This window comes from Topomyia yanbarensis, chromosome 2 (assembly GCF_030247195.1).
Source record: "Topomyia yanbarensis strain Yona2022 chromosome 2, ASM3024719v1, whole genome shotgun sequence".
Lineage (NCBI taxonomy): Eukaryota > Metazoa > Arthropoda > Insecta > Diptera > Culicidae > Topomyia > Topomyia yanbarensis.
This window is the reverse complement of record NC_080671.1, coordinates 213,661,238-213,805,416: the sequence shown is the minus strand read 5'-3', so window position 1 is coordinate 213,805,416 and position 144,179 is coordinate 213,661,238. Positions and strand designations below refer to the sequence as shown.

The 144,179-nt window shown below is 37.0% G+C and overlaps 2 protein-coding genes, 1 long non-coding RNA gene and 1 pseudogene across 3 annotated transcripts; 3 read left to right on the top strand and 1 right to left on the bottom strand.

Annotated features, from left to right (window-relative positions):
• Nucleotides 1–36,584: 36,584 nt before the first annotated feature.
• Nucleotides 36,585–38,095, top strand: LOC131682873 (uncharacterized). The gene is made up of 4 exons (XR_009304221.1): nt 36,585–36,825; nt 36,888–37,358; nt 37,415–37,519; nt 37,580–38,095. It is a non-coding gene; the product is annotated as an uncharacterized LOC131682873 (long non-coding RNA).
• A 2,697-nt stretch (nt 38,096–40,792) lies between these two features.
• Nucleotides 40,793–85,389, top strand: LOC131680043 (3'(2'),5'-bisphosphate nucleotidase 1-like). The gene is made up of 2 exons (XM_058960773.1): nt 40,793–41,386; nt 84,537–85,389. Exons 1-2 carry the CDS (start codon nt 40,793–40,795, stop codon nt 85,224–85,226), a joined length of 1,284 nt encoding a protein of 427 aa, XP_058816756.1. The 3' UTR covers nt 85,227–85,389.
• Nucleotides 85,374–85,985, bottom strand: LOC131680042 (uncharacterized; annotated as a pseudogene).
• Nucleotides 85,986–91,884: 5,899 nt separating this feature from the next.
• On the top strand, nt 91,885–94,195 carry LOC131682869 (centromere/kinetochore protein zw10). The gene is made up of 3 exons (XM_058964640.1): nt 91,885–93,505; nt 93,567–93,832; nt 93,895–94,195. The coding sequence occupies exons 1-3, from the start codon at nt 91,924–91,926 to the stop codon at nt 94,114–94,116; spliced, it is 2,070 nt and encodes a 689-aa protein (XP_058820623.1). The 5' UTR covers nt 91,885–91,923; the 3' UTR covers nt 94,117–94,195.
• Nucleotides 94,196–144,179: the final 49,984 nt, after the last annotated feature.

The following is a 144,179-nucleotide window of genomic DNA, read 5'->3' as shown; positions in this document are numbered from 1 at the left end:
TAATGTTTAATGTTTAATGTTTAATGTTTAATGTTTAATGTTTAATGTTTAATGTTTAATGTTTAATGTTTAATGTTTAATGTTTAATGTTTAATGTTTAATGTTTAATGTTTAATGTTTAATGTTTAATGTTTAATGTTTAATGTTTAATGTTTAATGTTTAATGTTTAATGTTTAATGTTTAATGTTTAATGTTTAATGTTTAATGTTTAATGTTTAATGTTTAATGTTTAATGTTTAATGTTTAATGTTTAATGTTTAATGTTTAATGTTTAATGTTTAATGTTTAATGTTTAATGTTTAATGTTTAATGTTTAATGTTTAATGTTTAATGTTTAATGTTTAATGTTTAATGTTTAATGTTTAATGTTTAATGTTTAATGTTTAATGTTTAATGTTTAATGTTTAATGTTTAATGTTTAATGTTTAATGTTTAATGTTTAATGTTTAATGTTTAATGTTTAATGTTTAATGTTTAATGTTTAATGTTTAATGTTTAATGTTTAATGTTTAATGTTTAATGTTTAATGTTTAATGTTTAATGTTTAATGTTTAATGTTTAATGTTTAATGTTTAATGTTTAATGTTTAATGTTTAATGTTTAATGTTTAATGTTTAATGTTTAATGTTTAATGTTTAATGTTTAATGTTTAATGTTTAATGTTTAATGTTTAATGTTTAATGTTTAATGTTTAATGTTTAATGTTTAATGTTTAATGTTTAATGTTTAATGTTTAATGTTTAATGTTTAATGTTTAATGTTTAATGTTTAATGTTTAATGTTTAATGTTTAATGTTTAATGTTTAATGTTTAATGTTTAATGTTTAATGTTTAATGTTTAATGTTTAATGTTTAATGTTTAATGTTTAATGTTTAATGTTTAATGTTTAATGTTTAATGTTTAATGTTTAATGTTTAATGTTTAATGTTTAATGTTTAATGTTTAATGTTTAATGTTTAATGTTTAATGTTTAATGTTTAATGTTTAATGTTTAATGTTTAATGTTTAATGTTTAATGTTTAATGTTTAATGTTTAATGTTTAATGTTTAATGTTTAATGTTTAATGTTTAATGTTTAATGTTTAATGTTTAATGTTTAATGTTTAATGTTTAATGTTTAATGTTTAATGTTTAATGTTTAATGTTTAATGTTTAATGTTTAATGTTTAATGTTTAATGTTTAATGTTTAATGTTTAATGTTTAATGTTTAATGTTTAATGTTTAATGTTTAATGTTTAATGTTTAATGTTTAATGTTTAATGTTTAATGTTTAATGTTTAATGTTTAATGTTTAATGTTTAATGTTTAATGTTTAATGTTTAATGTTTAATGTTTAATGTTTAATGTTTAATGTTTAATGTTTAATGTTTAATGTTTAATGTTTAATGTTTAATGTTTAATGTTTAATGTTTAATGTTTAATGTTTAATGTTTAATGTTTAATGTTTAATGTTTAATGTTTAATGTTTAATGTTTAATGTTTAATGTTTAATGTTTAATGTTTAATGTTTAATGTTTAATGTTTAATGTTTAATGTTTAATGTTTAATGTTTAATGTTTAATGTTTAATGTTTAATGTTTAATGTTTAATGTTTAATGTTTAATGTTTAATGTTTAATGTTTAATGTTTAATGTTTAATGTTTAATGTTTAATGTTTAATGTTTAATGTTTAATGTTTAATGTTTAATGTTTAATGTTTAATGTTTAATGTTTAATGTTTAATGTTTAATGTTTAATGTTTAATGTTTAATGTTTAATGTTTAATGTTTAATGTTTAATGTTTAATGTTTAATGTTTAATGTTTAATGTTTAATGTTTAATGTTTAATGTTTAATGTTTAATGTTTAATGTTTAATGTTTAATGTTTAATGTTTAATGTTTAATGTTTAATGTTTAATGTTTAATGTTTAATGTTTAATGTTTAATGTTTAATGTTTAATGTTTAATGTTTAATGTTTAATGTTTAATGTTTAATGTTTAATGTTTAATGTTTAATGTTTAATGTTTAATGTTTAATGTTTAATGTTTAATGTTTAATGTTTAATGTTTAATGTTTAATGTTTAATGTTTAATGTTTAATGTTTAATGTTTAATGTTTAATGTTTAATGTTTAATGTTTAATGTTTAATGTTTAATGTTTAATGTTTAATGTTTAATGTTTAATGTTTAATGTTTAATGTTTAATGTTTAATGTTTAATGTTTAATGTTTAATGTTTAATGTTTAATGTTTAATGTTTAATGTTTAATGTTTAATGTTTAATGTTTAATGTTTAATGTTTAATGTTTAATGTTTAATGTTTAATGTTTAATGTTTAATGTTTAATGTTTAATGTTTAATGTTTAATGTTTAATGTTTAATGTTTAATGTTTAATGTTTAATGTTTAATGTTTAATGTTTAATGTTTAATGTTTAATGTTTAATGTTTAATGTTTAATGTTTAATGTTTAATGTTTAATGTTTAATGTTTAATGTTTAATGTTTAATGTTTAATGTTTAATGTTTAATGTTTAATGTTTAATGTTTAATGTTTAATGTTTAATGTTTAATGTTTAATGTTTAATGTTTAATGTTTAATGTTTAATGTTTAATGTTTAATGTTTAATGTTTAATGTTTAATGTTTAATGTTTAATGTTTAATGTTTAATGTTTAATGTTTAATGTTTAATGTTTAATGTTTAATGTTTAATGTTTAATGTTTAATGTTTAATGTTTAATGTTTAATGTTTAATGTTTAATGTTTAATGTTTAATGTTTAATGTTTAATGTTTAATGTTTAATGTTTAATGTTTAATGTTTAATGTTTAATGTTTAATGTTTAATGTTTAATGTTTAATGTTTAATGTTTAATGTTTAATGTTTAATGTTTAATGTTTAATGTTTAATGTTTAATGTTTAATGTTTAATGTTTAATGTTTAATGTTTAATGTTTAATGTTTAATGTTTAATGTTTAATGTTTAATGTTTAATGTTTAATGTTTAATGTTTAATGTTTAATGTTTAATGTTTAATGTTTAATGTTTAATGTTTAATGTTTAATGTTTAATGTTTAATGTTTAATGTTTAATGTTTAATGTTTAATGTTTAATGTTTAATGTTTAATGTTTAATGTTTAATGTTTAATGTTTAATGTTTAATGTTTAATGTTTAATGTTTAATGTTTAATGTTTAATGTTTAATGTTTAATGTTTAATGTTTAATGTTTAATGTTTAATGTTTAATGTTTAATGTTTAATGTTTAATGTTTAATGTTTAATGTTTAATGTTTAATGTTTAATGTTTAATGTTTAATGTTTAATGTTTAATGTTTAATGTTTAATGTTTAATGTTTAATGTTTAATGTTTAATGTTTAATGTTTAATGTTTAATGTTTAATGTTTAATGTTTAATGTTTAATGTTTAATGTTTAATGTTTAATGTTTAATGTTTAATGTTTAATGTTTAATGTTTAATGTTTAATGTTTAATGTTTAATGTTTAATGTTTAATGTTTAATGTTTAATGTTTAATGTTTAATGTTTAATGTTTAATGTTTAATGTTTAATGTTTAATGTTTAATGTTTAATGTTTAATGTTTAATTTGTTGTTTATTTGTTTATTTGTTGTACCGTCACCAACAGACCCCTTGGCCCCAATGGTGGTTACTTAAACTAATTACATTTCAGAATACGAATAATTTTAGTTTTTATCGAATTCCTTGTCAGGTTGAAGTCAAACGCCGTCGCCACACTGTTAAACACACGCTGGAGTCCGGTAACAGCGCCCTGGCGCCCATAGTTAGTTCTCCTGAATGGGACTCGCAGAAGAGAGTTATTGCGCAGAGCTCGAACGCGAGCTTGAAGATCGAGGCGTCCGAGGATTGTAGGGCAATCCACCCTGGCAGACAGTAAGTCCGAGACGAACAGGGCTCGAGAGCAGTCCCTCCGGATGCTTAGAGTATCGAGCTGTATTAACTGACAACGGTTTTCGTAGCTCGGCAGCTGAAATCTGTTTTGCCAAGGAAGATGTCGGAGTGCAAAGCGTATGAACCGGCGTTGGACGGCCTCGATTCTGTCGACACCGTTCTGGTAGTAAGGGTTCCAAACAGCAGAACAATATTCCAGTGTTGAGCGAACCAGCGCACAATAGAGAGATTTTAAACAGTATACGTCCTTAAAGTTTTTCGCTATTCGGAAGATGAACCCAAGCTGTCTTGAAGCCTTATCCACAATGGATGATGTATGTGGTTTGAACGTTAGTGCCGAATCCATGATGACTCCGAGATCCTTGACGTTAGAGTGTCTTGGAATACTCGAGTCGAAGAGATGGTAGTTAAACTGAATCGGATGGCGTTTCCGCGTGAACGTAACGATTGAGCATTTGCTCGGGTTTAAAACCATTCTGTTTAGATCACACCACGTACTAAAGCTGTCCAATTCCCTCTGAAGAAGCTCGGCATCGGTTTTATCCCGTATTTGTTGAAAAATTTTCATGTCGTCGGCAAAAGAAAGGCGGGGTCCTTGTAATTTGATGTTGACGTCATTAAAGTAGAGGAGGAATATCACTGGACCGAGATGGCTTCCTTGTGGGATGCCGGATGTAGCGAAGAATGGTGTAGATAGACAGTCCTTAATGCTGATTTGGAGCTGCCTTCCTTCGAGGTAGGAACGAAACCAGCGCAGAAGTTGTCCATGAATACCGAGTTTGTCCAGCTTCGCTATTGCGATATCATGATTGATTTTGTCGAAGGCCGCAGATAGATCCATGTAAATAGCATCGGTTTGCAATCCGTCAGCGAATCCATCCATTGCATATGTTGTGAACGAGAGCAGGTTAGTCGTTGTCGATCGTTTAGGCATAAATCCGTGTTGATCGTCTGCAATGTAGTGTTTGCAGTGAAAGAAAAGAGGGTCTAAGACAACCAGCTCGAATAGTTTTGATACTGCACTTAAACACGAGATTCCTCGATAATTGTCAATGTTCGATTTGTTTCCTTTTTTGTGAACTGGAAACATGTGCGCTGCTTTCCAGCAGGAAGGGAATGTTCCAGTATTGAGTGATAGCACAAAGACTCGCCGAAGTGGTTCAAGAAGCCCGCTGATGCACTTTTTGACAAAAATCGAAGGAACGCCATCTGGACCCGGGGAACTAGATGCTTTCAGCTTGGAATTTGCTGCAAGAATGGCAGCATTATCGACACAAATTCGGTTGATGGTTCGTCCTAGAGAAGGAGTTAGATTTGAAGCGGCAGCGACTTGTTGTGGGGAAAGGTTCTCGTCGGAAAAAACGCTTGAAAATTTGTCGGAAAACAATTGGCAAATTTCCTTAGTGTCGGTGCCTAAAACTCCATTTAATGACATACAAGATGGTAACCCGGATTCTTTTCGCTGCTCGTTCACATATTTCCAAAACGACTTGGGCTTGGATTTCAGTTGACGTTCGACGTTTCGCTGATATCTAAAAAAGGCACGTCTGCTTTGCTGTTTGTATTCGTGGTTGAGTTGAAAGTAGTGGTTTCGTAATGCAAGTGTCTTATGCTTCGAGAACTTTTTAAATGCGGCTCGTTTGGCAGTTTTTAATCGTCTAAGCACTGTTGATTGCCAGGGAGGGTGTTGATTTGTGCTGACTGTTCGTTTTGGCACATGACGGTCGATTAGGTAGTTAAGAATATTAGAAAACGTCATCGCTGCTTCGTTCGCGTCATCATTGTTAAGATTTTCGTCCCAATTTATATCCAACAGCGTGCTAACGATGCTGTCGTAGTCAGCGTTTTTAAAATCGTAGACGATAGAGCTTGAGACGTCTTCAAAACTCACTCCTAGGTTACCAGCGAGTACAAGATGTAGTGGGGGATGATGGCGCACATGCTGGACTAAAGGTGTCGGAGCGGCGCAGCAGTACGGAGCGTAGTCCCGGGCACTTACAAAGCAGAGGTCCAATGTACGTCCGTTCTCGTTGATGATATTATTAATTTGCCGAAGAGTTGCGCTACTGTAGTTGTCCAAGATACAACTGGCATTGTTGATAAGCACAGATTTTTCGATATCCAATCGTAGAAATCCGTTACTTGCTGGGCACCAGGTCAAGCCAGGTAAGTTAAAGTCGCCCAGTATAACAATATCATCAGATGGGGCAGCGATCGAGGTGATGAAAGAAACGGAGGAAAGATGTACATCGATCAGGCTGTAATCACGAATTCGGTCAGGTGGAAAATACACGACACACAGGAAGAGATTGCGATCGGCAAGTTTCACTGATATCCACACTTGCTCGGAGCTCTCCCACCGCTCATCGTTGATCACTCGGGCTTTTATACCATGGCGAACGGCGATGAGTACACCACCACCTGATGTCTTGCGGCTGTTGAGGGCATTGCGATCACAGCGGAAGACATCAAATGTTGAACCAAACACCTGGTGAGACAGAGTACGGTTGTTGAGCCACGTCTCGGTTAAGGCGATGACGTCATAACAGCAGCCCGTGGTCGCGAGCAAATAGCTGTCCGTTGATGAATTTAAGCCACCAACATTCTGGTAGTAAATCTCGATGTTATTGGATGACGGATCAGGTTCTGCAGAGGGCGAATCAACTGCATCGCGCTCCAGAATGCAGCGATCATCATCGGCGACAGAAATAGTTGACATCTCGTCACAAGATGCTTGCCATTTGTGGCGGGTTGGAAGACCCTTTCACCCATCCCACACACAGGACCGGGACGACTGATGATCGCTGGCTGCAATTGCTCGACTGTGGCGGGGGGCTCGAGGGCTTCCATAGTGCCAACTGCGGTGCGTCCCAGTATGCGTTGAACCCCGATGGAGCGATGCGGAGAGCAGGAACGGGACGGTAGTAGCTTACGGCGAGTGTTGGACGATGAACTAGAAGCGTGAATCGGTTTAACCGTTGTATCGTTACAATTTGTATAATACTTGCCGAGAAAGGCGACTTGGAAGACCCCTTCTCCACCCACACATACAGGACCGGGACGACTGCTGAACGCTGGCTGCAAGGGCTCGACTGTAGCGGGGGGATCGAGGGCTTCCATTGTACCAACTGCATTGCGTCCCATTGTTTAATGTTTAATGTTTAATGTTTAATGTTTAATGTTTAATGTTTAATGTTTAATGTTTAATGTTTAATGTTTAATGTTTAATGTTTAATGTTTAATGTTTAATGTTTAATGTTTAATGTTTAATGTTTAATGTTTAATGTTTAATGTTTAATGTTTAATGTTTAATGTTTAATGTTTAATGTTTAATGTTTAATGTTTAATGTTTAATGTTTAATGTTTAATGTTTAATGTTTAATGTTTAATGTTTAATGTTTAATGTTTAATGTTTAATGTTTAATGTTTAATGTTTAATGTTTAATGTTTAATGTTTAATGTTTAATGTTTAATGTTTAATGTTTAATGTTTAATGTTTAATGTTTAATGTTTAATGTTTAATGTTTAATGTTTAATGTTTAATGTTTAATGTTTAATGTTTAATGTTTAATGTTTAATGTTTAATGTTTAATGTTTAATGTTTAATGTTTAATGTTTAATGTTTAATGTTTAATGTTTAATGTTTAATGTTTAATGTTTAATGTTTAATGTTTAATGTTTAATGTTTAATGTTTAATGTTTAATGTTTAATGTTTAATGTTTAATGTTTAATGTTTAATGTTTAATGTTTAATGTTTAATGTTTAATGTTTAATGTTTAATGTTTAATGTTTAATGTTTAATGTTTAATGTTTAATGTTTAATGTTTAATGTTTAATGTTTAATGTTTAATGTTTAATGTTTAATGTTTAATGTTTAATGTTTAATGTTTAATGTTTAATGTTTAATGTTTAATGTTTAATGTTTAATGTTTAATGTTTAATGTTTAATGTTTAATGTTTAATGTTTAATGTTTAATGTTTAATGTTTAATGTTTAATGTTTAATGTTTAATGTTTAATGTTTAATGTTTAATGTTTAATGTTTAATGTTTAATGTTTAATGTTTAATGTTTAATGTTTAATGTTTAATGTTTAATGTTTAATGTTTAATGTTTAATGTTTAATGTTTAATGTTTAATGTTTAATGTTTAATGTTTAATGTTTAATGTTTAATGTTTAATGTTTAATGTTTAATGTTTAATGTTTAATGTTTAATGTTTAATGTTTAATGTTTAATGTTTAATGTTTAATGTTTAATGTTTAATGTTTAATGTTTAATGTTTAATGTTTAATGTTTAATGTTTAATGTTTAATGTTTAATGTTTAATGTTTAATGTTTAATGTTTAATGTTTAATGTTTAATGTTTAATGTTTAATGTTTAATGTTTAATGTTTAATGTTTAATGTTTAATGTTTAATGTTTAATGTTTAATGTTTAATGTTTAATGTTTAATGTTTAATGTTTAATGTTTAATGTTTAATGTTTAATGTTTAATGTTTAATGTTTAATGTTTAATGTTTAATGTTTAATGTTTAATGTTTAATGTTTAATGTTTAATGTTTAATGTTTAATGTTTAATGTTTAATGTTTAATGTTTAATGTTTAATGTTTAATGTTTAATGTTTAATGTTTAATGTTTAATGTTTAATGTTTAATGTTTAATGTTTAATGTTTAATGTTTAATGTTTAATGTTTAATGTTTAATGTTTAATGTTTAATGTTTAATGTTTAATGTTTAATGTTTAATGTTTAATGTTTAATGTTTAATGTTTAATGTTTAATGTTTAATGTTTAATGTTTAATGTTTAATGTTTAATGTTTAATGTTTAATGTTTAATGTTTAATGTTTAATGTTTAATGTTTAATGTTTAATGTTTAATGTTTAATGTTTAATGTTTAATGTTTAATGTTTAATGTTTAATGTTTAATGTTTAATGTTTAATGTTTAATGTTTAATGTTTAATGTTTAATGTTTAATGTTTAATGTTTAATGTTTAATGTTTAATGTTTAATGTTTAATGTTTAATGTTTAATGTTTAATGTTTAATGTTTAATGTTTAATGTTTAATGTTTAATGTTTAATGTTTAATGTTTAATGTTTAATGTTTAATGTTTAATGTTTAATGTTTAATGTTTAATGTTTAATGTTTAATGTTTAATGTTTAATGTTTAATGTTTAATGTTTAATGTTTAATGTTTAATGTTTAATGTTTAATGTTTAATGTTTAATGTTTAATGTTTAATGTTTAATGTTTAATGTTTAATGTTTAATGTTTAATGTTTAATGTTTAATGTTTAATGTTTAATGTTTAATGTTTAATGTTTAATGTTTAATGTTTAATGTTTAATGTTTAATGTTTAATGTTTAATGTTTAATGTTTAATGTTTAATGTTTAATGTTTAATGTTTAATGTTTAATGTTTAATGTTTAATGTTTAATGTTTAATGTTTAATGTTTAATGTTTAATGTTTAATGTTTAATGTTTAATGTTTAATGTTTAATGTTTAATGTTTAATGTTTAATGTTTAATGTTTAATGTTTAATGTTTAATGTTTAATGTTTAATGTTTAATGTTTAATGTTTAATGTTTAATGTTTAATGTTTAATGTTTAATGTTTAATGTTTAATGTTTAATGTTTAATGTTTAATGTTTAATGTTTAATGTTTAATGTTTAATGTTTAATGTTTAATGTTTAATGTTTAATGTTTAATGTTTAATGTTTAATGTTTAATGTTTAATGTTTAATGTTTAATGTTTAATGTTTAATGTTTAATGTTTAATGTTTAATGTTTAATGTTTAATGTTTAATGTTTAATGTTTAATGTTTAATGTTTAATGTTTAATGTTTAATGTTTAATGTTTAATGTTTAATGTTTAATGTTTAATGTTTAATGTTTAATGTTTAATGTTTAATGTTTAATGTTTAATGTTTAATGTTTAATGTTTAATGTTTAATGTTTAATGTTTAATGTTTAATGTTTAATGTTTAATGTTTAATGTTTAATGTTTAATGTTTAATGTTTAATGTTTAATGTTTAATGTTTAATGTTTAATGTTTAATGTTTAATGTTTAATGTTTAATGTTTAATGTTTAATGTTTAATGTTTAATGTTTAATGTTTAATGTTTAATGTTTAATGTTTAATGTTTAATGTTTAATGTTTAATGTTTAATGTTTAATGTTTAATGTTTAATGTTTAATGTTTAATGTTTAATGTTTAATGTTTAATGTTTAATGTTTAATGTTTAATGTTTAATGTTTAATGTTTAATGTTTAATGTTTAATGTTTAATGTTTAATGTTTAATGTTTAATGTTTAATGTTTAATGTTTAATGTTTAATGTTTAATGTTTAATGTTTAATGTTTAATGTTTAATGTTTAATGTTTAATGTTTAATGTTTAATGTTTAATGTTTAATGTTTAATGTTTAATGTTTAATGTTTAATGTTTAATGTTTAATGTTTAATGTTTAATGTTTAATGTTTAATGTTTAATGTTTAATGTTTAATGTTTAATGTTTAATGTTTAATGTTTAATGTTTAATGTTTAATGTTTAATGTTTAATGTTTAATGTTTAATGTTTAATGTTTAATGTTTAATGTTTAATGTTTAATGTTTAATGTTTAATGTTTAATGTTTAATGTTTAATGTTTAATGTTTAATGTTTAATGTTTAATGTTTAATGTTTAATGTTTAATGTTTAATGTTTAATGTTTAATGTTTAATGTTTAATGTTTAATGTTTAATGTTTAATGTTTAATGTTTAATGTTTAATGTTTAATGTTTAATGTTTAATGTTTAATGTTTAATGTTTAATGTTTAATGTTTAATGTTTAATGTTTAATGTTTAATGTTTAATGTTTAATGTTTAATGTTTAATGTTTAATGTTTAATGTTTAATGTTTAATGTTTAATGTTTAATGTTTAATGTTTAATGTTTAATGTTTAATGTTTAATGTTTAATGTTTAATGTTTAATGTTTAATGTTTAATGTTTAATGTTTAATGTTTAATGTTTAATGTTTAATGTTTAATGTTTAATGTTTAATGTTTAATGTTTAATGTTTAATGTTTAATGTTTAATGTTTAATGTTTAATGTTTAATGTTTAATGTTTAATGTTTAATGTTTAATGTTTAATGTTTAATGTTTAATGTTTAATGTTTAATGTTTAATGTTTAATGTTTAATGTTTAATGTTTAATGTTTAATGTTTAATGTTTAATGTTTAATGTTTAATGTTTAATGTTTAATGTTTAATGTTTAATGTTTAATGTTTAATGTTTAATGTTTAATGTTTAATGTTTAATGTTTAATGTTTAATGTTTAATGTTTAATGTTTAATGTTTAATGTTTAATGTTTAATGTTTAATGTTTAATGTTTAATGTTTAATGTTTAATGTTTAATGTTTAATGTTTAATGTTTAATGTTTAATGTTTAATGTTTAATGTTTAATGTTTAATGTTTAATGTTTAATGTTTAATGTTTAATGTTTAATGTTTAATGTTTAATGTTTAATGTTTAATGTTTAATGTTTAATGTTTAATGTTTAATGTTTAATGTTTAATGTTTAATGTTTAATGTTTAATGTTTAATGTTTAATGTTTAATGTTTAATGTTTAATGTTTAATGTTTAATGTTTAATGTTTAATGTTTAATGTTTAATGTTTAATGTTTAATGTTTAATGTTTAATGTTTAATGTTTAATGTTTAATGTTTAATGTTTAATGTTTAATGTTTAATGTTTAATGTTTAATGTTTAATGTTTAATGTTTAATGTTTAATGTTTAATGTTTAATGTTTAATGTTTAATGTTTAATGTTTAATGTTTAATGTTTAATGTTTAATGTTTAATGTTTAATGTTTAATGTTTAATGTTTAATGTTTAATGTTTAATGTTTAATGTTTAATGTTTAATGTTTAATGTTTAATGTTTAATGTTTAATGTTTAATGTTTAATGTTTAATGTTTAATGTTTAATGTTTAATGTTTAATGTTTAATGTTTAATGTTTAATGTTTAATGTTTAATGTTTAATGTTTAATGTTTAATGTTTAATGTTTAATGTTTAATGTTTAATGTTTAATGTTTAATGTTTAATGTTTAATGTTTAATGTTTAATGTTTAATGTTTAATGTTTAATGTTTAATGTTTAATGTTTAATGTTTAATGTTTAATGTTTAATGTTTAATGTTTAATGTTTAATGTTTAATGTTTAATGTTTAATGTTTAATGTTTAATGTTTAATGTTTAATGTTTAATGTTTAATGTTTAATGTTTAATGTTTAATGTTTAATGTTTAATGTTTAATGTTTAATGTTTAATGTTTAATGTTTAATGTTTAATGTTTAATGTTTAATGTTTAATGTTTAATGTTTAATGTTTAATGTTTAATGTTTAATGTTTAATGTTTAATGTTTAATGTTTAATGTTTAATGTTTAATGTTTAATGTTTAATGTTTAATGTTTAATGTTTAATGTTTAATGTTTAATGTTTAATGTTTAATGTTTAATGTTTAATGTTTAATGTTTAATGTTTAATGTTTAATGTTTAATGTTTAATGTTTAATGTTTAATGTTTAATGTTTAATGTTTAATGTTTAATGTTTAATGTTTAATGTTTAATGTTTAATGTTTAATGTTTAATGTTTAATGTTTAATGTTTAATGTTTAATGTTTAATGTTTAATGTTTAATGTTTAATGTTTAATGTTTAATGTTTAATGTTTAATGTTTAATGTTTAATGTTTAATGTTTAATGTTTAATGTTTAATGTTTAATGTTTAATGTTTAATGTTTAATGTTTAATGTTTAATGTTTAATGTTTAATGTTTAATGTTTAATGTTTAATGTTTAATGTTTAATGTTTAATGTTTAATGTTTAATGTTTAATGTTTAATGTTTAATGTTTAATGTTTAATGTTTAATGTTTAATGTTTAATGTTTAATGTTTAATGTTTAATGTTTAATGTTTAATGTTTAATGTTTAATGTTTAATGTTTAATGTTTAATGTTTAATGTTTAATGTTTAATGTTTAATGTTTAATGTTTAATGTTTAATGTTTAATGTTTAATGTTTAATGTTTAATGTTTAATGTTTAATGTTTAATGTTTAATGTTTAATGTTTAATGTTTAATGTTTAATGTTTAATGTTTAATGTTTAATGTTTAATGTTTAATGTTTAATGTTTAATGTTTAATGTTTAATGTTTAATGTTTAATGTTTAATGTTTAATGTTTAATGTTTAATGTTTAATGTTTAATGTTTAATGTTTAATGTTTAATGTTTAATGTTTAATGTTTAATGTTTAATGTTTAATGTTTAATGTTTAATGTTTAATGTTTAATGTTTAATGTTTAATGTTTAATGTTTAATGTTTAATGTTTAATGTTTAATGTTTAATGTTTAATGTTTAATGTTTAATGTTTAATGTTTAATGTTTAATGTTTAATGTTTAATGTTTAATGTTTAATGTTTAATGTTTAATGTTTAATGTTTAATGTTTAATGTTTAATGTTTAATGTTTAATGTTTAATGTTTAATGTTTAATGTTTAATGTTTAATGTTTAATGTTTAATGTTTAATGTTTAATGTTTAATGTTTAATGTTTAATGTTTAATGTTTAATGTTTAATGTTTAATGTTTAATGTTTAATGTTTAATGTTTAATGTTTAATGTTTAATGTTTAATGTTTAATGTTTAATGTTTAATGTTTAATGTTTAATGTTTAATGTTTAATGTTTAATGTTTAATGTTTAATGTTTAATGTTTAATGTTTAATGTTTAATGTTTAATGTTTAATGTTTAATGTTTAATGTTTAATGTTTAATGTTTAATGTTTAATGTTTAATGTTTAATGTTTAATGTTTAATGTTTAATGTTTAATGTTTAATGTTTAATGTTTAATGTTTAATGTTTAATGTTTAATGTTTAATGTTTAATGTTTAATGTTTAATGTTTAATGTTTAATGTTTAATGTTTAATGTTTAATGTTTAATGTTTAATGTTTAATGTTTAATGTTTAATGTTTAATGTTTAATGTTTAATGTTTAATGTTTAATGTTTAATGTTTAATGTTTAATGTTTAATGTTTAATGTTTAATGTTTAATGTTTAATGTTTAATGTTTAATGTTTAATGTTTAATGTTTAATGTTTAATGTTTAATGTTTAATGTTTAATGTTTAATGTTTAATGTTTAATGTTTAATGTTTAATGTTTAATGTTTAATGTTTAATGTTTAATGTTTAATGTTTAATGTTTAATGTTTAATGTTTAATGTTTAATGTTTAATGTTTAATGTTTAATGTTTAATGTTTAATGTTTAATGTTTAATGTTTAATGTTTAATGTTTAATGTTTAATGTTTAATGTTTAATGTTTAATGTTTAATGTTTAATGTTTAATGTTTAATGTTTAATGTTTAATGTTTAATGTTTAATGTTTAATGTTTAATGTTTAATGTTTAATGTTTAATGTTTAATGTTTAATGTTTAATGTTTAATGTTTAATGTTTAATGTTTAATGTTTAATGTTTAATGTTTAATGTTTAATGTTTAATGTTTAATGTTTAATGTTTAATGTTTAATGTTTAATGTTTAATGTTTAATGTTTAATGTTTAATGTTTAATGTTTAATGTTTAATGTTTAATGTTTAATGTTTAATGTTTAATGTTTAATGTTTAATGTTTAATGTTTAATGTTTAATGTTTAATGTTTAATGTTTAATGTTTAATGTTTAATGTTTAATGTTTAATGTTTAATGTTTAATGTTTAATGTTTAATGTTTAATGTTTAATGTTTAATGTTTAATGTTTAATGTTTAATGTTTAATGTTTAATGTTTAATGTTTAATGTTTAATGTTTAATGTTTAATGTTTAATGTTTAATGTTTAATGTTTAATGTTTAATGTTTAATGTTTAATGTTTAATGTTTAATGTTTAATGTTTAATGTTTAATGTTTAATGTTTAATGTTTAATGTTTAATGTTTAATGTTTAATGTTTAATGTTTAATGTTTAATGTTTAATGTTTAATGTTTAATGTTTAATGTTTAATGTTTAATGTTTAATGTTTAATGTTTAATGTTTAATGTTTAATGTTTAATGTTTAATGTTTAATGTTTAATGTTTAATGTTTAATGTTTAATGTTTAATGTTTAATGTTTAATGTTTGTTTTTTGGAATAAATTTAAAAAAATTCCCCCGGGATTCCCGAAGCCCGGAAATGAGAAAACGCGGGAATCGGGAAATCCAAAAATCCCGGGATACCGAGAAATAAATTCCCGGAATGGAAGCTCTAACCATCTAAGGACAAATTGGTGGGAATTGCTTTTATGTTCCTAATGGTGTTGGAGAATCTGATATTATTGATTTGTACTTAGGAGTTCTCGTAGTACGCTAGGAAAGATCCACATAGGTCACTTCTATTCACCTGACAGATAGTATTTAAAGCGAATTGTACTAATAAGTGGTGGTCGTCTATAGTGTTGACTTCTTGAATTGGGTTTACTGTATGTTGTTGTAATGCCGTTGAGCGAATTTGGAATGCATGTCGACGAAAGGGTGTTGTAGTATAGCATAGATTTTTCTAACCCGAAACCCGAAACCTAAGGTTAAAATTTCTACAATAACAATACGATTTTTTGTAAATTATGCCAATCCTCCATTAGGCCTGACGTACATTATGCCAATCATCCATTATGCCTAACGTACTTATGCCAAGCGTATGTGTGCATAATGTTCTTATGCCTAACGTATTTATGCCTAACGTCGCGTACCTATCATTTTGTACAAATAAATCATATAAGGTTTTGAGTCGGGGTACCTAGTCTCCGACAACGTGGAGATCGTGAAAATGGTGCCAATTTATTCCGATTTTCAATGTGCATGGTGCCGACTACTAGTACGAGTTAGCTCATGAATCTTTGCAAAAAAACACTTCCAACCTACAAATATTTAGGAACCGTACACCTTCAATAGATTTCTTGAGCGCCCCCCGCATTCTTTGCGAATACATCTGGTCGCTTTAAGTAACGTATCGCATGCCTAGCATACTTTCGGAATTTAGGATCAACTATCTCTACCTAAAGTTTATGTGGGTGAATGGAGAACAGTGAGTATAGTTATGTAAGGTATGCAAACTAGGCTGGATGGAACTATCCCAGTCAGTCTTGGATATCCTCCTATTCGGCAGTTTTCACGCCGCCGCATCCGCGTTACGGCTTGGTAAGGCCAAACTTGTGTCGAAGAGGATCAATTGAGGTTGTCTGACGTATTATTGACAGGGCAGGAAAATTTCGAAAAATGAATTGATTGCTGTTCGAAGCTTCACGAAGCACCTTCTCAAGCATACCACATGCAATCGATGAGTTTGACACAATCGCTGCGAACATTTAGGGGTAAAACTTATCTCTGCTCGGACGAAGCGAGCTTCGCATCTAGTTCGCTCTTTACAATGTTCGAAAAAGTTCACATTAACCTTAGAAGCACACATCGTCGAACACGAGGTAAGCTCTTGGCTCGTGGTTTTTGCGTTTTTGGAACATTTCCACAGAGTTTCGAAGCGATATTCGGTGAACACATATAAAGCGAATGCCTCGTTTATTTGAGAATCGCGAACATCGAAGTTTTATATCGCTTCAAGCATCAGCATCATGAGGCCACCGCGAACATGTTCGCTACGTGACTATCTGTCTTAAAATCATAAACTGTAAATCTTATTTTGAGTATAAATAAAATGGATTATTTTAAGATTATAATTTAGGATTTAGGGATTAGGTGCGTCGCATACCTTACCAATTTATGAGCCACGAGTTTGAATGAGCGTAGTGGTAGTGAAATTCAAATTCTTTTTTTCGGAATACAATTATGTTTACTAGCTACTTTGATTGCAAACTCGTCTTTTCTTCTTCAATCGGAGTATATTTTCCCTGCCAAGGAGTTTAGGTGAAGATGTATAAAGTATGTTTAAGGGGGTAAGGGTTTCGGCGTGAAAAAATGTTTTTTGGTGAAATGACTCTTTTGGATGAAATGATACATTATAATGTACAAAAGTTTTGATCAATTCGCTTCGCCCAAATTTCCAAAAAAATCGCAAATAGTGTTTTGTGCTAAAACCATTACCCCTCTCTTAATAATCTCCCTATCTAAAACAAATTCTTCCTAAAAAGAACAATTTTCGGATGGAATCTCACTGCTGACGTCCGAGTTCAGTTAGACGGCGAACTTCAGTTATTTGCATCCACTGAGAGGTAGTTAGGCGTACAGGTATACCTCGATTTAACATACTCACGATTTAACATACCCTCGATTTAACATATTTCGATTTAACGTAATTTTTGCCTCGATTTAATATACATGCAAAATATTTTAATTTTTTTTTTCATTATCAATGTTACTAAAACGAAATGTTAAGAATCAATATCAATTTTATTCTATGATCCGCTTCCAATGCTTAAGGAAACATAATTTATTTTCGTTTTTTCGCTAGATTATGTTTAAGATTCTGAGATGCAAAAACATTCTTATTTTGATACCGCATAACAAAATGAATACACGAATTTGTGGTTCAAGTTATTTCCTGATAATAGTTTTATGGGTTTTTATGTGTAAGCTAAAAATAGATAACTGGAAAGATATGGTTGATGGAATGTACAGGGCGGTGACCGAGATATTGGCAGACGGTGAGTCCCACTAATAGGCATTGGGGCTGTAGCGGTTATTACGAAACTGTTGGAAATTTGTAATGAAGTCATGGCAGTTCCTCGATGGTGGAGTGGTTAACGCACCCAACTAGAGCTTAAAAGGACGTAAGCTCGATTCCTGCTTAAGATAATATCTTTTCACAGGCTGTATTGAACAGGTGAATTTCTCAGTGCATGTGGACATTTTTCAAAAAAACTTCGCTATGGATCGAGTCCTCTTGCAAAAAAAAAATGCAATGGACGATAATGATGGAAGACAAAAGTCTTCCTTCAATGTAGGACTCCTGGTAAGCTCACGGTGTTTATTTATCAATACCGGTGCCGGTCATTACATAATGTAAACAGAGGAAGCACACAAAAGCAATGTTAGTCCGACACTGATTGTGATATTCTTTTTATATTACTGCGTATTCTGTATATCTGTATATATTACTCTCAACAACTGCAACGGGTAGAGAATGGTCGTTAGTAGAGATTGGGATTCGAATAACTGTACTGGCATTTGCGTACCATTCAAGATGATCGAAGACTCTGGATACATGGTCCCCAGGAGTATCATAATAAAGGTTCACGTTTAAATAGAAATCTAGAAGATGGATCCAATAAATGAAAAAGGAGATAGATCCAATAAAATGAAAAGAAGATTTCCGTCTTTGTCGCCTTTTACAACGTGGGAGCAGGAAACCAGTGCATCAATTCTTGGATTTAGCCATTACATGCTACGCGGCTACATTGGAGATCGATAATAGTGACTTCAACATTCTAGCGAATTCCACCTCCACGTACATAATTTTTTAAAATACTTTTTGTATTGTAATTAAAATGTATCTGTCGTGTACAAAATGATTTAATCGAACTTTTTCTTTAAAGAGAACTACAGCGCTACAATGGCTCGATTTGGTTGTTTTTTTAGCAAGTAGAACTCCAGTGCTTACAAAGCTTCGTGACTAGTCGTTTGCTCATGAACTCAAGTAGTGTTCTCTTTTTGAATTCTGCGATTATCTGACGGACAGGTTTGTCTACCAAGATAAAGAAAAGACAAAATAGAAACACAAATTTTCTTACTTACTAAAATTAGGCATTGTGCTCTTCATGCACACAATGGTTAATCACTTTGTTGAAGTTAGAAAGAATCTAGTGAAAAAAATTTAAATAATACGGTACTGCTAATAACACTCTTCTTATAAATTATCCTGAATTCTGAGAAAATTTTGTGACGAACTTTATGATATGAATATCTGTTAGAATTGGCGAATACTTGGCAAGGTTTAGATAAATATGTTGTTTATGTTCAGAAGAGCAATCTAATTGTTTAATTGTGAATGTGGCTTCTATGTCACTGTTATGTGGATACAATCAGTAATATCCTCGTAAATATTTCGTATGATGAACATAAAAAATAATTCTATTCGAAAACAAATATTTCTTTTGTGTTTCGATTTAACATAAAATTCGATTTAGCATACATGATTGAATCGAAAAATGTATGTTAAATCGAGGTATACCTGTAGTCCGTTGGCCTTTGTTTTCAACTTGTTGCGGTTTCTAACGTTCTTGCGCAACATTCCTAAATCGGCTAGTCATATTCACTCAATAATATGCGATGATTTGTGTGTTAAACGTTATTTTTAATTTTACCAAATGAATTTATTAACAAATACCTACATACTTGAATCCATTATTATTGTCATTAATTGAATTATAATTTCTTGGCATCTGTACCAAACCAAGAGGAAAGCTTTAAAATGATTTTTATAATATTGTTTTATAAGTTTATTGGTTGATTACCTAATCACAAGAGACAAAATATTTATTTTCAAACATTTTCGACAGAATCTGTTCACTTAATAAATGAAGTGTCAAACTTATTACATGTTCCACTTTTATGAAATTTATTTCCTGACTCCTGTACATGTGTTTTGTGATAAATAATGAGAAGGATATTCCAACTTGTTTGTATTTGTTAACTAATTACTGTTGGAGAAACGCAAAGAACTTACAAACAATGTTCTAGTGATTTTTTTTTGTTGGAAATCCAAAAACAATTCTGAAAAGGACAAAATTTGGTTTATCTTCTCCATGATGTAATCTTCCCTTATTTGACTTTTACTAATAAAAAATAAAAGAACGAAATCTTTAGGGCCTCCTGTATTTTTTTTTTTTGAATCAGTTATAGCCGAAATGCTTTATGTAAGGGAAATCTCGGAAAATGAGAAGCGAAATAAATAACTCCAAGTAGAATGAAAGTCGTTCTAAACTCGAACTTTTTCGAATACTGTCTTTCCATTATTATTCGCTTTTTGTCGCATTCCATATTTTGATATATTATTTTGAAGACCCATATTTAAGATCAATAAAATAGTAATTCTTCAAAAGGGCTAATGATACTTTTGTAAACAAACTTATTTCGCTCATTTTTCCGCTACAGAGTTGAATTTTATGAAAAATACACATGAATCAACATCTTTGCCCTTGGTAGAATCGATTTCAAATGTTTTCTGTGTTGAAATGATAACAAATTAAGAGAAATCAGCAAAACAAAAGTTTGTTCACAAATCTTATTAGCCCTATTCAAATGTTGATATGGAATAATAAAATCAATCAAGATCAATTTCGATTTTTTTTTTAATTTTGCGGTGGTGTAATCCCTTAAGTGGTTGATTTAACGGCTTCCTTCAAAATTTATCGAACCTACTCCCATTCGTTCATTCGTTAGAGTAGTTTATGTTAAAGAGAGTGTACTAAATTAATAGGAACACTTAAATTTAGGAAGTTATGACCCTCGCTCCACAATGCAGTTTGCGACAGAATTGCTCAACTGAAAATTATTAAATGAAATGAATGAAAACAAACATTAGACTATAGCATTTTGTACGCATGCACTTCAGAGGTCCAAGGGTTACAATTTCTGTTCTAGTTCTCGGATCGCCAACACATTTTTTTCGATTTTTTGGCCCAGTTCTCAAGGGAAATCCAGTTTTTAACTTTTTGCATACATATTGCATTGAATGAAGAACTTAGATAATGTATTCATAAAGTATTAGTAATAATTCGATTGTCCGTTCATTTTAAAAGGCTATTTTCTATAACTTTACAACTGATTTAATTTCACTTTCAAAATTTCTCGAAATATCATGTTCTCAACCGATATAATATTCGAAAACAGTTATAAAAATGTCTCATCACACAGGTAGATGGATTCAAAGCGTTTTTTTTAAATAAGTGCACGAAAAAACATGCGCCCTTCTAAAACATACTTCTGAATCAAAATGGTTTTACTGTTAGTCGAAAACAAGATTTACAAAACGACCAGAACTGCCAAATATGAATCGGGAATGGTCGAGTTTATTGATATTCCCTATTTATTTCTAGGATTCATCATACCCATCATGACGTTATTTATTTAACTGATAATCGATTTTTTCCTTTGAATGGATATCGATATCTTTATCCTCAAGAAACTGACATAACTGGATCCTCAAGAAACTGACATAGGAACATGACTAAGATAAGTGAGCCACTCAATACGTTGTGTACATTGTGTTTAACTTCATTTTCTAGCCCTAATTTATTTCATTTGAAAATTTATCCCCGCCCTGTCACGAAATCTTGATTTTATCCCTACTGGTAATATATCAGTAGGGTATCTTAAATAAACTTGTTACGTCACTTTTCAGTTAACCCCAGCATCCATAAGCTACACATTGTCACAATTATTTTTCACCTATTCCACCCTTAATACAAGGCCTCTGTCTAGAATATACTTTTTTTGCATAACTAGTAGGTAAGTATTTGAATAAAGAAAACTAATATCGTCCGGCGAACATGTTAGCGATGGCCCTCGCGATGCTAAATTGATATAATCCTTCGGTGTTCGCGATTCTGAAATACTTCGAGGTAATCTTTTTTCTGTGTTCGCGAACATCGCTTCGAAGCTCCGTGTAACTGTTTCAAAAATATCGATCACACGAACCAAGAGCTTAGCTCGTGTTCGTCGAAAACTACGCAAAAGCTTTTACATATCTTTCCGAACATCAATGAAATGAACAAGAATCTTCATTTGTCCTCGCCGAAGAGCATGCAAAAGTATCGCCCAAATGTCCGCAATTACGATGGTAAGCGATTGTGATGCGAAGCTTGTGAATACGAACCAGTAACGCAAAGCTTCGCGCTTTGAAAGTATTCGAACATAGGTTCGGTTCGAATATTTCCTGCCCTGATTATTGATGGTCACATCATTAGAGTTTCTGCGCTAGAATCGACAGACAACCTTAGTTGATTATAAGATTAGGGACTTATATTTAATGTGGTAAATAATGTCTTTTTCGCTTTAGATAGTTGATATTCGAGCCAGTAAAACACATTGAGCGTGTGACATACGAGATCCGACGGAAATTGAGGATCCGATAGAGATCCTTTCTATGAGACGGTCGACCGACGGCGTCGATATGCCGGAAGAGACGAGCAGCGGCAAGCGAGTTTAACGTGAGAGAATGAAACTACCATTGAAATGAAATCTGTGAGTAGAACTAACAAAATTCTTAATTTCAGGAAATGTACGAGATGGCGCTGGGCCTGTGGCCTTTGACTGGCATGGTCATTGATTCGGAAGTCTTCTTTGCTGGTTGGTAGATATGAGCTCCTACTAGCAAGTTGATCAATTAGCGTGGGTGGGGGACATGTGGATCCTACTAGTTGTCGACTCTTTTGATCGTGGGTATGGGGCTAGTTCAGGAAAGGAGTTCAGGACTGGCATCTAAGAGATAGTTAATTATTCAGGACTTGTTCTTATGATTATTAAACTCGACCAAGCACACCGGCTCTCAGAAATGATAAGCAACCCTTTCGGGTCGGTGTGGTCTATAGTCCAACAAGACATTCGGTTCGAGCAAACTTTATGGGGAATAGTGGATAAATATTTCTTATACCTTTATGGGCAGAGATTCTTTTTGCGAAATCCTAAAATACCTTCACTGGTATAGCTACTCAGGATAATAATAGAAAAATTGAGGGTTTTGCCTGGTCCATAATGTAATGAATACGTATATTGACTAGAACAATGATAATCGAATTGTGTTATAAGATAGAGATGAAACAGCACAGTTGTAGGAAAAGTATTCGCGAGTAAGGACTAATACTGCTAGTATGTTTACCGTTTCAATTAATAGTTGATTGATCCGCTTCGGATCAAGGAGACAAAAAGGAGATTAGAAAGAGACAGAAGCGGATTCAATGCGGAATTTGCCAATATGACGTTGACCCTAAGGCGATGGTAGGATGATTTTCCACAGGATGACAGACTAGATGACACGACGTTACAAGCTCTAAACTTGTGTCAAATAGTTTGTATGTATGTATAAATGTAAGCCTTTTTTCAATGGAGAATACAATCTACGTACTAACCCAGTACACGTGCTATTAGTAGATGCCAAGCTACCACACGGGGTGTACTGGAGTGTCGGGCTCTCATGGTGACGCCGCCATGACTAGGTAATACCGACTAAACTCCATTGGGCGCCACCATTGTTCCCCCCAGGGACTATCTCTCGGTATTACTTCTGGGGGGATGGGTGTACTTGATGTACTCACTCACTCTCGCTCACGCGTTCATACGTCCTGTATGAGGCTTACTTGGGTGCTCTCTCTCTGTCACACCTTGATTCACTCTCTAACACTCCACATGAGGCTTACTTTTGTGCTCACCTTTTTCGTACCTTGCGAGGCTGACTTGTGTGCTCACCTTTTTCATTCTTTGCTAAGCTTACTTTTGTGCTCACCTCTAACATAACATGTGAGGCTGACTTGGATGCTCACCCTATCACCTGATTCACTCTCAATCATACCACTCTATTACACCCCTGTGGCTCCCCCTGGCATCCCATGTAGGACATTTTTCTTAGGCCCCACTTCTGACCGTTTTCATACCTTGTGAGGCTGACTTTTGTGCCTACCTCTAACATACCATGTGAGGCTGACTTTTGTGCTCACCCTTAACATACCGTGTGAGGCTGACTTGAATACTCACCCTTCACTCCTTTGCTACGCCACGAGGCATCGATAGCTAAGTCCCAACATACTACGCTACGATCCTCCTATCTTGGCATGAGGCAGTCTACATATACGCCTATACACTCGCTCTTCTGCCTTGCTTCGGGGTGGCTGGGTTTACCCCTTACGCGGTTGCCAGTCGCTGCGCCAAACCTGACTCAGCATGAACAGACTATTCACTCACTTTTCAGCGCTCGGCCTTTTTCGCTCCAACTAACCAATCGCTAGTTAGCCGTGCCCGCCGTCTGTTGCTCGGTGCGCCAAATTCCCTGTAGCCTACAGGCGTGGTTGGTTGCAGTCTAGACTGCGTTCCACTTCTCCACCGATTGACACATCCGCTGAATAAAAGTATCAGGGGTTGTGTCCCAGCCGCAGACGTCAATCATTGCTCTTCTTTCGACGCCGAAACGAGGACATACGAACAGTATGTGTTCGGTAGTTTCGTCTACACCTGGGCAGTCAAGGCAGGCGGGGACCTCCGCGTGCCCGAACCTGTGGAGGTACTGTCGGAAGCAGCCATGGCGTTACAGGAATTGTGTCAGATGGAAGTGAACTTCCCCATGGGGTCTGCCCACCCAGCTCGATATGTTAGGTATCAGCCGGTGAGTCCACCTACCTTTCGAGGAGTTATCCCACTCACGCTACCATCTGGCGACCGAGGTCACCCTGGTGCGCTCGCGGGCTCCTCTATTTCCACGTAGCTCGAAGAACTCCTCATCTTCCCGGATGGCCAGCCTGACTGGCATCATGCTTGCTATCACGCAGGATGCATCGTGTGATACCGTGCGGTAGGCAGATATCAATCTGAGGCACATCAGGCGGTAGGTGCTCTCCAGGTTCTATAGGTAACTGGTTACCCTCAGTGCTCTTGACCATAACGGGCCGGAGGATAGATACAGCAACGCCTGCCAGTAGCCTACGTCTACTGGCGCACACCTTTGAGCTGTTGGACATCGTCCTCGATAGTGCCGCAACAGCAGTCGACGCTCTCTTGCATGTATAGTCGACGTGGCTGCCGAAGGTCAGCTTGTCATATATAATGACTCTGAGAGACTTCAGACTCCGCTGTGAGGTGATCGCGACTTCTCCCACATGGATAACTGCATGTTGTGCCGACTTGCGGTTGTTGACGATAACTACCTCCGTCTTACGCTGAGCGAGCTCCAGGCCACTCGCGCTCATCCATTCCTCCACCGTGTTGATCGCGTGTTCTGCAGTTAGTTCTACCTCAGGGATTGACTCCCCATAGGCCTCCAAGGTTACGTCGGTTACGTTAAAGCCGACGATCTTGACCCCAGGAGGGAACTTCAGGTTGTTGCAGGTGGCCAGGGGCTTGTGGCTCGAGACGTGAAGAGTGTTTCGATAATCGTCGCCAACCGGTCCGAAGACCGTTCTGGAGGTGAAGAGCCCCCTTTGGTCTTGGCCATCACGATTTTGTAGGCGTCACCCCACCGATTCGCATTGGCACTCTCACACAGGTTGTCGAAACACGCTCTCTTGCTGTTTTAATGGCCTTGTTAAGGGCCAGTTACGTAGCTCGAAACACACAGGTTTCTCTCTTGCATTCTCGGTGCGGGCTCTTTGCATCCTACGTCTAGCTCTGAGGCAGGCTGATCGTAGAGCTGCAATCTCGGCACTCCACCAGTATACCGGACATCTACCGTTTCTTGGCAGGGTTTTCCTCGGCATAGTGGCGTCGCACGCGCGTGATAGAACGGCTACCAGCGCATCCCCGCTTAGACTGTCGGTGTTGGCCTCCAGTCCCAGGGCCGCGGTGAAAGCTTCGCTGTCGAAGTGATTGGACTTCAACAAGCGTACCTGACAGGGATCTCTCGCCCTCGGATGCTGCACACCATAGTTGATCCTCATTCGTAACCGAACGTTGTACCGAGAAACAAGTGCTTTTTGTTCTCTCCGGTGTGGTTTAGTTTTTTCGGTAGTACGAAGGTGCTTGCTGTGGTAGAGGCTACAGTAAAGCATTACTAATAAACAGCCCCGCGAGTGATAATTATTACCTGCGATATCGGTAAAGGTAGTGCAGTGAAGTGCGTTACTAAACAGTTTTCTTGTCTGAAAGATGGCTTTGTTTAGACGAGCTATATCAGCTGTCTACTGTGTGGAGGTCCCGCGGGTGACGCATAAAACAAACGAAGGATCAATTCACCTACCAGCTCGCCACTAACCAACTTGTGAAGTGTTTCGTTTTTTACTTTTCTTATCGATTTTTTTTATTATTGTTTTTGATTTTTTATTTTGATTTAAATTAAATAGTGCGGTCGAGCGTGTTGCTCCCGCAACCAAATGGAACAAGCAGAAGGATCACCTTCCGAAGACGAATATTATGGGAGAGAAGAACGTGTATCTGATACTGAGACAGATGATGTTATGGTCGTCCCAATGTCTCACAGCCCCCCCCCCCCCTGAGTCAAGGTTTACCAGGATGGATCCGCTGGTCCTTGGGTGGTATACTTTTGGCCCAAAAATAAACCGTTAAGAGCATAACTGTTGCACGGGAGCTGACAAAACGTTACTCGGCCGTAACCGAGATTAAAAAGGTTCAGTCAGATAAACTGCGCGTAGTCGTTACTGACTTGAAACAGGCCAATGATATCGTTAGCAATAGCCTCTTTACGCTGGAGTATCGCGTCTACATCCCTTCTCGTGATGTGGAGATCGACGGTGTGGTAAGTGATGCGAGTCTAACTGTCGATGATCTGATGAATGATGGGGCTGGCCGCTTTAAGGACCCTAACCTTCAATCAGTTAAGATTTTGGAGTGCAAGCAATTGCACTCAAAGTCCATCGAAGATGAGAATTACTATCCATCAGACTCGTTTCGCGTAACCTGCATTTCCGAGCTACGTTGAAGTGGGAGGAGCTGGTCTATCTGTACGTCTGTTTGTACCGCGGGTCATGAATTGTTCCAATTGCAAGCAACTAGGTCACACGGCCACCTACTGTAGCAACAAGCAACGGTGCGGTAAATGTGGGGAACGCCATGCGGATGATACTTGCAGTAGGCCCGCTGAGAAGTGTGTTTACTGTGGGGAGAATCCGCATGCACTTTTAACATGCCCAACGTACAAACTTCGCGCGGATAAACTGAAGCGATCCGCCAAAGATCGCTCCAGACGCTCTTACGCAGAAATGCTTAAAAGAGCTGTTCCACTTATCTCCGAAAACCCATTCGCTCTCTTGCCAACTGACGATAACGCCTCTAACGACCCTTGCGAGGGGCATTCTTTGGCTCCGCTTGGAAACTCTAGGAAAAGTCCTAATCAAAACTCACCTGAACTTCCTCGTAAGGATCCTAGGTTGTCCCAAACAAGGGTACAAAATATAAATAATTCATCAACTGGAAGTGCTGGTACAAATCCGAAGATAATACCTCCTGGTTTTGGGAAATTGAGATACAACCAGGAGTTCCCAGCACTCCCCGGGGCACCAAAAATCCCAAGTGCTCCAATTTTACAGTCAGAAACTCAACCTAAAACGGGATTCCTTAAATTTTCTGACATTGTGGACTGGATATTCACAGCTTTCAACATTACCGATCCTCTGAAAAGCTTGCTGGTTGCTATTCTACTAACAGTAAGAACATTTTTAAAACAGTTGACTGAACAATGGCCCCTCCTTGCAGCGATCGTATCCTTTGATGGCTAACTTATTAGACGGAATCAGGGATCTGATCACTGTTTTACAGTGGAACTGCAGAAGTATTATCCCTAAAATTGATTCATTAAAACACTTGCTAAATTACAATCATTGTGATGCATTTTCCCTATGTGAAACATGGCTAACTTCTAATATAAACCTCAACTTCCACGATTTTAACATTATCCGCTTGGATCGAGAAGACTCATATGGAGGGGTACTTTTAGGGATCAAAAAGTGCTACTCCTTCAATCGAATCAACCTCCCTTCGACGCCAGGCATTGAAGTTGTCGCTTGTCAAACAACAATCAAAGGCAAAGATCTTTGCATTGCTTCTATTTACATTTCTCCTAGGGCCATGATGGGATATCGAAGATTCTCCAACGTGATTGAACACCTTCCCTCGCCCCGCCTGCTTCTTGGAGACTTTAACTCTCACGGTACGGGGTGGGGCTGTCTATACGACGATAATCGATCTTCGACAATTCAAGACCTTTGTGACAACTTCAATATGACAATTCTGAACACAGGGGAAATGACACGGATTCCTAGACCACCTGCGCAAGCAAGTGCACTGAACATGCTCGACATCACTACGGTTAGATTGCAAGTGGAAGGTAATATCTGATCCCCACGGTAGTGACCACTTACCAATTGTAATTGCAATCACCACTGGTTCAAGACCATCGGCACCAATCAATGTTCCCTATGACCTCACACGAAACATTGATTGGAAAAGCTACGCTGCTGAGATATCCAAAACTATCGATTCAACACAGGTACTTCCCCTGGAGGAAGAATATAAGTTTTTGTCCAACTCGATTCTCGATACCGCGATTCAAACTCAGACGAAACGAGTACCCGACGTGAACACTCAAAAACGTTCTCCCAACCCGTGGTGGGACAAAGAGTGCTCAGACGTGTACGCGGGGAAAGCTTCCGCGTATAAAACCTTCCGGAACGACGGGTTTGTTGCTAGTTATCGAGTGTACGCGATATTAGAAAAGCGAATGAAAAATTTAATGAAAGCTAAGAAACGCAGTTACTGGCGCCGGTTTGTCGACGGGTTAACAAGAGAAACATCGATGAGCACTCTTTGGGGCACGGCCCGACGTATGCGAAACCGAAACAGTACTAACGAGAGCGTGGAATATTCAAACCGTTGGATATTCGATTTCACCAAGAAGGTTTGTCCGGATTCCGCCCCGGCACAGAAAATCTACCGCGCCGCGTCGCCTTACAATACCGCGAACGTAACACCGTTTACGATGGTGGAGTTTTCACTTGCTCTCCTATCATGTAACAATAAAGCCCCGGGGCCAGATAGAATCAAATTCAACTTGTTGAAGAATCTACCAGACTCTGCAAAAGACGCTTGTTGAATTTATTTAATAGGTTTCTTGAGGATAACATTGTCCCACATGACTGGAGACAGGTGAGAGTCATCGCCATCCAAAAACCAGGAAAACCAGCCTCCGACCACAATTCGTATCGTCCGATTGCAATGCTGTCCTGTATCCGGAAGTTATTCGAAAAAATGATCTTGTTTCGCCTCGATAATTGGGTCGAAACAAATGGCTTACTGTCAGATGCACAATTTGGCTTCCGTAAAGGCAAAGGGACGAACGATTGCCTTGCGTTGCTCTCAACAGAAATTCAAATGGCATATGCTAACAAAGAGCAGATGGCATCAGTATTCTTGGATATTAAGGTGACTTTCGATTCAGTTTCTATCAACATGCTTTATGAGAAGTTGCACCAGCATGGTCTTTCGCCAATTTTAAATAACTTTTTGCTAAACCTGTTGTCTGAAAAACAAATGCATTTCTCGCATGGCGATTTATCGACATCACGATTTAGCTACATGGGCCTTCCCCAGGGCTAATGCCTAAGCCCTCTCCTCTACAATTTTTACGTGAATGACATTGACAAATGTCTTGTCAATTCCTGCACGCTTAGACAGCTTGCAGATGACGGTGTGGTCTCTATTACAGGTCCTAAAGCCGTCGACTTGCAAGGACCACTGCAAGATACCTTGGACAATTTGTCTGCTTGGGCTCTCCAGCTGGGTATCGAGTTCTCCACGGAGAAAACTGAGCTAGTCGTATTTTCTAGAAAGCGTGAACCAGCGCAACTACAGCTTCAATTAATGGATCAAACTATTGCTCAGGCTTCAACATTCAAATATCTCGGGGTATGGTTCGACTCTAAAGGTACCTGGGGATGTCACATTAGGTATCTGAAACAGAAGTGCCAACAAAGGATCAACTTTTTCCGTACAATGCTTTCGCTCCGCTGCGAACATACACTTCATCAAACTGGAGCGAATCCAGTATCGTTGCTTGCGTATTGCCTTGGGTTGCATGCACTCAACCCATACGATGAGTCTCAAAGTGCTGGCGGGCGTTCTTCCGCTGAAAAATCGATTCTGGGACCTCTCATATCGATTGCTCATTCGATGCGATATTCTGAACCCATTGGTGATTGCAAATTGGGAAAGGCTTGTCGAGCTTAATTCTCAGACCCGATTCATGTCCTTGTACTTTGATTACATGGCACAGAACATCAATTCATCTACGTATAACGTCAACCGTACTCATCTCTTAGATACTTCTGATCCAACTGTATTTTTCGATACATCCATGAAGGAAGAGATTTGTGGAATTCCGGATCATATTCGCCCACAAGTGGTCCCAAATATTTTCTATAACAAATACCATCAAATCGACTGCGCCAAAATGTTCTACACTGACGGATCAATTCTCGACGGGTCCACAGGCTTCGGTATCTTCAACGAAAATCTTGCTGCCTCATTCAAACTCAATGGTCCTGCTTCAATTTACGTCGCAGAATTAGCTGCCATTCAGTATACTCTCGGGATCATTGACACCCTGCCCTCAGACCATTACTTCATCGTTTCGGATAGTCTCAGCTTCATTGAAGCCATCCGTGCGGCGAAGCCTGGAAAGCACTCACCGTATTTCCTGGGGAAAATACGGGAATATCTGAGTGCTTTATCTGAAAAATCTTACCAGATTATCTTGGTTTGGGTCCCGTCACATTGTTCTATTGCGGGCAATGAGAAGGCGGACTCTTTAGCCAAGGTGGGCGCATTAGAAGGCGACACTTACGAAAGACCAATTTGCTTCAATGATTTTTTCAGTATCTCTCGTCAGAGGACGCTCGATAGTTGGCAAATCTCATAGAGCAATGGGCATCTGGGACGATGGCTACATTCCATTATCCCGAAGGTATTAACGAATGCTTGGTTTAAGAGGTTGGATGTGAACCGGGACTTTATTCGTACGATGTCAAGGATCATGCCCAATCATTTGACGCGCATCTCCGTCGTGTAGGGCTTGCTGAAAGTAATCATTGTGTTTGTGAGAACGGCTATCACGACATCGAGAATGTTGTTTGGCTGTGCGCAGAGTACTGTGTTGCCAGGTCCCAACTAATAGATTCCCTTCGGGCCCGAGGTAGATCACCCTATGTGCCAGTCCGGGACGTCCTAGCAAGCCGTGACCACCCCTATATTTTTCTTATCTATATCTTTTTGAAAACTATTGATGTCCAAGTTTAATACATTTTCCCCTCTCTCATTCACAGTAGAATCTCACCAACCTATCCCTGTATCTACAATATGGCATTGCTTCACGAGTCTTCGGTGCATACCCTTCTTGATAACCGTCTATCCAGAACATCATGACATACCTCACATGCAGATGATATAGAGTGCCAATAATTATCCGAAATATCGACCCTCCCCTCGCCCCCGCGATTACAGGCTGGAAACTACAACACTACAACAAAGTGTGCATATCCGCCACAATGATCAATCAGCAAACGACGATGTCAATTACACAATACGTATCCCACTTCCTACCTTTTTTCCTTTACTTACATAAGAGGGGGGCAAGCCGTCCCTAAATACGGCTTTCCCTTCCCCCACTAACATGTGACATGTAATTTAAAAAAAATGAATTATCGGCCTCGTTAAGCTACAGCATTTGGGCCTAAATAAACGTATTTAAGATAAAAAAAAGTTGATCCTATAGCGGATTGCTAAATGATCGCTATGGGTGTAGCCCTCGTCTACCCTCCATTCCATGCCTAGAACCAGACTCGGGCTGGCAAATGTTACGTCAATCCAAGCCTCCACCCGTTTCTACCGAATGTGCTAGCGGAGTCATTATTGGCTAACACTGCGTCGAGTTTCGCAAGCGTCTTCAGTAGCGCTTGGCCCCTGCTATTTGTACAGCGGCTGGCCCACTCTACTGCCCAAGCGTTAAAGTCTCCCGCTATAACTACCGGTTTCCGGCCCACTAGCTTGTCGATCATCTGGTTGAACTGTTCTATGGGCCACCTTGGTAGAGCGTAGCAGCTACAATAGAACACACCATTGATTTTGGCAATCGCAACACCCTCGGCGGAGAAATGTATTACCTCTTGAACCGTCCCGTTGTACAGATTGCCACCATACCGGACCCGTCCGACACCCTGAAGATGGACGTCCGTTCTCTGTGAGGTAAATATATAAACATATAGTCACAGAGAACAGACGTCCATCTTCAGCATTCAACTTGTGTAAAATCTCTAACGGTTTTGAAGGTAGTTGGGATATCCAAACCAGGTACGCTACTGTCGTCGTTTTTTGTGGCTGAGTTCGACAGAATTGACAGCGGTTACTCCTCTACCCAGTCAAACTAGTCCGGAACCGGTTCGGACTTCCAGCATGAATTCCAGCTCAAATGCATCAACCGATAGAGTCGAAATCGGTTGTTTCCTTTGAGCATACTGGGGTGGCATTCCGCATCTCGATTCCCAGTGAGCAAATTTTCTTGCAGAGACCGCTCTGCTAGATTTCTGTAAGTCTTGGTTTGGCAGCCCTGTCAGATTTCTGCGGATTTGCGGGTCTAGATCACTAATGATCAATTGAAGTAGCTTTTACCACACTGGCCACCTATGACGACTCATGAGACCCCCGGGGAACTCGCTAAGTTCCAAAGCTAATATCACACTTATTCCCCAGCAAATTATTGACCGATTTTTACAAACTTGATTCCAAGTGAAAGATACAGTAATCCCAATAACTGATATTGAATTTCATGCGGTTCTGACTTTTGGTTCCGGAGTTACAGGGTGGTTAGTAAGGTCACATTGGAATTTCTCATATAAACCGTTAAAATCGTAATACCTCATAGGCTAAAACCTACTGAAATGGTCACCAAATTACTTCGATTCGGAGGTCTAGATCATTATTCAATCAAAAAAAATTAAATATTTTGTCCGCTATCGAAAAATTCCATGCTCACTTCTAATGAACGATTTCCACATGCCGAGGGAAAAGCATTTTACCTTATGCCATTCAAGGGTATCAAAGAGCTCGTTGAGCCCAACTACACCATACTTTTCAGATTCCTAGGGACCTATGCTAAATATCTAAACATCTCTCATTTCTACTGCGCCGACAAATTCCCTGGTCACTTCTTATGAATGATTTCTACATGCAAAGGGAAAAGCATTTTACCTTATGCCACCCAAGGGTACTAAAGAACTCTTTGGGCCCGACTACACCATACTTTTTAGATCCCTAGGGACCTATGCTAAATATTTAAACACTTGTGGTTTCATTTCTACTGCGCCGAGAAATTCTCTGGTCACTTCTTATGAACGATTTGTACATGCAAAGAGAAAATCATTTTACCTTATGCCATCCAAGGGTATCAAAGAGCTCTTTGGGCCCGACTACACTATATTTTGCAGGTTCCTAAGGGCCTATGCTAAATATCTAAGCACTGGTGATTTCATTTCTACTGCGCCGACAAATTCCATAGTCACTTCTTATGAATGATTTCTACATGCAAAGGGAAAAGCATTTTACCTTATGCCACCCAAGAGTATTAAAGAGCTCTTTGATCCCGACTACACCATACTTTTTAGATTCCTAGAGACGTATGCTAAATATTTAAACACTTGTGGTTTCATTTCTACTGCGCCGACAAATTCCCTGGTCACTTCTTATGAACGATTTCTACATGCAAAGGGAAAAGCATTTTACCTTATGCCATCCAAGGGTATCAAAGAGCTCTTTGGGCCCAACTACACCATACTTTTCAGATCCCTTGGGACCTATGCTAAATATCTAAACACTTGGTAGTTCGTTTCTACTGCGCCGACAAATTCTCTGGTCACTTCTTATGAACGATTTGTACACGCGAAGGGAAAAGCATTTTACCTTATGCCACCCAAGGGTATCAAAGAGCTCCTTGGGCCCGACTACACTATACTTTTCAGATCCCTAGTGACCTATGCTAAATATCTAAACACTTGGTAGCTCATTTCTACTACGCCGACAAATTTCCTGGTCACTTCTTATGAACGATTTCTACATGCAAAGGGAAAAGCATTTTACCTTATGCCACCCAAGGGTATCAAAGAGCTCTTTGGGCCCGACTACACTATACTTTTCATATCCCTAGGGACTTATACTTATGATGTTCAAAGAAAGGGGTTTATTTTCTTACCCGTTGACGGTAGTGGAAAACCAGGCGGACTATAGATCCGTAAAGCAGGACCAGCGCATGCCAAAGGCGTTGATTATGGTTCGGGTAGTAAAAATTAGCACTAATTATAATACGTGTGGCACAGTTAGAAGTCTGAACGAGAATGCCAGCTTCTCCTTCGAGACGTTTATTGAAAAGGTCCGACTAGTTGGCCGGCGTATTAGTGTTAGTGTTACCTCTTATCGATAACCTTTCGTCAGGGTTAAGGATGGTGTACATTGTACACTGAACTAAATATTAAACTATTCGAAAGAATAGTTATAGAAGCTATCGTATACATTACAGCTTTGAATATACAGAATTATTCGGAACGAAACAAAATAATTATTTAAAAATTTAAATTCACTTCAAATTATAATCGATAGCTCAAAAAAATAAACCTTACCAAAATATAAAAGTTTTATCTTTTTCGGCCTTTGCCAATCGTACTCTTTTCGAACGTCTTACACCGACATTTGGTGGCTCTTCTGATAAATGCTTCCGTTTATTCCCTCTGGAAAGTAGCTCATCTTCCGGATATCCTTCAAATGGTTTTTCGATGTCGCTGCTGCAGGAATTCCCGCCTGGTATCCGGAGTGGCACCATCACGTTTGGTTGTACAGACTTATCCGCGCTGTGCTGACGCAGTTGCGTCCGATGTGCCATAATTGTTGCACTTCCAACTTCAACCTGGAATGTATTTTGAAAAAACTTTTTTAAAAAGGTTGCCTTTAACAATCTAAACTGATTTTGGGAGTTATGGTTTTTATACCAAACCTCATCTCCCGCCGTCAGTCTGTCCAAAGGATCGTTTTCAATTTTGCTTTGAACCCTTGTATTTTTTGCATTATTAGCAGAATTTGCCGGTGTTAGTATATTATGCTTATAATGTCTTTTCGGATGTAGTAGGTCAAACAAGGTCTTCGGAAGATATGAGAAAATCTTCTCTGATGAGATTGCACCATCTTTTGTCAAGCAATTATTTCTATAGTTAATTAAAAACAAACTTATCAGGTTCATATTTGCAAAAGCAAGTTCCATTAAGAACTTTTTCAACACTTCTTTCACGGTTCTAACTAATCTTTCCGCCTGCCCATTACTAGGGGGGTGATAAGGCGGATTTTTTAAAACTTTTATTCCTTGTCCTTGTAGAAAATCAACAAAAGAATATGAATTAAATGGAGGACCTCCGTCCGAAACTAAAACATCTGGTAGCCCAAAACGAGCAAAAAACGCTACCAATTTTTTTAAAACCTTTGTGCAATCAGTGCCATTTTTCATCCATTCCACCTTCACCAATTTTGAAAAACTATCTACAATCAATAAAAAGGTGTGATGAGAAAAATGAAAAAATTAAAGGGTTGTGTACAGGACACGACCACGGTGACATTAAAAATATATCTTTTTTCAATTTGCTATATTCCCTCCCCATCAAAACATAATTTATTAAAGGTCTTTTAACGGTAACCTACTAATTTATCAAGTATCTCACTAGGTGATTGGCATTATTTGACTGATCCATCTAGTAAAAATAGGCTGGTCTGTCCAGAAAATATATTCAAAAGAAAAGTTCCATATTGAGAGCTGTGATGAGGAAGCCCACGCCCGCCAACGGAAATATACAGATACTCCATGAAATATGAAATTTCATTTTCCATTCAAATTTTCAATAATGTACTAATGAACTTAAGTAAACAATCTTAAGTTTAAGTATTTCTTTATCGATTAGTGGTGGAAAAAATGAAATTATTTGATAAATTACATTGTTATGCAACGTTCGCACTACCAGTTAAAACGGGTTTTTATGCTATCTTGGTGACATTTTTCTTTTTGCTAATTATTATAACGTGTTATAACTCTGTAGTGTAAACATTGTATTATTAAACCAATTCTGCAGCGTTTTATGTTATATAGGTGTTTTATGTGGTAATAGGACTGACATAATTATATCTTCAGTACAGCGGTTTGTTTCATAATTTAAAACAGATTTATTTTAAAATTTAAATTAGTATACCCAACCGTTCTATTTGTTGTATACTTTGAAACGCAATTAGAAATGTGTTTTAAATACATAGGGTAGGACAGATATTCTGACTGGATAAACTGGGAAGACAATTTTAAGTCCAGTAACGCTTAAGACATGGCTTGATTTTTGAATCGAAAAAGAACACCCGCTTAAACTGCTGCTGGGACGGTAAGTTCTGTTTTAAAATTTTCCGTTGTGTGCAGTACGAAACAAAAGCGTTTGAAATTAGAAAATAAAAAGTTCTGCTGGGAATGTGATTGTTTCCGATGCAATTACACTCAGATTTTTCACGCAGTGGATACAGGCCGTGTAAATGAAAACCGCGTAAATTTAAAAAAAAACGCGTTAATGAAAACCGCGTAAATTTCTAAATCCGAGTAAAAAAACCTGAGTGTACTCTCCTATATAAAATACTACGCTGCTGAACAGTGCAATAACTACAGAAGCACGTTGTCAGATGCCTTACTGATTAAAAACATATAACCGGTATATGAAACATGAAAACCAATAGGCTCTTTACCCTACGCAGCTACAAAGCGCCGTAAACATGGATTAACAAGTTACAACGCATACGCATGCATAAAAATAAATATATTTTTTTCAAACGCAACACTCTTAAGCAGCACGCACCGTATTGAATAAAATCCAAACCCCACCCACCCACTTTGCAAATCAATATTAGAGTTTTCGATTGAAGAAACTGGTGGAGTTTTCTGCACTGAAATTGCACTTTTCTTGCAGAAGTGTTGTCAAAACACCGACACCATGTTCCATTGATTGGAACTGCAATAAAAAAGTGCAATTCCAGTGCAATTTCGGGGCAGAGATTTGGCACCGAAAAATTTGTCGGTGGAGCCAGTGCACTCACCAACACAGACCAACACCAATCACGCAAACGTCAAAGCAACGTTCAAAATGGATGCCAAAACAAATCGGTTATCGCAGGTAAGCGAATATAACTTGGTTTTATTTATCTGAAGTAACAATATTATTTGTTGTAATTACAGAAAACGACAGGGATAGTACCCTTCTGCCGGAATCGCATTTGGTACTCAATGGTTTGCCAGCTTTCGACTTCAATTCTGTCGACTAGAGGTATGCGTTTTATTGATTAGTAGCTCCCATTTTCCCGGGCGCGATCTCGATGGGTCCCGCCGAGGTGGCAGAAAACAGTAACGAACTGATCCATACGTAGGAGTAAAATGTTCCAAAGGTGGCCTAGAATTCTACTGGGCTGGAATTTCCCCAAAAAAGCGGTTCCGAAGCGGCGATCATCTCCAGAGCCGCCACCACTTCCACGTAAAGAAGCAGTTCAGTGTGAACCAAAAAAGGGAACCGTCGAACAACAGTCGAAACCGTTGCCCGTTATCACTATCAACGAAAAGGATTACCAGGTTCTGTAAAAGCTCGGTTCCGGTGGATCCAGTTCAGTGTTTTCGGCCAAACAAATGGGGAATGGCGTTGAATGTGCGTTGAAGGTAGGTGTTCGGGAAAGAATAATTTCAAGAAAATATCTCAAACCCATTGTTTTCAGTTGGTGGATTTCGAAGGCGATTCCAGCATAGTAGAAGGCTACTTAAACAAAACGAAACTTGGCGAAATTGCAAGGGAATGAAAACGTAGTAGCGCTGTATGACTAGTGAGTATTTATAGAAAAAAAACAATTCCATGTAATCTAATCGAAACGATGAACTTTTAGTTGTCATGTCGCGGAGTCTAACCAACTTTACCTGGTCATGGAAAAGGGTGATAATGATCTGCACAAAATCCTGCAAAGCTACCGCAAGGATATCCCGCTGTACACGCTTATGCAAATTTGGTACCAGATAGTACAGTGTGTGCACTACATTCACGAGCAAGGTGTCATCCATCTGGATCTCAAACCGGCCAACTTTCTTTTGGTAAACTGATTGACTTTGGCATCGCCAGCAATATTTCCTTCGACTCCACCAGTATTATGAAGTTTTCCCAAGCGGGCACATTCAACTACATCAGCCCGGAAACTTTGATTGACACTTCCGCGGAGAACGGTTCAGCCAACTCCCAGCCCAAGATCCGCAAGTCAAAATGCTGCAGCGATGTCTCAAGTACGATCGAAAGACGAGAGCTCCGACGGCGGATTTGCTTGACTACCCGTTTGACATGGTGATTGGGAAATAAAGATGCTGTAGCAACTTTACATATGTGCATATTTCTCTGTCTTAAAGAACAGAACAAGGTTTATTTGGAACGAAATATATTATGTATTAACGAATTTGATTGGTTGTTTTCCACACCTCTTCCATCAGATCTATGAGTGTGACCTCTTCCAAGTTCTCCTTCAGCTTGCTTCTGGTATTCGCGCTACATGTTCGTATACTTCGTATAGTTCGTGGAGGCAGAAAACAGTAACGAACTGATCCATACATAGGAGTAAAATGTTCCGAAGGTGGTCTGGAATTCTAATGGGTCGATGTTCTAGTTCCTCTGCATAACCGACTAGAATGCCTCGAGTCGCAAGGAACCAATTTGCCGGGAGTGACACCACTGGTTGATGAGTAACATTCCTAGAACGCATCTAGTAAAGAGTGGAATACTGTTGGTTTGGAACCTTCGTAATGTATTCATGGTTTGGTTCAGAAGCAGAACAGGACAAGTTACTGATTATATCTAATGTGTGTGGAGTTTAAGCAGTGATCGTGAATAGAGTGTTTCGATTTCGTTCGACAGGGTGAAAAGGCAAAAATTATATTCTGATGTACGAAGAGTAAGTGGAAGGCTGGTTGGGTAACATGTTATGCTATGGGATTATTATTTGATTATACAGTAAAGACACGCGTCATAACCTTTTTTGTTTATTTAGCTTAAACTTCCCTTAAGGGGGTCTAACAGCGCAAAATTTAAAAAAAAAATATTTTTTTGCATCTTTCGGATCTCTAAGATAAGAAAAATATGCTCAAGAAAGAATTTGCTCGAATTCAATTTGGTTCGTCTGCTAGAGACCATCAAACTACCAACTATCAATTTTCATATGAGCGACCGAAATTAAAAAGTCGCAAGGATATATCATGCTTTGCAAAACCCGTTTGAAACATATTAGATAACAAAAATCGGAAATAAACTTCAAGCATAAAAATCGGACAGAAATTCTTCAGCATAACAATTGCTTAAAAAGTTCTCACCCGTAAAACTTGGCAAGGGATGTCCCAGTCCGATTTTTATGCTTGAAGTTTATATCCGGTTTTTATATTCTAATATATTTGAAACGGGTTTTACGAAGCATGTTCTGTCCTTGCGACTTTTATTTTTGGTCGCTCATATGATGCTGATAAAATCGGGGGTAGCTAAAATCGGGGGCTGATAAAATCGGGTCTTCACTGTATGAAGAATACATCCAATTTTGTATTAATTGAAAAGTGAACAGGACAAATAAGGTAATTTGAAATTAGTCATCTGGCCCTTAATTTACTGGAAATAGGTTACATTCTTTCCGATAAGGTTATTGAGGCAATCAATGTAGAACTTCTTATTGGACGGTTGTTACAATTTATGATGTCCAATTTCTCATAAAGGAAATGCTTCAAGAAATTTATTGGCAGCCTTAAAGAAGCATATAATGAAGATTCCAATCGACTCAAACCGACAATATTAGGAAATGTGTACTAATAAATAAAGATATTTTTCTATTTACTAGTTTTGGATTTGGTCGGATAAGATTCCAAACGTATAGTTTATTTATGATTTCGTTAATTCGACACGTCTTGGGAAGTAAGCTTCAGAGAGCAGTTTTTTCATGTAAAGTGGATTAATATCAACAACTATTATTCTATTCGGTGTTTTGTTCATCTTGGTGCAATGCGTTACTAAGCACTGTGCTATTCATAGATTGCATGCATACTAACCATTATCATGTGCATGTAGGCAGTCTAAGTCATCTTGCTTGTAACATAAATGATCCGGAATGAACAGTATCTCTTTTGAATTTTCATGAACTAATAGCATGAGAATCGTTATTGCCAACTAAAACCATCTTCACCGGTACATAGGATTGGATAATAACTGTTAATGTGATACCTACTTATGGGAAGGCAACCGACTCAGCAACGTCTCCATAAGTATTACGGACTTATGTTGCTGGACAGGTCTAGGATTTGGGTTGGTTAGTCTTCAAGTACGCGAATATGCAGAGCAAAACGATATTTAGTTACATTTTTCTTATGTTTAAATCTGGATAGCCGGCCATTGAGTATGATTTACTTGTCTCTTGAAATACAGGAATTTAAACTCCAAACCGCTGGCCAAGGGAGTATTGGTCAAACTTTGAGCAGTAGGACTACTTTCAACACTCTCAAATTAAGCCAAAACATAACATATATCGAGTTATAGCATCTATGACAATTATATTTGCAGAATTCACCTAGCTCTAAGCTCTCAAGCAATTTAGTTAAAAAATTAGACAGTCTAAAAGATGCCGCAATTAACATCGCATTATGTACATTTGCAAATCATTGTTTTGTTATATAGGTGTGGTTGCTGTTGTATTTTTCCTGGAGAAACGTTGTGGTTGATTCGTCAGAGAAGGTCGAAAAGTCCTGCATTCCTAAGGACAATAGCACTTCCTCTCGGGTGTCGTTGTTAGCGAGGATCTCTCTGATGTAATGCGGTAGATTCTAGAGCTGCCGGAGGTCGCCGTACTCCGGACAGTTCAATAAAATATGTTCCACCGTGGCTTGGGTTCCACATGAAACACATGTTGGTGGATGACACCCGATACGGTGTGGGCATGGGAAACTTTTGTACGCCCAACTCTGAGCCGCGACAGTACTGTTGCTCTCCAGTGTCCGGTATTACTGTGCCAATGACACAAGAAAGTTTCAGCTATCCTTGATTTCAACTTGCCATAAATGTTTGCGGCTGGGACAAGTGTGGGGAGATGTCAGCGGCCGTGTCTCCCTATGGCCGTCATGCGGTCAGCCCTTTCGTTGCCGTCGATGCTGCAATTACCGGGGACCAGGCAGATGGTTCTGAGTGGGTCAAACTCGGCCTCGACAGCCTGGATGAAGGGGTGGCGGGATATTCGCGACTCAATGGCGGAGATGACTACCAGAGAAGCCAACAGCAAGGCGCGGGAGTATCTTCCGGTTTCTGGACCATAGCAAGCGCGATAGCTGATTCATCGGCCGAGCATGGCGTCGGTAGGCGAAGGAGAGCCCTTCCTCTATTACGCTTACTCGTACTCCTACCTCATCTTGGAGCCGTCGGTGAAAACCCGCACTTGATTGTTATACCATCAGTCGGTTGTATTTGGCTCGGACTTCACAACCAGCAGCGGTCCACCGTTCTGCAGACAGATTTGTATCCAGGTTGGGTCCGCGGACGTGCCAGTTCCGGCCACGAACTCGGTGTAAACGGACGTTCGGTGGCAGATCCATGTCTGTGCATTCCCGATGGATCTCGTTGGCTGTCTGTAGAAGGAAGCAGTCCTTACCGCTCCAACCAGAAGGATCGGCCTCTCTGTTGCAAAGTGGTTTGTGTTGCAGCGGTGTGTAATCACGCTTTTAGCGGGTGCCATGTTAAAGCTAACTGATAACGCCCATTGGCACACCACGCTTACGGCGGCTTGAAGTTTACGATGGGTTCGCCGGGTTTCGTTGGTAGAGTTTTCACTGTACCCGTACCTTTGTCATGCAACAATAACGCCCAGGCCAGACAGAATCAAATTCAACTTGCTGAAAATTTACCTGACTCAGCGGAGGTCATCGTTATTTTAAAACCAGGAAAGCCAGCCTCTGATCACAAATTGTATCGGCCGATTGAAATGCTGTTCTGTATCCGGCAGTTGTTCGAGGAAGAGATCTTATTCTGTCACGACGATTGGGTCAAAGCTAATGGCTTGCTGTCAGATACACAACATAGCTTCTGCTTCAAATAGCAAATGAATGAATGATTGCCTTCCTGAGCAAACAACAATCCCATAATGCCCCCATGATCATGGTCCAAATTCACCCCCACTGCATGGTGTTTTGATAGTGTTTGTAATGGGTTCAACCCATGAAAACACCATCACTATGGGCTGGAATATCCCATTGAAAAACAATATTCTGGTATATTTATGGGGTTTTTAGACCATTTCATGGTGTTTTGATGGTTGTAAAATTTGGCGTGGACTATGTCCAATGTTGTTTTATGGGGATGTATGGTATTTGAACCAATGCAAATTTGCTCGGGTTGCGCTGCTTTCAACAGAAATTCAAATGACATATACTGTCAAAGAGCAAATTGGTTTCAGTCTTTTTAGATATTGAGGGGAATTTTTCCTCAGTTTCTATAGGCATCTTTTTAGAGAAGCTACGTTAATATGGATTGTTCCCAATTATAAACAAATTTTGATAAATGTCTAATAATTATATATATACTTTTCTCATAACGATTTGAAAACGCATGCACAAGTACAGTGCTGCTCAGTGTCCTATTCCTGTGCACTAGCTCATAATGTGTCAGAGCTAAATTCATTGAGCTAGTGCTTGGGCTGGTTTCCGATGAGCTAGAGTTATCAAGTAGCACGAGCACCGATGAGTGAGAGCTCTCGCTAGCACGGTGATAGCTAGTACGCTGCACGGAGCTATAGCTCAGCTATAGCAAAGTAGAATAAAAAACAACGCGTTAGTGTGAGTAATGATGCCTGCATCGTTGTTTCAACAACCTGTCGTACATTTAACAACGAATATTTCTTGCTTTGTCCTATACCTTCATTCCATAGCTTACACTACTGCACCGTTCGAGCTCATCGTGCTAACTCGTTGTGCTAGCTCTTCGAATCCTGCAGCTCGAGCACGAAGGCTACCTAGCACGAGCGGTGTAAGTGCTTATTGCTTTTGGTTAATACGGCTTTCCCTTACTAAATTAACAGGTGAAATCTAGGGTGAAATGCACTTTACGGTTGTGTGTCCAAAAAACACCTTTAAGAGGCCGACAAGGGTACCCGGGTACCCAAAAATTGAAATGCTTATGGCTTTTTAACCGATTTGGACACATTGGGATGTGTTGGATTAGGCAACTCGTCCACTTTGATTCTGTAAAATTGAAGCGGATGAATGTATCTAGTCTCGATAATCCGGAGTAATGTTCTAGTTCTGTCCGTTCCGCGGTCAAATCCCCAACCATGAGAGGCAGTTCCATGCTGATGCAATTCCAAGATTTTTGATATCCATATTGCCAGTATTCCGTTGAAATTCACAAATAGCATCCCAGCACTGGATAACATGCCTCCGGAAATCCGGATTCGCGGGAAACGAATGAATTCATCTGATTCGTGTTTACCAAGTCTTAAAGGAGATGAGTTTCTGAATCCAAAAGATCCAAAAATGTACAAATCAGTTAAAAAAATACAAAGTTATGAGTATTTCAATTTTGCGGGTACCCAGGTACTCTTGTCGGCCTGTTACGTGAAACCTGGGAGCCTTTCTCCAGACTCCCGCTTGCCGCATAGTCAACTTCATTCCCACAAAAGCTATGCTTGGTGCAAACCTGCCACCAAATATCCTTTTCCACCTTGAGTAGCAATGGAATTTCATGGATTGAAATCTGAAAAGGTATCTAGGTACTCTGTCGGACACATAACGGTTAAAAAAAATTATCGGGCTTTATATTTTTTCTGTTATTTGAAATTACTCTAAAACTTTTCATTAATTTTTGTTGAATAGTCCATTTTGAACTATTTCCAAATAAAATTGACTCATTACTCGTAAAAAAGCCGCGATTCAAGACAATGACCAATACTCCATATGGTACTGACAATTACTAATACCACAAACGGCAATCCGTAATAAATTGGGCGGTTTCGTTACAATTAATGTGAAGAATATCCGGATCATTCAACATAAGAAACATTCAAACGAGTTAATTCTACCATATTATGAATTTTTGAATAACATTTTTGAGAACAATCGGCAGCGGAATATAATTCAGATGTGTTGAAATTCTACACCCTTTGCATTAACCAATCCGGAAGAAATCAACTTTCCGTGAATGTCACTTCTGCTCGAGGAATTCAGCCTCGAAAAAAACCAGTTTTTACTTCGATACATGCAGATTATCCTGTATGGTTTTTCCGCTCCACCGACCGAGACAGATTTCATTGTTGCAGAAAATATATTATAATAAATCATTGTGACCATACATCATTTCCGCCCACATTCATCCACTTGTATCGATATTTTCCCAATGCCGAGCAATTTTATATTAATTAGCAAACAATTAATGATGTGGACGAAATTCACCACGACAGTAACTGGATTTCGAATGATGCAGTAAATATAAACTCGTCAGCTATCTTTTAACTCCGAAAACAGACTTTTATGACACCGTTTGCTTCTGAGGTGCTAAATTACAAAAGTAGACGATAAGCCGCACTCTTTCGAAGAATGTTCATTCTCGTTTCATAAACAATATATAAGTTGATAATAACTTCTTTTTTTAACATAACATTTTATTTGGTAAACAAACAACAGCTGTTAAATGACAGCTCGGATAACTACCCGTTCGACATAAGAACAAAAACTGATTCAAACGGGTACGCGTCACCTCTATTTATAAATTAACCGTATATGGTTTAGTCACTTAGGTGCGAGTGTGTGCAAATGCCAACGTTACCGAAAATCGATAGCGCTTATTGCATCGCCCGGAGACGATGTTGCTCGTATGGGATAAGAGCAACAACTGATTTAAACGGACATGCGTTTATAACTTTTCGTGTTTCATTGAGCAACTAAGCTGCCCTCTCATGACGGCTGTGTCTGAGAAATCTGCCTCACGAATGGTAATTTTCCCGTTTTTCGTGAACTTTTTAATTTTACCAATTTCCAAAAGTCTACTTTTATTGGGGAGATATTAAATTATTACCAATATTTAAGTTAGGTGTTTCTGAATCGGTTGGTGTATGAATGATTAAAATCCATCTAGTAATATCGATGTTATAAGCGTGCAAACCTTACATAGTTTCGTTACATGGGAGATAGTTTAGATTTTAGAATGACACCTAGCCCCAGATAGTGGAGTAAGTCATTTTTAATGTCAAAAAATCTATATGAATTCTACTAAAAGGTTTAGTAATCGGAGTCCATTCAGACGCAATTTTGGGTTTATGTACTATGGCCATACTGTTACTAATATCGCAACCTGACACATATTTTTCAATATCAAAATTTATCCCAAACCAGTAAACTAAACGTCTAGCCAATTGTTTCATTCTAACTATGCCGGCATGGTTGGCATGTAAGAGTTTAAGAGCTTCACCATGCATTTGCTGTGGTACCACCACTCTGTCCTGGTACAATAAGCAATTGTCAACCAATTCCAAATCATTCTGATTAGAAAAAAAACCGGTTTTAATCCACCTAGAGGTGCAATTGTGCCTTTCTCATTTCTCCAAACTATGATTTAATAGCTGATTCGTACAATATAACATTATGGAAATGTCTTTCATTCTTATTACACCTTTTTGCATTCATCGCGGTATCGGTTTGAATCGGAGTTTTCTATGTGATCGCACTCCACAACCCGTAACTCCGGAGCTGGAAGTCGGATGGAGATGGAATTTAATATCAGTTTCCGGGGACGCAACACCTTTAATTTGAGACTAAGTTGAGCAAATCGGTCTAGCCATTTTCGAGAAACCAATATAACCGTTATTCTGAATTTGGATGCTTCCGGATCCGTCGATGGTGGCCAGTGTGGCCAAAGAGACTTTGAATGACTGTTGGTGACCTAGATCTACAAATATTTTAGCAACATGAATGTGTTTACATTTTGGAAAAAAAACACCTTTTTACATTCATCGCAGAATTCGTTAGAATCGGGATTTGCTGCGTGATCGTACGTATCACCCTGTAATTCAGGAACCAGAATTCGGATCCACACAAAATTCAACAGCAGCTGATGGACCTTTCATTTAAAATCAAGTTTGTCAAAATCGGTTCAGAAAATTCCGAGAAACCGATGTGGACAAATCAACAAATTTTGTTTTGTAACCATACTCTTAAACTCGTAATCCGGAACAAGATGTCGGTTGAAAATGAAATTCAATAGCAACCTATGGGAATATTATACCTTTCATTTGAATCTTTGTTTGTAAAAATCGGTTCAGCCATCTCCGAGAAACCGATGTGGACATTTTGTTAACAAATCCGCACATACACATACATACATACATACATACATACATACATGCATGCATACATACATACATACATACATACATACATACATACATACATACATACATACATACATACATACATACATACATACACACATACATACACACAGATATTTTGCGATCTCGGCGAACTGAGTCGAATGTTATATGAGACTCGGCCCTCCGGACCTCGGTTAGAAAATCGGTTTTTGGAGCTATGCAACCTTTCTAAATGAGAAAGGCAAAAGAATAATATTTATATAGCTTAATCAGCATGAGTTCAATGTTATCTTCATGTGATTATAGTTTGAAATGTTGGTGAAATGGGTTTGAAAGTGTAGGGAATGGGGGGTTAGAAAAGTGGGAGTGGAGGATGCGTCAGAAATCCTTCATCTTATTTCGGTATACGGGGTGGATGAAGGAAATGCGGGCGTGAGGGTGGTCCAAGGGAAGGAGAGTGATGAAGGAAGGAGCTGTAAGGGCAAGGCGGGGAGGGGAAGGGGCGGCGACGCAATATTCAACTGCATATTTTGCCTTCTATTTGAGACTTGGTTAGAGAAAATCGGTTCAGTCATCACCGAAGAACCGATGTGACTTTAATTGTGGAATATGCCCGGAATTCCGGACTTCCGGAATCGTCGATAGTGGACAATATATTCAATGAATGTTTGATTGGCAATCAGTGATCTAGATCTGCGATTAGAAGTAATTTGGTGACCATTTCAATAGTTTTTAGCCTCTGAGGTATTACGATTGTACCGATTTATATGGGAAATTCCAGTGTATCCTTACTAATACCCCTGTAACTCCGGAAGCAAGAGTCAGAACCAAATGAAATTCAGCAGCAGTCAACGGTATTACTGTATCTTTCATTTGAAATCAAGTTTGTAAAAATCGGTAGAGAATTCGTTGGGGAATGGGTGTGATATTAGCTTAGGAACATGGCGGGTTCCCCGGGGGCGTCATGAACCGTCATAGGTGGCCAATGTGGTCAAAGCTGTTTTAATTGATCATTAGTGATTCAGACCCGCAAACTAGAGTAATGTTACATCAATTTTAATATGTTTTACATCATTTTAACATCATGGTGGTACCAGTTTATATGGGAATTTGCTGTGTGACCGCACTCTTCAACCCGTAACTCCGGAACCGGAAGTCGGATCAGCTAAAAATTCAATAGCAGCTTATGGGAGCGTTATACCTTTCAACTGAAACTAAGTTTGCGAAAATCGGTTCAGCCATCTCTGAGAAAATTGTGTGAGTTTAAATGACACACACACACACATACACACACACATACACACACACATACATACACACACAGACATTTGCCGATCTCGACGAACTGAATCGAATGGTATATGACACTCGGCCCTCCGGGCCTCGGTTAAAAAGTCGATTTTTACAGTGATTGCATAGCCTTTCTTTATATGAGAAAGGCAAAACATTAACAAAGCGTCTATTTTTTGGCCATCCATTTACAGTGGTGGAAAATATAATAGGTGTGAATGAATTATTTCGGAAAAAACAATATTTCTATAATAATTTTTTTGTTTCAATGTAACTCATATTTATTAGCAATACATGTCTTAATATTTAGCGGGAAACTGAAATATTTTTAAAAGTAATACATAGATATAAATGTAAATTTAAATTTCACAGGTGGAAAAAATAATAGGTGCAAATAAAAAATTCACTGGAAAAGATGATTAAATTGTATCAAATGGGAGAATTAATACCTAATCAAGTCTCGCAACTCAGTATTTAGTCGGAAATCCATTACTTTTCAGCACAGCTTCGCAACGCCTTTCCATAGAATCGACAAGCTTCCGACACGTTTCTACCGGAATTGCATACCAAGCTTCTTGAATCGCTCGCCACAATTCATCTTTGTTTTTATGTTTTTTTATTCGCTATCTTGTTCTTGACCTCGTGCCAAAGGTTTTCAATTGGGTTGAGGTCCGGCGATTGTGCTGGCCAATCCAAAACATTAATTTTTTTGTCTATGAACCACTGCTTCACCTTTTTGCCTTTCTCAATAGAAAGGTATTGCAATTGCTCTGAAAACCGACTTTTTAACGGAGGCCCGGAGGGCCGAGTGACATATACCATTCGATTCAGTTCGTCGAGTTCGGCAAATGTCTGCGTGTGTGTATGTATGTGTGTGTGTATGTATGTGTGTGTATGTGCGCCAGTGTGTGTGTATACGCGAACACAATCTCACTCACTTTTCTCAGAGATGGATGAACCGATTTTTACAAACTTAGTCCCAAATGAAAGGTGCAACGTTCCCATAGGCTGCTATTGAATTTCTAATGGATCCGACTTCCGGTTCCGGAATTACAGGGTGATGAGTACGATCACGCAGAAAATGTCGATTTTAAGAAATTCTGCAATTAATGTATAATGGTGAAAATTTTTCCAAAATGTGACCACAACTGCTTTGATTTGTAGTACTAGGTCATTAACAGCCATTCAAAGTCTCTTTGGTCACATTGGCCACCATCATCGGTTCCGGAAGCCCCGGCGGAGGTATCCAAATTCAGACTAACAGTCACATCGGTTTCTCGGAGGTGGCTAGACCGAATCAACCAAACTTAGTCTCAAATGAAAGATGTTGCTTCCCCGTAAATGGCTATTAAATTTTATCCCCAACCGACTTCCGGTTCCGGAGTTACGGGTTGTGGCGTGCGATCACATAGCAAATTGTGATTCAAACCGATACTCCGATGGAAGCAAAAAAGGTAAAAATTTCGCTAAAATGTCTCTCAAATAAATTAACTTTGCAGTTCTAGATCACCGACGGCCAAACAAACTTTCGTTGACTACATTGACCACCATAGACGGTTCCGGAAGTGCCCGGGAAAAGCGGCCATCTTTCAAAATTTACGAACTCACATCAGTTTCCCTGAAATGGTTGGGCCGATTTTCACAAACTTAGTTCCAAATGATAGCTATATTATCCCCACAGATGTCTATAAAATTTCGTACGAATCGCTTATATGGGTCCGGAAATATAGACTAAATCGTCCGGTCACATATGAAATTCCCATATAAGCCGGAACTCAAATTTTTTTTCCAAAGGGGGGACCCCATGAAATTTCAGAAATCGAATTCGTATTTTTGATGCCAAACATCTTTAAAATGCACGTAACGTCGAGATTTTATGTTATCTCGAAAAAAAATTTTTTTATAAAAATCGACTTTTTGGGACTTTGCCGATTTCGCACCTTTTTGCCTTTCTCAATAGAAAGGTATTGCAATTGCTCTGAAAACCGACTTTTTAACGGAGGCCCGGAGGGCCGAGTGACATATACCATTCGATTCAGTTCGTCGAGTTCGGCAAATGTCTGTGTGTGTATGTATGTGTGTGTGTATGTGCGTCTGTGTGTGTGTACGCGAACACAATCTCACTCACTTTTCTCAGAGATGGATGAACCGATTTTTACAAACTTAGTCCCAAATGAAAGGTGCAACGTTCCCATAGGCTGCTATTGAATTTCTAATGGATCCGACTTCCGGTTCCGGAATTACAGGGTGATGAGTACGATCACGCAGAAAATGTCGATTTTAAGAAATTCTGCAATGAATGTATAATGGTGAAAATTTTTCCAAAATGTGACCACAACTGCTTCGATTTGTAGTACTAGGTCATTAACAGCCATTCAAAGTCTCTTTGGTCACATTGGCCACCATCATCGGTTCCGGAAGCCCCGGCGGAAGTATCCAAATTCAGACTAACAGTCACATCGGTTTCTCGGAGGTGGCTAGACCAAATCAACCAAACTTAGTCTCAAATGAAAGATGTTGCTTCCCCGTAAATGGCTATTAAATTTTTTCCCCAACCGACTTCCGGTTCCGGAGTTACGGGTTGTGGCGTACGATCACATAGCAAATTGTGATTCAAACCGATACTCCGATGGAAGCAAAAAAGGTAAAAATTTCGCTAAAATGTCTCTCAAATAAATTAACTTTGCAGTTCTAAATCACCGACGGCCAAACAAACTTTCGTTGACTACATTGACCACCATAGACGGTTCCAGAAGTGCCCGGGAAAAGCGGCCATCTTTCAAAATTTACGAACTCACATCAGTTTCCCTGAAATGGTTGGGCCGATTTTCACAAACTTAGTCCCAAATGATAGCTATATTATCCCCACAGATGTCTATAAAATTTCGTACGGATCGCTTATATGGGTCCGGAAATATAGACTAAATCGTCCGGTCACATATGAAATTCCCATATAAGCCGGAACTCAAATTTTTTTTCCAAAGGGGGGACCCCATGAAATTTCAGAAATCGAATTCGTATTTTTGATGCCAAACATCTTTAAAATGCACGTAACGTCGAGATTTTATGTTATCTCGAAAAAAATTTTTTTTATAAAAATCGACTTTTTGGGACTTTGCCGATTTCGCACCTTTTTGCCTTTCTCAATAGAAAGGTATTGCAATTGCTCTGAAAACCGACTTTTTAACGGAGGCCCGGAGGGCCGAGTGACATATACCATTCGATTCAGTTCGTCGAGTTCGGCAAATGTCTGTGTGTGTATGTATATGTGTGTGTATGTATGTGTGTGTATGTATGTGTGTGTGTATGTGCGTCTGTGTGTGTGTACGCGAACACAATCTCACTCACTTTTCTCAGAGATGGATGAACCGATTTTTACAAACTTAGTCCCAAATGAAAGGTGCAACGTTCCAATAGGCTGCTATTGAATTTCTAATGGATCCGACTTCCGGTTCCGGAATTACAGGGTGATGAGTACGATCATGCAGAAAATGTCGATTTTAAGAAATTCTGCAATTAATGTATAATGGTGAAAATTTTTCCAAAATGTGACCACAACTGCTTCGATTTGTAGTACTAGGTAATTAACAGCCATTCAAAGTCTCTTTGGTCACATTGGCCACCATCATCGGTTCCGGAAGCCCTGGCGGAAGTATCCAAATTCAGACTAACAGTCACATCGGTTTCTCGGAGGTGGCTACACCGAATCAACCAAACTTTATCTCAAATGAAAGATGTTGCTTCCCCGCAAATGACTATTAAATTTTATCCCCAACCGACTTCCGGTTCCGGAGTTACTGGTTGTGGCGTGCGATCACATAGCAAATTGTGATTCAAACCGATACTCCGATGGAAGCAAAAAAGGTAAAAATTTCGCTAAAATGTCTCTCAAATAAATTAACTTTGCAGTTCTAGGTCACCGACGGCCAAACAAACTTTCGTTGACTACATTGACCACCATAGACGGTTCTGGAAGTGCCCGGGAAAAGCGGCCATCTTTCAAAATTTACGAACTCACATCAGTTTCCCTGAAATGGTTGGGCCGATTTTCACAAACTTAGTCCCAAATGATAGCTATATTATCCCCACAGATGTCTATAAAATTTCGTACGGATCGCTTATATGGGTCCGGAAATATAGACTAAATCGTCCGGTCACATATGAAATTCCCATATAAGCCGGAACTCAAATTTTTTTTCCAAAGGGGGGACCCCATGAAATTTCAGAAATCGAATTCGTATTTTTGATGCCAAACATCTTTAAAATGCACGTAACGTCGAGATTTTATGTTATCTCGAAAAAATTTTTTTTTATAAAAATCGACTTTTTGGGACTTTGCCGATTTCGCACCTTTTTGCCTTTCTCAATAGAAAGGTATTGCAATTGCTCTGAAAACCGACTTTTTAACGGAGGCCCGGAGGGCCGAGTGACATATACCATTCGATTCAGTTCGTCGAGTTCGGCAAATGTCTGTGTGTGTGTATATATATGTGTGTGTATGTGCGTCTGTGTGTGTACGCGAACACAATCTCACTCACTTTTCTCAGAGATGGATGAACCGATTTTTACAAACTTAGTCCCAAATGAAAGGTGCAACGTTCCCATAGGCTGCTATTTATTTTTTAAGGGATCCGACTTCCGGTTCCGGAATTACAGGGTGATGAGTACGATCACGCAGAAAATGTCGATTTTAAGAAATTCTGCAATTAATGTATAATGGTGAAAATTTTTCCAAAATGTGACCACAACTGCTTCGATTTGTAGTACTAGGTCATTAACAGCCATTCAAAGTCTCTTTGGTCACATTGGCCACCATCATTGGTTCCGGAAGCCCCGGCGGAAGTATCCAAATTCAGACCAACAGTCACATCGGTTTCTCGGAGGTGGCTAGACCGAATCAACCAAACTTAGTCTCAAATGAAAGATGTTGCTTCACCGTAAATGGCTATTAAATTTTATCCCCAACCGACTTCCGGTTCCGGAGTTACGGGTTGTGGCGTGCGATCACATAGCAAATTGTGATTCAAACCGATACTCCGATGGAAGCAAAAAAGGTAAAAATTTCGCTAAAATGTCTCTCAAATAAATTAACTTTGCAGTTCTAGGTCACCGACGGCCAAACAAACTTTCGTTGACTACATTGACCACCATAGACGGTTCCGGAAGTGCCCGGGAAAAGCGGCCATCTTTCAAAATTTACGAACTCACATCAGTTTCCCTGAAATGGTTGGGCCGATTTTCACAAACTTAGTCCCAAATGATAGCTATATTATCCCCACAGATGTCCATAAAATTTCGTACGGATCGCTTATATGGGTCCGGAAATATAGACTAAATCGTCCAGTCACATATGAAATTCCCATATAAGCCGGAACTCAAATTTTTTTCCAAAGGGGGGACCCCATGAAATTCCAGAAATCGAATTCGTATTTTTAATGCCAAACATCTTTAAAATGCATGAAACGTCGAGATTTTATGTTACCTCGTAAAAATTTTTTTTTATAAAAATCGACTTTTTGGGACTGCCGATTTCGCACCTTTTTGCCTTTCTCAATAGAAAGATATTGCAATTGCTCTGAAAACCGACTTTTTAACGGAGGCCCGGAGGGCCGAGTGACATATACCATTCGATTCAGTTCGTCGAGTTTGGCAAATGTCTGTGTGTGTATGTATGTGTGTGTATGTATGTGTGTGTATGTGCGTCTGTGTGTGTGTGCGCGAACACAATCTCACTCACTTTTCTCAGAGATGGATGAACCGATTTTTACAAACTTAGTCCCAAATGAAAGGTGCAACGTTCCCATAGGCTGCTATTGAATTTCTAATGGATCCGACTTCCGGTTCCGGAATTACAGGGTGATGAGTACGATCACGCAGAAAATGTCGATTTTAAGAAATTCTGCAATTAATGTATAATGGTGAAAATTTTTCCAAAATGTGACCACAACTGCTTCGATTTGTAGTACTAGGTCATTAACAGCCATTCAAAGTCTCTTTGGTCACATTGGCCACCATCATCGGTTCCGGAAGCCCCGGCGGAAGTATCCAAATTCAGACTAACAGTCACATCGGTTTCTCGGAGGTGGCTAGACCGAATCAACCAAACTTAGTCTCAAATGAAAGATGTTGCTTCCCCGTAAATGGCTATTAAATTTTATCCCCAACCGACTTCCGGTTCCGGAGTTACGGGTTGTGGCGTTCGATCACATAGCAAATTGTGATTCAAACCGATACTCCGATGGAAGCAAAAAAGGTAAAAATTTCGCTAAAATGTCTCTCAAATAAATTAACTTTGCAGTTCTAGGTCACCGACGGCCAAACAAACTTTCGTTGACTACATTGACCACCATAGACGGTTCCGGAAGTGCCCGGGAAAAGCGGCCATCTTTCAAAATTTACGAACTCACATCAGTTTCCCTGAAATAGTTGGGCCGATTTTCACAAACTTAGTCCCAAATGATAGCTATATTATCCCCACAGATGTCTATAAAATTTCGTACGGATCGCTTATATGGGTCCGGAAATATAGACTAAATCGTCCGGTCACATATGAAATTCCCATATAAGCCGGAACTCAAATTTTTTTCCAGAGGGGGGACCCCATGAAATTTCAGAAATCGAATTCGTATTTTTGATGCCAAACATCTTTAAAATGCATGAAACGTCGAGATTTTATGTAATCTCGAAAAATTTTTTTTTATAAAAATCGACTTTTTGGGACTTAGCCGATTTCGCACCTTTTGCCTTTCTCATATAAAGAAAGGCTATGCAATCACTGTAAAAATCGACTTTTTAACGGAGGCCCGGAGGGCAGAGTGTCATACACCATTCGATTCAGTTCGTCGAGATCGGCAAATGTCTGTGTGTGTATGTATGTGTGTGTGTGTGTGTATGTGTGTGCATGTGTGTGTGTCATTTAAACTCACACAATTTTCTCAGAGATGGCTGAACCGATTTTCACAAACTTAGTTTCATCTGAAAGGTATAACGCTCCCATAAGCTGCTATTGAATTTTTAGTTGATCCGATTTCCGGTTCCGGAGTTACGGGTTGAAGAGTGCGGTCACACAGCAAATTCCCATATAAACTGGTACCACCATGATGTTAAAATGATGTAAAACATTAAAATTGACGAAACATTACTCTAGTTTGCGGGTCTAGATCACTAATGATCAATCAAAGCAGCTTTGACCACATTGGCCACCTATGACGGTTCATGACGCCCCCGGGGAACCCGCCAAGTTCCTAAGCTAATATCACCCATTTCCCACCGAATTCTCTACCGATTTTTACAAACTTGATTTCAAATGAAAGATACAGTAATACCATTGACTGCTGCTGAATTTAATTCGGTTCTGACTCTTGCTTCCGGAGTTACAGGGGTGTTAGTAAGGATACACTGGAATTTCCCATATAAATCGGTACAATCGTAATACCTCAGAGGCTAAAAACTATCGAAATGGTCACCAAATTACTTCTAATCGCAGATCTACATCACTGATTGCCAATCAAACATTCTTTGAATATATTGTCCACTATCGACGATTCCGGAATTCCGGGCATATTCCACAATTAAAGTCACATCGGTTCTCCGGTGATGACTAAACCGATTTTCTCAAACAAAGTCTCAAATGGAAGGCAAAATATGCAGTTGAGTATTGCGTCGCCACCCCTCCCCCCCCCCCGCCTTGCCCTTACATCTCCCTCCTCCATCACTCCCCTCCCCTTAGACCACCCTCACGCCCGCATTTCCTTCATCCACCCCGTATACCGAAATAAGATGAAGCATTTCTGACGCATCCTCCACTCCCACTATACTAACCCCCCATTCCCTCCACTTTCAAACCCATTCCACCAACATTTCAAAATATAATCACATGAAGATAACATTGAACTCATGCTGATTAAGCTAATTAAATATTATTCTTTTGCCTTTCTGATATATAGAAAGGTTATGTAATTACTCCAAAAACCGACTTTCTAACCGAGGCCCGGAGGGCCGAGTCTCATAAAACATTCGACTCAGTTCGCCGAGATCGCAAAATATCTGTGTGTATGTATGTGTGTGTATGTGCGGATTTGTTAACAAAATGTCCACATCGGTTTCTCGGAGATGGCTGAACCGATTTTTACAAACTAAGATTCAAATGAAAGGTATAATATTCTCATAGGTTGCTATTGAATTTCATTTTCAACCGACATCTTGTTCCGGATTACGAGTTGAAGAGTATGGTTACAAAACAAAATTTGTTGATTTGTTCACATCGGAATTTTCTGAACTGATTTTGACAAATTTTGACAAATTTTTGATTTTGACAAATTTTGACGATTTTGATTTTAAATGAAAGGTCCATCAGCAGCTGTTGAATTTTGTGTGGATCCGAGTTCTGGTTCCTGAATTACAGGGTGATACGTACGATCACGCAGCAAATCCCGCTTCTAGCGAATTCTGCGATGAATGTAAAAAGGTGAATTTTTTTTCCAAAATGTCAACACAACTGTTGAATTTGTAGATCTAGGTCACCAATAATCATTCAAAGTCTCTTTGGTCACTATCGACGGATACGGAAGCATCCAAATTCAAAATAACGGTTATATTGGTTTCTCGAAAATGGCTAGACCAATTTGATCAACTTAGTCTCAAATGAAAGGTGTTGCGTCCCCGGAAACCGATATTAAATTCCATCTCCATCCGACTTCCAGCTCCGGAGTTACGGGTTGTGGAGTGCGATTACACAGAAAACTCCGATTCAAACCGATACCGCGATGAATGCAAAAATGTGCTCTTATATATACTTACCAAGTGTAATAAGAATGAAAGACATTTCCATAATGTTATATTGTACGAACCAGATATTAAATCATAGTTTGGAGAACTGAGAAAGGCACAATTGCACCTCTAGGTGGATTAAAACAGGTTTTTCAGTTCAATATTACCGTGGCTGGTTTTTGTTTTTCAAAATTTTAGAACTCGAATAATGATTTATTTTCCTGTATATAGTTGTCATGTAATGTATAATAATAAAATGTAATATATGCATTTAAAAGTTTTTAATGAATATAAACAACGCACACATTCTCGTGATTCATGATTGAGAAAGGCACAATTACACCGCTAGGTGGATTAAAATAGGTTTTTCAGTTCAATATTACCGTGGTTGTTTTTTGTTTTTCAAAATTTTAGAACTCGAATAATGATTTATTTTCCTGTATATAGTTGTCATGTGATGTATAATAATAAAATGTAATATATGCATTTAAAAGTTTTTAATGAATATAAACAACGCACACATTCTCGTGATTCATGATTGAGAAAGGCACAATTACACCGCTAGGTGGATTAAAATAGGTTTTTGTTGTGTGTTTTCGATAGTTATCTTGTTGAAATGTCCACTTCAATGGCATATCTTCCTCTGCATAGGGTAACATTACTTCCTCCAAGATACCAATGTACTCTATTTGGGTCATTATTGACTATCCAGAAAAGTGGTCCAACGCCATACCACGAAAAACATCCCCATACCATAATTCACCCTCCGCCGTGCTTGACAGTCTTAACTATGTATTGTGGAGAGAATTCGCAGTTTCTGGGACGCCTAACGTAATGTTTGCTATCTGCTCCGCACAAATTTACCTTGGATTCATCACTCCACAAAACGTTTTTAAAAAACTACAAGGGGCAGCCCTATGGGTTTGCACGAACTGTAGACGTAGGACTATACTACTTAATGTAAAATATTTATTTTCTTAGTACTTAGTGTGTGGGAAAAAAACACCCGGACCGGTGAAGAAAAATCAAATTTTAGACAATATAATCACATCTCATGTATAGAACAAGCTTTCTAGTTGCTCTCAAACAGATCCTAAAAGTTCAAACACCCATGGATAACCCCAAGTTTGTAGATGTGCTTCGATGCCACAGCATTGTAAAATGGTTAATATTACGTCATGAATTCAATTCTTCCGTGACAATTGTTTTTGCCTGCAAAATGCCCTGTGCTCATGATTTGTTGGGATATTAGCATTGATCGGAAAATACTTTCCAGCGCTGCGCATTGCATACATACAGGACATTTTGCAGGTCACCAGAAGCTGTTCATTTTACCACCGCCACATGTTCATTTTACCCACTCGCTATAAACATGTCTCATTTTTGGACATGTTTATGACGAAGTATTTTACCAGATATGTACAAAACATGTCTAACAAGTAACATTAGGTGATTGTAATATTTCATTCACTTATTACTTAGAAAATAATGACTTTGCTTAACGTGTTCATTTTACCACCACATTACATTCGCCCCAAACATTGAACCCAAGCGCACAATGCAAAATGAGTCAACGCTGATGATGATGGGTAGAGCGAAAGAGACAACTAGTACCACCACGACACTATTAGCGCATTTCACCAAAATTCCACGCGGCCTTTCCCGATTGAAAGGAACGGTCGCGCTTAGCCCATCTGTCATAATATCGTGATTTTGCATAGCGAAGAGCTGAATGATAACACATTTTGTTCCAAAAAACAGCCCTGCGTTATGCAACACTTTGTGCAGGTTGATTATACCAGTTGCAAGTGGGGCCAAATTCACCAAGTTCCGTAAAATTCCTTTTAAATTACATTTAAATTACATTGATGAAATTGCTTAGATGAGCTAAACTAATTTATCAAATCCTGTTTTAAAAGCTGTCCTTGCGTTTAAACCAAAATGGGAAGCTTATTACTACCACTACATTACATAATTTCAAGCGCAAATAGCAAATACATGTGCTAGTTAAACCAAAAATTTACTGGCAACATTACAGCGGCATTTAGGAAGCAGTTGGAGCGGTCGCCTGTTGGACGACACAGGGTAGCGTTCCTCCACAGCCAGTGTAACGGACTTCTAGCTCAGCTACACTGGCTGTAAAAAACACAGCGCAGTGATCTGCTTCGCCAGCCGTTCAACAGGGAACTGAGCGTGTCTGGCCAAGTCCGTTCTTTAAATAGTCGATGATGACGTCATTCATAGAAGCGTTGCGCGCTAGGTACACCAATCCGTCGTACAGGGCTTGGGAAGCCCTATCTTCTGTGTGTTAATACGCGATATTTTGACAAGGTTGTATATTATTTAATTTTTTAATGCTATGATATCAAAAATCTTTGGGTTTATCTATTGGAATCTATTCTTAGAAGTATTTCGGGGCGATTTGTGCAAAAAAATTGAAAATTTATCGTGAGATGGCTGATTATATGCGTTTAAAATTGGACCACTTTTCGTTACATACCATTTTTGTAGAATTTACAGAGTGCACCCCCATATCGAAAACAAAGACGTAGTCCTACGTCAAAAACCGGCCCCAGCTGTTTAAGATTCTCCAGATGTTTTTTAGCAAAAAGGAGTCTTTTCTTGCGATTCTTCTCTGACACAAATGGAGTTTTTCTGACATCACGAGCACGGAGTTTAGTATCAATGAAACGATTTCGGATTGTTCTAGTTGTCACATTCAGTTGCAGTTCTTTTTTAATTGCTGTGGACGTCACAAAAGGATCCTTTTTCACTATTTTCAAAATTTGACGGTCATCCCTAGCGTTAGTTTTCCGTTTTCTTCCTCGAGATTCTAGAGCTTTCCGGTATTTTAAGGCATTTGTAACCATATTCTGTGAGCATCCGATGGTTTCTGAGATTTCTTCAAAAGTTTTACCTTCATTACGAAGTTTTTTTGAAGTAGAATACTTCTAACGTTTCAATATAGGGGTCCCGTTTCAAAATTTTCTGCCAGAATCTTACCCGATTTTTTAAACGTGAATATCTGCCTTTGTACTGAATGAAAAAATAATATTATTACGCTATCTGATTGGAAATATGTACAACAATTTTGTATCCAATTCGGTAGTATGTACAATTACTAAAGATAGCGGAAATACTAGATTTTATGAAAGTAGTAATTATCTGATCCATGATTGGTTGGTATAATTCGCTCAAAAAGCAAGCGTTGCTGGGACAGCCTCTTTTTCATCGAAAGAACTGTGACGGGTATAAAAAGAGAACACAAGAAAAATTCGTTAGTTTGTGTTCTGACGTTGTAAGCGTAGCAGCTGCTGCGTTTCATGTCAGCACATTCTTCTATGGTAGGTAATAGATACCATGATTTCCGCCAGGCGCTGATGATTCTAATCATGAAATGACGTGACAATTTTTGTATTTCAATATCACACTATTGACAAGCAAAAATGAACAGATCTCGAAAACGTGAAAACTCCCATACATCAGTCAATCTATCCCCGGCAGAGCCGTCCATAGGGAGCAGGTTGGTAATTCAAACGAACACGAAAGTTATAAATAAACGTGCCGCGTGCCTGTTTGAATCAGTTGTTGCTCTTTTGCCAGACAAGTAACATCGTGCCTATAGTGTTTCGTACGACAGATTTGAGCACCCAGCACACTACTCTTCTATGAATGACGTCATCATCGACTATTTAAAGAATATCATTCCTCGAGCGACTTCATTCTCCCCTCAAACATCGGGCCGTAAAGAACAGCAGTAGCAATCATGCATGTTGACAATGCGCTGCGATGAGTGCTGCATTTGATCACTGCTACCGCTGGGGGTGATCCGTGTAACTAGCGCGCGGCTGGAAGAGTTGGCAAACCTCAGTTGAAGCTGACTAATTGTTTCATTCTGCATGTTATTATTGTTAAATTAAAAGCCCTTTTAAGGGCTATAACAATAAAGAACAAATTGGAATTTTTCCAATCATTGATAGCGATAATCCAATTGCGCAGTTTAAATTCGTTATTTGTTGCTTGCGCGTATATTAACAATCTGAAATTTGCAACAATCTGTTATTTGTTTAAATTTATCCTTCCGAAACAATACAAAAATGTGCAGCTACTTAAAGTACATTTCCAGGTTGATCCTGCGATTTATTAAAAATAGTCTTTCGGAAACATAATCCAAAATTCCGCAATGTTTCAGAAAATTGGAGGATGTGGCAACACTGCCAGCTAGCGAAAGCCGTACCAAAAAGAATCCGCTAATATTTTTTCGTTATTCTGCATGAAGGCAGTCCTTCCATCATCAGTGCGAAAGTGATAAAAGCCGATGTCACGTTTCAAGTTATCAATATTTCATATTAGATGCTGAAGAGAAAGGTTGTTTCTTTTCATTTCGAAATATTTATCTGATGTAGGTAAGTAACGTGCGGCTGGAAGAGATGGCAAACCTTTTTTTGCAGCTGACTAATTGTTCCATTCTGCATGTTATTTTTGTTAAACCAAAAGCCCTTAGTTTAGTATTTTTCATTACATAGCACGTGTGTTTGTGTATCCCACAAATAGTCCTTTTCAGGATTCCACCAATGGTCCTTTTCAGGACCCCACATACAAAACAGTTAATTTGAATGATTCCCTTAAAATCGTTCTATTTAGGACCCCAAATATAAAACATTTCAGAGTTAATGTTAATTAAACCACCGAATATATAAAGATACATATGTTATACTTTCTTCGTTTACGAATAATTTGATTTATTACCAGTTATTTTTCTATCGTGCTTGCAAACATTTGATTTGATAGCAGGTAGGGTGAAGTGCCTATTTTCACCATACTAAGGAGGGCGCCTCACTGATTCATTAATTACTCGGCCTACAAACAATGGAATGCGTACAAATTGGCATCAACAGCTTTGCTTCGTTGTTAAGTACCAAGATAATAACATACATGCGCTGAAAACAGTGAAATTCTCGTGTTTGAGCGAGACGAAAACACGAAGAGAGTGCCTCTATTGTTGCGCTACCATTTGACTCAATGCGTTAAACAAAGATGGCAGATACTGCTCTAACCAACGGCTTCAAATGGGTAGCGTGATAATAGAAACATAGCGATAATGGGCTCATCACCCTATTTAAAGATAGATGTAAGGTTTTGTTTGTGAGCATGATTTCGATGGAATTAACGGGTTTTAATTTGGCCACGGATAATATTGCTTGCTCATAAAACTGGCTGCATGTCATCGTGGTTTTTTTTCAGAGCTGAAGAAATGGATTGGCGACGGGGTGGTTTGGTGCGAGAACCACGCTCTCTTGTTATTTAAATTATATGTGGCGTTAGGCGCTTGTACAGATAAATTCACCCCGACGCGCGTTCCAGTGTGCACCGTGGTGAATTTATCTGTGTGTTTGTTTCCTCCGGCAAGCCGTAATGCGTACTGGTTGTTTCGTTGTGTAAAGGAGATGGTGTTGGCTTATTGGATACTGATAATATGATTTTCTGTTCATGATTTGATACGAGTTACTTCGGAAAGTTTATTTACGAGTTTATAGAGCATTTTTGCACTACCAGGGGAAATTTAAAATACTTGGTCCTCGGAGCAAAGTGAGAAACAGTTTTACGCAGCGTTGCCAACTTTATTTTCAAAAAAACTGGAACCTCTCTTTAAAAAAGACTGGAAAAAACTGGATGCCCGAATAACCAAATTTATCCTTGCAAAAGGGAATGTAGTTTAGGGATGCGAAGTATTTTAAAATAAAATGGATCTATTTTTAATAAAACAGGATTCTCAAATATGAAGACAAACATTCAATATGAAAACGTTCAGCTATTAGACAAAATAAGAAAACAATTCTCATATAGCAGCGAATTTCTAGTTTAAGATAGTATAAAAGCGATCGCTACTATTTAAATATAACTTTTAGATCATTTCACATTACAAGTTTTAAGAAATTTGAAATGTTAAACGAAAAAATTGGTACCTTCAAACTAACGCACTATGCCATGTGTAATTACTACTAAAAAAACAATCTTCATTTTAATTAACAATATCTGCTAATCTTGCACTCCATAGCATATCAATTTCTAATGTGTATTGAAATACGACAGGGTGCAGCAAAATATGGTTACTGAAAAACAATTTCCCTTGTTCCCTAGAGAGGTTGTACTCTTCACAATTTCATTTATTTTATTTTATTATTTATTACTAGTTTATATAGTAAACTACTACTGTAAATTACAGCTGAGCCTACAGAACAGTATATGGACATAAAAGATATAACCAACCTATTTCAGCAAAAACCATGCAGTGTCATAGGTGGAAGAATTTGGTCATAGGGAATAACACTCACTCGTCGTCACATTCTTTCAAATTAGCGGGTTATTTATTGACCACTTGGAACTAACCCGGTTTGTCTTTTCGGGATAGATTTTCTTCAACATGAACCAAACATCGTAGTTTAATGCAGTTTTTTTATGTTGTTATACGTTAAATTCAAATTGTTATCCTGAGGAAGCGCATTTCTTAGAATTCGCTAATAAAAGATACAATTTTACGAAATTCTCCAGTTTTCCATTATTTAGATTATTCAATAACAAGCCATAAGACCGCAATTGTGTGAATGTTTTTAACGAATTTTTTTGCACTCTAATATATCAAAATTTTCAAAAAGCTGGATCTTACCCTTCTTTTCCAAAAATTGCGTAAAACGGCTACATTTCGATTAATTTCCGCAATCATCACTAATAAGTGTCGTTTTGCAGATCTATGAGTAGAAACAGTTGTGCAAACGCCAGAGGATGAACTGGAAGGGCGATATTCTCTTTCGAATTTTTTTTTCAACCGTGTTCCTCGTATTTCGCGACAACATTATATACAATATGTAAAAAGAATATCTGCTCGACTGAGTATAATCGTTTGACAGTCTTTCCTTTGTTGAATTGCTTCTGAGTCACATTTGTGTATTTGTAACGTTACAAGAAACTAAATATTGAACAACCCTATGGCGTATTTTATCTGCCCTAATTCACAGTAAATTTTATTTTCAAGATTTTATAAGGTCAAAAAACAAAGTCAGTGCACCAAACTTACATGAAAAAAACTTAGTTGGTGAACGAAATAAAAAAATTGAGTCACCCTAAGAAACAGTTAATTTTATTTCATATATTTTCCTATGTCAATCAGGAGCGGAACCAGAAAAAAAATTCGGAGGGGGTCGACTTTAAAATGTTCATTGTACAATATGTAATACCCTCATTTAATTAAAATCAGTTTTGGTAATCGAATCTGGTTTGCAAAGATTTTGAACTTAGAATCAATTTAAAAAAGAAACTTTTTAAAAATTATCAAGATGTTAAAAATTTTCGGGGGGGAGGTCCGGACCCCCAAGACCCTGGATCCGCCACTGATGTCAATAATATATTAAACTTACCAAAACTACTTGAAACCACCTTTTTCGATCCATTAGAAAGTGGTGATTGTGGTCTACAATCTCTTCTATACCGCGCCACACTGTGGTATGCGGTGTGTCCTGTTCTCATTTCATATTAATTTGATTTCTTAATAAAACACATGAAGGTGAAACTAGAAATACATCTGGTTTGGCATTTCAAATCTTTATTTTGAGTTATTCACAGGTTCAGAGGTAATATACATCGCTTTGTTTGAGCTTCAACAAATTCCTCAGTCGCGTTAGGGGACAACACTTTATATGCGACCGTTTGTGTTCATTTTGGTGTTGTCCCCTAACGCAGTGTTCGCAGCGGTTGCGAAAAAAATTTCCTAAAAACTCGAAAATCTAAGTATACAGTATTGTTCTGTGACTATCGATGATCAAATTTCTAGAACAAATAGATGCTCTAAAGTTCGAGACAGAGCAGGTTTTTTGATAAATACAACTGTAGGTTGGAAAATCAATTTTTTGCGCTGTTGTCCCCTAACGCGACATTTTCACCTCTCAAAAAGAAAGGACAACCTAGAGAACAACGAACTCATAACATTATCGTTGTGTTAGTACTTTTAAAGTATTCAATTAAGTTTTTTGAGCGTACATCGTAGGATTTTTCAAACGACGAGCTGTTAACAGTTGCAAGATGCGTGCAAACGTTGTCCCCTAACGCTGGAATGTGTCATTAGAAATTGATATGCTATGGAGTGCAAGATTAGCAGATATTGTTAATTAAAATGAAGATTGTTTTTTTAGTCTGTTAATTACACATGGCATAGTGCGTTAGTTTGAAGGTACCAATTTTTTCGTTTAACATTTCAAATTTCTTAAAACTTGTAATGTGAAATGATCTAAAAGTTATATTTAAATAGTAACGATCGCTTTTATACTATCTTAAACTAGAAATTCGCTGCTATATGAGAATTGTTTTCTTATTTTGTCTAATAGCTGAACGTTTTCATATTGAATGTTTGTCTTCATATTTGAGCATCCTGTTTTATTAAAAATAGATCCATTTTATTTTAAAATACTTTGCATCCCTAAACTACATTCCCTTTTGCAAGGATAAATTTGGTTATTCGGGCATCCAGTTTTTTCCAGTCTTTTTTAAAGAGAGGTTCAGGTTTTTTTGAAAATAAAGTTGGTAACGCTGATTGTAATGCAAATAGTGAGGAAATAATTTTGGCGCACACCTCTGGGAAAAAACTGGATAAAACTGGACAATATTTAAAAAAACTGGACGATTTACACATTTGTCTGTTTGACTGGATCGAGTAAAAAAAACTGGAAGAATCCAGTTTAAACTGGAAGGTTGACATCGCTGGTTTTACGTATCATCATGTTTTAAACTCAACTAAATAATGGTCCGGAAAACAGATTAATTGTATCCACATTAAGCCCGGCTTATTTTGTGTGCGGCTAAATGACGCAATGTGCTTTTTACTTATTTTGTTTGCGAATATCGTTACTACACAAATGAAAAGCTCCATTATTGTGAAAACTCCACTCTAAGATACCTGCTTGGTTAAGGTTCGAGCATATTATTATTTATGAAAACATGGGGTAAAACGCGCCTCCTAAGGAAATATGATCATAGTTTAGCTATAGAACATTAATTGTGAGAATTTAATAAATATAATTCAACCAACATTTCCCCCTGTAATCGCAATCATAACGCTTTGAAAAATGTTCAAAATTTTAATGATTCACAACAACAACGGGACAGAAAGCTCGTTGGACTAGCACGTAATTTTGTTTTCTGTTGAGATTTCACAAAAGTGTAGCTTTAAATCGTCTTAGGTTATGCAATTATTAGGTTTTCAAAACAATTGTTCTGTTTTAGATTAGAAAGATGGGTAGGTAATGTCAACGACATTACCGAAATGAAGTAGCATACGTTTTAAGTTGTTAATACGAATGCTGCAATTTTTACTAATTTCTGAAAGGTTTTATTAAAATAAGTTATTTCGGTATTTCTAATGGAAATAGCGAAAGAACGGTACAAGTATATACGATTCTCTGCTGTTGCCAAATGAATTGATTCACTCTCATTTAATGCTCTTTGCAGGGTTACCATATGAGGATAAATATGTTGGAATATTTTAGGTTTCGATGTACTTGTACCGATATTTTTTCGGTATTTCCATTAGAAATAACGAAATGGCTGGTTTTAATATAACCTATCAGAATACAGTCAAAATTGTAGCATTCGCATTAACATCCTAAAGTGTATTTTACTTCACTCCGGTTATGTCTCCGACATTACCCACCCATCTTTTTGCCTTTCTCATATAAAGAAAGGCTATGCAATCACTGTAAAAATCGACTTTTCAACTGAGGCCCGGAGGGCCGAGTGTCACACACCATTCGATTCAGTTCGTCGAGATCGGCAAATGTCTGTGTGTGTATGTGTGTGTGTCATTTAAACTCACACAATTTTCTCAGAGATGGCTGAACCGATTTTCGCAAACTTAGTTTCATCTGAAAGGTATAACGCTCCCATAAGCTGCTATTGAATTTTTAGTTGATCCGACTTCCGGTTCCGGAGTTACGGGTTGAAGAGTGCGGTCACACAGCAAATTCCCATATAAACTGGTACCACCATGATGTTCAAATGATGTAAAACATATTAAAATTGATGTTACATTACTCTAGTTTGCGGGTCTGGATCACTAATGATCAGTCAAAGCAGCTTTGACCACATTGGCCACCTATGACGGATCATGACGCCACCGGGGAACCCGCCAAGTTCCTAAGCTAATATCACACCCATTCCGCAACAAATTCTCTACCGATTTTTATAAACTTAATTTCAAATGAAAGATACAGTAAATCCATTGACTTCTGCTGAATTTCATTCGGTTCTGACTCTTGCTTCCGGAGTTACAGGGGTGTTAGTGAGGATAAACTGGAATTTTCCATTTAAATCGGTACAATCGTAATACCTCAGAGGCTAAAAACTATTGAAATGGTCACCAAATTACTTCTAATCGCAGATCTAGAACACTGATTGCCAATCAAACATTCTTTGAATATATTGTCCACTATCGACGATTCCGGAAGTCCGGCATTCCGGGCATATTCCATAAGTAAAGTCACATCGGTTCTTCGGTGATGACTGAACCGATTTTCTCAAACCAAGTCTCAAATGGAAGGCAAAATATGCAGTTGAGCATTGCGTAGCCGCCCCTCCTTCCCCCCTGCCTTGCCCTTACACCTCCCTCCTTCATCACTCACCTCCCCTTGGACCACCCTCACGCCCGCATTTCCTTCGTCCACCCCGTATACCGAAATAAGATGAAGGATTTCTGATGCATCCTCCACTCCTCCTCTACTAACCCCCCATTCCCTCCACTTTCAAATCCATTCCACCAACATTTCAAAATATAATCACATGAAGATAACATTGAACTCATGCTGATTAAGCTAATTAAATATTATTCTTTTGCCTTTCTCATATAGAAAGGTTATGCAATTGCTCCAAAAACCGACTTTCTAACCGAGGTCCGGAGGGCCGAGTCTTATATAACATTCGACTCAGTTCGCCGAGATCGCAAAATATCTGTGTGTATGTATGTATGTATGTATGTATGTGTGTATGTGCGGATTTGTTAACAAAATGTCCACATCGGTTTCTCGGAGATAGCTGAAAGGAATAATATTCCCATAGGTTGCTAGTGAATTTCATTTTCAACCGACATCTTGTTCCGCATTACGAGTTGAAGAGTATGGTTACAAAACAAAATTTGTTGATTTGTCCACATCGGTCCAAACTTGATTTTAAATGAAAGGTCCATCAGCTGCTGTTAAATTTTGTGTGGATCCGAGCTCTGTTTCCTGAATTAGACAATTATAGTAGAAACCAAAGCCAATGCTTCCAGATGTAAAATAGGATATTTTCTCTGCGCTGCATTCAATGAAAATGACGTGAAACGTATTGGTTTTTCAATTCCGTCCACTAGATGAGCAATTACTCCGCCCAGGCCAATGCCTGACGCATCAGAAACAACAATTATTGGTTTGTTTGGGTCATAAAATTCTAAAAACTTTGCACCCATGAGAGAGTTTTTACTCTCCACAAAAGCTTTTTCGCAATTCGCGTCCCATATAAACTTTGTATCATTCTTGAGCAGATTATATAAATGATATAATTTTGATGATAAATGTGGTATAAATTTATTATAATAGTTAATCAAACCTAAAAAGGATTTCAATTCGGTTACATTTGTTGGAGCCTTAGCATCTCTAATAGTTGAAATTTTGTCCTCACATGGTAATAGTCCATTCTCACTAATCATATGTCCCAAATATGGTAACTCAGATACAAAAAATTTGCACTTTTCCCAATTTACTTTAATGTTGGCTGCTGACAATTTTGCCAATACCAAATTCAGTTTCCTTAAACAGTCATTCAGATCTTTACCTGCAATAAGAACAGCGTCCAAATAACAAAAAATATTTTCAATCTCCTTCAGAACCTGATCCATTACTTGTTGAAAAATGGAGGCGCTTGATGATGCACCCTGTGGTAGCCTGTTATAAGTGTATAGCCCTTTCAAGGTATTTATAACCATGAATTTCCTAGACCTTTCCGACAAGGACAATTGTGTGTAAGCACCTTCTAGATCAAGAGCACAAAAAACCTTGCACCCTGCCAAACCGGCAAATAAATCTTGTGGTACAGGTAACGGGTAAGTATTTGGTAGAGAGATTTGTTTATGGACACTTTAAAATCAATCACCAACCTCATAATAACCTTCTCAGCTTCTAATTTATTCAAATATTCCAATACCTTATCTTTCAGACGGTAGGGAACATCGTAGGCTTTTTCGAAAATTGGATATTCATTTCTCTGGACTAAATCTGCTTCGAAACCCACGATAGGTGACGAAAAATCCTTAATGAACACGTTCTTAAATTTTTGCTTTAAATCCCTAATAATTTCTAAATTATTTGTAAGATTAATGTTATTAATAAGTTCGTTATTTGTAAAAATTTGTCTCCAGTTGCTGTAGAATGCATCCAACCACTCTCGCCCGAATAAGAGAATGAAATTATTGTCACAATCCAAAACCAGTAATTTTAATTTAGCTTCCATACCATTGGCTTTCACCACTACACTGGCTTCCCCTACGATTTTTATATTTTCCCCATTAACAACATACAATTTCCTATAACATTTTGAAAGTGGTTTTGTAAAATTTGAAAAATATTGAGACTTGCACATTATGGTCACCGATGACCCACAATCTATCTCCATTTGGAGCATGATATTTTCAATGCAGACATTTATCAAACGGGTTATTAATATTATTAATAGAAGAGATTTGCATGCACTGAATATCACCTGTGTCACGATCGTCGTCACTGCCCGAATCCTCCATCTGCATCCGACTGAATATATCACCTAATCCTCGAATTGGTCCATGTTGCTGCTCATCGTCCACGAATTTCACGAAACCTCGCTGCATGTTCCTTAATTTAAAGCATTTACGTTTAATGTGCCCTTTGACACCGCAAAAATCGCATATAACATTAGAATAGTCCGGACGTTGACGCACTTGTTTCCTACGCCAATCATCCGAACCACGGTTCTCCGAAAAATAAGAAAATTTATTTTTGTTAACGTAACCCAATCTATCTTTGATACTGTGGATCCGAGCTCTGGTTCCTGAATTACAGGGTGATACGTACGATCACGCAGCAAAACCCGATTCTAACGAATTCTGCGATGAATGTAAAAAGGTGATTTTTTTTCCAAAATGTAAACACAACTGTTGAATTTGTAGATCTAGGTCACCAACAGTCATTCAAAGTCTCTTTGGCCACACTGGCCACCATCGACGGATCCGGAAGCATCCAAATTCAGAATAACGGTTATATTGGTTTCTCGAAAATGGCTAGACCGATTTGATCAACTTAGTCTCAAATGAAAGGTGTTGCGTCCCCGGAAACCGATATTAAATGTCATCTCCATCCGACTTCCGGCTCCGGAGTTACTTACTTATACTAACCAAGTGTAATAAGAATGAAAGACATTTCCATAATGTTATATTGTACGAACCAGCTATTAAATCATAATTTGGAGAAATGAGAAAGGCACAATTGCACCTCTAGGTGGATTATAACAATAGAAAGGTATTGCAATTGCTCTGAAACCCGACTTTTTAACGGAGGCCCGGAGGGCCGAGTGACATATAGGGTGATGAGCCTATTTGCGCCATGTTTCTATTATCACCCTACCCATTTGAAGCCGTTGGTTAGAGCAGTGTCTGCCATCTTTGTTCAACGCATTGAGTCAAATGGTAGCGCAACAATAGGGGCACTCGATTCGAGTTTTCATTGTGCTCAAACACGAGAATTTTACTGCTTTCAACGCATTTGTGTTATTATATTGGTTCTTAACAACGAAGCAAAGCGGTTGATGTCAATTTTTACGCATTCTATTGATTGTAAGGCAAGAAATTATCGAATTAGTGAGGCACCTGGCTTAGTATGGTGAAAATAGGCTCATCACCCTACCATTCGATTCAGTTCGTCGAGTTCGGCAAATGTCTGTGTGTGTATGTATGTGTGTGTGTATGTATGTGTGTGTATGTGCGTCTGTGTGTGTACGCGAACACAATCTCACTCACTTTTCTCAGAGATGGATGAACCGATTTTTACCGATTTCCCAAATGAAAGGTGCAACGTTCCAATAGGCTGCTATTGAATTTCTAATGGATCCGACTTCCGGTTCCGGAATTACAGGGTGATGAGTACGATCACGCAGAAAATGTCGATTTTTAGAAATTCTGCAATGAATGTATAATGGTGAAAATTTTTCCAAAATGTGACCACAACTGCTTCGATTTGTAGTACTAGGTCATTAACAGCCATTCAAAGTCTCTTTGGTCACATTGGCCACCATCATCGGTTCCGGAAGCCCCGGCGGAAGTATCCAAATTCAGACTAACAGTCACATCGGTTTCTCGGAGGTGGCTAGACCGAATCAACCAAACTTAGTCTCAAATGAAAGATGTTGCTTCCCCGTAAATGGCTATTAAATTTTATCCCCAACCGACTTCCGGTTCCGGAGTTACTGGTTGTGGCGTGCGATCACATAGCAAATTGTGATTCAAACCGATACTCCGATGGAAGCAAAAAAGGTAAAAATTTCGCTAAAATGTCTCTCAAATAAATTAACTTTGCAGTTCTAGGTCACCGACGGCCAAACAAACTTTCGTTGACTACATTGACCACCATAGACGGTTCCGGAAGTGCCCGGGAAAAGCGGCCATCTTTCAAAATTTACGAACTCACATCAGTTTCCCTGAAATGGTTGGGCCGATTTTCACAAACTTAGTCCCAAATGATAGCTATATTATCCCCACAGATGTCTATAAAATTTCGTACGGATCGCTTATATGGGTCCGGAAATATAGACTAAATCGTCCGGTCACATATGAAATTCCCATATAAGCCGGAACTCAAATTTTTTTTTCCAAAGGGGGGACCCCATGAAATTTCAGAAATCGAATTCGTATTTTTGATGCCAAACATCTTTAAAATGCATGTAACGTCGAGATTTTATGTTATCTCGAAAAAATTTTTTTTTATAAAAATCGACTTTTTGGGACTTTGCCGATTTCGCACCTTTTTGCCTTTCTCAATAGAAAGGTATTGCAATTGCTCTGAAAACCGACTTTTTAACGGAGGCCCGGAGGGCCGAGTGACATATACCATTCGATTCAGTTCGTCGAGTTCGGCAAATGTCTGTGTGCGTGTGTATGTATGTGTGTGTGTATGTATGTGTGTGTATGTGCGTCTGTGTGTGTGTACGCGAACACAATCTCACTCACTTTTCTCAGAGATGGATGAACCGATTTTTACAAACTTAGTCCCAAATGAAAGGTGCAACGTTCCCATAGGCTGCTATTGAATTTCTAATGGATCCGACTTCCGGTTCCGGAATTACAGGGTGATGAGTACGATTACGCAGAAAATGTCGATTTTAAGAAATTCTGCAATTAATGTATAATGGTGAAATTTTTTCCAAAATGTGACCACAACTGCTTTGATTTGTAGTACTAGGTCATTAACAGCCATTCAAAGTCTCTTTGGTCACATTGGCCACCATCATCGGTTCCGGAAGCCCCGGCGGAAGTATCCAAATTCAGACTAACAGTCACATCGGTTTCTCGGAGGTGGCTAGACCGAATCAACCAAACTTAGTCTCAAATGAAAGATGTTGCGTCCCCGTAAATGGCTATTAAATTTTATTCCCAACCGACTTCCGGTTCCGGAGTTACGGGTTGTGGCGTGCGATCACATAGCAAATTGTGATTCAAACCGATACTCCGATGCACAGTGGTCCAGATCGCTAATTTAGGAGGAATTTTTACTTTCTGACAAACCTGTATAATTTAGCCGTATCATGTCTTAGGATGAATTTGTGTACTTTAGAAGATGCTTCTTTTTATTGGAATAGTTATTAGGGTGGTTCTAATTTATCTAAAATACGATAATAAACTTTTTACTGATGAAAGATAGAGCTCCACAGTCTTCCACAAAGTTGTAAAGTAACTTATTTTGAATAAATTTGTTGAATATATTAAAGCTCTATCTCTTTTAGTTTTTGTTATACAAGAAATTTTAAAAAAAAGATTAGGGTTTTCCTGAAAAAACGTTTTTTTAGTATAACTTTCGTATCTTTTACTTTTTGTTAACACAACCTTTGAACAGCTTCTTGAAAACTTCAAGCCGAGTATTTTTCTCCAAGACACCGAAGGTCTAACTTTTTTCTTTAAAAAGTTATGGACACTTTTCGTTAAAAAAATAGCCTATTTCAAGGCTCAATATCGCTGATGCGGGCACCTAAAATTGAATTCTGTTTCCACCACATGAAAGACCATACTTATTAGTATATTTGAGCAAAAATTGGCGAATACGATATTTTTTTAAAATTTGCAATTTAGATTTAAAGTTTGTAGTTTTGCAGGTTCAACGCATTAAAGCATTTACACACATATCGTTGTATTATGAAAAAAGCCACTTTCAAATATCATTCTCTCATCGCAGCAAGCTTTGCATAAGTGAAACGACTGTCAAAAAAGGTTTCTGATTTTATTCGTTTTAAATAAAACTAGTAAATATGGATATTAGTCGAAGAGAGTTGGCGAATTTGCTTATTTCTGGTAAAAAGACAGATGAACTGCTTAAGTTCATTACAAGTAGTAATCCAAATGTAAAATTGAGACTTGTTAGTGCTCGGAAGAAAATAAAAATCTTCATGTTGGAATTTAGAAGGTTGTGGATTCGGAGTAAGCGCACGCAAATTCGGTTTGAGCTGTTGCTAGAACGTATGTATGTGCTATTAACAATCATCAACAGCAAATTGGGAATTAACGCGGATGCTTACCGGAGTTACGCCGAAGATACACGATTGCTTTATGTACGCCTGTATGGTTGGTACGCTCTCTCACCAACCGTGCATAAACTCCTGGTCCATGGAGGAAGCATTATTCAACATAACATGCTGCCAGTAGGTATGTGCAGTGAAGAAGTTCAAGAAACCAGGAATAAAAGTATTCGCAGATTCCGAGAATTCCACGCTCGCAAATTCGATCGACTCGTCAATCTTGATGACGTTTTCAAGAGACTTCTTGTTTCATCAGATCCTATAATTTCTCTTAAATGGCCTGCGTTAAGCCAAACCGAGCTAAGCGCCATAATTTTTTTCGTGTATTTTTCGTACCAAAATTAATTTTTCGATAACTTATCATTTACATAGAAAGTTAAAGAACACTGGCTTGCTTTCGTTTGCTATTTGGGTTCCCAAAACATAACAGATATTAGAGTTCCTGGTGCTACATTGGATGCTGGAGCGATTTTAGATAAAGTACCTCAAAATGGCGCTTGGTCCTCTTTGGCTTAACACAGGCCAAATGTAAACGTCGAATTCAACGAGCACCGCTGGATATACCTGAAAATGCAATGCATCTACTTTTGAATTAATTGGCATTGAATAAATTCTCCTTATATAAATCATAAATTGTTGTCATAGCCAAATTATTTTTAATGAACACATTCTGTCTTGTTGATATGTAAGCAAAACAGAAAAGGAAATACAAAGGCTTTAGGCAATTTCTTTTATGTCGCTATGCGATAAAATTTAAAACTTTGGTTAGTAAATTTAAAATTACATGCTTAAAAAAAATAATATTTTCCAATTTTTGCTCAAATATGCTTAAAAGTATGTTCTTTTCTAAGGTTCAATCCGAACTTACTTTTATTTGCCCCAATCAGAGATAATGACATTTGAAAAAGGGCTATTTATGAGCGAAAAGTTTCCATAACTTTTGAAAGTATAAAGTTAGACTTTCAGAGTTATGAAAAAACGTGGATTGAAGTTTTCTAAAAGCTGTTCAAAGGTTGTTTTAACAAAATATAAAATTTCTTTCGAACATTAACAAGTCTCAATTTTACATTTGGATTACTACTTGTAATGAACTTAAGCAGTTCATCTGTCTTTTTACCAGCAATAAGCAAATTCGCCAACTCTTTTCGACTAATATCCATATTTACTAGTTTTATTTAAAACGAATAAAATCAGAAACCTTTTTTGACAGTCGTTTCACTTATGCAAAGCTTGCTGCGATGAGAGAATGATATTTGAAAGTGGCTTTTTTCATAATACAACGATATGTGTGTAAATGCTTTAATGCGTTGAACCTGCAAAACTACAAACTTTAAATCTAAATTGCAAATTTTAAAAAAATATCGTATTCGCCAATTTTTGCTCAAATATACTAATAAGTATGGTCTTTCATGTGGTGGAAACAGAATTCAATTTTAGGTGCCCGCATCAGCGATATTGAGCCTTGAAATAGGCTATTTTTTTTAACGAAAAGTGTCCATAACTTTTTAAAGAAAAAAGTTAGACCTTCGGTGTCTTGGAGAAAAATACTCGGCTGCAAAGGGAAAAGCATTGTACCTTATGCAACCGAACTGCACCCCAGGGGCGTGTGCTGTGCTCTTACGAGCCGACTGCGTTATGTTCTTTAGATTTGCAGAGATCTATTCTAGACATCTCAATAGATGTATTTCATTTCTACTGTTCTGTTTACATATCTATAGTTTTATATATTTTGCAGGCCGCTGACAATAAAGTTGTAATTTTGTGATATTTAAACTAGATTCTCGTTGGATTTAAAGAAAAATTGCCATTGCTTTGTTAGTTTTATCAAAATTAATTCATCTTTGAATTAAAAAAACGGTGGTAAAATTTTGGTGGTTTAATTCACAAGCTTACATATCTGAAATACAGGTGCCGCTGTTTTAGTTTGGCTATTTACCACTAGGTTTCGCTACTAGTACCTCTAAAATATTTTGGCCGATGAATTTTTTGGTGGTTCACCCAAGTCCAAGCACTGACAGATACAGCGATGTCAACCTTCCAGTTTAAACTGGATTCTTCCAGTTTTTTTTACTTGATCCAGTCAAACAGACAAATGTGTAAATCGTCCAGTTTTTTTAAAATATTGTCCAGTTTTTTTCCCAGAGGTGTGCGCCAAAATTATTTCCTCACTATTTGCATTACAATCAGCGTTACCAACTTTATTTTCAAAAAAACCTGAACCTCTCTTTAAAAAAGACTGGAAAAAACTGGATGCCCGAATAACCAAATTTATCCTTGCAAAAGGGAATGTAGTTTAGGGATGCAAAGTATTTTAAAATAAAATGGATCTATTTTTAATAAAACAGGATGCTCAAATATGAAGACAAACATTCAATATGAAAACGTTCAGCTATTAGACAAAATAAGAAAACAATTCTCATATAGCAGCGAATTTCTAGTTTAAGATAGTATAAAAGCGATCGCTACTATTTAAATATAACTTTTAGATCATTTCACATTACAAGTTTTAAGAAATTTGAAATGTTAAACGAAAAAATTGGTACCTTCAAACTAACGCACTATGCCATGTGTAATTAACAGACTAAAAAAACAATCTTCATTTTAATTAACAATATCTGCTAATCTTGCACTCCATAGCATATCAATTTCTAATGACACATTCCAGCGTTAGGGGACAACGTTTGCACGCATCTTGCAACTGTTAACAGCTCGTCGTTTGAAAAATCCTACGATGTACGCTCAAAAAACTTAATTGAATACTTTAAAAGTACTAACACAACGATAATGTTATGAGTTCGTTGTTCTCTAGGTTGTCCTTTCTTTTTGAGAGGTGAAAATGTCGCGTTAGGGGACAACAGCGCAAAAAATTGATTTTCCAACCTACAGTTGTATTTATCAAAAAACCTGCTCTGTCTCGAACTTTAGAGCATCTATTTGTTCTAGAAATTTGATCATCGATAGTCACAGAACAATACTGTATACTTAGATTTTCGAGTTTTTAGGAAATTTTTTTCGCAACCGCTGCGAACACTGCGTTAGGGGACAACACCAAAATGAACACAAACGGTCGCATATGAAGTGTTGTCCCCTAACGCGACTGAGGAATTTGTTGAAGCTCAAACAAAGCGATGTATATTACCTCTGAACCTGTGAATAACTCAAAATAAAGATTTGAAATGCCAAACCAGATGTATTTCTAGTTTCACCTTCATGTGTTTTATTAAGAAATCAAATTAATATGAAATGAGAACAGGACACACCGCATACCACAGTGTGGCGCGGTATAGAAGAGATTGTAGACCACAATCACCACTTTCTGATGGATCGAAAAAGGTGGTTTCAAGTAGTTTTGGTAAGTTTAATATATTATTGACATCAGTGGCGGATCCAGGGTCTTGGGGGTCCGGACCTCCCCCCCCCCCCCCGAATTACATATTACATATTGTACAATGAAAATTTTAAAGTCGAAATATTGGACCCCCTCCGAATTTTTTTTCTGGTTCCGCTCCTGATTGACATAGGAAAATATATGAAATAAAATTAACTGTTTCTTAGGGTGACTCAATTTTTTTATTTCGTTCACCAACTAAGTTTTTTTCATGTAAGTTTGGTGCACTGACTTTGTTTTTTGACCTTATAAAATCTTGAAAATAAAATTTACTGTGAATTAGTGCAGATAAAATACGCCATAGGGTTGTTCAATATTTAGTTTCTTGTAACGTTACAAATACACAAATGTGACTCAGAAGCAATTCAACAAAGGAAAGACTGTCAAACGATTATACTCAGTCGAGCAGATATTCTTTTTACATATTGTATATAATGTTGTCGCGAAATACGAGGAACACGGTTGAAAAAAAAAATTCGAAAGAGAATATCGCCCTTCCAGTTCATCCTCTGGCGTTTGCACAACTGTTTCTACTCATAGATCTGCAAAACGACACTTATTAGTGATGATTGCGGAAATTAATCGAAATGTAGCCGTTTTACGCAATTTTTGGAAAAGAAGGGTAAGATCCAGCTTTTTGAAAATTTTGATATATTAGAGTGCAAAAAAATTCGTTAAAAACATTCACACAATTGCGGTCTTATGGCTTGTTATTGAATAATCTAAATAATGGAAAACTGGAGAATTTCGTAAAATTGTATCTTTTATTAGCGAATTCTAAGAAATGCGCTTCCTCAGGATAACAATTTGAATTTAACGTATAACAACATAAAAAAACTGCATTAAACTACGATGTTTGGTTCATGTTGAAGAAAATCTATCCCGAAAAGACAAACCGGGTTAGTTCCAAGTGGTCAATAAATAACCCGCTAATTTGAAAGAATGTGACGACGAGTGAGTGTTATTCCCTATGACCAAATTCTTCCACCTATGACACTGCATGGCTTTTGCTGAAATAGGTTGGTTATATCTTTTATGTCCATATACTGTTCTGTAGGCTCTCAAAGTAACTCTGCAGAAGGATTTATCGTATTGCAACGGAAAGCGTCAGGGGACAACACTTCAGTGCACCCCTCTGAATGAACGATTCCAAAGCTTGTTATATACAAATAGCATATTTTTAGAAAGGTATTGATGAGTACTAATAGCTTCTAAAAAGATTTCATAGATAGCGTGCTTTGTTTTCATGAAAAATTGAAAAAACTTGATATTTGCGTTAGGGGACAACGCAAAAATGGTCAATTTTTGCCCCCCTTGTATCCGATGATCAATTCACTCAATAAATCTGCATCCGAAGATGAAATCTTTGTACAATATGTGAACAATAAAATGGAATTTAAGATTATTCCAAATAAATTTTCTTACAAACCTGTCGGTGTGGTACGGAAAAATCAATTCAATTATTAAAAACGAGTCATAAATGTATTACTGGTTTTCATTGACGACCGTCACAAAATTCTTTTAAAAAATTTCTACATATCTATGTTTTGGGAGCCTTAAACCTACACCAACATATTTCAGAACAACTTTTACTTATATTAGCACATTTATTTTCATGAGGTAAGCGATACAAGTGCGTGGAATGTGTCTAATGTGTATTGAAATACGACAGGGTGCAGCAAAATATGGTTACTGAAAAACAATTTCCCTTGTTCCCTAGAGAGGTTGTACTCTTCACAATTTCATTTATTTTATTTTATTATTTATTACTAGTTTATATAGTAAACTACTACTGTAATTTACAGTAGTAGTTTACTATATAAACTAGTAGTTTTATTTTATTATTTATTACTAGTTTATATAGTAAACTACTACTGTAATTTACAGTAGTAGTTTACTATATAAACTAGTAATAAATAATAAAATAAAATAAATGAAATTGTGAAGAGTACAACCTCTCTAGGGAACAAGGGAAATTGTTTTTCAGTAACCATATTTTGCTGCACCCTGTCGTATTTCAATACACATTAGAAATTGATATGCTATGGAGTGCAAGATTAGCAGATATTGTTAATTAAAATGAAGATTGTTTTTTTAGTCTGTTAATTACACATGGCATAGTGCGTTAGTTTGAAGGTACCAATTTTTTCGTTTAACATTTCAAATTTCTTAAAACTTGTAATGTGAAATGATCTAAAAGTTATATTTAAATAGTAGCGATCGCTTTTATACTATCTTAAACTAGAAATTCGCTGCTATATGAGAATTGTTTTCTTATTTTGTCTAATAGCTGAACGTTTTCATATTGAATGTTTGTCTTCATATTTGAGAATCCTGTTTTATTAAAAATAGATCCATTTTATTTTAAAATACTTCGCATCCCTAACCTACATTCCCTTTTGCAAGGATAAATTTGGTTATTCGGGCATCCAGTTTTTTCCAGTCATTTTTAAAGAGAGGTTCCAGTTTTTTTGAAAATAAAGTTGGCAACGCTGGACAGATAAATGGTAAACAAACGATAGGCTGTCTAACCTAATGTGGTTTTTGTTTGAGGCGAAACTGAGTCAGTTCCTAACCCCAACTGCTGTCAAAACGTATGAACTGACAGCGGTTGGGGTTAGAACCTGACTCAGTTCCAGGTTCAAGCGAAATCGCCATAAGGGTGCTTACAGAGTGGCCGCGAGAAGCTGAGCAGGGGCTGGCACTGACATTAAAATGCGAGAAACCTGCTAGCAGCATATCAAATGGAACCTGTCAGAGTAAAAGCAGGCAGTCGGCGCCGATCCGCTCAGCTTTCACTCTGACATCATCCCTTTGGTTTGCAGCAAGCAGGTTTCTCGCATTCTAATGTCAGTGCCACCTCCTGCTCAGCTTCTCGCGGCCACTCTGTAAGCACCCTTATTAGGGTGCTTACAGAGTGGCGGCGAGAAGCTGAGCTGGCGCTGGAACTGACATTAGAATGTGAGAAACCTGCTTGCTGCAAATCAAATGGGTGATGTCAGAGTGAAAGCCGAGCGGATCTGCGCCGACTGCCCGCTTTCACTCTGACATCATCCCTTTTTTTGCAGCAGGCAGGTTTCTCGCATTCTAGTCAGTAACAGCACCAGCTCAGCTTCTCGCCGCCACTCTGTAAGCACCTTAAGACAAGACCAAGAGGCTGAATGTTTTGACGTTTCTTTGAAAAATGAGTGAAGCCAACATGGAGTTCTAGGCGTTCTAGGCAAACCATTTTACACATACCACATTAGTAGTTTGTTTTCCTTCAGCTGTCATATGTAAAACTGTCAGCCAATTTAATCATTTGAAATAGCTCGCATAAAGTATTTATAATGGTGCTGAAATGCTCTTTGTCGCTGTAAAAGTCATTCCGAAGACGTACAATGCCGGTTGGTCAGGTTCCATCATGGAAATAATCCGACTGAAAAGTTATTTTCGATTTGTTTTTCTCCACCTATGACAGGTGGAGGAAAACAAATCGTCGAACACACAAATACAGTTACAAATTCCATATCAACATTAGAATAGGGCTAATAAGATTTGTAAACAAACTTTTGTTTTGCTGATTTCTCTTAATTTGTTATATTTTCAACACAGAAGACATTTGAAATTGATTCTACCAAGGGTAAAGATGTTGATTCATGTATATCTTTCATGAAATTCAACTCGACAGCGGAATAATGAGCGAAATAAGTTTGTTTACAAAAATCTCATTAGCCCTTTTGAAGAATTGTTATTGACTAATCTATGTGGAGTGGTGTTAGTGCGAGATTGAGGTTAAATCGGGTAGTTTTTTTGCCAAATGAGGTTAAATCAGATGGCGAATTGAAAACATAGCGTTATATGTATGTTGTCTATACACATTGCAACTGTGTTGGTGTCCTAGACGTCAAATAAGTCAATTGAATTGTCAAGTACTCTATAAGCTGGCTTTCTGGCTCGGCTAGTTGTCAAAAATGACAGCGAACGCGCTTTAAGCAACGTTCAAAGAGAATAGTGAAAGAGACGAAGAGTGAAAATCAGTCAAAACGGCAACACTCCCCTTACGATGATTTCAACACTAGAATTTGGCAACCGTTTCCAAAGGCAGCACTTTAAATGACTTCTATTATATTGTCGCGCTTATAATAAAATCTCACATTGCGGGCGTCTGAAAGGCGCATCAAATATAGCCGCAGTTACTCCGCAAGCAGATTTCAGTGAAGCTTTATTTTTCTGCCAGCTGTGTGCTTTTCGAAAGCTTCGAGGAAAAAGCTGCCTATAAATTTATATAGGCGGCTGTCACGCGCCTATCTCAATTGAGCTTTCATATAATCGCATATCGAGCGATTATCCTGCTATGCACAATATTTTGAAAACAAACCTTTTGTCGATCGTTGGATTTGTTTATCAAACGATGCGCATTTCGAAACAAAGAGATGAAATAATTCTAAAATTTTTTTTTACTCATACATAGACTCTAGAATGCACCTTACAATCACGATTGCACTAAATTCTGACGAAAATTCAAATTTTTTTTTCATAGATTTACAATACTTATCTCCTCCAACTCAGGCATGAGTAATGTTTATTTACATTGCACGATTGGTCTGCTCAATAAGGTATTTTTGGCTTCACACTATTCGTCTCTTTTCCTATTCTCTTTGGCAACGTTCACATTGCTACGAGCCAATGTTGTTAAATCGACCTGAAACTTTTTGAATGCAAACAAATTTCCTTTTGATGTGCTTAACTGATACTCAGGTTATAAAAGCGTTCGGATTTTGTGGGCTTTAGACCTAAGACAAGACGTGACAATAGGGGGGGGGGGCGTTTTAGTTCCAGTTTTACATCAGAATGGTCCAGCTCCTGATTGGTTGATTCTGACTTTTTGCACCGTACGCAATGTTACTGCAGGGATAACGAAATGATGTTTGGCAGTGTTGCTATATTTATAGGTAAAGATTGTCATTACTTTTGACAAATAAGATTATTATCGTTAAAAAAGTAAAAATGACTAAATTGAACTGAAATTGTGCGGCAGAGCGAAACAAATGATTATCATGCATTTACCGTATACGTGGTTAATTAACTTTAACAAAAATACGATAGAAACCACACCAGAATCTAAAATTATTCAGAAACCGGCTTCATCAAACCTTACTAAACACCCATGACATGGAAAATCGGTTCCCTTCATCAATATAGTGGATTCAAGATAAAAAATATTGTCGGCATATAATAAATTAACAAGACTCCATTTTCATTAATAAAAATAGCACCACTGTTCAGAAGATTTCGGCAGGGTGAAAATGTGCAAAAAGAAGAAGGTCGAAGGAAAAATAAGAAGCCGATTGTCACGTCTTGTCCTGTCTTGTCTTAGGGTGCTTACAGAGTGGCGGCGAGAAGCTGAGCTGGCGCTTATGCTGACATTAGAATGCGAGATGCGAGAAACCTGCTTGCTGCAAACCAAAGGGATGATGTCAGAGTGAAAGCTGAGCGGATCGGCGCCGACTGCCTGCTTTTACTCTGACAGGTTCCATTTGATGTGCTGCAAGCATCTCGCATTTTAATGTCAGTGCCAGCCCCTGCTCAGCTTCTCGCGGCCACTCTGTAAGCACTCTTAGATCTAGAGGGATTCAGCGTCGTTAGGGCATGTTTAGGAACATTTTGTTCAGAGAAGCCAGATTTGCAGACAAGTCTGCAAATTGGCAGACTTTTAATTTAAGCTGCAGATTTTTTCGATGGCGCAGATATTTGCAGATTTTTTAGTTTCGTTGCAGATATTTGCAGATTTTTTAGTTTGGTTGCAGATATTTACAGATTTTTGAATATAAAGGCTTTTGGTTACACTAGCTTTCCTGACATTTTTTGTTCTTCCCAGACTTTTAAAATTATTATTGCAGACATTTGAAAAAAGTACCTGGCATCAGAGTTATAAATGTTCAAATTCATTGAATGAAAATTGATCATATTCAGCCGCATTCATTTTCAATATTCAGTGACGCAGCTGAAAACGTCAAACGAACAAACCGCCCATTCATCCATACAGATTTTCATTCGTCTCCGATTATTACACGAAACGACCGTGCAGCAACGAATTAAACGCATCAAATAAGCCCCTGGCACAATCTAAGTGATGATGATTGTTGTTTCATGTGTTTTACCGGCATTTGAAAACATTTTCCTAGATAATTACTGAAATGAATATATTGTACGATATTCAACTGAATGAATAAGGATGGATATGTGCATGAATATTTTTCTATTCACCGCGAGTCGCGTCAGGTTCATTTTCAGACATCAAAAAAGAGCTTCGATTATTTTTAACTCTGCCTGGCATCTCTGATTTTATTTTATATAGGAGTTTCAAAGTAGAACTGGAACTGAAACATTCACATCCCCAGTTGAGTTCTTGTCGGCCGGTGTCACGAACACCAATGCAGTTTGCTGGTTGAAAACAATCTCATTTACTCTTGCCGTCTTTGTTTATTATTTTCCACCAGATAGTGATGTAGTGTTTGTGTCATATGACGTGTACGTACATAAGCCGTAGAAAAGTCTGTAGAGCGTTTTGTTTTATTATTTCGAACAGTTTTGTTACAAAATTTAAAACTGTTATACGAAGCCGTTCTATTCGTTGCTCATTTTAAAACACGTTTAGAACTGTTTTAAATTCATGAAAAGTTTTCAGCACAGACACTTAGAACCGATAGACTGGGGAAAAATAAATTTTAATGCAGTAACGCTAAAGACATGGCGAGACATGAATTTTGAACTGAATAGAACACCCGCTAAAACTGCTGCTGGAAACAGAGAGTTCCAGATTTAAAATTTTCAGTTTTATATAATAGAACTGTCAGAGCATATTCAGGAGTGTTTCAGTTTCAGATTCATAATTTTGACAGTTCTATAATATAAAACTGAAAATTTTAAAACTAGAACTTACTCTCTCCAGCAGTAGTTTTATCGGATTTTCTATTCAGTTTAAAATTCATGTCTCGCCATGCCTTCAGCGTTACTGTATTCAAATTTATTTTTCCCCAGTCTATCGGGTCTTAGTGTCTGTGCTGAAAACTTTGCAAGTATACTCTGTTCCAAACCAAAGAGAATAGAGAAAGAGACGAATAGTGTGAAGCCAAAAATACCTTATTGAGCAGACCAATCGTGCAATGTAAATAAACATTACTCATGCCTGAGTTAGAGGAGATAAGTATTGTACATCTATCAAAAAAGAAATTTGAGTTTTCGTTAGAATTTAGTTCAATCGTGATTGTAAGGTACATTCTAGAGTATATGTACGAGTAAAAACAAGCTTTAGAATTATTTCATCTCTTTGTTTCGGAATGCACATCTTTTGATAAACAAAACCAACGATCGACGTACGGTTTGTTTTCAAAATATAATAGGAGTCATTTAAAGTGCTGCCTGAGGAAGCGGTTGCCAAAATTCTAGTGTTAAAATCTCGACTAACATATGATTAGGGCCTTAAAGCCAAATTCATCTTTTTCGTTTTATTGCATTAATAGCATCCTTATTCTTCATTCTTTAAGCTATTGTGAGTCTATAATCGAAAAAATTCATCAAAATTATGTTATTATAATTTACAGTAAACGGCGCACAATCCATATTAAGCGAGTGGTTTTCACGCCCTTTGTTTCAGTTTACGGCTTAGCTGCATTAAGTGCTTGAATTGGCATTCCGGACCTTTAATTTTTGTTCTTATATAATCTTGTGAGTTATTTTAGGAGGATTTTATTATTGTGTAGACTTTATTGATGTCGATTTCCAACAAAAGAATTATCCTATCAAATGTAAAATATGTGAAATCCTAGGTGAAATCTGTGCTAGTTCTTTTTTTCCTATTTTTGTAAATAATTGTTATTGTCTGATTCTTCAAACAATAATGGACTTCTTGCATCACTATTATCTTTATAAATAACCTGTGCAACATTTCTAACAAAAAAACAGTAAAACCAAGTAAAACTTTGTTATATATATTGAATGGCTTAAACGTGCTTACGTTATATTTCAAAGTCAGTCAAGGGCTCAAATTAACGGCTGTAAAACCAAAACAAAGCAAACATGTGAAGTAAACGGCGCAAAGCAAAGGACTTGAAAGCCAAATAAAAAAATTTGTTTTGATTTGGCTTTCAAGTCCTTTGCTTTAAAGGTAGGTTGTGGTTAAATTTAGACTCGTTTCATGTCCTTATTTCATAAAAATTTTAGGTTCCGCACGATTGGATTATTCCAGACGTCAACACAGAATTTCTGGAACGTAACTCTTGCCCGGAAGCATTGAAGCAGGTGAAGGAAACTGATCTGGTTATTTGGGTGGATCCACTGGACGGAACGGGCGAGTATACGGAGGGTTTTCTGGAAGGAGTTATGGTGCTCATTGGCATAGCGGTCAATGATCGAGCCGTGGGAGGTGTAATTCATCAGCCCTATTTTAAGGCCGATACGGGTGAGCTGGGTCGGACAATTTGGGGAGTACAAGGAATTGGTACCGGTAGATTTACACCTAAACGCCCTCCAACCGATCGGTTCATAGTGACCACAACTAGATCCCATTCCACTGCAGTAGTTCAAGCTGCTTTAGATGCTTTATCGCCGGACGGTATTCTTAAAGTGGGTGGAGCTGGGTATAAAGTGTTACAGCTCCTGGAAGGAAATGCTCATGCACATGTTTTCGCGAGTGCTGGTTGCAAAAAGTGGGATACCTGCGCTCCGGAGGCAGTACTCGAGGCTCAAGGTGGAACGTTGACAGACATTCTGGGAAGGCATTATCGCTACGGGAAGGATGTACGATTTCCGAATGCTTGTGGCGTACTAGGATCTGCCAGTGGCATTGCTCACAAAGACATACTAGCCAAGTTGCCGGACAGTGTGAAACAAGCGATGAACAAAACAGAATAGATGACTTGTTCTAATAAAGGTTCTAGTACAATTAACCGTTCTAAAACACCTACATTTATTGACACCATTAAAAAGATACCAGTTCCGGAATCCCATAACAAATTGGCAATTATTTACAGTTTAGATTTAGGTTTCTGAAGCAGCGCCCTAAGGTCTCCTTAGAATTTTACCACTCAAATTTTTCGGAATTTCTGCTATGAATCGAACACCTCCATCTCTTAGCCGGTGAGGTTCTATCCGCAACGTATTTTTTAATTCTTCTTCACTGACTGAAACATCATCCTGTTTAACGACAAAAGCGAGCGGAAGCTTACCAGCTTCTTCGTCTGGCAGACCAATCACAGCTGCATCTTTCACCTTCGGATTAGTCAACAAAATTGCTTCTATTTCGGCGGGTGGTACCTGGAAAGCTTTGTACTTAATCAGTTCCTTCAAACGATCTACAACATAGAACTCCAGATCCTCGTCATAGTATCCAATATCGCTGGTGTGCAGCCAGCCGTCCTTGGCAATCGTTTCTTGAGTTGCTTTATCGTTCCCGATATAGTCCTTCATGATTTAAAGCAAAGCTCTCCGTGCTGGTTCGGTCCCAAGGCTTTTCCGGTCTCCGTTTATTGTTTATTATTAATCGTACGATAGCCTGTCAGTTTAGTACTATAAATCAGGTCAAGGAATTATTTTAAATAGAAGTTATACATAGGAAGATTAATAGGAAGATCAATTACCTTGGCTAGAATATCGTTGGCTTAACCATATCATCTCTTCGGTCCACTCATCACGAAATTCTTCCCGAATCTTTCGAATATCCGGGAAAAGCTTCAAACGCTTGGTTTATTTTGCCGGCACAGTGTTCTGCACAAGCAAAGTACAAAATGATATGGGACCTGGTTTGTACGTGTTACCACCACAGAACAGTGAATCAGGCAGTAAAACCGCATTTGACCATACGAAAGCAATGGAGCACCAGGGATAAAGCATGACCATTTCGATCGTTGAATCCTTCAAAGATTCAGATCATCGTCCAGAATATCATTCAAATCCGGGGTACATTAAGGAAAATGATACTGATAGTGACTCAGAAACCAAAGAGAACGTAACGGTTGAAGGATTGACTGAGCAAGCACTTTCGGAGTATTTCGAACCATTTATCAGACTTCGATGCTCCCATTAACTTCGATATGGATATGGAATTTTTTTTATTATTTTTGTGCCGTTAGCTTGCGGCTCAAAAGCCAAAACAAAACAAACAAAGTGAAGTGAACGGCGCAAGGCAAGGACTTGAAAGCCAAATCAAAACAAATACATTGATGTTAACGGCGTGGAGCAAACGGCTGATAATCCACCAGGGATGCCGGCAGTGCGCAAAAAGGACGTAAATTGCATTTTGTTTAAAAAAAGTGGTGATATGTAATGTTTTGCTTCTATTTCGTATTTTGACGTGAAAGATTAACGTTTTATCTACCAAAGAGCGACATTTTTTCATTAGGATCAATAGACCACTTTAATTAATGAATAAAAAAAGATATGCTAAACTTCAGTCTCATTTTTCTCGGTTTGACATCATTGGCTTTACGGCCCTAATCATATGTTAGTCGAGAAATCATCATAAAGGGAGTGTTGCCGTTTTGACTGATTTTCACTCTTCGTCTCTTTCCCTATTCTCTTTGTTCCAAACGTGTTTGAAAATCAGCAACAAATAGACCGGCGTCGTATACCAGTTTTAAATTTTAAAACAAAACTGTTCGAAATTATAAAACAAAACGCTTTGCTGGGGATGTGAATGTTCCAGTTCCAGTTCTACTTTGAAACTCCTATACAAAATAAAACGCTCCTGAACATGCCCTCATAATTATAAATCTAAAACTGAAACACTCCTGAACATGCTCTTAGGGCATGTTCACACGAAGCAAACTAAAGCGGCCCTTACACGTTCAATATTTTCGTCAATACCAGTATTGACGATATTGTTACAATATTTCAGTCCCGTTTGAAATCCACATCGTCAATAATTTTTTTTCCATTACACGTACAATACTTTTGTCAATACACTCAAGTATTGACAAAAATATTGAACGTGTAGGCCCGCTTAAGGGAAGAGAAGAAAATCGCGTAGCCAATTTGATACAGTCCTAACCTCAATATTGAACCAGCTTCTGATTGGTTGTTTTGCCAGTCAAGAGCGTTCATAATATTTTCAAACGGGATGAAAAACAGTGCTGCTGAATTTATTTTCGCTACTTTTCATACACATGAACATTTCATGCAAATTGAATAAAAACCCTGAATGACGATATAACTACATGTAATGTTAAGAGAGACACGAATAAACATAAAATTCAATTTTCAAAAGCAGCTAGTATTGTGAATTCTTGACAGAAGGTCGATATTTCAGGTACAATTAGTTTCAGCAATTGTGAAAAAACATGCAAATGGAATCTGGCAACGATGGATGCTTGTTGTCTTTGGAATAACGCACGGCAACGAAAAACTACCTAAAATTGAGTTCCTTTGACTCAATCTCGTGGTATCGTGGGGGAACTTAAAATTACCCAAGTAACCACTAAGCACTAAAGCAAGCATTATATTCACCTTATAACAGCTTTTCGATGCTCATAGGTTCTATACAAGCTTTGCAAATGTCTATAAGCTTTATACAAGCTTTGCTAATGCTTGTAAGCACTGCGAATTTTAAGCATTAAAACAGGTCGTATATGGGTATATGAGGCTCTATTGTAAAGCTTATAAACCTTATAGCTATAAGCCAGATACGGTAGTCACCGATGCCATTTTAATGCCTGTTATAGTCGACATTTCCAGTACTCTAAATAATAAATTCCAAATCAAAACAAATATGATATGAGACACATTGTAAGCATAGAAAACCTTATCAGCTTCCGAGGTTTGGGCATGTCGTCGTAAACAAATTAAAGGGCACAAAACCTTCGAGCCATAAAATGATATGGAACATTGCGATGATTTGTTTCAATTTAGTATACATCTGATGATAGTTTAAATAATATGATCAAAACCTTGCACCCAATTATAAGTATAATCACAACAAAAATCTCTCAATTTAAGAACGCCAAATATCAGTAAGATTAGCCAACTCCCAAATGGATCAAACGTCAAGCGCGCTGGAGCAAAGTAACTTCCAAATCTTCTAAAGGCAGAAGTTCGAGCCTGGAACGTACGCTATACTGCAAAAAAATCAAACGGCGCATGCGACAGAAAGACCTTGAAAGAAAGAACGACAAAAAAAGTTTATTCTCTGTTTTTGTTTCGTTTTTTTCCAACCACCGTTTTTTTCCAACCAACCCACCACAAATTGTTTTGACATATCTCCATAGGCGCGGTGGAAAAGTAGGAGTAGGTAGTATATCAGCCGAATGTTTCGCCAAAAGTGGCCTTTAAACAGCACTAAAGTACGATATTGAACCTATAAGCTCTGCTATCATTGATCTATAAGCGACTATAGAACCGAATTGATGCCATTTTCATGGCTTAGTGGTTACTTGGGTAGGTAAACTGTGTTGAAGGTAGTTTCCATTTAACCACGGCAAAAATTACAACTCATCGATAGGTTTTTTATACTCAAATTTAAGTTGAATTTACCTAATTTTGAGTTCACCCCAAACAACTCAAAAGTACCTTCCTCTACGGAAGACTTCGACTGAGTCGAATCTCTCTTTTTGTTTTTGACAACACTAATGAGTGCGAAAGCGACGCACAACTCAAAAGTAAGTTAAAAGAACTTATTCTGCAGGTTGTTTTATTTAACCGTGCGACAGGGCCTGGTAGATAAAATTAAGAAGAACAAGAAGCCTGTTGTCGTCTCTTCTCTTAGGAAGCAAAGAGAATAGTGAAAGAGACGCAGAGTGAAAATCAGTCAAAACTAGTTATCCTCTAGGAAGAGATATGCGAAGACGCCATCTTGAGCCAGCTTACTGTCAACATTTTGAGCCAGTCGATCATTATTTGACTGCATTGGTACAATATTTTTGGATAGTAATGTTTTTTTATTTTTGTTGATAAACATTAGACAACAAATTATAAATAGGCGCTATTGTAAGTTGAACTTTCCTGACAAGAATAATGCTGTTCAATTAGGGTAACCAACCTATATCCAAAGGTAGGATTCCCGGCGGAATCGTCGGTAATACCTTCTATCTGATTTTTTCCAGATGGTTGCGTTGCTGGCAGTGTTGCTTTTGATTGATCTGAAGAGATGATTTTTTGTCCGAAAGCTACCGCATGGTATATTTTATGCATCTAATCTATCTTCTTGCTTACGTTGTTCGATAGGGTCAAGAATGGTTTTCTGCGGGAAATAGATCCATCATCAAAAGTTTGCTTTTTTGTTTTTCTTAAGCTCCTATAACTGCGTAACGTGCGAATACACAGGAACGGAGTTTTTCTTTGCAGTATTCTCTTCTTATTATATACATATTTACTGATTTTTGTTTGAATAATACTTGCGCTACATAGCCGCAAAGAATCCAGCAACGGGAACGCCGGAACTCGAAAAATTCAACCCATTTATCGCGTAATGCAGCATCCTTCGGGTACCGAAAAAAAACTTATTTCAGCTATTAGAGCGTAATTACAAGGCCGATTCGCACAAAATTTTCCAATGCACTTCATTTCTTATTTTTAAAATAAACGTTATGATAATAAAGTAACGCAAAACTTGGTTCGCAATAAGTGATGCTAGTTTTTTATCGCGATATTTACCGTTGCTAGTTTGCCTTTTTTTCCTCCGCATATCTCTCCCTAGAGGATAACTAGTCAAAACGGCAACACTCCCTTTACGATGATTTCAACACTACACTGCAAATAATCTACACATATTTTCAAAGAGATTTCACACATAAGTTTCAAGTTTCAAGCCACACTGAGAATTCAAGAACTTTCCCTTTGCCCTTTAATAGAATTACACTTATAATTTAAGTGTGCCGCGCAATGATATGATTGACTGTCATCAAATTTAAATTTTAAGTGTCAGGGTATTAAATCATAAATGTTTTGCCCATGGAATCCATGGTTTTGACAAATGCGGCAGCATTAAGTGTTATCACAATTAAATGTTAAAAGTCAGCGTATTGAATCAGAAATGTTTTGCTCATCACTATAAATAAGGTACACTTTCTTTCGAAGAGATTCGACACATAAGTTTTAAGTTTAAAATCACGCTGAAGACTCAATAACTTTCCTTTTGGTCTTTAACAAAATAGTACACTTAAAATATAAGTGTGCCACCCGATGGCTTGTTCGACTGTCATCACATTTAAATTTTAAGTGTCGGCATATTAAATCATAAATGTTGTGCCCATGAAAACCATGTTTTTGACAACTTTGGAAACATTTAGTGTGAAGTCCATTATAATTTCACTGTTCCACAATCAGTCTCAAAACAAGCGGAAATACCTAATTGTAAGTTTTATAAACATATTTGGAAGATTTTGGATGGTAAGTAAATGCTGAAAATGTTTGCTTGCATTATTTATATATAAGCTTGTATTTGCAGGAAACGAAATCGATGGTCCATGACTTTACAGAAGATGATTTTTTAACTTGGAGGAAGCGATGGTTAGGTGTTAATAATATTTGTTAATTGTAATATATGTAAAATTTGTATAACATTAACATACACTGAAAAAAATCCAAACGTTAATTCTATTTGCTTCAAACCGCTTAAAATTCATATGAAGAAGAAATGCTATTGTTATCACGCGCGCACATACCTTCTATGTGTGAACTGTATAAACTATGTATGCACACATATAAGTTATATGTGAAAATTGTTATAGAATGGGGTTTTATGTGCCTAATAGTTATGAAATGTGAATGTAAGATTAATATTTCTTGTAAATACACACATTAGGTTTATGTGCCAGCAAATAGTGTCTATATGCCTCCGTTAATTGCAAAAATCTATGTGTAAAATCAATAGGCATAACGTTTACTTTTTTTGAGTGTACGCATTCTTTCTTTTTTTACAGAATGTATTCAGTTAAATTCAAATAAAAAAATATTTAATGAACCAAAAAAAATCTTTAAATCATTTAGATACCTATGTTCTTCCATTTAAAAATCAACATATTTTTGCATGACTTTTATAGGAAATAAGATAATATTCAAGTTGATGCAAACTTAAATTCTATATGAATTATATTTAACAACCGTTTGTCAGACACTTAACTTGAATGAACCATGCATATGAAACATAAGTGTCTGACACATGAGATCTAAGTGTCAAGACAGATGCGGCAAAATTAAGTGTTGAAAACTTGAATTCAATGTGCGGATTATTTGCAGTGTAGAATTTGGCAACCGTTTCCAAAGGCAGCACTTTAAATGACTCCTATTATATTTTGAAAACAAACCTTTTGTCGATCGTTGGATTTGTTTATCAAACGATGCGCATTTCGAAACAAAGAGATGAAATAATTCTAAAACTTGTTTTTACTCATACATAGACTCTAGAATGCACCTTACAATCACGATTGCACTAAATACTGACGAAAATTCAATTTTTTTTTTGATAGATTTACAATACTTATCTCCTCCAACTCAGGCATGAGTAATGTTTATTTACATTGCACGATTGGTCTGCTCAATAAGGTATTTTTGGCTTCACACTATTCGTCTCTTTTCCTATTCTCTTTGCAAAAATCCAACTTTCAAAGCAATAAACAATATGGATGTGGAAATCGTGAATGGAGAGATTGATGCTAAAAAGGAAATAATAAACATTATTTCAAAAATTAAGGATTATCAGGAAAAAGTACAGGAAATATTATCTAACTTTTACGATGATTTTCTGCCAAATTGCTACGATAATGCGAAGATCATGAATAACGGAAAGATGCTTGAGGAAGAGATCAACAAGGTTGTAGCCTTAGTGAATCAGGACACCGCATGGAATCTTCACATGACACAAGAAAGTATGCAACAGCATCGTGAAGAACTTAGCGAATGTATCGCAGCATACAAAACATCTTTTAAACTCCAGACAATTCATGGTCTATTTGAAATGATTCCACGAGCTGCAGATGATCACCAGAAGTTATTACATATTATCGGAAAAATCAAGTCGCTCCTCAACGACGCGACTGATTTAGTGTTGCCGAAATTAGAATGCTATCAAACGATAAGACTGCGATATCATGAAGAGTACCAAATCGTACTGTTTAATTTGAACAAAAAATTTGAAACACTGATACAGCTTAATGAGAAGCCATTTCAAAACACAAAATCGATCACAATTAGGATAAAAAAGGATGGAGATCAATTGCATCAAGTAGTAGTAGCGTTAGTCCACACAAATTACAACGTCAACAAAATGTGTAAATTTTTATTGGACAACGTTTTTGAACCAATTATTTCTAGACCGGTGTCACTATCGTGTAATGAGAATGATGGTGATTTTGTGACATTGCAACTTTCGTACCAGCTGAAATCGAGCGAAGAGCTGCGACCAAATTACAAAACAATTTTTCAACTGTTGATGGAAACCTTTTATTGTCTTGGGCATATGAACATAGTGATATCTGAACGTCAATGCATATTCTCTATCATCGCCAAATACACGAAAGGAAAAATTTGTCGCTTATTAATTGACAATTGCTTGCAAAATGATATTCCCGATACTATCGATGAAATGAAAGATTCTACTATTGTAGATGCCGTCAAGGAATTTAATAAATTTCTCAATGATATGCTATTCTTGGACGGTGAAAATGATAATGTTTTAGACGAATACGCAAGCAAAATTGGACTACTTTTCCAGAAAAAGTTTTGCGCTCACATTGTGAACAGCGCTTTGGACATTATGAAGAAAGATCTACATGATATGGTTCTTGTTGAAGAGCGAGAATCGCATTTTTCGAGTGGGTCGGACATGTTTGCAAGTTGTATGATATCAAAAAGTACGATCGAACTAAAAAAACTGTTAGATAAAATCTTATCTGAAACATTGACTTGCGAGAAAGAGCTTTCAGATCGTCTGACGAAGTGCATCGCAATAATTCTAGAGCGATATACTATCGAAATTAACCAAAACCACCAAAAACTTCTTCAAAAGATTCCCCAACAGACAGCTCTTTTTCATAATAACTGTATGTACCTATCATTCTGGCTGCAAAAAAATTCTAGTAAATTAGACAGCAACTACTCATTCATGCTGATTAGTAACGCACTACGTGACCAGGGTAGTAAAATATTTCACAACCAACTGAAGAATCAACGAGCCATACTGCTACAGTCTCTAGAAGGATTTGGTTGGTCTAAATGTTACATAAATTAATTATTCAGTAATAAAAAACTCCCTCTGTATTCCAGATTTATCCGAAGGAACTGTTGAACTTGGACCAGAACCACAAAAAGCCGTTCGGCAGTGTATACGGCAACTTGATTTGCTAAAAAGCGTTTGGCAGACCGTTTTGCCAGAATATCTTTACAACGCAAGTATCGGTGGGCTGATGACTACATTTTGTGCCGAGCTTATCAAACGTATCTTGAACTTAGAAGATATTACCGCTTCTCTAGGAAGTGGTCTTGTGGGAGTAATCACCATAGTAAAAGAAAAAGCTCCTTTACTTTTCAGGGTAATACACACACTACTCAAACCAGCAACTATTCTATAGAACTACATAAATTCTTATTACAGGACCCCACGGATATTACGTTCACGACAAAAAATTGGACAAAACTAATGCAGCTTCACAAGATTCTGGATGCATCACTTGTGGAGATCACTGAACTCTGGGCTGAAGGGAAAGGACCTCTTACGTTGAACTACAAAGCCGATGAAATAAAGCAATTGATTCGAGCATTGTTTCAAAACACGAAGCATAGACAGACTTGTCTAGCAACGATAATTCATTTGTGAAGAGTTCTAGCCATTACCAATTGTGCATACCCGTATATATCCAAAAACTGAATATATCATTATTAGGTTAACCAAAAAATCTGTAGAAAGTTATTCGAAAAATCGTCATTGATAGGTACCGAAACAATGGAATTTCTGTTAAGAAATTTTCCCAGTTTTTAAATGCGAATATCTTCCGTTCTGCTGATTCTACTACTATTTTTTTTTCAATTTGTTTATTTGATAAGGCACGTATGCGTTAGCTTAAAGGTGCCATTTTTTCATTGTTTTACATTTTGAATTTCTTAAAACTAGGGGGTTACACATTTCAATATTATTTTGTTTTATATAATGAAACTAAAAAAAAAAAAGAAAAACTTTACAGCTAACTTATACATATAAAAGAGGGTATAATATAATATTCGTAAGATTTGGGGGACGGGTCATTTTGTGTGTTCTTTGTATAGTAATTCACTTTATGATTTTTAGAAGGGAGATTGTAGGAGAAACTAATTATTAACTAAGCGGAACATTTTACAAGCTTATTAACTAGAAATAACTAGAGAGAGTGGTTCAAGATTAGGGGAAATAATTAGGGCTATTTTAAAGTAGTGGTACTGTTGTGCATTTCTTAACGAGATTAAATATTGATCCACTAAAACTAGAAGATAGGGGGGCACATAAGTTTTGGGAAGATATTCAAGGGGAGAAGGGGGTGAAGTCATACATCTGTGTATCAGAGACATGGGAGGGAGGGTGAACAAGGCTGAACGGGGGGGGGGGATATAAATGATGGGCATTCAGAACAGCAGACACGCGAAACGTGACCAAAATAGAGGAAAAGGAAACCACTCGGGAAGTAATATCTTTCGCGTCGCTAAGAAAACAGAAAAAACACGTTCGATCAGTATCGAGTTCACTTTATTATTAGCAGCAGTAAGATAACAGTGTTGGCAGTATACTTTATTTAATCTCTACACACTTTTACTCTACGAGGGGTGTTCACAGTACTCATTCTATTCCTACACTCCTCCTGGATGAGTACTGAGACTCCTTACGGTTTCAAACCAATACAGTTCACAAACTTACGCATCATATTCGGTCCAACGGGCTTCGTAAACGCATCGGCTATCATTTCGTTGGTTGGACAGTACACTAGCTTCACAATGTTCTGCTCACACAACTCTCGCACAAAATGTCGTTTAGTATCAATATGTTTCACTCTCCCAGTAGCCCTTTCCGCCTTGGCGAAGCTAAGGCACCCTTGATTGTCCTCGAAAAGTGTCATCGGGTTGTCTTCCGGACATCCAAGTTCGTTCAGTAGCCGCCTCAACCATACAGCTTCTTGACAAGCTAAGGTTAATGCGTTATATTCCGCCTCTAGCGATGATAGAGCAACCGAGCCTTGAGCTTTACTCACCCAGCTGACGGGTCCGTCACCATAGAAAAACACGAAACCTGTAGTTGAGCGTCTGGTCTGCCGATCCCCGGCCCAATCCGAATCCGTATATCCAACTAGCTTCCATTTCTCTTTCGATCCATATCGTAGCTTCCAGTCCTTTGTGGTGTTTAAGTATTGTAAAACACGCTTCCCAGCTGACCAATCCATATTATTTGGCTGGCTAACTTTTCTGCCTAGAAGGCCGACACTGAGAGATATGTCGGGTCTTGCATTTACGGCTAGATATAAGAGCCCTCCTACCAAGCTTCGGTACAAGGATGGATCATCAAAATCCTTGCTGGTCGGATTTTCTAAAGTGTATCCGGTATCCATTGGGGTTCTCACGGGCCGCGAATTTTCCATCTTGAATTTCCGGATCAAGCTATCGATGTACGGGGTCAATCTAAGCGTAAAACATCCGTCTTCTTTCTCTATTTCGTATCCCAGGAAATGCCGAACATTACCTAGTGCCGTCATACCAAACTTTTGACGCAGCGCCACAAATACTTTGTCGATCTCATCTTCACTAGTGCTTCCGATTAACAAATCATCCACATACACTAACAAATATACTTCACATTCACCACGACGTGTATATAGGCACGCATCTGTGTCGCACGGTTCGAACTTCAACTCAATAAGTGCGGCATGCAGTACCTTATGCCAGCATCTTGCAGATTGACGTAATCCATAGATGCTCTTCCGTAGCCTGCACACGATACCTTCCTTGCCATTTTGTACGAAGCCTGGAGGTTGGTTCATGTACAGCTCCTCCTCAATGGTGCCGTTGAGATAAGCAGTCTTCACGTCGTACTGCTTCAGCTTCAATCGTTTCTGTGCGGCGACTGCCAATAATACGCGTAATGTCGTCTGCCGCGTCACTGGGGCGAACACTTCTGTAAAATCCACTCCGGGTGATTGAGTGTATCCTTGTGCCACTATGCGAGCTTTGTGCTTGACTACACAACCGGTATCATCACGTTTCAATTTGAAAACCCATTTCGCGCCTATCACTTTCTTCCCGGCTGGTAATCGCACAAGCTCCCATGTTTTATTCACAGCATGTGCCTTCATTTCTTCGATCATCGCGCACTTCCACTCAGGCATCACCGATGCCTCTCTATAATCACATGGTTCTTCATCAAGTGTAGCTTGTCCCACCGAAAATCATCGTATCTCTTTGGTAGTACTCCGCGAGTAATGCGGTCTTTTCTTAACAACACTTCAATATCTCCAGTTTCATCATTGGGTACATCTTCAAATCCGTAAAAGTCACTTCCGATAGATTCGTTTGCATCACCGTACACTGAATGTTCTTCATCTACATTTTGATCGCTGTTACATTGAATCGTCACTTCTTCGCATGGCTCCTCCATCGGAGTGGTACGCTCCTCGAAATTGTTGCCCTGCTGCTCAGAACCATTTCCGAGCTCCATAAACTTAGCGTCACGGCTTATGACTACTCGGTTTGTAGCGCGATCGAGAAACCGATAGCCCTTGTGCTGACTGGAATAACCGATGAACACTAATTTGTTTGCCTTTGCATCAAATTTCTTCCGTTTAGCATCAGGCACGTGGACGTAAGCTTCGCAACCGAATATCCTTAAATTTGCCAAATTCGGGGCAGTACCCGTCCGTCAAAAGGGGTTTTATCGACGGACCTTGATGTAAGTCGATTCTGTACATAGTTCGCTGTAAGAATCGCTTCACCCCAATAGCACTTTGGAAGCCCCGAGTCCAACAACATGCAGTTAGCCATCTCCTGCAGCGACCTGTTCTTTTGCTCTGCTATCCCGTTTTGTTGCGGGGAGTAGGGAGTGGAAAACTGTGACTGAATACCTTCATCTCTATAGAACTGCTGCAGATTTCCACCTACGAACTCGCCACCCCCATCCGACCTAATTACTTTTGGCTTTCTTCCGAAAACATTTTCGGTCCACCGAATGTATTCCCTTATCTTTTGCTCTGCCTCGTTTTTTGTTTTGAGTAGAAATACTGCGCAAAAGCGAGAATAATCATCTATTAGGGTAATGAAATATTTATTACCGCTTGGAGTCGGGTTTTCCATTGGACCACATAAATCGGAGTGTATGATATCCATTACTTGCTTCGATTTCCGCTCCACTAGCGGGGGAAAAGGCTTACGGGCTAATTTACCTTTATAACAGCATTCACACACGATGCGCTCCCCGCTATCCTTCACTTCCAGTCCGCTCACTAACTTCTTCGATTGCATTTCGTTGACTACGTTTATATCCCGATGGCCGAAGCGACGGTGCCATGTATGTTGACATCGTCCCGTGTGATTTCCGCTAGCTGCTACCATACACTTCTCTGCCAGCTTGAGCTTATATTGGCACCCGATCAGCTCACCGACAGCAACAACACTGTTGTTAGTATTTTTGATCTCACAATTATTCTTATTGAAGATCACTGTGAAACCTTTCGCTGCTAGCTTCCGTACAGAAATTAAACCTCCTTCCAACGCGGGAACATACAGAACGTTTTCCAACGTAATAGCCATACGTTGGCCACTGCCATTTACACCGATGACAATTCCACTTCCGCATCCAGAGGACTTCGTTTTCGACCCATTTGCCAAGGTCACTTCAACCACAACACCATCTCTAAACTCCGCAAAAAACTTCCGGTCATTTGTCATGTGACAAGTGCATCCGCTATCGATCATCCAAGCACCCGGAATAGAGCCACCTGCCATGAAACACAATGCACCACAGACCGTATCATCGGCTGCAACTGGCTTAGGTTTTTCCACTTGCACTTGCTTTGCTTGATGTTCCGGGGCAGACTTTTTGTTGGAATCGATTGAATTTTCACTATTCTTCGTCGCGAGAAACTTGCGACAGTTTCGCTTAAAATGTCCCGGACGCTGACAAAAGAAACACTTTCTCTGTTCATCCTTTCCTTTCACTTCTACCCTGTGAACTTTTTCTTCTTTGTTGACACTTCCACCGGCACCATCACGCTTTAGACACTCGTCACGCAATCTCGTACCACCAAGTCCATTGTCAGATCATCTTGGGGACGATTCTCCAGTGAAGTGACAAAACTGCTGAAGGAAGAAGGTAAACTCCGCAGCATCATGATAACTCTCAGCTGCTCACTTAATTCGACATCCGCATTATCGAGCCGCTCGAACAAACTTTCAATTTCTTCGAGGTGTTTCTCCACACTGCCCCCTTCACTCAAATTAATTGCACACAACTGCTGCAACAGCATCGCTTGAGTACCGATAGTAGCCTTCTCGTGATAGTTTTTCAGATTTTGCCACATCTCACTTGCGGAAACCGCCCTTTTTACGAAACGAAGCTGGCTGTCATCTAGAAACAAAGCAATTGTCGCACGAGCTTTGGTGTCACTTTTCTTCCATTGTGGATACTCAGCACTTCCTTCTTCGGGCTTTACACTTGCTATAGCGTCCCATAACTCTTCGCGTTCCAACAACGACTTCATCCGAAACCGCCATGACACATAGTTTCCGCTATTGAGTTTCGGGAACAACACTTTCAGTGAGTCAGCCATCTTGTTTTCTCCGGAACGAAAAATGTTCACTATACCATCAGAAGAGCACATCTTCTGGAAAACGGTCCTTTCCCGACAAATCACAATCTTATTCCTCCTTCGGTATCTGGGCCCATAACCTGATGGGCATTCAGAACAGCAGACACGCGAAACGTGACCAAAATAGAGGAAAAGGAAACCACTCGGGAAGTAATATCTTTCGCGTCGCTAAGAAAACAGAAAAAACACGTTCGATCAGTATCGAGTTCACTTTATTATTAGCAGCAGTAAGATAACAGTGTTGGCAGTATACTTTGTTTAATCTCTACACACTTTTACTCTACGAGGGGTGTTCACAGTACTCATTCTACTCCTACAATAAACTTTCAGTTTCCGGCATCAGGAATTAACGGCCAGGATTACGGATTCGAACGGATTGATCAACTAAAACTAGAAGATAGGGGGGCACATAAGTTTTGGGAAGATATTCAAGGGGAGAAGGGGGTGAAGTCATACATCTGTGTATCAGAGACATGGGAGAGAGGGTGGACAAGGCTGAACGGGGGGGGGGGGGGGGGGGTAAATAAACTTTCAGTTTCCGGCATCAGGAATCAACGGCCAGGATTACAGATTCGAACGGATGCATCAAGTATTGGGACGCCGGGCGGTTTTCCTCGAGCCGGCAGGGGTTCCTCCAGACGATTTCGTAGTACGGCTCAGATACGGATCGGAAACACACCGCGTTGCGCGTGTGATGTTGTACTGTAGATCTCGTGTTGTTGGTTCATTCGACAGATGTTTTGTATCGTCTTGGAGTCGTATCAAACCATCGTTGGGATACGGTAGGCGGAAGAGGGCACTTCTGTGAATGATAAGAGAAAAGATAGGGGCATTTAAATTTGGATATTGATGGTTTTGAGGAACGTGTATATAAGGGACATGTAGAGAATATCGCGGCTTGCTAGTACATCTCGGACCGGGACATTGGGTGATCTTCCTCGGGCCCGAAGGGAATCGAATAGTTGAGACCTGGCAGAACAGTACTCGGCGCATGCCCAGACAACATGTTCGATTTCGTGATAACCGTTGCCACAAGCGCAGATACCGCTATCCACGAGCCCAATACACCGGAGATGTGCGTCCAGCGTGTAGTGATTGGACATGAGCCGAGACATCACGCGAATGAAATCCCGACCCACATCCATCCCCCTGAACCAAGGTTTCGTCGATACCTTAGGGATTATCGAATGTAGCCACCTTCCCAGTTCACCATTGCTCCATGAAGTTTGCCAACTTTCGAGGGTTCTCTAATGAGTAATACTGAAAAATTCGCTGAAGCTAATTGGTCTTTCATATATGTCACTTTGTAAAGCGCCCGCCTTAGCTAAAGAGTCCGCTTCTTCATTACCTGGAAAGGAGCAATGCGAGGGAACCCAAACTAAGGTAATCTTGTTCGATCTTACAGACAAAGCACGCAGGCGCTCCCAGATTTTCCCCAGAAAATATGGCATGTGCTTTCTAGGTTTCATTGAACGGAGAGCCTCGATTGAGCTGAGGCTATCCGAGACAATAAAGTAATGATCGGTGGGCAAAGTATCAATGATCCCAAGAGTATACTGAATAGCAGCAAGTTCTGCGACGTAAACTGTAGCAGGATCATTGAGTTTGAATGAGGCGGTGAGGTTTTGATTGAATATACCGAAGCCAGTGGAGCCGTCGAGGCTTGATCCATCGGTGTAAAACATCTTGTTGCAGTCGACTTCTCGAAATTTACTATGAAAGATGCTTGGGATCACTTGCGGACGTATGTGATCCGGGATTCCACGAATCTCGTCTTTCATGGATGTGTCGAAGAATACAGTTGAATCAGAAGCATGAAAGAGATTGACACGGTTGGGATAGTATGAAGAAGGATTGATATTTTGTGCCATGTAATCGAAGTACAAGGACATAAATCGGGTTTGAGAATTGAGCTCGACAAGCCTTTCGAAATTTGCAATTACTAACGGGTTCAAGATATCGCATCGGATGAGCAATCGATATGAGAGGTCCCAAAATCGATTTTTCAGCGGAAGGACACCCGCCAGCACTTCTAAACTCATCGTATGTGTCGAGTGCATGCAACCCAAAGCAATACGCAAACAACAATATTGGATTCGCTCTAGTTTGATGAAATGTATGTTCGCAGCGGAGCGGAAACAGAAACTCCCGTACTCCATCACCGACAATATTGTTGTTTGGTACAGCCTGATCAGGTCTCCTGGGTGGGCACCCCACCATGTTCCGGTTATTGTACGGAGAAAGTTGATCCTTTGCTGGCACTTCTGTTTCAGATACCTAATGTGACAACCCCAGGTTCCTTTAGAGTCGAACCAGACCCCGAGATATTTGAAAGTTGAAACCTGAGCAATAGTTTGACCCATTAATTGAAGCTGTAGTTGCGCTGGTTCACGCTTCCTTGAAAATACGACTAGCTCAGTTTTCTCCGTGGAGAACTCGATACCTAGCTGGAGGGCCCAAGCAGACAAATTGTCCAAGGTATCTTGCAATGGTCCTTGCAGATCGACGGCTTTGGGACCTGTAATAGAGACCACACCGTCATCTGCAAGCTGCCTTAGCGTGCAGGAATTGACAAGACATTCGTCAATGCCATTCACGTAAAAGTTATAGAGAAGGGGGCTTAGACATGAGCCCTGGGGAAGACCCATGTAGCTAATTCGTGATGTCGATAAATCACCATGCGAAAAATGCATATGTTTTTCAGACAGCAAGTTTAGCAAAAAGTTGTTTAGAGTCGGTGAAAGACCATGCTGGTGCAGCTTCTCAGAAAGAATTTTGATAGAAACTGAATCAAAAGCCCCCTTTATATCTAGGAAAACTGATGCCATCTGCTCTTTGCTAGCATAAGCCATTTGAATTTCTGTTGAGAGCAACGCAAGACAATCGTTCGTCCCTTTGCCTTTGCGGAAACCAAATTGTGTATCTGACAGTAAGCCATTTGCTTCAACCCAATTATCGAGGCGAAACAAGATCATTTTCTCGAACAACTTTCGGATACAGGACAGCATCGCAATCGGTCGATACGAGTTGTGGTCGGAGGCTAGTTTTCCTGGTTTTTGAATGGCGATGACCTTCACTTGCCTCCAGTCATGAAGGACAATATTACCCTCAAGAAACTTATTAAATAAATTCAACAAGCGTCTCTTGGCAGAGTCTGGCAGATTCTTTAACAAGTTAAATTTGATTCTGTCTGGCCCTGGGGCTTTATTGTTACATGATAAGAGAGAAAGTGAGAACTCCACCATCTAAAACGGTGTATCGTTCGCGTTATTGTGAGGGGACGCGGCGCGGTAGATCTTCTGTGCCGGGGCGGAATCCGGACAAACCTTCTTGGCAAAATCGAATATCCAACGGTTTGAATATTCCACGCTCTCATTAGTGCTGTTTCGGTTTCGTAAGCGCCGGCCCGTACTCCAAAGAGTGCTCATCGATGTTTCTCTCGTTAGTCCGTCGACGAACCGGCGCCAGTAGCTACGTTTTTTGGCTTTTATCAAACTCTTCATGCGCGTTTCCGCCATCGCGTACTGTCGGTAGCTAGCTGGCAGCCCGTCGTTCCGGAAGGTCTTATACGCAGCGGCCTTCTCCGCGTACACGTCTGAGCACTCTTTGTCCCACCATGGATTAGGAGGACGCCCGCGTGAGTTCGCGTCTGGTACGCGTTTAGTCTGAGCTTGAATCGCGGTATCGAGAATCAAGCCAGCCAGGAACCCGTACTCTTCCTCCGGAGGAAGCTCTTGAGTGCACTCGATTTTGTCGGATATCGCGGACGCGTAGCTCTTCCAATCAATATTTCGTGTGAGGTCATACGAAACATTGATTGTATTCGGTGGCCCTGAACCGTTAGCAATATTAATTACGATTGGCAGATGGTCGCTGCCGTGGGGATCAGAGATTACCTTCCACATGCAATCTAACCGCAGCGATGTCGAGCAGAGGGACAGATCTTAGGCGCTCGGTCGCGCTGGAGGGGCAGGAATCCGTGTCATTTCACCCGTATTCAAAATAGTCATATTGAAGTTGTCGCAAAGCTCATGGAGTAGGGTAGATCGATTATCGTCATGAAAGCAACCCCATGCCGTGCCGTGGGAGTTGAAGTCACCTAAAACTAGCCTCGGTGCGGGGAGGAGTTCCGCAATATCGCAAAGCCGTCGGTGGCTAACTGAGGCTCTAGGGGGGATGTAGGTGGAAGCAATGCAAAGGTCTTTGCCTTTAATTCTGGTTTGGCAAGCGACAACTTCAATGCCTGGTGTCGAGGGGAGGTCGATCCGATTGAAAGAATAGCACTTTTTGATCCCCAAAAGTACTCCTCCGTAAGAGTCTTCTCGATCCAAGCGAATAATATTAAAATCGTGGAAGTGTAGGGTTATTTCCGAAGTGAGCCATGTCTCGCATAGGGCAAATGCATCGCATTTCAAATTATTTAGTAAGATTTTAAACGAATCTATTTTCGGGATAATGCTTCTGCAATTCCACTGTAGAACAGTGATTAAATCCTTGACCTCGTTCGATGAATTAGCCATCGAAGGATACAATCGCTGAAAGAAGGGGCCATTTCGCAGTGAACTTCATCAAAAATGTTTTTACTGCGGGGAGAAAGCTTATCAAGATACTTTTAAGGGGGTCAGAAATGTTTAACGCTGTAAGAATACGGTCCACAATGTCAAAGAAATTTATTAAGCCAGCACTGTTTTCTTTCTCTGGCTGAGATATGGGAACACTTGGGGTTTTTGATGTTCCTGGAAGTGCTGGGAACTCCTTTTCTGAGCTCAGGTTACTGAGACCGGGAGAGACTTGCTTCGGTTTTGCACCAGTACTTCCTTGAGTAGTTATTTTAGGGGGACCATGAAAAGACACCTTCTGGCCTTTACGACGAAGCTTGGAAGAGGAAATGTTCTTACTTTTTCTACTACTTCTAGGCACAGCAGAAGATGTTCCCTCCTGGGGTTCATCACAGTCGCCTTCGTCAGTAGACAAGTTGGTAAAGATGTTCGTAGAGACAGGTGGCGTAGCTATCTTAAGCATTTCTGCAAAAGATCGCTTAGAGCGTCCCTGAAGGGAACGCTTAAGATTTTCCTCGCGCTGTTTGTACGCGGGACATGAAGGGAGATCATGTGGGTTTCCCCCACAGTAGAGACACTTTTCGACATCTCTACCACAGGAATCATCCGCATGATTCCCACCGCATTTCCCACAGCGGGCTTTATTGCCACAATGGGAGGCTGTGTGTCCCAATTGTTTGCAATTAGCACAGACGAACCTTGTCAAAGAGGAGGTAATTGGGCAGGGCAGAGCCGGCGAAGGTCACCCGATAAGAGTCTGAGTTGACGTATATTTTCTTGCCGTCAGCTGCGACTGATGCTGAATGCAAACGTTTGCATTCCAGTATCTTCACTGGCTTAAGCATGGGGTCTTTGAAACAGCCAGTCCCATATTTTAGCAGGTCCTCGCAATTCAGACTCGAATCGGAAACGACCCCACTGACTTCAACCCTGCTAGCTGGAATACACACCCTGTACTCCTTCGTAAAGGGCTCGTAGCCAGCAATATCGTTTGCCTGAGCTGAACTGTTAACCACCACCCGAAGCTTATCAGGGCGAATTTTCGATATTTCTGTCACGGCCGAATACCGATCCGTCAGAACTCGAGAAATCTGCAACAGATTCAAACACTTTTTTTCTTTGGTCCGAAAGAAGATCACAAATGGCCCGGTGGCCGAGCTCGGATATACCTTGGGCCGGGGAGCCGATTTTATTTCGACGTCCATCTCACCTTGAGATGAACCGCCGTCAGGGGAAGTCATTTTTGCACGGGGCTATTGCCCAGTGCACGTTATTAAGACAACCAAGAAGGGGAAACGAAAACTAATACTTAGCTTGTGTAGGTAACGGTATCCAGACGGTTTACTAGAAGAACACTGCTTCACTTCACTGACCGGCTAACGGTACTTTTATTTATTTATTTCAAGTCGTCAATCAGATGTAGACCGGTTTCTTACAATAATTATTAAACTAACTTAACACTAGTTGAAATTTTGGTTTACTTTAAACTGCTGCTTAAGTTTTGTTTTCGACATAGTGAAGTCAATGCTTTCGCAATGTTTGTTGTAAATATTCATCATTTGGTTTAAAGGGCCAAACTTGGCATAATTAGTGCGATGGCGAATTGTACAAAAGATGCTGCGGTTACGTAGTTGTCGAGAAGGAGCATAAAAATTTAGTTTCGATAAAAGTTCGATTGAATCAATACGATGTGATACAATGTCGTTTACAAATGATACCATAGAAAATTCACGACGATCTTTCAAGGTTTGAATGTCAATTAGCATGCACCGTGCTTCATAAGATGGCAAATGTAGTCCAGTCCAACCTAGTTTACGAAGAGCGAACATCAAAAACTGCTTTTGTACTGATTCTATCCGGTTTGCATGCGTTGCTGAAAAAGGCGACCAAACTATGCTACAATATTCTAGTGTTGAACGCACATAGGCTACATATAATGTTTTTATTGTGTAGGGATCTTGGAAATTATAGCTGAAGCGTTTAATAAAACCTAGTGTGCTGTTTGCTTTGTTAATTATTGTGTTATAATGATCTATGAATGTTATTTTGGAATCTATAATAACTCCTAGATCTCTCATTCTGTCACACTTTTCTACTTGTTGATTTCCCAATAAGATTCTATTGTTCTGTATATTATTCTTTCTACTCAATGTTATGGAATTACATTTTTTTACATTCAGTTTCAGCAGGCTTTTATTACACCATGTATAAAATATATTTACTTCGTTTTGAAATGTCTGAAAGTCTTCACCATTTCTTATTTCTAGAAACAGTTTCATATCATCAGCATATATAAGAACTTTTACATTTTTTAGAATGAAGGAAATGTCGTTAACAAATAAAATAAAGAATAGCGGGCCCAAATGAGACCCTTGAGGGACTCCTGATGTTACTTGAATTGGGATTGATTTTATCCCTTTAAATCTAACAGCTTGTTCACGATTTGTAAGATATGATTGTACCCATGTAAGAAGTCCTGGCTCAAACCCCATTTTTTCTAATTTAAAAAGTAGCATGGGTATGTCGATGCGATCAAATGCTTTGCTAAAATCTGTATAAAGAGCTTCAACGTGGTTTCCGTTATCCATTGCTGTTAATGTGTAGTTAATGAATTCGAGCAGGTTTGTACTTGTAGAACGCCCTTTGAAAAAACCATGTTGCACATGGGTAATTCTGTTCTTGATTTGGTGGAATAAATTTTCATTAACAATCGCCTCGAAAATCTTGGGAATGCACGAGATGATAGCTATTCCACGATAGTTACGCACATCGGATTTTTTACCATTTTTAAAAATTGGAACTAGGAAAGAGCTTTTCCATGTTTTTGGAAAACAACCTGATTCTAGAGACATGTTAAAAAGCCAAAATAAAGGAGCGGTTAGTTCTATTGACAAAGTTTTTAAAAACACCGGTGGAACGCCATCAGGTCCAGGGCTTTTAGAGCTATCCAAGTTTTTTAAGGCATCCATGATTGTATGTACTTTTATCTGTTTAATGTTAATATCTCTTGAAAGTTCTGGGAGGAATGAAAAGTATTCACGCTCTCGATCCTTCTCTGAAAATGTAGTGTAAACTTCCTGGAAGAATGTTGCAAAAAGATTGCAGATTTCCTCTGAGTTATCGCCTACCTTTCCATCAAGATGCATTTCTGTTGGGAAATAATCCGATTTTATTTTAGTTTTTACGTAATTAAAGAAGTTTTTTGGGCAAGTTTTTATATTGCGTTCTATTCTTGCATTGTACTCTTCAAACGCGATATCAATGGCAAGGTTCAATTGATCGCATAGATTTAAATAGTTTGTTAAGTTATCTTCGCTGTTGTATTTTTTGTAGATTTTGTGTGCTTTCTGCTTACGATTTTTTAAATTTTTGATTTCTCTATTAAACCAGATGGGATGTTTTGAGTTATAGTGACGCCTTCTTCTTTTCAAAGGTATATCTTCGTGAATGACTTCAAATAATATTTTGTAGAAGATGTCTACGGCAGCTTCAACATTTTCTTCATTTCTTAAAATCATTTGCCAGTTTATTGCATTAATTTTTTGCCTCAAGCTTTCATAGTTAGCGGACTCTTAATCAAATACCTCCTCAAATTCACTATCACCAGGTCTGTCGTTAACATGCAAGAATATAGAAAACTCAATGGCTGTATGATATGCTTCATTCTTCCATAAGGGAGTAAGTGATTCCGTTACACAGAAGTCTTCGTCTATATTCGTCATTAATAAATCTAAATAGCAATGTCGCTGATTTCTTATGTGATTTATTTGATTAAGTCCTAAACTGGCAGATTTATCGCAAATGAACTGCAAAGTTTCATTTTCCCCTACAACAGGAAGTAGGATGCTCTCATTATCAGCATCTGGTATGAAATCAATACCGCGTTGATTGAAATCGCCATATATGTGAACTTTTACGTGCGGGGAAAGACTATTAATAATGCATTCAGCAGCATGATAAAACTTTTCGTAAGTCGTTTTTCGAGCAAAATTTGGAGGAAAATACACCGAAGCGAAAACGTGAGTTTCGTCTTTAACATGTACTTTCACCCACACATGCTCGAATTCTTTTGATTTTATAGTTTTGATAACTTCTGCATTTAGTTTTGCTGAAATCGCAATCAAAGCGCCCCCTCCTGACTTCTTACCAGATACATGACAATCACGGTCATCCCTAAATACATTGTAATTGCTCCCGAAAACTTCTTCACTTATCACTGTTTCGTCCCAACTAGTCTCAGTTGCTAAAATTACGGAATAATGACAACCTAATATTTTGTTTTGAATCACATTCATCTTAGCTGCACTTTTCATGCGGTTAAAGTTTTGGCAATAGACCAAGATTTCTGTTCTTGACTGAGATTCTCTAGGAGAAGTGTTAGTTGAATGGGAATTAATTAGACCTAGCTCTACCTCTTCTAAATCTTGAATCGCAATATGATTTGTCAATTCATTATTATCTTGCTCTAATGAGCGCGTCGATAGCGGCAAAAACACTGACAGGCGCCAATTCCGGAGGGGTACATAGGTGTGGCAGCAGCTGTTCGATGTGAGGTGCTAGGTTGGTCGGTAGGGCACGGGTTTAAAACATCACCTCTCTGGAATGCAATGGTAGGTCTGAACGAAGTTGAAGGTGGCCTCGAAAAACGTTTCTTTGCCTCAGCCAGTAGCTCTCTATCCAACGGAAGATTGTCGATGTCGCGGCGTTTGTTATCGTGGTACGCAAATCTGCTGTGGTTGAAATTACATCCGTTATTTTTGTCGAAACTTGTGTGGTGCTTGTAACCGTGATTCTTGCGACGCTTAGTATTATTATTACTGTTACGGGTGGTGTCAAGTGCATTAGCAGGCCTCTGTTTATTCCGTTTCTTCTTTATTCTTGCTTTCTCCTCCGCTTTTTGTTGATTGAGACGACGCAATTTACGTGCGTCGTATTCGGACCAATCAGCCTTCCATACCTTAGAGTTGCCAAGGAAACGCCAGCCTGAGTTACTGGCTGCCTCGACGGACATCTCAGCCTCTAAACTAGGGGAGGAATCTGTTGCGGGTGAAGCAGCAGTCTTTTGTTCCAGTGAGTTTACTGCACTAGAAATTTGCTTTAACTCATCGATAATATCATCCGTGAATATTGGGTTTACATAACTCATATTCTGAGCCGAACAGTTGTTAGCCATGTCAGTTATCACGCTGCTGACCTTTTCAATTTCTGAACAAATTTGTTTCAACTCGCGTGTCATATCGGTGGTCAGTTCATTGACATAGGCTGCGATGTTGTTTTTCGTAGCTTTCATCGATATGTCGAATAATGATGTTAAGTGATTTTTTGTGGCAACGACATCAGTTTTACCAGTTTTGTTGGAAGCAGCCAGCTCATTCCACAACTCCGAGGTTTTGGCTATGTGTGCAACCGCGTTATTATGATTAGCTGCAGTTGTTTTAATTTCGCCTTTCAACTCGTTTAAGAGGATTTCGATACATTCAAATCCATCTCGGACATTGAAGTTGCTAAATGTGGATGTGAGTTTGTGATTCGACTCCATAACTAGCTTGTTGAGGTTGATGACTTCTTGTTGTTGTCTGTACAGTTTATCGAAATTTAACTCCATCACGAGACGCTTCTGGCACTCGTAGCATATTGGCAGCATGTATGTTAGTATTCTTTGCTCATGATTCCTCTGAGCACCAACGCATGCAGCGTGGAATTTTTTCCCGCATGATCCATGGCAGTACCACACATGTTTGTCGTCACTCACTGTACAATTATTAATCGCGCACGGCATGTTTTACTTACGTAGCAATGATAAATGAAAACAATACAAATTAAAACACGCACGGTTAAACTTTAAACGGCGCAAATGGAAACGCGACCGAACTGTAACGACGACTTGAATGCAAATACTCGTACTCGGTACTCGGTACTAGAAACAGAAACACAAAAGAAGGGAAAAAATACTGAAACCTCAACTAGGCGCCGAGTGTGCAAATAACCTTGAACGCGGATTAACACTATTTGTCGCTATAAAGTGTACGGACCGATGACAAAAGACTTCTATCTCGACTGAGTGCTCGATAACGAATGATTCTACTACTATAAATAAAGCAAAAAAGGACTTTTAAGAAATCCTTTAAAACAGCAAGGAAAATGCGAAATTTGCAAGCACATCTCAGGCAGAGCCGCCAAAAAGGAGCATGTAAGCGTTTCTTTACATACGGGAATAACAGAGAACAGATGTCCATCTTCAGCATTCAACTTGTGTAAAAGCTCTAACGGTTTCGAAGGTAGTTGGGATATCCAAACCAGGTGCGCTACTGTCATGTTTTTACATTTCTTATAAAAGAAATGTATAGAATTCGCTCAAACTTTCAAGATTTTTTCCGAGGCCCGGAGGGCCGAGTCTTATATACCAATCGACTAAGCTCGACGATTTGGGACAATGTGTGTGTGTGTGTGTGTGTATGTAACGGACAAATTCTCATTCGTGTTTCTCAGCAATGCATTGCTGAGAAACACGAATGAGAATTTGTCCGTTACATTGCCATTGCAATGGCTTAACCGATCTTATCCAAATGAAATGAAAAAACTAAAAAACAGTATGAACGCTATTAATTTGTTTTTGATTCTGATGCTTAGTTTCCAAGATATGAATGTTTGAATGCGTAAAAATGGCGTTTTTTTGCAGTTTTTTTAAATTATCTGCCGAAATTGACAATATAGATTAATATAGAATTTATATGTTTTAGACAGCGAACGAATACCTTTCGAACAAGCTATAGATTGTTGAAATCGGACTATTATCAAAAGAGATATTTAACATTAAATGCGGACGAAAGATTCTCATTTCCCATTGCCAGAAATATGATCAAAAACATGTAATCTATTATTAACACCAAAACGGCTTATTTTAGGTCAATAGTATCTTCGGAGAATTTAATGGAGGTAATATGCCCTTTCTTTTGGTATTGTGCTTTTGCGTTGCGTTGTGACGATGATTTGGGCGGATTGCACACTGACTTCATCTTGTTTGACTGCTGATTATCTAATAAGAGTTGCTTAGGAAATAGTAAGTAGGAATTCATATCAATCCGACCCATATTAATACCTCAACAGCATGATAGCCATCATTGCCGGCCGCCCCCATCTCCATCGTTCACGAGGAAGGATAAAGGATAAGGTAAACAGGAAGTGTTGATGCTCTACCTACTTAACAGAAGGACGACGATTCATCAGACTCTTCCATAGGTGTCGCGGAGTTGGTAGTTTGGAAGGGTATCAGGTCTAGGATTCGCTCCAAGCAAGCGATGCGACCTGTAAAGCATATTTTATTAGGTAGTTGTTTAGTTAGTCTTCGAGTGCACGATCACTCGAAAAAGAGAAGATCTTGTTTAGTTTTTGGTTCTTTTTAAACTCTGGGCTTTCTTTTGGTATTGTGCTTTTGCTAATTAATCCCCCTATGAGTGAGATATTTTCACAAATTTTCTTGGAAGTGATTATATCGAAATGATGTCTTCATCAAATTTGTAGCTCTTACTTTTGCGAATAACTTTACTAAAGACTTTAAATAACTATTTTGAATACTTTAAAAGTTATGGCTTGTTGTTTGTTGATTACTCTTTGTCGCCTATTTATTGTTCAATATAGTAATAATCCATTGAAATAAGCTAAACATTATTTCGATAAAACGAATTTTGTATTTCATTTTACTATCTACAACCGCTAGAAATAATCACCGAACACTTCCAAGTTGTCTGGAAGGAACTTGATAACTTATCAGTACAAAAATGTTCATTTGTGCGAACCTTCGAACTGCAATTTTTCTAACTTATAACCATCGGATCGATCTGAAACATATCGGAAAATGAAAAGCGAAATAAATAACTCCAAGCAACGGCGTAGCCAAGAGAAGGTTTTGGGGTTTAACACCATACAACCCCCCCCCCCCCCCCCCCCCACCCCACCACACCCAAAAAAAATATTGAAGTTGAAAATTTATTGAGGCAGACTGATTTAATTCAATATTACAATAACAATTATCTGATCCGTCCATTGATAACCTGTTGTTGTAAACATCATGAGAATTTTTGGTAAATTGTCGGAATGGGGTCCTGATATGTAACTGATCAATTCTAGAGAAAATTTAGAATAGGACGTAAGTAACAATGAGAGATTCTCTTTGGGGTCTTTCTCTTCTGTTTATTACTCGGCCATTTCAACATTTACTACTCTACTCTTTGCATAATATTTTAGTAAAAACCGTCGGCCTTCGATATGTACTGGAAAATTAGTGCAAAGTGTTGTAATGACGTTGTAATAAACGAAAGAGAAAGTAAACAAAGAGAGGCTCTCAATGTTACTTACGTCCTATTGAAAATTTTCTCTAGAATTGGCCCAAATTTCACAGTTGTCTAATAGCATCAATATCAAAATCCTGCCTGAAAACATTCCAATAGAAAATTCCAGAGTTCTGTAATCAATCATAATCCTCAGATTTATTTTCAAATTGAGCTCGTTTTTGTAGAAATGTACTGTAATAAGGGTCTTTATTTAATAGGAAGCGAAGTTAAAATTGATTAAATGTCTATGAAACAGAACTGCTCACCAAAAAAAATGCATAACTTTCAACATTTGCTAAAAAGTTTTTTGTCTTTCTCATTCACTCCAAAATTCGTCAATCTGCCTTTCTCATTCACTCTAAAATTCGTCAATCTAATCCCGACCCGGAGAGCCGTGTGTCATATGCCAATCGACTGAGTTCGTCGAGATCGGAAAATGTCTGTGTGTGTATGTGTGTATGTGGGAAAAAATGTGACCTCTGTTTCTCAGAGATGGCTGAACCGATTTGCACAAAGTTCACACATAAAAAATATTACAGACTCCGGCATTTTTTTTACCGAAATTTCAACAGCTGACTGTTCGGTAATTATTTCGGTAAAAATATTTTTACTGATTAAGTTCGTAAACTGGAGATAGCAAAACTGTCAAAATTACCAACTACTTCAGTAAAAGTAAATATCACAGTAAACGTCATATGTACCGAACTGTTCTGTATAAAAAAAACAGCAAAACTGTAAAACTTCGCGATTATTTCAGTAAAAGTAACTGTCAGAATAAACGTCAAATGCACCGAATTGTTCTGAAAAAAATACCGAAAACCTGTAAAATTTCACGATTATTTCAGTAAAAGGAACTGTCACAACAAATTTCAAATGTATTCAAATTCTATAAAAAATACCGATCTATCTGCAAATATTTGTTTTATTATATTGGGAATATAGTTTCGAATGAAAAACACTGCTGTTTGTGTCAGATGACTGTATTCGGAAATATTTATTAAATCGAATTCAATAAATGAAACAAAATCAAATCGCCAGATTTGTCGCTGAATATCGTGCAAGAACTTTGTTCCTGTTGTTCCTAGAGCACCTATTCCAAGAACGACACTGTTGATAAATAGGAAAAACTGTTTATCCGATGGCGCTGGAGTAATATTAAACACGTTGAAAGACTCTATGAGGGTTTTAAAAGCACATCTCAAATCTGTGCCGACGGGCATCACATGATCCCGAAAGGAAAGGGTACAATCATCCGAGTCCTCCGAAAACGCACCACGAACAAACAATACTGGAGTAGAAAACTATCCTCGCGGTAGATCATCTTCTGCCTAAAAACAAACTGTTGAGAATTCATTTCTATCATCTCATATTAGACACTTATCCCGATCCAGTGGATGATGCCGTTCAGTGGATTCACTCGTTTTGATTCGCCCAGTTGCCTTTTCGATCCTCGAGACGGATTCTTCTGTCTAATAATAGCAAGCGCTCGCACAAAATCTATATTGAAAAAAAGTTTGTATTATTGATTGGACAATAGACCTTTCTCGTCAAAAAATTTTATATGATAGGATGCTTCCTTTTTTATCCCCAATTCGTTACTGCCTATTGCCACGATGATTTGGTACCTCTAACTATTGAAAAAAATCAAAAATAGTGCAAGCTGCTCATTTAACCCCATATTCTGAATACCTATCTTGCCTTGTTTCCCCGTATTTTTACACCATTTGGATGAATTTCCTGTGGGGAATATTAAAAGGATGCCAGATCTGCATATATATTAGTAAATCTGCAGATTTTGCATTTTTACTGCAGATCTTTTGCAGATTACAAATATTTAGCAGAAAAAAGCCTATGCCAGCCAATTTATACACCAGCCTTCAACATTTTTGATCATTTAAATTATATACATACTACATTTCTACGTCGCATTTATTGAACATTTTGTAGCAATCTGCAGACTTTTATATTTTTACTGCAGGCTATTGTTTAAATAGACCTGGCATCACTGATGCTGAAATGCTTCATTCATATACCTGTCAAAAATATATAGCATTGTATGAAAATGTATAACCTCACTTTTGTGACAGTTTCGGTGTGCTTGTTTACCTAAGACTTGTTTACACGAACTTTTAAAATTTACATTACTTGAATACTTTCGATGCTCTTTGAAAGAATATCAACTCAAGAGGGATGAGGATTGGAACAATGGTAACCTGGTTCATACATTGACCAATCGGCGCTGGATGTAAAACCCGGTGGCATATGCTGAATTGCATTGGGCTATAAAACGATTGCTTTCTGGATGATGGATCCTTATCACATTTGTACACATTTGTTTGTTTGCTCGTGGGTTAATTCCTAACAAGATGATCCGATTGATTATTCATTTTTAGGTGGTGAAGTTTACCTGAACTTTATAGGTAACGAATTCGGTCGATGATAAGTTGTTGAAATGATTTTGATCGTTCAATGCCCATATCGAAGAACGCTTCCATTGGTCAGAATGCCTACCAGCGTATGATAGCTGCAAACATGAGGACAACAAGGTTATCGCTTTCGAATGGAACAATTATTTATTATTCGTGTTCAAGTTCCATTACAGCAAAAGTATGGTCGATTATCCCATTGTCGTTGATTTAGCCGGCAAATGCAAAATAGCGCTCGGCACTGACGATAAGGAGTAAGAAGGATTTGATTGAAGTGATAATAATGCAGAGCATTAAACATTCTGATAGAATATCAGGGAGGAGAAATTATATGTAAATTTATATTATATCCCGAGTTGCCATCATTTTGGCACCGCAATAAAGCTATCTGCTGTCTTGTTCAAATTGGCACGAAATAACTAGGCAGCGAATGATAAATTTCATAGTCAATTTATTTACTTTTTCGGAAAGATAAGTAATTAGTATGTTGTGAATATATGTGTCGCCGGTGCCGTGTGTTATGATGGTACCGGACGGAACCGTTGGTCAGCAGACCGTCCTTGTCGTACTGGTCATAGATGCGACATTTTTTCTCATCTGATAGCACTTGACATGCTTCGGAGATCTGTCTTAACGCTCTCTACTTAGCGCAGGATACGCAAAACCACTGCTAGCTTTCGAAAGAAAATTCCTAGCCAGCGTTGCCAATGTTCCAGATTTATCTGGAATCTTCCAGATTTTTCCTAGCTGAACAGACATTTGTTCAAGCCAGACATTTTGCCAGATTTTTTAAATTTTGCTAGATTTTTCCAGATATTCTGAATTCTACGTTAGACCCCAGAAGGAATGCCATCATGCCAGATTTATCTGGCACAGCTAGTTTTTTTAAGCCTTTAGCAGAAAGGTAAACCTCTCATTCTACCAGATTTATAAATTATAGAGATTGTTACACACCATTTTTGGAAATCTGGGTCATATTTTCCAAAACAAAAATCGATTAATGTTCTATGAAGACCAAAATGTATGCCAAATTTTTATGACTTTGAGGTCGCTGTCAAGTGACAGATTTTTCCAGACATTTTTATTTGAACTGCCAGATTTTCTTTGAAAAATAGTGGCAACCCTGTTCCTAGCTGCTGCTACCCTATCAGTCTCTCTCTCGGCTTAGGATTACAATTTTGGTCGATTAAATTATGCTATGAAAATTGTACATCCTGGAATTTCATCTAACGAGATCAATTCATTGTGAGGAATTTCGCTGCGTTCCAATATTGCTTGCCTCTGTAGGTGATGATGTGTGTGGATTCACTTCGGCAGCCAGCTCTTATGTTTTGGATAATTTTGCTATCTTATTTTGCTGAATAAATCATCTGCCTAAAGCCTCTACGTTATACTACGGCCACTTTAAAAACGCTTTACGAATTTCGCTGCGTTCCAATATTGCTTGCCTCTGTAGGTGATGATGTGTGTGGATTCACTTCGGCAGCCAGCTCTTATGTTTTGGATAATTTTGCTATCTTATTTTGCTGAATAAATCATCTGCCTAAAGCCTCTACGTTATACTACGGCCACTTTAAAAACGCTCTGCTATTTCATCTTGTAGCTCTTGGCAAGTTAGTCCTGGCACTCTTCTCGATTATTCCTGGCACTATACCGCTGACGTCGCACTTATAACGGTGATCAAACTTGGCGAGAGTGGCTGTGGTTTCGTCGGAATTGTTCACTCGACAAGCAGTAAGTGCAAGGACTCTGCTACTTATGCCTGAGCCCCTCATTGAAACCTTCGTCCTGCCGGAGTGTTAGCTTCGTCCGATACCGGAGCGTATTGCTGAACCGAAGCAGTCTGCAACTGGCGCAGCTTCCTTCGAATCGGAATCGCTGAATATTCCCGTTAGCCGAATGTCCAACGTGGCCGAAGGCAAACCGATTGCAGCAACACCACCAGCCGTAGCTGACCTTTTAGCATTTAATCCAAGTCACTGCCATTGGTATAGCGACAGACGAGTGCGGCGCAGGCTGGACATCGGTTGACTCGGTGTCGGACGGGGCGAAACAACTGCAACAGGAGCGGACCTAGTATGGGGTGTAAAGGTCATCAATTGCCATAGGTCACCAAAACGCTCAGCGACTAATATTGTGAACAAAACAAACCAAATGAAATTGATCGCAACAACGATAAAATAATCTAAATTTTACCCAAACATTTGAAACATTTGAAAAGGGTCTAACTGCCAAACGTAAACCTTGAGAAAAAGGCAAAAGAAGTTTTGGTCGAATTCATTATAATTCTATTTAAAAATTTAATACTGTTTTATTTAGTTTGATTGCGCATATTGTTTACATCAGACACTCCCCTTAATTCATTGAGTACGTATTTCACTGCCTTTATAATCCTTTTGGAATCAGTTACAATAATCCTTTATAATCATTTTATAATAAGCGTATTGCTAGTTATGGTTTTTATATCAGCCGGGCCCTTTTATAATTTGTTATAAAATCATTAACAAAATTCTTCATAATCCATTGTTGCGTTATGTTTATGCACATGGCCAGATAGATAGTTTTTAACTGGGACGTGACGTGTGGATACGAAAAATCCTAATGTCAATTGCAGCCAGGAGGAGCTGTCAAATGCAGTCAAAGGGAACCGTCAAATGCAGTCAGGGGGAACTGTCAAATGTAGCCAGTCCATTTAAAATATGTGAGGAAGAAAGAGTGGCTATGCAAGACAAGAGATCAAATGAACAGAAAAAAAGAAAAAGAAAACATCCACAGGTTTTGTCCCAGGATTTTAATAGAGAACATGAAAATTCGATTTGTTTGCATTTGGCAGTGGGCCTTTTTCAAATGTTTGACTAGAAATTCCTTACTTCTACAATGAATCATGTACAAGAAAAGTAAAAATGTTAAATTTAACGGAATAATGTATGATGCCGACATCAAATAAAAAATTACAGCTGAGCGGCCTTGTTTGGAAAGTGTTAACCTTTGGCAGCGAACCAAACCAAGTTTCTCATACTATGATCGAATCAACAAAAATTCCAAGACCATGTAAACAATCTCTCTGAACTGGCAAAAAAGTGAGGTTAAACATTATCATGCAATGTTCTCCACCGAGAGGTTCACTTTAGTTTGTTTACATAACCAATGAACTTTGTACCGCGACTCACCACTTCATTTGCCGCGTTGCCAGGAACTCAAGCAAAAATATTCAAAACAGTGTTGCCCAAACACACATTTTGAGTCCCACCATTCTTGCAAAGGTGTAAAAAATACTTAACATTCTTACATTTTTCAAATTTAAAAAAATCATTAAGAAATCACGATAGCTCCAAATAGTCTCATTTCAACGGCAATATTCTTAAAAATGTGTAGTCTTTTGAATAAAAATAAGAAAAAAGGGGGTTAGGTCGGACGAGAAAGGTCTATTAGACCAAAACTTCTTTTGCCTTTTTCTCAAGGTTTACGTTTGGCAGTTAGACCCTTTTCAAATGTTTCAAATGTTTGGGTAAAATTTAGATTATTTTATCGTTGTTGCGATCAATTTCATTTGGTTTGTTTTGCTCACAATATTAGTCAGCTACGGCTGGTGGTGTTGCTGCAATCGGTTTGCCTTCGGCCACGTTGGACATTCGGCTAACGGGAATATTCAGCGATTCCGATTCGAAGGAAGCTGCGCCAGTTGCAGACTGCTTCGGTTCAGCAATACGCTCCGGTATCGGACGAAGCTAACACTCCGGCAGGACGAAGGTTTCAATGAGGGGCTCAGGCATAAGTAGCAGAGTCCTTGCACTTACTGCTTGTCGAGTGAACAATTCCGACGAAACCACAGCCACTCTCGCCAAGTTTGATCACCGTTATAAGTGCGACGTCAGCGGTATAGTGCCAGGAATAATCGAGAAGAGTGCCAGGACTAACTTGCCAAGAGCTACAAGATGAAATAGCAGAGCGTTTTTAAAGTGGCCGTAGTATAACGTAGAGGCTTTAGGCAGATGATTTATTCAGCAAAATAAGATAGCAAAATTATCCAAAACATAAGAGCTGGCTGCCGAAGTGAATCCACACACATCATCACCTACAGAGGCAAGCAATATTGGAACGCAGCGAAATTCGTAAAGCGTTTTTAAAGTGGCCGTAGTATAACGTAGAGGCTTTAGGCAGATGATTTATTCAGCAAAATAAGATAGCAAAATTATCCAAAACATAAGAGCTGGCTGCCGAAGTGAATCCACACACATCATCACCTACAGAGGCAAGCAATATTGGAACGCAGCGAAATTCCTCACAATGAATTGACCTCGTTAGATGAAATTCCAGGATGTACAATTTTCAGAGAATAATTTAATCGACCGAAATTGTAATCCTCAGCCGAGAGAGAGAGACTGATAGGGTAGCAGCAGCTAGGAATTTTCTTTCGAAAGCTAGCAGTGGTTTCGCGTATCCTGCGCTAAGTAGAGAGCGTTAAGACAGATCTCCGAAGCATGTCAAGTGCTATCAGATGAGAAAAAACGTCGCATCTATGACCAGTACGACAAGGACGGTCTGCTGACCAACGGTTCCGTCCGGTACCACCATAACACACGGCACCGGCGACACATATATTCACAACATACTAATTACTTATCCTTCCGAAAAAGTAAATAAATTGACTATGAAATTTATCATTCGCTGCCTAGTTATTTCGTGCCAATTTGAACAAGACAGCAGATAGCTTTATTGCGGTGCCAAAATGATGGCAACTCGGGATATAATATAAATTTACATATAATTTCTCCTCCCTGATATTCTATCAGAATGTTTAGTGCTCTGCATTATTATCACTCCAATCAAATCCTTCTTACTCCTTATCGTCAGTGCCGAGCGCTATTTTGCATTTGCCGGCTAAATCAACGACAATGCGATAATCGACCATACTTTTGCTGTAATGGAACTTGAACACGAATAATAAATAATTGTTCCATTCGAAAGCGATAACCTTGTTGTCCTCATGTTTGCAGCTATCATACGCTGGTAGGCATTCTGACCAATGGAAGCGTTCTTCGATATGGGCATTGAACGATCAAAATCATTTCAACAACTTATCATCGACCGAATTCGTTACCTATAAAGTTCAGGTAAACTTCACCACCTAAAAATGAATAATCAATCGGATCATCTTGTTAGGAATTAATCCACGAGCAAACAAACAAATGTGTGCAAATGTGATAAGGATCCATCATCCAGAAAGCAATCGTTTTATAGCCCAATGCTTGATCTTGCGATTCAGCATATGCCACCGGGTTTTACATCCAGCGCCGATTGGTCAATGTATGAACCAGGTTACCATTGTTCCAATCCTCATCCCTCTTGAGTTGATATTCTTTCAAAGAGCATCGAAAGTATTCAAGTAATGTAAATTTTAAAAGTCCGTGTAAACAAGTCTTAGGTAAACAAGCACACCGAAACTCACAAAAGTGAGGTTATACATTTTCATACAATGCTATATATTTTTGACAGGTATATGAATGAATCATTTCAGCATCAGTGATGCCAGGTCTATTTAAACAATAGCCTGCAGTAAAAATATAAAAGTCTGCAGATTGCTACAAAAATGTTCAATAAATGCGACGTAGAAATGTAGTATGTATACAATTTAAATGATCAAAAATGTTGAAGGCTGGTGTATAAATTGGCTGGCATAGACTTTTTTCTGCTAAATATTTGTAATCTGCAAAAGATCTGCAGTAAAAATGCAAAATCTGCAGATTTACTAATATATATGCAGATCTGGCATCCTTTTAATATTCCCCACAGGAAATTCATCCAAATGGTGTAAAAATACGGGGAAACAAGGCAAGATAGGTATTCAGAATATGGGGTTAAATGAGCAGCTTGCACTATTTTTGATTTTTTCAATAGTTAGAGCTACCAAATCATCGTGGCAATAGGCAGTAACGAATTGGGGATAAAAAAGGAAGCATCCTATCATATAAAATTTTTTGACGAGAAAGGTCTATTGGCAATACTGCGCACTGAAATCGGCAAGTACCCATTAAGGGGAAACTTAATGGAATTGCGCGCGGGGCTTTGCCGATTTTTTAAAAATTGTTGGTAAAAAAATTCGAAAAAAAGAAAACATACAAAACTCGAGCATCGTCTAAGCTACATTTTAGTATTTTTTAAGTTGCGAAGTTTTTTTGTTTTGTTCGAATGGTGTACCGGCAAAGCATTGATTTTCGAATTTCTTTTATATTTCCTATGCAAGTACTACTTTTTATTTACATACATTTGTTGAGAATTTTATAAGGAACATTTCCACCGCTTACATCACCGAGATACGAACCACCGTTTAGGAGATATGTTCATTTTACCGTACATCAAATCATATTTAGAAAAATCATACTTGCGCCGCTGCGGATTAAAATTTTTACACTGTTGCCGTCATTTTATCCATGCTTGGTTGGTGTGCAAATAGGGTTGCCACCTCTGGAGAGGCTTTGACCCGGAGATTTTCACTGATCTGGGGGGTGGTGGATTTTGAGTGGAACGAGACAGAAATTGGAATCAAAGCGATTGCTAGGCATTTTAGAGCACTTTAATCGCTTTTTATTACCACGTTAAAGTAAAACTGTAAATTTTTCTCGCTTGAGAACGGTTTCATCGGTTTAATGTGGTATAGTATTTCACTTACCCGACTAAGTGCCAAGAATACAAAAGCTCCAGCTACTCTCACTGTGGTGGTCGAACGAGCATTGCTCTCCTCCACAACTAACAGAAGAAGGAGAGCAAAGGAGGCAGAGCTGCGACATCACACTATGTGGTGTCGGTTATTCGTCATCAACAAATTTGAATTTCGCAACAAAGGGGCAAAACTCACCTCCCTAGCCCAGTTAAGGATCGCTGCTGGAGTAGCAACAACACCGCAAGAACTCGTTTGATGTTGACCTAGTCAATTGGATTAGAACAAATCTGCCAGACCTTAGTGCAGCTGGTGATAAGCACCACTAAGAGTGAAATGATCTGGTAAAATTGCAGTAAAATAACTTTTTTACACCATTTTGAGCGACTTAGTGGAATGCAACATTTCAATTGTAGCACATAGCGAAATATTACTTTCCTTAACCCTCCGGAAGTCGTGCATTTGGCTTACCGAACGAACAGCCGCTGGTCCCCTAAGACGATTTCGCTAGATTTTCAGAGCAGCGTGCACTCAGTGCACTAGCGCGACTTCCAGAAGGTTAATTTGTAGTAAATTTTATTTATTTTTCATTTTCATTGCTTTGTGAAAGAAATTAGCAATATTGGGTGAACTCTTCGCCACCTTGAAACGAAGGGTTAGCAGGGAAAAATAAATCTGAACCAGAGTAATAGTTAATTTAGACTTTTTAAATATTTTGTAAAGAATCAATCAATTCCAAAAAATTTAACCTATGCTTCCTCCTACCAAACCCGGAGAAATTGATGTAAAACCCGGAGACCCGGAGATCGCTCCCGAAAACCGGAGACTCCGGGTCAAACCCGGAGGGGTGGCAACCCTATGTGCAAACGAAATTCCGCGTGCTCCTGTTCATTTTTAAATTATTCGAAGTCATTTCCCGCTAATCAAACCAGTTGACATTGATCATGTTATACATATGTTTTTTAGGATAAATTGATTTTCTACAGAAAATATTACAAATTTATGCAAGTTTTATTTTAGCCTTGTGGAAGTCGCATTAGTGGTACACTAAACGAGCAGCCGCCGTTGCTCAAAGTTGATTTCGCTGGAGTTTCTCAACGTGGTGCCCTCGGGGCACTATCATGACTGGTGCCGGAAGCTTATTATTATGAATTAGGAATTTATGTTGTAAATTTTGTAGTAATATACAATGCCTCCTAACTAAAATGTATTTAAACAGTGGTTTGTTAGAAATGCTACTTCTGCTTTGCTATAAATAATCTGTTAACTAAAATAAGTTTTGCAACTGAATTGATAAGGAATATGGATTTAATTTTATCATATGCAGCCTTCAGTTACCCGACGACGTGGATCATTGTTTATTTTATAACAGAAGATAGATGCTTTTCGATAACATGTCCCCAATATGTAGATCGAAGTTTCTAGAAATATTTTGTGCATAGATATTCTTATAACATGTTCTAGACCAACACAGCACAAGTTAGCTGGTGCTTCAGGCATTTCTGACAGGTTCACAGTTTTTTGAAATTCATTCTAATTTAGAGAACATTTCAAATCGTTTCTTAGGGACCATTCATAAATTACGTAACGCGAAAATCGCCCAAAATTGACTCCCCCATGTAACAAATTGTCATAAATTTCTCTATTCCCCTCCTCTATTACGTAACAAATTCTTCGAAAAAATGTTTTTGTTCAGAAAAAATATGTTACGTGACGATCTAGCTTACACCCTCTCCCCCATATGTCACAACATGTCACAACTTCTCATACCCCCTCCTTCCCTAGACGCGTTAATATGTGTGAATATGAATGAAAAGTATGGAACGAATAAAAATGCAATTAATATATTGAAAATAAATGTAATGAACTTATGTACACAATATAAATACGATTGAAGGTAATGGTGATATATGAAGAATACTAACAAAATACTACAAAATACTAACAATACACTTCAATTGCACACCAAATTTAGGAAGACAACGAAACTTATCTCCCAATTGTTTAGTTTTAGATATGTATTACCTTCGGAAAACTTTCTTCGTATTTCTTGGCTATTGTATCGATGTTTGTGAATTGAAGGTTTAGGAGTTCAAACATTACATTTTTATGGTATTCGAAGTAAACCTGCGAAATGATCTACGAAATTCTAAATCAATATCATTTAAACAAACATGTTCTAACTAAGTATTATTCTACTCTTTGAATCCATAACTCTAAAAATATGTAGTTAAAAAATCTCGGCCCGAAAGGTGGTGTGTCATATTCCATTCGACTCACTTTGTCAAAGACGGAAAAGTTCTGTGTATGTATGTATGTATATATGTATGCTTGCGCATGCACGTGTGTACATGGTGTAGAAACTGGTATCGTCGTGATATCAAAGTGATGCTAAACTTATTGAAATGGGTTTCAAATTACTTGAATTTAGCACTCTAAATCGCCAATGACTAACCAAATTCGCTTCGGCCACTTTCGACGGCCGGTTTGTTGGACTTATTTGATTTGGATTATTATATGTAGTACGAATGCCAGAAAAGGGACAAGCTAAAGTTATGTTCAGTAGGTAACATAGAAGGGGCCGTAAATGCGCGGGTATATAAGTAGACTGGAGGCTGTTGGCCCAACATCGAGAACCTAGAGATTTGAAATTCAGTTGGTCAAGATCAAATCATTCGGATTGTTCGACCACGATGATGATGACGATAAGCATGAAACGGCTTATGAATCATTGTGCACCGCATTGTTACGAATCAATAAAAACCGTTATCTTTACCTGATAAACCGGGCGTTATGATTTAAAGTAAAAGTATTGCAGATCTCGACCAGCCACTTTAAACCTCTCTTCAAATGCGTAGGCGCTTCGATCAAAACATATCAACGCTTTTTTGTGAAAAGGGCGATACTTACAAATGTAAACATAAGGCTTTTTTCATACATGCGAATGAGGGCTTTGAAACGCAACAAATTAACCTAAAAAATTTGATTCTGCGATATTGCTTTCTTAAACTACAGCAAAAATACAACGGGCGAAACTGTATTTTTGTTTGTTTATTTAAAGTTGCGCCCTCCACGCTCCATGCAAACAAACAGAGCGATACTTTTTTTGCTAGCAGTTTAGAAGCGAAACTATTATTTTCGTATTTTTTTAGGATTATCAAGCTGATACCAGCTGTAAATAGTAACATTGATCGCTATTGAAAAACACGGACGAAATCGGTGGTGTAGAACGGTAGTTATTGTTCAATGCTGTTAGGTGGGACCGAAAAAGTAAACAATCGCCAAAGGGGCGATTAATAATTTCAAATACTTTATGAAGTTTTGGGCTTCGATCACTGAATCATGCAATCTAGGATGTAAAAACCTGTTTTAATCCACCTAGCGGTGCAATTGTGCCTTTCTCATTTCTCTAAACTATGGCACGGAGGCTTTTTATGTTCAACATAATTGTGGAAATGTCCATTACATTCTTAGTACACTTTGCACTTATACACAATGGCATGCCAGCCACGAACTTGATGAGCTACGTGTCGACGGTGAAACACTTGAAACAAAAAAATATCATACTCCATTAGCCTAATCAGCATTAGATCAATGTTATCTGCTTGCTAACTCATTTTGTCATGCGGGGTGGGTATGTGAGGAGGACGAAAGTCCCATGAACGAACGACTCCCCAGCTTAAATTGGTATGCACCTTGAATACATTTAGCATCAAAAATAAAAATTCTATTTTTAATTTTTCCTATAGTTTTTATGAGAAATTTCTGTGTGGCCGCACTCTGAAACCCGTAATTCCGGAACCAGAATTCCGATCGATCCAAAATTCAATAGCAGCCGATGGGAAGGTTGCACCTTTCATTTGAGACTAAGTTTGGGCAAATCGGTCCAGCCATCTCTGAGAAAAATGAGTGACATTATTTGACACATACGCACATACATACACACACACATACACACATACATACACACATACACACATACACACACATACATACACACATACACACACATACAGACTTTTTCCGATCTCGACGAACTAAGTCGAATGGGATATGACACTCGGCCCTCCGTGCCGGGATCAGGTTGACGTTTTTCAGAGTGATTGCATAACCTTTCTATATGAGAAAGGCAAAAAATATGAAAAAATAACCTTTGCTACTTTTCAACCGATTTTAATTATAAATAGATCGTTGAAAGCGCAATTGGGTATTGAATTGTCTCTATAAATTTCTATTGAAACAAATGCGTTTTTAATAAAAATGTTGAGGAATTTTCATATTTTTCATCAAAAAATCTCAAAATAATGGTTACATTGACATTGTTGTTCCAAAACCGCATAGTACTTTTAACAAAAGATGATAACACAGCATACCGTTGGAAAAGCTATTTCATCTTCTTTTTAAAACACCAAAAGAATTAAAAATCGGTTAATAAATGACTGCGTAGCAAAAATTTCATGCCGAAGATCCTGCAAAATAGTTTATTTGCTATAAATCAAGATTGGGAGGGTATATTAAATTTAACAAACGTGGATTTGTTTTGTATTTGTCCAGACTTACAACCTTTCACAGATCACTTCAAAAGTATATTCTATTTTTGTTTTTGGGCCGTGTTATTTTTAAATTTTTTATGAATTTTGCCTGTCGTCTATAATGCCTAACGTACCTATACCAAACGTCGCGCACCCATGCAAAGAAAAGTTCTCGTGGTCGCCTGGAGAAGTTCGGGAAAATATGTGAACATAATCTCTAAACAATTGATTCAGTACGTTTTAATTTATGATGAACACTGCATTTTTCAAAGTCGCTCTGCAGATTATTAAATGAGACCGGTTGATTCTGTGGACAACACATTAATTAATACAAAAAGGTTTCACCGCACTGTTAAGTGAATTAAATTGATTCTGTCTCTCATGTTGTATCTAATGTTCTACAAGCTAAAGACATTTTATGAAAACATTTCCTCCGTGGTTTGGTTTAATATACGACTCAAGTATCCAAACTCTTCTTGACAAAAAAGTACATTAAGTCGATGCATACCTGCACGCTGTCACAACTACAAAGATGTGGTTAGCGCAAATTTGTGCAAGATGTCGTAGAGATTTTCCATTCTATTGGGCTAAAAACTGATTATCCGTCATTTTGCGATAAAATTAGGCGTAAACATTTGTAGTGCCTCATAGCCAGTGTTATAATTCCAATTGCATCAAGAAAAAATCGCTGAACATGTTATTCTTTCATAAACCAGTAGATGACGAAAAAAATGAATGCTGTATTAGTCGATATTTAAAAAGCACCTTCAAAACCATCGTCGAAAGAAGTGCGAAAAAAAATTCGTGAATGTTTTACCAAATAAGAGAAGTATCCCAAGAAATGTTTGGTTTGGCAGGCCATCTGCAACAGTGAATAAACCAGTACATCATCGTACCAACAGAAAGGTACCCATAAGAAGGTAGTCATGATGTACTCTTTCTGATCATTCTCTCTCTCTCAGCAGTCTAAATGCCAACAGCCAGTATCTGACAGTAAGCCATTTGCTTCGACCAATTTGTCGAGGCAAATCAAGATTATTTTCTTTAACAACTTCCGTATACAGGACAGCATTGCAATCGGTCGATACGAGTTGTGATCGGAGGTTGACTTCCCTGGTTTATTATGGCGATGACACTTACTTGTCACTAGTCATATGGGACCTTCAAGAAACTTATTAAATTAATTCAATAAGCGTCTTGTGGTATAGTCTGGTAGATTCTTCGACAAATTTGCATGGACCTGGAGTTTTATTGTTACATAATAAGAGAGCAAGCGGAAACTCCACCATCGAAAAAGGTGTTTGGTTCGCGGTATCGTGAGGAGATGCGGTGCGGTAGATCTTCTGTGCCAGAGTGGAATCCGGACAAACTTTCTTGACGAAATCGAATATCGCACGGTTTGAATATTCCACGCTCTCGTTAGTAAGGTTTCTGTTTCGCATGTGCCCTGCCCCACAGAAAGCTCATAGATGATTCCCTCGTTAATTCATCAACGAACCGGAGCCAGAAACTACCTTTCTTGGCTTTCTTCAAACTCTTCATTCACGTTTCTAACGTCGCGTACTGTCGATAGCTAGCGAGTGATTCGTCGTCTCGGAAGGTCTTATACGCGGCAGCATCCTCCACGTCTGAGCATTCTTTATCCCACAGTGGGGTGGGAGGCCGACAACGAGAGTTCGCGTCTGGTACGCGTTTTTACTGAACTTGAATAGCGGTGACGAGTATCAAGCCAACAAGAATCCAAACTCTTCCTCCGGAGGAAGCTCTTGTGTGGACTCGATTTTACCGGATATTTCTGGAGTAAGCCATGTTTCGCATAATGCGAATGCATCGCATTTCAAATTATTTATTAACATTCTTAAAGAATCAATTTTCGGGATAATGCTTTTGCAATTCTAGTGTAGAACAGTGATCAGATCCGTGACATCGTTTGATGAGTTAGCCATCAAAGGATACAATCGCTGAAAGGATTGGCCATTTCGCAGTGAACTGCATCAAGAATGTTTTTACTGCAGGGAGAAAGCTTATCAAGATACTTTTAAGAGGGTCAGACACATTTAGAGCTGTAAGAATACGATCCACAATGTCAGAGCTGGTTTCTTTCTCTGGCTAAGATATGGGAACACTTGGAGTTTTTGATGTCCCTGGAAGTGCTGGGAACTTCCTTTCTGAGCGCAGGTTTCTGAAACCGGGAGCGACTTCGTCAGTAGAAAAGTTAGTATAGATGTTCGTAGAGGCCCGTGGCGTAGCAATCTGCAGCATTTCTGCAAAAAATAGCTTAGAGCGTCCCTGAAAGCTGTTTGTACGCGGGACCTGTCAGGAGATCATTCTGGGTTTTCCCCACAGTTGAGACACTTTTCGCTGCAATGGAAGGATGTGTGTCCTAGTTGTTTGCAATTAGCGCAGTTCATGACTAGCGGCACAAAAAGGCAAAGTCATTCTTGCACGGGCGTAGTGAAAAACTACATAAGATGTCCTGTTGAAAAATAGTGCAATAAAACGACGAAAATATAGTGAAGATTTTATTTTTAGTAAAAGTATAATAATATGGCCAGGGAATGTAGATGCGTTTTTCCATTAAAAAAATAATGATATTTCGAGTAACATATGATTAGGGTGTAAAAGCAAGCAGTTAAAAACGCTTCGAGGGGAAGTCCCGGACGAACTTCGCCGAGCACAGGAGTTCATAGTTAGCATATCTACTGATGTAATCTCTTTTCTACGAGTAACAGGACGTTCGGAACCATCATTCAAAGTAAATTTTGATAGTTTGCTTTCCAGTTCTTCATAAAAATTGCGCGCGATCTCATTATATTTTTATGATGTTTCAAACGTTTTCGAGAGATTATGATATTATCAAATATGCGAACTATCTGATATTTAGGAGATTTTTTTCCCAGAGAGCACGCTAGTACATTTTTTTACAGCAGAACATACTGACTTAAACTTGGAAATAGTGGATCTCACAAATCTTACTATACTATATTCCTTCTGAAGCAAGAAAACATTGGGTAAACACCAATTTTTCTCAAAAAAAAAAATTGGCGGAACCACTCTTTGTACGAGAAGGGCACAAATCTTAACTTAATAAGGTCGTGCGTGCGTTTCGGCTTAACACGTTTGACCAGTTGCTTGATTTGTAACAGAAATAGTGTTTCCGCTTTGGGATTTAGCGTCAAGTCGGTGCTAACCTTTTCCGACAATAAGTTTGGGTCGGTTTCTGATGAAAAGAACTCGAAGCGCACCCATGCACAGTGGTCGGAAACGCCAAAATCGTGAACTTAATTCACTAGAGGCCAAACCATCGAATATATTTATAGGGTGTCTTTGGAGGAATTGTTCGTATGAATATTCCCCACAATCTGATAACAATTGAAATTAAGCATGGCTTACTATGATCGAACAGAAAAAATAACTTTTTATACTGACGAGGTAGAAAGTTGGTGTCTTCGACAAAGTTTTAGAAATGCTCATAGTGAAGAATTTTGTTAAAGAACGTGAGCTTGCAGGATTAAAGGTTATCGATTGATAAGGCATTTTCTATGGCAACCCCCTTAAATCTAGTTTTTTTAATATAAGTTTTTGAGGATTTTTACATTTTTTTACACTAACTTCAACTACGTATAAGAAAGAAAGGTGCAAACCAAAATGCAAGAACAGGCACTTTTTTAACTGTCTAAACTATGCACAATAAAGTTAATAAGGTTTGGCGCGTGGCAATTTATAACCCTATGAATAGGGTAAGCTTACTTTATCATGTTTTTTTTTTACTCTTTCCATACAAAAATCAGCAAAAAAAAATTTATTTGCCCCAATTTTTGAAATGCTTGGTTTGATATTCAATTACAAGTATTATTTTAACTTATACCTGAATATTTCAGATTTTATAAACGTGGGAGCAAAAACGTGAAGTTTTTAAAATCATTGGAGATCCTAAACTACTATATACTCAAAGAGACATGTCATAATGAATTTAATGCTTACAAAAGGATGTCATACCATTAATTACTAAATTTTACGGAAAAAAATCAAAATAAATTTTGATTTGCTAGTTTTTGTATGGAAAAAGCCAAAAACATGATAAAGTAAGCTTACCCTATTCATAGGGTTCTAGAGTGCCACGCACCAAACCATCTTAACTTTATTGTGCTTAGTTTAGACAGTTAAAAAAGTGCCTGTTCGTGCATTTTGGATTGCACCTTTCTTTCTTCTACATAGTTCAAGTTTGTGTTAAAAATTCTAAAAATCCTCAATAACTTTGAAAAGACTGAGTATTTTTACATACAGTCTTTGACAAAATTATGTAGCTTTGATACCTACAATATATTGAACATAGTTTGCACAAAAAGTTACAATGAAAGAAGTTATGATAAAAAACTAGATTTAAGGGGGTTGCCATAGAAAATGTCTTATAAATTGATAACCTTGAATCCTACAAGCTCAAGTTCTTCAACAAAATTTTTCACTATGAGCATTTCTAAAACTTTGTCGAAGACACCAACTTTCTACCTCGGCTGTATAAAAAGTTATTTTTGCCTTTCTCATACAGAAAGGTTATGCAATCACTCTGAAAAACGTCAACCTAATCCCGGCCAAATTTTTTTTTCGACTCGTTTAGGGTTTCTGGATTTTAACAGGGGCGTAGTTGATGGTTTACGGAGAGGGGTTACACCCCCCTCTACTGTTCGCGCCCCTCCTTTAAAAATCTCCTTAAATCACCCCTCAGACCACCACCCCATCCAGCCCTCATACCCCTCCCTTTCAACCCCATCATCTTTAAACCACCACTGTATCACAAAGCATACCAATTTAAGCTGGGGAGTCGTTCGTTCATGGGGCTTTCGCCCTCTTCACATACCCAGCCCCGCATGACAAAATGAGTTAGCAAGCAGATAACATTGATCTAATGCTGATTAGGCTAATGGAGTATGATATTTTTTTGTTTCAAGTGTTTCACCGTCGACACGTAGCTCATCAAGTTCGTGGCTGGCATGCAATTGTGTATAAGTGCAAAGTGTACTAAGAATGTAATGGACATTTCCACGATTATGTTGAACATAAAAAGCCTCCGTGCCATAGTTTAGAGAAATGAGAAAGGCACAATTGCACCGCTAGGTGGATTAAAACAGGTTTTTAGTTTGATCCTAGTAAGTCATGCCTAATTTCAATTGTTATCAGATTGTGGGGAACATTCATACGAACAATTCCTCCAAAGACACCCTGTGAATATATTCGATGGTTTGGCCTCTAGTGAATTAAGTTCATGTTTCCGACCACTGTGCCATGACTTCATCATCGTTATCTAGCACGGCACTCAAATTAATCCGCATTAGTCCACATTAGCGAGAATGAAAATTTTCTTTGGTAAACATGTCCACATTCCTTCTTCGAATAGTGTCTTCTTCTTACTGCACAGTGCAGTAAGAAGAAGACACTATTTAGCACGCTGCTCATTCGATCAGCAAGCAATGAATGAGGGTTTTAAAAGGGCATGCGGGATTCATTTTGAGTAAGTTTACGTTGGGAACAATTGAATATGTGAACTAGTCCTATTGAATGTATTTGAATTTTTTCTTTTTTTTTTATTAACGACTAATAGTGAGTCAGTTTTTCCCTTTTTTATATTTTAACGACATTTAATTAGCAAGGTACTGGACTGGAAGGTGTGAAATATTTTTCAATATACCTCTTAATATTAATATAATACTCAAGGAAGAGCAAGGAGTTGAAGGAAGAAAGTTTAAAAATGCGTGGAATAGGGTCATATAAGCAAGCTTAGAGTTTCCCGGCGACTTAACCTTCTGTCTTCTACACACAGGAGTCAGGATATTGTGGCATTAGGGGCCGTTCGTAAACCACGTAGACTCATAGGGGGACGGGGGGGGGGTCTAGCAAAAGTCTATGTTTGTCTACGAGGGGGGAGGGGAGTTTACGTAGTCTTTTATTTTTTGATATTCTTGTATTACTAATTGTAAATAGGATTTAAAGAGAGTTGTATTCAAAATATCGGTCTGTTCAGCTAGGTGTATTTATGCAGACACTTCAAAGCTAGTTCACTGTTGAGGTAACTACTCGTTAAGCGACCACTCAACCCAGAACCCACGATTTTTTTGGACCACCTCACACGTTGTTGTTTCTTGCGTATATTTTGACATAGTTTTGATCTAGGAATAATACAAAATGACAGTTCTAAAGACGATCGCCCAAAATACCTCTCGACGGAAGATTTTGACTGTGAATTCATCTGAGACACCACTAGTTAGCAGACATGCATGGACCATTAAATGCATGAACAATAAAAAGTTCAAAAATGGTCAAAGTTAAGCATTAAAACCATCATTGTAACAACAAAACACCCGCTTTTTAACAATAAGTGGATTATTTTTTTAACTTTTTATTAATTGATTTCGGTGGTTAAAGCAGTAGTGTAGTTAAACTTTAAACACCCGTTAAATTTTATGTCTTGACCCTACAAAACTCCGTGCAAACCGGTTCTATTTAACTTCGAAAATATTCGGAGTTAAGCTTTGATACTCTGCGATAATACTTTCAGATGACATGGCAATTAATTACAAAAATAAATATTTTTGGGAAGATTTGAATAGTTTCGTTCCCTTAATCAAATAAGGCAATTTAGATTATCTTATTATCTTAGAAATATTGAAATTTGTTCACGATAAGTGAAATTTGTTCACATGTTTGGTTTATTATTTTAGTCTAGATGATAGTACACATCGACAGTATTATTTTGTAATCGTTTCTTATATTTTAACAATTTTGAATGCAGCAGTATGGCCCAAAAAGTGTTTAGCAATTCTGCATTGTTGGTGTAGGTCGCACTTCGGTCAAAATTTGAACTAGTTATAGCAATATATCTGTTTACGTATACTTGAGTGACTAACCTTGAAAAGAAATATTCCGCTACCCAAACGTTGGAAAGCATCTTGAATTGGCGTCAATTAATTTGATCAGTCATAGACAAAAAACCTTTCTTCAATATTTAAAAAGCTTGAAATAAATCTGAACGCTAATTTTTATTTGAACGTTATAATGTGCTTTTAGCTAATTTCACATTTCCCGCGAATAAAAAAAATTAAAAGTCTACGTATACTTTTGGCATGGGGGAGGGTTAGTAAAGGTCTACTAAGGTCCACTACGGGGGAGGGGGGGTTAAAAATTCTCAAATTTCGGTCTACGTGGTGTATGAACGGTCCCTTAAATGCGAATCACCTGAGTCTGCGGCATGTCCGGACAAGCGGGAAGTCACTTAATGACTTATGCTGTCGGAGCCGAATGTATTTGTTATGGAACAATTTGTATTCTTATTAGATTATATGTATGTACGTATATGATTTAGCGAGGGTTGATATGTTGATGAATATTTTTGATGACAATTGTGTTGCATCGGGCCGCTTGATATTTTTTAATGCTTGTGTATGCGTTGTGTTGACGAGATGAAAGTGTGGCGTGTGAAGTTCCTCTGTAATAAATTATTTCCGGCGATACCTATGTAGCTATACTTATGATTTATAGGTAAATCCGATTGATATTTGGGATTTTCGTGACGCGTTTTGACATTCTAAAATATAAAAACAATTGCCTATAATTTCGCTAGTAGTTATGGATTTTACTCATTTGTACAGTCGATTCATAAACACGATTTGTATTTATTATATAGGATGAGAGGGTAGCTGCTGCCTACGTTTTGTTGGCGAACACACGATATTCAGGATTTTGGTGATCGGATAGCATGCTTCTGTAAATATTTGTAAAGCGCGGCCGATTTGTTTGGGTCTGCACCTCATCAGAGTAGTAGTTAGAGAATGTATTGGATGAGGAGAATGAGTAATGTTGGGGTAGTTTCAGTATTGATTTGTTTTCAAAAAGTTGAGGAAGTTAAACTAAAGCGATGCTAGGTAGTCAACAGAAAGTCACACCATTCTGAGTCAGAGAAAGCATTGACTGGTGTTTACATTCACAACAAGTTTAACGTTTAATATTGATCAAATCCTAAGTTCATTATTTTAAGTTCCAAACTAACATATTTTTGTTTTTACTAATTGAGTGGCCGAAACTAAAAATCGCAAGGACAGAACACACTTCGTAAAACCCGTTTCAAATATATTAGAATATAGAAAATTCGGCAAGGATGAACCTCCAGTGTAAAATCCGGCTAAAAATAAATATCGTAAATCGTTCGCAGGGGCATCCGTATATTATGGTGTTCAAGATTAAAAGCCGACATAAAAACTTCTTTGTAAGAATTGGATATTTTTTCCGGTTGTAATGCTGAAATCGTTTTATCCAACTCTTACAAAGGAAAGTTCCAGTCCGATTTTAACGCTTGATGGTTATATCCGGTTTTTATATTTTAACATTTTTGAAGAGGGTTTTACGAGGCATGTTCTGTCCTTGCGACTTTTATTTTCAAAACAACCCTTCGAGTCGACCATCTTTAAAATTGCAGAAATACAAAAGAATCGAGAAAGTGAGAGAAATAATTTCATTTTTATGAAGTGAGTTACAAATAAATTTGTGTATTTTTTCACCAGGCTTCTGATATTAGCAAAAGATGAAAAAATTCGTTTCCTTCATAATATCATTATTAAAGTAGGTACTTATTGCAAATATCGTCCTGAAGAAAATGTTCTTAGTTTTAAAATGCTTGCATATTCCAGAACACTGAAGGCGATGATACATATCTCGATTTTCATAAACAACAATTCTCGACAAACATATGATTACGGCCTAAAAGCCAACTGTCAAAATCCACTTTGAATGGAAATTCCAGACAAACCGTTACTAGTCGAACACAGTTCAGAAGAGTTTATGAAAGAGAAAACTTTTCTCTTTCATTTACTACCAACATCTGTGATTGGCGTGTAACGGTTTGTCCGGAATTTCCATTCAAAGTGGATTTTGACAGTTGGCTTTTAGGTCGTAATCATATGTTTGTCGAGAATTGTGTTTATATACTAAAAAATGATCCCAGCTTACTTGAAGATTCCGATTACTATTTACGGCACAAGTTGGGAGGGGAAAAAACTTAGTGTATTCTACTTCATTGCGATTATGTCTCATACATTATGCACTCATTCTTATTTAAATTTGGTATCACATTGAGTCAAACGGACACGGTAGGGTAGGGAAAAATGAACAGATTTCGTATACGTATTCAAAACAAAATTCCATAACAGTTACATACTCTTGAGCTATGTCTTATTAACACAACATTGTGGAGTATCGATAGAGACAAAAATGACTGGTTGAGATGCACATCACTCTCCCTTATTCTGGGACCAAAACAACTTAGGGTAAATTGGGGAGAGATGCCGTACATTTCTACAAATCGATCCTGCATCAAAGTAAACCATTCAATATTCGAAGAAATCATTTTTATCAATTGCGACAAGTTTCTAAAATGCTGTAAAATGATTTTGTTATAAAAAATAATTCATCAAATTTTCACGAACATTAAAAAACAGGTATTTGCGGGTGAGACGCCGTACCGTGATCACAAACTGAAAAATAGCTAGCAAAAGTATTTTTTAGCTCTCGTTGATGTTTTTGTGGTTAGGTGTCCAGCTGAGTTTCTTGAAGTTTGATTATACTTATAAATCGGCTAGCACCTACAATTTTTTGAAGGGGGTACTACCATTTCTAGAAATATTTTTTTATTCGAAAATTTTAAAAATATTTTTCTTTCGCAACCCTGTGTAACGGTTAAGTTTGAGTAACTTTATTAAGGGTATTATTTTTCTATATGTTTGTGCGAGCGATGTATATCTATAGGTTAGTAGGGTTTCTTAAAAGCAGTTTTTGGCTGTTTCTCCCAACAATAAATTTATATAACTTAGGTTAGTTCTTCAAAGATTCATTTTGAAAAAAAAAGTATTAATTCCCTGAAATTTTCGTTTTTATCCCAATATTGACATTACTACAAATCAATGCATTCACAAAAATTTGTGTCTGATACTTTAAAGAATAATCCGAAGTAACTAATACTTAGATACATATCGCCCATTTAAATATATAGATAAATAGACTAATAATCCTACATGTCACTGTGTTAGGTCCGTTAGTTTGTGGATGTACCTTAATAAGAACCTATAGGGGAGCCCGGGGCTAGTTGGCGGTTGGGGTAAGTTGGCGGAATCCCTTTTCCTCTGTTTCTATTAGATATACAGCGCTGTCTCTTCTTGTGTACCTTAAGTTATGTTAAACCCGTTATCCAATGTGTTTTTGTTGCAAAACGGTTTTTTTGGTGGAAGTTGGGGTGATATTGTGTTTTCGAGCATACCAAGTAAATTTTCTAAATTTTAAATACTTTGCGTTATTTAGGCTGATTTTCAATCTATTTTCCGAATGATTATATTTTTCGATAGCGCGTGAAAAGAGCTTTCAGTATCCGTATAGATATTACATCTATCCACAAACAATAGTTATTTTTAAATTGTTTTTAATAAAATATGCGGTTGGGGTAAGTTGGCGGTGCTGCACGCGGGGCAAGTTGGCGGTACTATTTACAGTGCAAAAATGTCATCAAAAACTTTTATTTCTGGAATTCACTCCAAAATAAGAAAATCTTTTTCTTGTGTATCTCGCCAATGTAGGAGACATTTATTGCGGCCAATTGCGTGAAGAATTTTGAAAATTTGCTTTTAAATAGGGAGTAAACCTCAAAGTCAAAATACTGGGGTATTTAAACTGAAATATAATAGCAAATGTCCGTTAATATACAGTTCTCTCGAAAAGACATTCAGCACGTTCCAAAATGACCTTTGAAGTAATTAAATGTCCATTTTATTGCTTAGTTTTTGGAGTATCCTCACATACCGTCAACTTACCCCGGGGCCGGGGCAAGTTGGCGGGTTTTCCGCGTCACATATTTTTGTCTCTAAAAATGGAGACAATGCATCAAACACTTTAAAAAAAATCAGAGATGTTGCCAAGAGTCTGCTCTTTCATGATGTGTGTTCTATTTTGCAAGGTCTACCTACATCAAAGCGATAAAAATTGAAAACTGAAAACACCGCCAACTATCCCCGGTTTCCCCTACCTAACGCAAATGTTCATTTAATGACATTACGATGTGAAAAAATACTTTTTAGCTATGGATCCTTCGCCATCATATGCGGCATCTCACCTGCAATTTTGATGCGGCATCTATCCCAATTGTAGGGGAGAGATGCCGCACGACGACATTTTCTTCTGAAATTATGGTTGACTGTACTCATGATCAGAATGCCTTCTAAAAGGTCCCAGCTATTCAACAGATACATGATTTACCAAAAAAATCGAACAATTAAAAAAACAAAATTTTAATGAAATACTGAAAAATTTTCGACGCTCCGTTATGCAACTGGATGCACATACTCATTAATAAAATTTTCATGAGTAATAATAAGGATTATTTTACATCTCCAGTGCTGAAATTCTTCGAAAGACAATCTCACACTATCATATTACCGTACAAAAGTGACGAGATGTAGAGAGTGCCGCATCTCTCCTGACGCGGCATCTCTCCCGAAATTTCTCTATGCCTTTTGCTATGTCAGCTATCCAGTATCCATTTTACCGAATAATGACAATGAAATGCTTCTGTGTCTCAATGTCACAACTATGACAACAATCAGTTTATTTTAAATTTTATCAGTATTATTTACTATACATGTATTGAGAAAAAATGATCTCAAGTCACGGCTTTGTAGACTAATAAAATTGTAATTAAACTTTACCCTATCTTTTCTGATCTTTCGATTCTCTTAGTAGTGCTTCGCTGAAAATAGGTAACTATTAAAAAATCGATGCAAGCTATTATCGCAGAAAATTAATTGTAATTTTCGCTAATGGAACCATTAAATAGAAATAGGCTACAAAATGTTGATAGACAATCGAATCGATTTGTAAAAATAAACAATAAATATACCTAGATTAAATCGTGCCAAATTTATTTCCATCTACACAAGGCTACATGGCTGCTACACGCACGACGGGTGATTCAGTTGATTGTGGGTAAATATCTGCTAGCAGACCTTGCAAAATTTGACCATGCTCTTCAAAACCTGTCGTAGTAGGTGATTTGAGCTAGCACGAACAAAACAATTATGTTCAATGTCATGGTTACAGCCGGTTAGCAGTTGTCAAATTGAAACATTTGCTACGGTCGGTCCTCTTTGCAGTCATTCTGCCTGAAGCGATCACCCATTATCACATTATACCACATACCTACTTTGTTGATCTTTGTGTTAATCGATTTTTAACTTTTCTCTTTCCCTCCGTCGTCGCAGTTCCACAAAACGCTTCGAGATGCCAAGAAGCACCTAGATAAATCGCTACTACCCACCGAGTACGATGGAACAAATAGCTCGGCCGAGCTATCGATGATCCTTCACCGGCAAGTGCACGACTCCCACGAAGAACTGACCCTGCTCGACCAGATGGAGATCGATGTCAGCAAGTACACGGCACTGTGGAACCAAAATCATCCGGCCAGCGGGTGTGGTAAGGCGAGCGAAATCGAAAGTGGCATGGTGGGCAGCTTTAGGAAGCTCAACATTGACTAGGGATTCGATGTGTTAATAGTGAAAGTGTATATGTAAGGTCGATCATATCAAAACTACGGCACAGGCACAGGTACCGCAAACGAAACTAAATGGCAAATTTGGGATGTCTAGGCTGAGTCTGATACGGTTCGAAGTGTGTTCATTATTCAGCAGTAGTTACCAAAAACGTGTTTCAGCTCAGTAAAATTTATGATTTTTCTACGCTTTGTTTCCTATCGAGTTTGGTGTGATGAAATGCGATGAATAGCGACGAAATCAAAAGATGTCGGTTGCAGTTTCGTAACCGAATGGTGACTGCTGCTAAATCGAAGCTTTCGAATGGGAGCTCTAGTCGGTTTTTCGCAAAAGAATCACTAGAGTTTTTTCGGAAACAGTTTGTGTATGCATAGCACATTTATCCGCACGAGATGTTCATTTAAATCATAAACTGAATAAATTTAAAAATATAACTAGATTATGCCTCACTTATATCTATAAGCTAATAGTAATGGTTTTCGAAAGAAAAAGCATGCGTGACATTTTTCTCTAATTCAGACAAATTTGTTAGATATCAAATATCACATTCCCTTTTTAGACGATTATTTATTGTTTAAACTTAGAACCTGATCGAGAACGCTAAATTTATCAGAGAATGTGTTACAAGGTGATATAACTGGATAAATTCAGCAGATGTTCGACGGCTCTCGTGTAACAGGAATGTTTTTTTTTGTTTCGATTTTAGATCGGAATAGAAAGCTGGGCTATGTGTAGGGCAATGTTGCTTTCAGAAACATTTGGTCCAATCTTCTGAGAGTCAGTTCCCATTATCTTTTGGATTTCATAACTTGTTACACGCCCTAATCCAAGAATTCGAATGTTACTTCCATTTTGCGTTATTATGATGAATGCAAAATGTGTCTTTTAGACACAACAATGTGAATTACTATTTGAAATCGATTTCATTAAAAATGACATAATTTAACAGAAATAAAAAACGAAATCTATGAACAAAGTTTAAACGAAATATATGTTTTAAGGACAACATTTAAAATTCCAGCAGTCCAAAGCAATGGAAAAATCCATAACTTCTTGGAATATAAAACTAAATAAACAAATGTACATTGACCAAAACAATGGGAAAAGTCCACGTGGAGTTCGTGGGTAGGGGTACAAATATTGTACACGAAGGGGGAAGAGGGAGTCAAAAGCCAAGGAATTTCTGTCCTCGTGGTATATGAACGGCCCCTAATGGAAAATAAGTCCATATTAATCCATATTAATTACCCACAGCTCAAAATTATTGAACATTTAATTTTGTCTCGTGTTTATTGATTTGTCAATTGATTTTTGGGCTCCAAAATAAATAACATTCCTTTAGAGACAATTTTACAGCGAGAGATAAACACTGTATAAATCAAATTGGATTCAATCATAAGGGATGAAATCGTTTCACGTATCGTTACATTCAAGCAGCAATATTGGATAATGTGATAATCAATGTACCTAGTACAGCATATAACTCACTCATCAGCATGACAAGCGATTGCAGAACCAAGGGAGCTTTTATCTTCGCTCGAGAAACGAAGAAATAATAAGGTAGGGTCGCTAACAGTGGTATTATGATTTCTGCAATTTACTGAGAACGCTTGCAATCTATGTCATTTCGGTTTATAATTGGTGTATTAGAGAATTTGAAAATTTGTGGAATGTTCATTGGGAACGTTACAACATTTGAATGAAACGCATTCGGGAACACTACTACACCTAGTGACGTCGGCGGAATCTCAGTTTTTATTCACGAACGCAAAGTAGCATACTTTTAGGCAGTAATGTTTCTCTACAATGTGGTGATTTGGTGATGTTGTGGCAGCTCGAAAAAAAAATGAACACACATACACATTAGACTGTCCAGAAAAATGATTTTTTTTTTGAAAACTCAATCGGTCCGCCCCGGAGTCGTCTCCTAGTCCCACCAGGAGTACTTGCACCAAATTTGAAGTAAATCGGACAAGTTCAACTACCGGACCAACGTGCCTGAAGTTTGTATGGGATTTTTCAACAATTTACATGGAGAAAACAAATAAAAACATAATATTTAAATAGTTTAATCAGCATGAGTTCAATGTTAATTTGATTCGTGGAAGGGGAGGATGCGTTGGGAACAACGTAACATATTTTGATATACGGGTGGATGAAGGGAATGCGGGTGTGAGGTTGGTCTAAGCAGAGGCGGGGGATCAAAAAGTTGGAAAATGATGGGGGGGGGGGCGCAACATCCAACTTCCTATTATATCTTCCAATGACTAGGTTAGTGAAAATTGGTTAAGTCATAACCCAAGTGGCTTTAGTTCTAAAATATGTTTGGAGTCCGGGATTTCCGTAATTATCGATCTGTGATATACCATCAATAATCTAGGCCAGCGAATCGAAGTAATTTGATATTCATAGATTTTTAACCTATTGTGCCGATTTATATGAGAAAAGTCACCGCAATAATCAAGCAGTTACTACGGAACTTATAGTCAGTACTGAATAAAATTCGAAAGCAGTCAATGGAAGTATTAGGGTAATTTCGGGAGAGACTCTCTATGTCTCGTAAATAGGGTCACTTTTATACGGTAATATGATATTGTGAGTTTGTCTTTCAAAGAATTAAAACACTGGAGATGCAAAATAATCCTTATTATTAACTCACGAAAATTTCATTAATTTTTATGGGTGTCCAGTTGCATCACGGAGTACCGAAAATTTTTCAGTACCACACTAAAATTTCGTTTTTTTTATTTGTTCGATTTTTTTCGGTAAATCATGTATCGGTTGAATAGCTGGGACCTTTTAAAAGGCATTCATGAGCACGGTCATCCATAATTTCAAAGGAGAATGTCGTCGTGAGGCATCTCTCCCATACAATTGGGAGAGATGCCGCATCAAAATTGCGGGTGAGATGCCGCATTCGATGGCGGAGGATACGTAAAAAATGTATTTAAATATAATCTAAAATTATTTTTTTCACCGCATGTATTTTTTTTATTAAAAATGTTTTCAACATGTTGAATAAAAATGTTTGTAGAAATGGTAGTACCCCCTTAAGAAGAATGAAGGTGCTAGCCGATTTATAGGTGTAATCAAACTTCATGACACTCAGCTGAAGACACCTAATCATAAAAACATCAATGAGAGCTAAAAAATAGTTTTGCTCGCCATTTTTCAGTTTGTGACCGCGGTGCGGCGTCTCACCCGCACATGCGGCATCTCTCCCGCAATGGCCTTTTTTAAATGTTCATTGAAATTTTATGATTTTTTTTTTCATTGCAAAAACCATGTCACAGTATTTTAGAAACTTGTCGCTATGGATATAAATGGTTTCATCAAAGATTGAATGATTTACTTTGATGCAGGATCGATTTTTAAAAATGTGCAGCATCTCTCCCCAAATTACCCTATATCTTTCATTTGAAAGAAAGTTTGTAAAATTCGGATATGAGTTCGCTAGAAAATAGGTATGATATTAGCTTAGAAACTTGGCAAGTTTTCCGGGAGCTTCAAGAACTGTCATAGGCGACCATTGTGCTCAAAGCTACTTCGATTGATCATTAGTGATCTAACGGGTGTTCAATAAAAAATGAGAATGATTGCAATACCTTTCTGTAATTAAAGTAAAGAGCGTAATTTTTTTCACTGCAAGAGAATTGCTCTCTGAACTCCGTAGAAATAGGTGGTATGTTTTTTTTTTCTTTCGGGTGCTATCAGTTCACTCGAAGATATCGTCGAAACAGTAAGCACTCCGCGAGCGTGTTGTACGCTTTTTTGGAACGCATGGTCATCGTGGAAAAAAGTTTACGGTAGATCACTTTTGAGATGAAAACGTGCCCGTGATTACAATTTACCGGATCCTGGTATCCCTGAGCGTGGAGCGGAAGGCCGGTAGCGGCCGTCCGGTGAAGATAATGGCGGAGGAGAAGGAGGGACCGTTGAAAAACCGTTGAAAGGACGGAACGAGTTTGCGTGACGCCGGCCAAAATATCACTGCTCCCATACCTTGATTCACCCGAACTCTCAAGACGGGTGACATCATCTGTCAGAAGAAGACTCGGTCCCCGAGTACACCGACGAACAGATAGCAATCAGGAAATCGCAGTGCCGGTAGATGACGAAGAACTATCGCGGGACGTCGTTCGTGCTGGACGACGAAAGTTACTTTCCGCTCACGAAGACCCACATTCCAGGAAATTACAGCTACTAATCCAGCGAAAAGTCGGCCACACCCCCCGAAGTAAAATATAAGTTTAAGCTTAAATTTGTAAAAAATGTTATGCTGTTCATCGCCATATCGGACAGAGGGATTTCAAAGCCGAGCGGTCTGGCTATCAATAAATAAGTGTACCAGGAGGAGTGTCTTGAGAAAATTCTTCTGCCGTTCTTAAAGAAGCATCATGCGGATGGGAAGTATATCTTCTGGCCGGACAAGACGTCTTCCCATTACGCCAAGAAGATGCTGGAGTATCTTGAGCAGAAAAAGATACCGTACGTGCCGAAAGAAAGGAACCCGACCAACTTGTCCCCATGCCGTCCCATTGAGGATTTTTTCGGCGCTTTTAGTACCCTAGTGTATAATTGGCGGGCCAAGGATAGGAAGCAGTTGACCACCAGCATCCGGAAGATGGACGTCAGTGCTATTGTGAGAGCATCGCAACTAAGTTGTTTCCTACGGCTGACCAGGGCCTCTTATCCAATATTCATTGACGTTTTTTGAAGAATAAACATTGTTTTTAATAAAAAAATACTGAATTCGCTTAATTTTTTTTTAACGATGTGACTGAAAAATTTTCATTTTTCATTGAACAACCGTTACTATTTTTCTGCTTTAAGGAGAAAGTTGATCAGAACCATCTTTGCGCGGGAAGAGTACTAAATCAGTTATGGAATTTGCAATTTCGACTTTGTCTCATCAGAATCCGACACTAACTTAGTGATAGGACTAAGCTAGCGCCGGATTGACCCTCCATTTCTTACAGGATATCGCAGTAGGCCATGGCAAAAAAAATTCTGATGTTTAGTTTCCAAGATATGAATGTTTGAATGTGTAAAAATGGCGTTTTTTGCAGTTTATCTTTTTTTATCGGCGTTTTTAAATTATCTGCCGAAATTGACAACATAGATTACAACATTATATATTTTTAGACAGCTAAAGAATACCTCAGAACAAGCTATAGATTGTTGAAATCGGACTATTATCAAAAGAGATATTTACAACAAATACGGACAAAAAATTTTATCATTCCCTTTGCCAGGAATATGACTAAAAACATGTAATCTAATGTTAACGCCAAAACGGCTAATTTTAGTTTAACAGTATGCTCGGAGAATTTAATGTAGGTATTATGCCCTTTATTTTGGTATTGTGATTTTGCTGATTAATCCCCCTACGAGTGAGATATTTTCATAAATTTTCTTGAAAGTGATTGCATTGAAATGATGTCTTCAGCAAATTTGTAGCTCTTTCTTTTGCAAATAACTTTACTGAAGACATGAAATATCTATTTTGAATACTTTAACATTTATGGCTTGTTGTTTGTGGATTACCCTTTGTCGCCTATTTATTGTTCAATATAGTAATAGTCCATTTAAATAAGCCAAACATTATTTCGATAAAACGTATTGTATTTGTATTTCATTCTTCTTCGACCCTTCTGACTGCAAGTTTTCTAACTTAGAACCATCGGATCGATCTGAAACATATCGGAAAATAAAATGCGATATAAATAACTGCAAGCAACGGCGTAGCCAAGAGAAGGCTTTGGGGTTTAACACCATACACCCCACCCATTCTGATGCTTAGTTCCTAAGATATGGATGTTTGAATGTCCAAAAAAGGCACCTTTCGCAGTGTTTTTTAAATTTCTGTCGAAATTAACAACATAGATAAACACTCTTCGGACAGCTTATACGAATACCTTTCGAACGAACTATAGTTGGTTGAAATTAGACTATTAGCGAAGAATATATCTAAC

What these genes read in the sequence shown, in the direction of transcription:
- LOC131680043 (XM_058960773.1), top strand. Translation starts at nt 40,793, where the DNA reads ATGTCAGCGGCCGTGTCTCCCTATGGCCGTCATGCGGTCAGCCCTTTC. An exon ending in GGCCTCTCTGTTGCAAAGTG is followed by an intron (nt 41,387 to 84,536) that starts GTTTGTGTTGCA and finishes TAAAAATTTTAG; the next exon opens with GTTCCGCACGATTGGATTAT.
- LOC131682869 (XM_058964640.1), top strand. Translation starts at nt 91,924, where the DNA reads ATGGATGTGGAAATCGTGAATGGAGAGATTGATGCTAAAAAGGAAATA. An exon ending in ACAGTCTCTAGAAGGATTTG is followed by an intron (nt 93,506 to 93,566) that starts GTTGGTCTAAAT and finishes TCTGTATTCCAG; the next exon opens with ATTTATCCGAAGGAACTGTT. An exon ending in AAGCTCCTTTACTTTTCAGG is followed by an intron (nt 93,833 to 93,894) that starts GTAATACACACA and finishes TTCTTATTACAG; the next exon opens with GACCCCACGGATATTACGTT.